The 144179-nt window shown below is 37.9% G+C and overlaps 5 protein-coding genes and 1 long non-coding RNA gene across 18 annotated transcripts; 3 read left to right on the top strand and 3 right to left on the bottom strand.

The window, feature by feature from the left end:
* Positions 1-952: 952 nt before the first annotated feature.
* On the bottom strand, positions 953-9635 carry nacc1b (nucleus accumbens associated 1, BEN and BTB (POZ) domain containing b). Of its 3 annotated transcripts, none has more exons than XM_077203741.1 (5): positions 9263-9635; positions 4526-5541; positions 3689-3974; positions 3115-3212; positions 953-2552 (listed from the first exon to the last, which is right to left on the bottom strand). In XM_077203741.1, exons 2-5 carry the CDS (start codon positions 5514-5516, stop codon positions 2248-2250), a joined length of 1680 nt encoding a protein of 559 aa, XP_077059856.1. In that variant the 5' UTR covers positions 5517-5541; positions 9263-9635; the 3' UTR covers positions 953-2247. The 3 variants fall into 3 exon arrangements, with proteins under 3 accessions (XP_077059856.1, XP_077059858.1, XP_077059857.1); XM_077203743.1 differs by having other exon boundaries at positions 953-2869; positions 9263-9346; XM_077203742.1 differs by lacking the exon at positions 9263-9635 and adding an exon at positions 8254-8831.
* Positions 9353-21922, top strand: trmt1 (tRNA methyltransferase 1). Of its 6 annotated transcripts, none has more exons than XM_077203740.1 (16): positions 9353-9527; positions 11181-11583; positions 11669-11888; positions 12498-12685; positions 14708-14823; positions 14914-15026; positions 15115-15263; positions 15850-15933; positions 16037-16106; positions 17290-17424; positions 17553-17638; positions 19895-20003; positions 20100-20176; positions 20345-20464; positions 20554-20668; positions 21495-21922. In XM_077203740.1, exons 2-16 carry the CDS (start codon positions 11204-11206, stop codon positions 21570-21572), a joined length of 2040 nt encoding a protein of 679 aa, XP_077059855.1. In that variant the 5' UTR covers positions 9353-9527; positions 11181-11203; the 3' UTR covers positions 21573-21922. The 6 variants fall into 6 exon arrangements, with proteins under 6 accessions (XP_077059855.1, XP_077059853.1, XP_077059852.1 ...); XM_077203738.1 differs by lacking the exon at positions 9353-9527 and adding an exon at positions 10638-10742; XM_077203737.1 differs by lacking the exon at positions 9353-9527 and adding an exon at positions 10646-10683.
* A 244-nt stretch (positions 21923-22166) lies between these two features.
* On the bottom strand, positions 22167-33158 carry man2b1 (mannosidase, alpha, class 2B, member 1). The gene is made up of 22 exons (XM_077203711.1): positions 33044-33158; positions 32584-32686; positions 32149-32322; positions 31298-31491; positions 31083-31215; positions 30125-30270; positions 29841-30040; positions 29630-29750; positions 29474-29552; positions 29282-29391; positions 28912-29019; positions 28017-28133; positions 27745-27927; positions 26693-26790; positions 26170-26412; positions 25956-26057; positions 25188-25275; positions 24808-24888; positions 24025-24246; positions 23782-23931; positions 22702-22798; positions 22167-22606 (listed from the first exon to the last, which is right to left on the bottom strand). Exons 1-22 carry the CDS (start codon positions 33134-33136, stop codon positions 22497-22499), a joined length of 2952 nt encoding a protein of 983 aa, XP_077059826.1. The 5' UTR covers positions 33137-33158; the 3' UTR covers positions 22167-22496.
* A 3304-nt stretch (positions 33159-36462) lies between these two features.
* Positions 36463-51754, top strand: LOC143711779 (uncharacterized). 4 transcript variants are annotated; one of them, XM_077203753.1, is made up of 18 exons: positions 36463-37300; positions 39218-39385; positions 39479-39579; positions 39662-39776; positions 39877-39948; positions 40204-40319; positions 42802-42958; positions 43984-44117; positions 44262-44358; positions 44452-44730; positions 44924-45055; positions 45533-45685; positions 46184-46401; positions 46551-46719; positions 46851-46982; positions 47528-48280; positions 48706-49984; positions 51051-51754. In XM_077203753.1, exons 1-18 carry the CDS (start codon positions 36863-36865, stop codon positions 51101-51103), a joined length of 4566 nt encoding a protein of 1521 aa, XP_077059868.1. In that variant the 5' UTR covers positions 36463-36862; the 3' UTR covers positions 51104-51754. The 4 variants fall into 4 exon arrangements, with proteins under 4 accessions (XP_077059868.1, XP_077059869.1, XP_077059871.1 ...); XM_077203754.1 differs by having other exon boundaries at positions 36627-37300; positions 43987-44117; XM_077203756.1 differs by having other exon boundaries at positions 36627-37300; positions 39489-39579; positions 43987-44117.
* Positions 51755-52943: 1189 nt separating this feature from the next.
* On the top strand, positions 52944-120971 carry sipa1l2 (signal-induced proliferation-associated 1 like 2). 3 transcript variants are annotated; one of them, XM_077203757.1, is made up of 21 exons: positions 52944-53123; positions 83048-84772; positions 84917-85044; positions 85914-86102; positions 90442-90616; positions 90907-91010; positions 92582-92739; positions 93601-94186; positions 95470-95744; positions 98775-98999; positions 100320-100457; positions 101092-101171; positions 101409-101515; positions 103283-103704; positions 104149-104373; positions 105991-106120; positions 107796-108015; positions 114197-114328; positions 118310-118430; positions 119803-119884; positions 120020-120971. In XM_077203757.1, exons 2-21 carry the CDS (start codon positions 83401-83403, stop codon positions 120164-120166), a joined length of 5016 nt encoding a protein of 1671 aa, XP_077059872.1. In that variant the 5' UTR covers positions 52944-53123; positions 83048-83400; the 3' UTR covers positions 120167-120971. The 3 variants fall into 3 exon arrangements, with proteins under 3 accessions (XP_077059872.1, XP_077059874.1, XP_077059873.1); XM_077203758.1 differs by lacking the exon at positions 52944-53123 and adding an exon at positions 73102-73303; XM_077203759.1 differs by lacking the exons at positions 105991-106120; positions 107796-108015; positions 114197-114328; ... (1 more) ...; positions 119803-119884; positions 120020-120971 and adding an exon at positions 104885-105064 and having other exon boundaries at positions 52968-53123.
* A 2513-nt stretch (positions 120972-123484) lies between these two features.
* Positions 123485-126095, bottom strand: LOC143712115 (uncharacterized). The gene is made up of 3 exons (XR_013194999.1): positions 125923-126095; positions 123670-123832; positions 123485-123542 (listed from the first exon to the last, which is right to left on the bottom strand). It is a non-coding gene; the product is annotated as an uncharacterized LOC143712115 (long non-coding RNA).
* Between the last annotated feature and the right edge of the window lie 18084 nt (positions 126096-144179).

Consider the following 144179-nt stretch of genomic DNA (forward strand, 5'->3'; position numbering starts at 1 on the left):
CATTCTGTGCCCTCTCTTCCTAGAATTTCTTTCTCTGTCACAGACTAGTTGTGTAAGACTCTCAGGCTCCAAATTCCACTCTTTAAGGCAGTGCTGAACAATCCAGCTCAGATTTCTGTGCAAATATCTCATTCGTATCCTATCGTACTGTGATAAAGACTTGGTGCAGTCTCTTAGGATCGTACCACGTGGCCGAGAGGTAAAATTCTTCTGTGCCCTGGCCCAGTGCTCAAAGAATAAAACAAAAAACGTGCCTTTGTCCTTTTCTTCCATGAAATGTCTTAGTAAATGGGTTTTAAAATGTAATTTAAAGAGATGGCTCACCCAAAATTATGATGATTATATTTTGAGCAATATCCAAGTCAATGGTCACTAAAACCATTTGGAGTGATATCAACATTCTTTAAAATATCTTCTTTTGTATTTCACAGAATAAAGGTGCGGTCAAAAATTTCAGCAAAACTTCACATGCTAAAAAAAAAAAATTAGTAATAGCGTAGAGAAGTATTAAACTCCCAATAGCACTTATTCCTATTGGAATGACATGATTCCACCCACAATATTTTGTTGAACAACGGTAAATGTGACCGCATCTTAAAGAAAATCATACAGGTTTAGAACGATATAATTGGGCGAGTAGATGACAGAATTGTCTTTTTTGAATGAACTATCTTTTTAAAAGTAAAGGTAAAAAATAAAATAAAAATAAATAACAGGGGTAAATGTACTAATATAGTTTTTTTTTTACTTAAATTTTTTTTTATCATAATTTTGGAATGGGATGATCTTGACCAATCAAATCATTACTTAAGCCATAATCAAACATTTAAACAATATAGCCAACCATTACAGGAAATAAGTGTGCTTAAAACACCTGAAGATGCAGGTCATACTTTGGGAATCTAATTTGAACACATACTGGTGCAACTACACTTTTAAATAACATGGTCACTTTCTTTCATCACCGAGCCTGGGGTTACAACAGCTCTTTATTGTGATTACAGACTTCAAGAACCCGCTTTAAGAAACCCGAAACACTTAAAAACTGACGTTTCAAATTCACATAATAAGACTACAAAAGAGCTTCCAATCTCAGAGTGGTCTTTACTGATTTGAAACCACCATAGCTGTGGCACTGATGCCCGTTCAGTGCCAATCTCTAATACTGCACTCGGCTCACTTCATCAGAGCGTTTAGTGCATCTGTCAGAGGCGCTGAGGCGTAGCATGTCAGAATGCGCCATGCGGCAGGATGCACCACACTTGTGGGAGAGGTGCATGAAGCAGTCAGCTGTAAGACAGTCTGCAGCCACCATGCACATCACACAGACGCCATGTACCATCTATACAAAACTACATACAAGACATAATGAGAAATGTAAAAGACCTTAATGATTTTTAAGCTTGTGGGAGTGTTTTGGGATTTTTTTTGACAGTAAAAACTTGTCGATTTGATTAAACCTACCAAAGTAACAATATTAAGCCTTGGTAATATACCAAAATAAAATGATTCAAATAGATTTTGGATTTTGCTAATGCAAAAACATGTGGACAACAATTCACCATTCATTGATTCAAAAGGTGAGAATCTTGCACAGACCCTCTCTATCGACAATGAAAACCACACAGTAGTTCCACACACAGCAAAACAGATTCATCTGCCTCTTACAAATTCATATCACAAATCATGACAAACTGCTTCTCTTGGGATAATTGGCAAGACAAATAGTGGAAAAGTTGGCAAAAAATTACAAATGTTGTTCAAATAAAAATATTTTTAAGAAAAAAAGGTGCCTAAGGGTGTTGGTGCAAGAGGAGGAAATGGGGTCCAAAAAAGCAGATATACAGCTACTAAATATTAACAGATGAATACAATCTTACGTCCAGCAAAATTAACTTTCTGGATTCTCCAAAAAGATACATTCAGAATCATGCCAGTGTTCTCAGACTGGATAGGAGCTTCCAGACACCATTTCCCCTTCAGATCACCCCAAATGTCCTCAAAGGTCCCTCCTCTTCAGGAATGTGTTTCTGCCGTATGGAGAGGAGGGCTCACAATGTACAATCAAAAAAAATTAAAAAATTAAATGGGGAAATAAAAATAACCAGATTTTGAAGTGGGATTCAACAACAGTCTTCATAAAGATACACTTCTCGACTCCATGATGACATCAACGCCCAAGGTGAGACTGAGATACGATGGAGAAGTGGAAGGGAAAGAATAACTGAACCATGGTATTGTTACTCACTAAAAGAGGCTGCTACCATCCCCGCTCACACCTTGGAGGGCATCTGTGGATGAATGGCCTGAATCAGAGGCTGTGCCACCTTCCAGGGATCCTGTTTCAAAAGCATGCTCCACCCCCAAGCCGTCAGACTCCATTTTGGCAGCGTCCGGAAGGAAGTTGGCATAAGCGTCGCTTTCTGCCATCAGAAGCTTCAGTTTCGGAATCCAGCTCTTGCGTACCACGCGCCGTGCGTTAGTGCACATGTCTGCAGCGATCGCGTTCATTTCGCTCTCTTTGAAACTAGGAGCAAAGTTCTGGCAGTAAACTGGAGATAAACAAAAAATAATTTTTTTTTTTACTATCGTTAGTTTTTCATGCACTTTTTACACAAAGATATTTAATGCTTCAAGTCACAAGTAGCAACAGATATTTCCTTCCATATTGTGACGAACATCCTATTATCAGAAAAAAATATATAGTAGGTCAGGACTTAACCATCGGTTATCCATTGATTGAATTTTGAGATTTGGGTGTTGCACTCAAAAATAAATTAGAGCTTTAAGTCATTTGTGGAGGGTTGGGGTTTATGTGAAACTACACGATTGGAGAAGTCCGGCATACATCACCAGTCTGTTGTTTTCACTGGAAGATCGAATTATGACATTTTGAGGCAAAAATATATGAATACACAGATTAATCATTCACAATAACATCTATAAAATGCATTTACAAAATAGATGGGGTGAATTTTCATTTCATGCCAACTTTAAAAATTCAACTGGACTGTTTTAATGTAGATAAAACTGCTGGGGTCATATTAGAAATAGCTAATTTAACCAATAACAAAATATTATACCACAACATATCAGCATCAATACAGCACTTACACTTAACAGCATGGAGAACCCGACTGTCGAGTGGCTTGCGGTTGGGGTCATTTGTGGAGGAGCGGATGCCTGTTCCACAGCTGTTTGCAAGAGTGCTTCTACGGGAAAAACAGAAAAGGACACTTTAAGTAACACACAGAATCTGACCTGTAGATTGCAAGGGCAAATGGGATCAACAAAGTACTGTTCACACAAACTCTTTGTGGACCATTTTCTTCTACAACCTGAAATTGTATTAAAAAAAAAGTCACTTTCTAAATCCCTAAAACAATTGGTTAAATTTTCATTAATAATACATGTTAATATATTATTTACTATTAAAGAGCTGGTTCACTCAAAACTGAAAATGTTGGCATCATTTACTCATCCTCATGTAATTCCAAACTCATATGACCATCAACTTTCATTGATACAAATAGGACATTATGCTAAACATCTCTTTTTTTTTGTGAAAGAAATTCATATGGGTGAGTAAATGACAGAATTTTTATGTTTGGGTGAACAACTCATTTAAACACTAATTTATTTATTCTAGTTTATTTACTGCAGAATACATTAAAATTCCAAAACTCACCGGTCAAAAAAGGCAGCAAGTAGCCGCCTGAGCAGCACTTTGTGGCGTGTGCCCGCACTAACGTGGCAGTTCATCAGCTGAGCACGTGAAATAAAAACACTGGTGCCGGTTACTAGCTCCAGTTTCTCAGCAGGGTCACCTTCTTCATAGAGTTTAGGATGACAGCGGTTTCCAATCTGTGCAATGAGCTCAGTGGGAAGAGAGGCCAGATCTTGCCTCACTCGAACTCCTCTTCCCCTTGATTCAACTGTGAGGTGGTCGGGTAGTGATTCCACTCGTTCATTGGCTGAACCAAGAAACCAAAGAGGAAAAGACGTAAAAAAGAAAAAGAAAACATTACAAGAGCTTACATTGACTACCAAACTGAAGACAAATAAATTAATGGCACTGGTCAAGATGTTGAATATATCTCTCCCCACTGATTTACATTCTCTGTCTTTGTTTAATAAAAAATATCATTAATGTACAAGTAAAATAATACACAAATAAAATGAACTTTTCTCCCCATTTTGTTTAGTTTTTTTCTTTTTTAGTAAACGTTTTCTTGCTTTTCATATGTTGCTTAGATTCTTTTTGGGGGAACCGTGAATGGAAAAAACAGGACAGTTTGCTTAACGGTTTATTGTTTATCTGTAATTTTGAGTTTTCTGAAAACAATAGAATATATAAAAATAAAAAAAACGGTCTACTTTACAATAATCCTATTGATGGAGTCCCTCAGAGCTCGATACTTGGCCCAATTAATTTCCCACAATTACACAGCAGTGTCAGTCAATGAATTTAACTGGTAAGTATTAGCAATCAGACAATGAAATTAAATTCGTCAGCTTTTCTTACCTGTTGCCCCTACATTTAGCATGCTGTACATAGTGTACATATTACAGATCTGTCTGTACTGTTCTTCCGTCGCTTCGTCTGTGATTTCCTCTTCTTCTTCATCATCGTGGTAAGAGTTTGGTGAGTCACTGGTGTACATGCTGGGGGTGCCTGGGCTGGTGCCGTCCGGCGTACTACTGCTGTTGTTGTTATTGTTGTTGCTGTTGCTGTTAGTGGTACCGCTTCCACCCAATAAAGCTGCACTTTGTGGTGGGGCCCCACCCATGCCCCGTGCTGCCTCCTGCGAATAACGGGCTGCTTTTCTCATACCTCCTCCTCCACCTGCCCCTGAACCTCCACCTCCTTCACGGCTACCTCCTTCCCAAAGACGCTTTGCAACTGGAGTGCAAACCACTGAATATGATGATGCTTCTTGTTGGGGCTGATGGGCCTGAGGTTGCTGCTCTGTCTTCACCCTTGACATCAACGGAAGAGGTGTGAGACAAGAAGCAGGTCGAGCCGTTGCCGTGGTGACCGCACCCCCTCCGATGTTGCTACTCCCAGTTTGAGTAACGGGGCTCTGGGGTTCTGATGGCGTTTCTTCAGTGTGAAGACCCTGTGAGTCACAACTTGGAGAGCTGACCTTTAGGAAGAATTCTGTGCCTTTTTCCATTATCTGCTGAATCTGCAGGAATCCTGCTGTGTACATTAAGAGAAACTGATCACCCAAGTTCATGCTAAGTCGACCAGTGTAACAGAAGGAAAGGATCTGCTGGAAGCTCTGAGGCTGAACCGCTGGTGGTAACTCCACTACAGAGCTCTTACTTCCGGAGTTGAACAAATCACGAAAGTAGGAGCTGCTGGCAGCCAGCACTGCCCGGTGGGCTTTAAATGTGTGACCCTTCACCACCACTGACAAATCACAGTACAGACCCTGAAGCCTCTGCTCGTTAAGGCACTCCAGGACATTGTTGCCAAAGTTGGGAATCGCCATCTGCAGCATCTGAGCCATATCGCAAAGCCCAGCACCACAGAGTCTGTGAAAACAGAAAATACTTGGTATTTCATTTTTTACCTCAATTATAAAATGATCATGTAATAATGATGACCAGTAAGTAGGCCTGTACAGAATCCTCATCAACAGCTTCCCAAAAGATATTTAGCCTGTCATTCAAATTTATACACATTCACGCCCCTTGCGTGTACATTTTTTCAAATATTTAGATTATTTAATGTTAACAGTTACTACTAATCATCGTAGTTTAATAAATTTTACCATATCAATTACACAGAATTCCAGACATTTTCTCACCAAATCAGTGAGGTAAATGTGAAAAAGTGTGCCGATTACATACGGTCTTACCAGTGGGATATGATGCCAGGTACAGTTATATTCATAAAATAGCCATAAATGGTTTTAAATTGTTTGTAAGAAAGTTTGAATATCACGCAATTTCATATTGTCTAATTTAAAATCTTGTTCTGTTTTTTAAAGACTCAACAGCGGCAAAAATGTTTAGGCAAGATGACATAATAGGTTATTAAAAAAAGTTATAGAAACATGTTCAAAGGTTGACTCAGTAAGATTTTCTAAATGTTTTTTGAAAGAAGTCTCTTTTGCTCATCAAGTCTGCATTTATTTGATTAAAATATACAGTAAAAACAATAACATTGTGAAATATTATTACAATTTAAAATAACAGTTTTCTATTTTAATATATTTTAAAATGTCACTTATTCCTGTGATGATGGCAAAGCCGAATTTTTGGCAGCATTTACTCCAGTGTCACATGATCTTTCAAAAATCATAATATGCTGATTTGGTGTTCAAGTATCATTTCTTATTATTATCAATGTTGAAAAAGGTTGTCCTGCTTAATATTTTTGTGTGAAATAAACACTTTTTTTTTCCAGGAAGAACTTAAAGTTCAAAAGAAAAAACTCTTGTAACATTAAAGAAGTTTTTACTGTCAATTTTGATCAACCTAAAGCATCCTTGCTAAATAAATAAACCTTACTGACCCCAAACGTTTGAATTATAGTGTAGATAACTTCTTGAAAAAAAAAAATCATAAAAGTTGTCTTGCACACGTGTAATTTAAACTATGTCCCTTAAATACCACCCAATACCTAATAAACCCAATACCACCCTTAACATACAACATAAAGCTTCAAAGATTTTTTGAATCTTGACACACAAAAAACATATACACATAAATATATATGTATATCTCATCTATTCTTATAAAACCATTGAGACACAATGCGACTCTCTGTTCTCACTCCAAGGTCAATGCATGTAGTCCCACAAACAACATCCCATGACTAAGTCTGTAACATAGCAACAGAAAATACATACATTCACCACAGGAAATCAGACACAGAACAGAAGCAATAAATGTTGATACACATTCTTAATATAACTGAAGATTAGAGCTCATGCCTAGGGCCATTCAGAGGTTTTCTGTGGGCCGTAAACAATTTATCCTACGGTCTAGGCCTATTCTTTTTAGGATCATACATATTTTAGAATCTCCTCTAAGCCAAAGGTCAGCATGAACTTAAACAAAATCCTTTTAGGAGCAGAAGATGAGTGCATGGTAAACAAGAAGAGGTTCAGTGAATATTCTTTAACATGATTAGAGCACATGCCTAATGCAATGACACTCTATCCATTCTGTATTATGAAATACAACATGCTTCAGAGGAAGAACTCGTTTTTATTTGAGGTTTCTATTTGATATGAAATCATATCTGTGTACTAAATGACCAACAACTCTTACAAATTAAGTTACTTTTATGTGCATACATTGTTTACTTATGTTCATTCAGTCTGCTCAACACTTTTAAAACTTGTATCTCAAGACTCTGTTAACAACTCTTAACAATCAAAACATTATATTGTTCATCAACACAGCATCTTCTTGAGTAGTAAAACACGACAACTGAAAAGTACCTTACAGTTTGATCAAAAATCCCCCAGTAAGGGTGTACTGAGTAATCTCACACCAACTTATAGCTTTGTGTCTCTGTGCAAAGGTTGATCAGATCGCATATAAAGCAGATCAAAGATTCGTCATGGAGGTCGTGCAAAAGTTACAAACCAAAATTTTGCTGCTAAAAGAAACTTCCATTTACACTCTTTAACTAATATATATATATATATATATATATATATATATATATATATATATATATATATATATATATATATATATATATATACGTGTGTGTGTGTGTGTGTGTATATATATATATATATATATATATATATATATACACACACACACATCTATTTCCATGTTACTGCAGTTATTCTTACTACTGTAAAACTCTGATAGTAGCCACCACTCCACCAAAATAAATAAATAACAGAAAGATTCTTATGCGGTTTACTGATATTATGCAAAATATTATGACGAGTCTATAACTATAGTATTTTGGAAACAGTAGTAGCCATAGTTCATTTTTTGGATTGTGTCATCCTAATTTAAAGGGTTAAAGCTAGTCCTTTAGCTACTAGCAATCACATTAAGAAATTCTCATAAACTTAGTCTAAGACTAAACTAACGTTAGTAGTTCAGATGGTCGATTAATGTCTGTCTGTAGTTCAGGAGAAATGCGGTTTATTCATCCAGACTATTTGTTCTGTTTCACTCGCACAACACTATTTCTCAAAGGAGTAATAATAACAACAGTTTTAATTATAAGCATAAATGTAATAAATTAGCGATAGTTTTTAATCTCACTGTGAGAGTCGGACGCCGGTGTTTCTGTGATGTGTGCGGCCGAGGAAGGGCTGCTTTTCCCGGTGAGAGTGTGTGCCCGCACCGCTGCCCAGTTGGACACGAGCTCCGGGTTGGCACGGGCCCAGGGGGGCTAAAAATACAAGAAACAATGCCCCAATTTCCTGGTTTCCTTACTTGATGCTGCGACCAAAGAGCTCAAATCTGCTCAGCCCTCAAAAATACTGTCACCAAAATAGTATGATAGATGAATTATTGAGAAGCCCACATCCGTTTCTCGCCCCCTCGGTGCCAGTGCAGTGCAATGCTATGCAATGTCGGGCTGAATTACAGTCCTGTGCACACCAGAATAGCAATGCCCAAGACGCTTTCATTCGACCAACAGCATCCACATGCATTCATTTTTATTATTAGCATTACTTGCAATTTGGCTTTCTTAAGAAGTAGGCTTGTCCTAATTGTATGCACGCATCTGAATCATTGGATTTCACACAAAATATTCTGTGGTTAAATTCTACTCCATTTTGGAGGAAAGGGAAGGGGGCTCGGCTTCATCTTTTCCCGACATCAACAGGTCATCCCGGGACAAATGCAGCAACTGGGGGGCGAGTCAAGACACTATTAACCACTTGAAGTCTGAAAGCGATGCACATAATGCCCTCAATCATCCACTATAAATCCTCAAATCGTCCAGAAACATGCGCTAACATTGCAAGCGATGTTGTGTGGGCTAAAAAAGTTGGGAAATATAAATGGATGTATTGATGCCCCATAAATCAAGCTCTCGGCAGCAAGTCATTGAAGTGGTTAAAGTTTTGCACGCCCATCCCCCATCCAAAGCAATCGCACACCTTCACAAAACAATACCCCTATCCAAAAATCCCCTCGACATTTTCTGTTACCCCGTGCCACAACAATAACTAATGCGACCCCTTGTTCAACCCACGTGATTGCCCCTTGACCCCACTCAAAGTGGCATGACCCTCTCTCGTGCATGCATTAAAATACTCACCCCCTTGATTGCAATCTGCTGAAAAGTGGTTCAGTGGTGGAGGAGTCAAGACTCTATCTCTCTACGTGCAGCCATTCATCGTGAATGCACAGGCAAGACACCCGAGCGCAGAATAATCGAGGGGTGCATCAATTTGTCACCCCGGTTAGAGCACAGAGTTACCGATCAATCATGCACAGACCAACAAAAATAACGCTATCATGCAACCGTGCCGCGCGCTCTCCGCTGGATCAGAAAGCGAGCCGTGTGGAGCGTCTAGACTCAGGTGAAGCCCTTGGGTCTGGGGTCTGGGTGCTACGCGCTCTGCATGCCAACGGAGCTCTGCATGGCGCACTGGAGAAGAGCTTGTACTAAACGCCTCCCAAATATGTCCATCACGTCGCTCTAATGGGGTCACATTATATGGCGTATAGACAATTAGTGTTTATAGAGCGTGACTGGATTAGATTATTAGTTCGAATGTGACATTTGCACAGAAGGAGCAACTGTAAGTGGCATATCAATATCAAGAATTTTTAATGCTGCACAGAGAAGGCATACTTTACGCAGGAAATGTATTTATGGAATTTACGTTTAATATAAAACTATGAATCTAGAAATTTGAACTATAAAATAGCTAAATACGTACTGTCATGACAACTGCAAATTTTAAAGGGTTTTACGTTTTAAAATGAATATTGTCCGATAATTTACTCACCCTCAAGCCATTCTAAGTAAATATGACTTTCTTCTTTCAGCGGAACACAGTTATATTAAAAATTATCCTGGCTAAAAACTTCTGGAGTGCAAATTTATTGTGTTCTACCACCCCCAATAAAAAAAAAACCTTTGACATTTTAATTTTTTTTATATATATATTAAACTTCACATCAATATACACCATATGCATAACAACACTATTGGTAATAACAATGGTAATTCATTGAAAAATAATGGAGCAGATAAAATACCCAGTACAATTAGAGAAATTAGTCTGTTTATCAAACAGTAGGCTACAGAACACTTTTTTTTTCTTAATTGTGAATTTACTGCTCATTTACTGGCATTCAGTTTTAAAGATTTTTTGCATGCAACATTGCCAAAGCATAGACAAGCACAGACTAAAAATGTGTCATTAATGTCAATAAAGAAACAATATAATATAAAATACAATATTATATTCTGACCCTGTTAGTTACTGGCATGCTCTAATTCTCTAATGTGTAGGCTATATATAAAAGGTAGTATATTATATTTAAAAATCATTATGAAAAAAACCTAAATGTGTTGAAACTAGTTCCTAAATGACACTGCTTCGTCCTCGGTGTCCTTATTTTACAGTGTAATGTAGCACTTTCTATAGGTTTCTGTGCGCGTGCGCAGTGCCTGGCGTCTCAGTCAGGCGTTTAGTACTACAAGGCTTCCGTAGTTCACATACAGTGGTGAGCTGCACGTGAATTCTCCCTGAAACACACGAGCTAACAGTTGACAAGTGAAAATGGTAGTGTACATTTAGCGATGTGTTTTATTTTTGTTCGTGTCTGATTTGCTATGACATTACTAAAGTATTTTTTGGAAGGATAATTAGTGGTTAGTAGGAAGGCAAGAGGATAAACTGTAGTGCTAACTTGGCTAGTTACATTATGAATGTGAGGATGCCCAGGTTTAGAAACATTTGTCTAGTCCATATATAATTTAATAGGTTGAAATTGTATGTGAGTTGTATATGTATATAAAATGGTTTTAAAATATTTGACTGAAAAAAGGGTAAACTTATGGAAATCCATCAGTCAAAAGGTGTGGGAAGTTGGGAGCTGTTGTGTGTGTGTATATATAATTATTTGTTTTATTATTTATTTATTTATTTAAATTAAGTTGACATAGCATGTGGGAGTTTGTAAGCACTTATTATTAACTAAAATCAATTTTGTGTTGACAGGTCACAAGGTTTTTCTTTGGTAGATGTTAGCAAGGACTACACTTCAGCTATCCTATAGGTGTCTTGGTTTGTCATTAGCATTTCCTAAGAAGAGAGGATCCTTCCTTCAGATCCTCCCAACAAGGCACAGTTTTGTCCTGAAAATTTTTAAAACAATGGACAGCAAGAAAGAACCTGAAGAATCCCAAGACACCATCAGTTCATGTGCAGACAGTACTACCACAGCAGTACCAAAGGAAGACACCAATCCCTCCAGCTCTACAGAGAGAAATCAGACCTCATCTACAGAACCTGGGCTTTTGCCTGGGGAGACAGTTGTCAGGGAAGGAAAGGCTGCCATTTTATTCCCAAGTGCTAATGAGGTGTTCTACAACCCTGTGCAGGAGTTCAACCGAGATTTAACGTGAGTATGCCATCCAGTGTGACATCTCTTGATGTTTTGTTTTCTAACCTCGCCTTTAAACTTACCATATACCTTCTTTAATCAGGTGTGCGGTGATCACAGAGTTTGCCAGGGATCAGCTGGCTCAAAGGGGCGTCCGGATCCTGGTCCCGGGGGAGAAAGACAGAGTCGTGGTCCAACTCTCAGAGGAGAAGAATGGAACGGTGGATCAGGAAGCATCAGAACTGCCTGAAAATGAGCAGCTAAAGGAAGAGGAGGCTGATGAGAAGGAATACATCACTACTTCTGTAGGGGAAAGATGTGAGGTCTGTGTGTGCTACAGTGAAATTTGGGTATTATTTAAATACTATTATAGTATTTATTAATATTTTGAGTTAGCTTTTGTCTTCTTTTTAATTTTACTTAAAGATTTTGTTATTTTCAAATGGGATTTTTACATTTTTATTAGGTTTTTGTTTTATTTCTATTTCTATTTCTTTTTAGTACAGTTTTAGTAATTGTATTACTTTAACTTAAACTCATTTAATTTCGGTTAGATGCCAAGGCAACATTTTTAATTTTATTGGGAAGGTTTTCATCTAATATTTGTATTTCGTTTTATTTCAGCTTTATTTTAATTGATGAAAGGATTTTTAATAATTTTAGTTTTAGTTAACAATAACAACACTTATTTAAATTAAATTATTTTGCTACAAGTAATGATTCAAATTCATGTAAAATGTGTTTTAGAATATAAAAAAAATGTAGAAGTAAGATTTTTTTACATGACTGGTGTTTGCACTCTGTCTTGTTTTTTTCAGTATTTTCCTTATGACTCGCTTGCTGTTGCTTTTTCCTCATTTGTGAATCACTTTGGCTTAAAGTGTCTGCCAATAAGTAAATGTACCGTGATTTATCTCTCTTTTTTGCTCTAGCAAGGTCTGTGTGTGCTGGAGGGTCTGGCAGCGTCAGGCCTGCGTTCAGTACGTTTTGCTCTGGAGGTTCCTGGGCTGAAGAGCATCACTGCTAATGATTACTCTGATAAAGCTGCAGCCCTGATCGCCCGCAATGCACAACACAACAACGTGTCTCACATCCTGCAAGCCAGCCAAAGAGATGCCAGGTCCTTTTTATATATTCAAGTATTTGCTTATACACTCACAAACTATTGACACTATTGTCTATTGACAGCTGAAGTTTGTTTTGGCTTAGTCTGTTAAGTGTAATTGTAGTGTTATTTAAATACTGTTGTAGTATTTATCAATATTTCGAATTAACTTATTTTTTTAGTTTCAGTTTTAGACGCATTTCTTTTGTACAAGTTTATATATATATATATATATATATATATATATATATATTTACATTTATTTATATTTCTCTTTAATTTTAGCACTTATTTAAAGTTTAAGTTTTATTTTAGTATTATTTAAATGCCATTAAAGTATTTATTAATATTTTGAATTAGCTTTTATTTTTATATATCATTTTTTTAAATGTTACTTTAAATTTTAGCAAGTACATTTTAGTAGTACATTTTATATGTTTTTTAACACTTTACAATAAGGTTTCATTTATTGACTTTAGTTAATGCAGTTATTAACATAAACTAAAAATGAACATAAACTAAAAATGAACAATATATTCTTCCAGCATTTACTAACTTTTGTTAATGTTAGGTCATGGTGCTTTAACTAAAGTTTATGGATCCAACTTTTTTTATTTTAAAGTTATTAGTATTTGTTGAAATTAACATTATCTAAGATTAATAAATGCTGTAGAAATTTTGTTCATTGTTAGTTCATGCACCCCTTAACTGTCACCCCCCCTTTTTTCGCATAGACATAAAAATCATTATCCAAACTTAAATGGTTGTAATTCAAGAATGCTTTGGAATATTGACTTATGGTTGGTCTTGTTTTTTTCCAGACATTTTCCAGATTATTGTAGAAGTGTAGAAAAGTGTAGAAGTGTATTGTAGAAATTATTAAAAATGAAACAGAAAAAAAGTTCTATAAGTTTAAGTTTATGAAATTATTTAATGTAAAATATAATTATTAATATTTTATATAAAATATATATATATTATAAAACATATTTTACTCTAAAACTGCAAGAAAATTAAAGCCAAAAATCTGAACAAGTTGTGTTCCAAATTTTAGGTTGATATCTCAAAAAATGAGTTTACAGTAAGATTTTATTCAGGCGCAGTACCCAACTTTTTCACTAGGTGAACACCAGACTCCATTACTGTTACCATAAATGTTTTGAGTGATCTGAACCATGTATTTCCATAATTTTCATACAATTTATGAAGTAGACATCCTATTCAGAAGTAGTATGGGTGGTTTGGCAGTATTTTATTTGAATTCAACCTCTAATAAATGCATAAAAAAAACCACATATGTGCGTTATAGCTCGCAGCCGCATCACAAATCGAGAATCCATAATATTTTTCTTTATATTTAAAACGTTTTCAGACCTTTTTTTCTCATAAAATGGAATTGGTGTTATCTTTTGAACTCTTGGCATGAAAACAAACTGAGGTTTCTACCAATCTTTCATAATTTTTCATGTTTATTGCTATTTCAGAATAAAGGCCTAAATACTCCTAATGAATATGAAATATTCTTGTTGCAAATTGATAAATTACTGCTCCTCTGTAATTTATTTTAGAAAACAGTCACCAAATATGAAAACTAGAGATTTTAAGCTTTCAAATGATATATAGTTTGTCAATATTACTTTAGGTTTTTACTAAGATATTATTGTTTTAAATATATAGTGGCAAACGTCCCACCTGTGGGACGGTGACACTTAAGGCAAATAAAACCTTATTGTAAAGTGTGACCATTTTTTAAAAATGTATTTCTATATAACTTGTAATACATTTTATTTTTATTTTGATATTTTAGCATTTCAACAAACTTTTTTTAAATTTAATATATAACATAATAATATTTAATGTAATATATATATATACACATATATATATATATATATATATATATATATACATATATATAAATGTTTTTTTAAATTGCAGCTTTATTTCACTAACCAGATTTTATTTTTCTATAGTTTTAGTTAACAATAACCCAGATTCTGTTTTGTCCTAAATCCTGGTATAACACCATCTTTCCAGTATGGTGATGTATGAGGCAAGAGGAAGGAAGGAACGCTATGATGTCATTGATCTTGACCCCTACGGTAGCCCATCAACGTTTCTGGACGCGGCTGTGCAGGCTGTGAGTGAGGGAGGTGAGTCAGTCGCTGTAGCTTTTCTCTCACATGCACATTTTGAATTTATCAAGCACATACACATGAGTAATCTCGCTCTCTTGTTGTCAGGGTTGCTTTGCGTCACGTGTACGGACATGGCTGTAATGGCTGGAAACAGCGGGGAGACCTGCTACAGCAAGTATGGCTCTATGTCCATCAAGTCCAAATACTGTCATGAGATGGTAAGAGGGGCTCACTGGCATTGTGATGAATGGATGGAATGATGGAATCATAGCTATGTCTTTCTCACGCTCTTTCTTTTTATTCTAGGCCCTGCGTATAATCCTGCACAGTTTAGATCAGAGAGCAGCCGTGCATCAGCGCTACATTGAACCTCTCTTGAGCGTGAGCGTGGATTTCTACATCCGTGTGTTCGTCAGAGTCAAAACCGGCCAGGCTGTAGTCAAAAACTCTGCAAGGTAACATACATGGTTTACTCTGACTATCTATATATAGAGAAAATAGCTGAGTAATAATAATCATACATGAAACTACCGTTCAAAAGTTTGGGGTCAATTTTAAACAAGTTAATACTTTTATTCAGCAAGGATGCATTAAATTGATCAAAAGTGACAGTACTAACGACATTTATAGGTTTGCAGAAGATTTCTATTTCAAATAAAGGCTGTTCTTTTGAACTTTCTATTCATCAGAGAATCCTGCAAACAAAATATATTTTATGGTTTCCACATAAATATGAAGCAGCACAACTGTTTTTAACATTGATAATAAATTGTTCTTGACTGGAGTAATTGCTGCTTAAAATTCAACTTTGCCATCACATGAATTACAATTTAAAATATATTCAAATAGAAAATGTGTAAATTGTAATAATATTTGATAATAGAAATGTTTTTTTTTTTACTGTATTTTTGATTGAATTAATGCAGCCCTAGGAAACATATTGTGACTTTCAAAAACATTCAAACATTGTGCGTGTGTGTGTGCGTGTGTGTGTCTGTGTGTGTGTCTGTGTGTGTGTGTGTGTGTGTGTGTGTTTTGCAGTAAGCAGGCGCTGCTGTATAACTGTGTCGGCTGTGGTGCGTTCCATCTGCAAAGGATGGGGAAAAGGATAAGCCAAGGCAAACAGTGAGTATTTCTACCTCCAGGATTGATCTTTTATCTCCCGTTTCACATTTTTGTCAATGCTCTTGTACTGGAAGTATCATTGTGTATATTTATGTTTTTACAGTATGAAGTATTCAGCAGCCACTGGACCCCCTGTAGGGCCTAACTGTGAACACTGTGGGCAGAGACACCAGGTCTGAACCATCAATATCTCCTCTTATGTTTATTACAAAAAATAAAATATCCCATTGATATGTTGTTAATTAGTGTGTACTTATACATCCTGCATCCCTACTTATAAACCATGTTGGTTATCTGCCGATATTAGAGACTTTTTAATATACCAGTATCAGTAGATATTGGATGTATATCAGCAAATATTAGATATTTAATCGTCCATTTAATTTCCTATGTAATTTCCTTTACTGTCTTTGTTTAATATGTCTTAAACACAAATATTTTAATAACGCTGTTATGTGTCATCTTTATAAAATTAAAATGAACTAATATTAATTTCCATTAATATGAATCAAAATTAACATACATTTTTCATACTGTACATCAGGGATTCCCCCCAAAAAATGTATCCGCTGTAACACTTTGACCTAAAACATTTACTTGAAGTACCACCTCAGATTTTAAGTTTCATGTTTCAATGAAGCGTTTAAGCAAATGCACTCTTTATGTAGGTGCAAGTTAGGGGGGAAATATAACTGCACACTCACTATTTTATTTGTACCAATGTTTTGGCAATCAGTCTTTATCAAGGTGATGAAGGCTTGTTGCTGAAACATTGTAAAAAATAAACTTATAATAAAATTTTATAAATTGTTATAATAAACAGTTATATTTTTCAATAATTTAATGACACATTTGCATGGTGAAGGTTCTCTGAGGTTGGTTGATTCTCACATGACAAGCAGGTAAACAAATAAAATATTTTGTCTTTTTAGTAAGTGTTTTATTTGGATTGTTTTTATTTCAAAAGTATTTATTTATTTATTTTTATTAGTTTTAATTTAGTAATTAGTTTTTATGATTTCATTAATTTGTTAATGAACCCCCTGCAGTTCCCTCACAAAGCCAGTTTGGGAAATACTGCTGTAAATTATAATGTTGTAGTGTTTAAAATGATTGGTTTTAGTTTTTATTCTCTCTTTTATATATTTAGACAAGATAGTATATAATTTTAATATCAGCCATTTATCAGTTATCTTTCATAACATAAAAAAAAATTATCAACTTGTCGTATTGGCCAGAATTGTGATATCGGTGCATCAATGTATAAAACCAACTGACATGCTATAGTATATTTCAACCATGAATTTGTAGTTCTTCCTTGTTTTGATTTCTTTGTTCCTCTCTCTGTGTTTGTAGTTGGGTGGCCCGATCTGGGCGGAGCCTCTTCATGACATTACATTTGTTCAGAAGATTCTGAGTGCTGTTTCAGGGAACCCCACTCGCTTCAGAACTTCCAAGCGGATCGAAGGGGTGCTTAGCATGGTGACTGAGGTCAGTCATTATTAAACTTAGTATTAATAATCATCAACATAATTATAACATCTTTAACGTCTCCAGGCAATAACAGATTTGGTTCACTGAATAGAGAATGAGTGCTGAGAGAAAGATGTGTGTTTCAGGAGCTGCAGGATGTTCCTCTGTACTATGCTTTAGATCATCTGAGCAGCACAGTTCACTGCAACACTCCGCCCATGCTGCAATTCAGGTAAACTCGATGCAACATTTTCAACCTGCGTATTATATACTACTGTTAAAATGTTTAAATATTGACTTCTATTCTGCAAATACGCATTTAATTGATCAAAAGTTACGGTAATAACTTTTATAATGTTACAAAAGATGTCTATTTCGAATAAATCCTGTTCTTTAAAGAATCCTGAAAAAAGTATCACAATTAGAATTATTTCTGTAGGATCATGTGACACTGAACCCTGTAGTAATGATGCTGAAAATTCATCCATCCCAGGAATAAATTGGACAACTGTTATTTTCAGTAATAATAATAATTCACAATATTACTGTTTTTACTCATTTATATATATATATATACTTTACTGCACTGTAACAGATATGTAGACAGGGCTTGACATTACCCGCCAAACGGGGGTGGATTTCAGCAGTGGTGTGTAACTCAGTCACTCCTACAAGCCACTTTGGTTCAGTTGTCATTTTCAATTGTAGTCTTTTGAAACGGCATCTGAATTAAAAAACTAAGTGCAATGTAGTTTTGTCAAAAATATAGATTTTTCCATACATATCAATAGTGAAATATCTGAAACGCTTCCAATACTCATTTTCCGTAGATACACGATACCAGCTGCACTTTCTCACTCTCTTATCTCTACGACAGCAATTTGACACAAACCCGCCTCCCCTCACTCGCTCGTTTCAATTTCCTGCCCGCAGATTTTGTTCTCACAGACCCCCAAAGTGTGGCACATAAAGTCAAGTCACCTTAATTTATATAGCGCTTTTTACAGTACAGATTGTTTCATAGCAGCTTTACAGAGATGACAGGAAAATAATGCAACAAAGTTTGTTTCCAGAAGAAAATATCTTCACAGTTCAGTGATGTTTCATTTTTGTTGTAAAAAAGTTATTAATTTAGTTAATTTATATATAGCTGCTCTGGAGAAAACCGTGATGTCATCTTCCAGCTCAGTTCAGTTCTCACATAATGGTGTCAATGCAGGCAGATCAATAATATTGTTGAATACTAAATTAAATGTTAAATTTAAATTCCCCAACTAAGCAAGCCAGAAGCCAATGCAACCCTCCACGCACACCTATTATTATTATATAATTGTTTTTATTTATATATATAATTATTTTATATTCCACCAAATAAGCTTATCTTTGTAAAATGGCACAGCTTTTTAAATATCTAAATGTACACTCTTAAAATCAATCAATCAAGGATTATATTATAATCAAGCATTATTTAATGATAGAACTAGTACTAAAACTTGATAATCACGCATGCATATTTGTCATTTTAACTGAACTTAGAACAGGTGGTGGTGCTTAAGATAATGTTGGTCATTCAGTGTTTCTGTAAAAAAATAGATAATAGTAATTCATAATAGTCATCATCAAAGATTCATAATCAGGATAATAATACTACTACTAATTCGATTTTGCATGGTATGTAAGACTCTCGCTCCCTCTCACTTTGCGTGAGTGAGAGAAACGCGATGGCGAGGGTGCGCCTTCACACTAGAGTTTACGTCAAGAGTACGTCAAATACAGGTACAGTTTGAATTTGAAATACTAGTACAGATCACTTGATGGAGAGCGAAACTCTCAAGCTCTCAATCAGAATGTTCAGCGAGTGAAAATATATCTATGTTAAACTTATACTTGGCATCTAACACACACACTGGTGAGTAAAATCTAAGAATTTATTAACCAATGGCTAATGATAGACATTATTTAGTCGCCCAGAGTGAAATTTACTTACATGTGCGAGTGATTTACTCGCATTGTAGAGGGTTGCAATGGGAACAGTAGAAACAGTAGGGTTGGAAAGGTGAAAAAAGGCGATAAAGCCGACTCTCAGTACTAAATTGAGTTCTTTTTCACTGGTTATTTGCTCTTAAACGGTCAAATACACACAAAATAATGTCACAATGCTGCTCTTGTTGAGTATTCACGTAAACACAGTCAGTTATGTTTTAAGTGAACGTAAGCAGTTGAGAAGGAAACCCCATGTGTAACTGTGTAATGGATCCGTGCGTCAGGTCTTAAAGTGACAGCAGCCTAATATACCTGCTGCCATGAGGCAATATTAAAAATATCTGACAGTTTTCCCCCATGGTATTGATGTCAAAATTGTGGCCAGTGAAAATGCTGAGTGGCTTGTAACTTTGGAGAACCAATAGCCATAGTGGCTGGTGAGCAAAAAAGTGTCAAGCCATGTATGTAGATAGCAGCGTGTCCTCACTTTCTATCTATTGTGTAGGTCAGCTCTCCTGTACGCTGGGTACAGAGTATCTTTTTCTCATGCCTGTAAGAATGCTGTGAAGACCGACGCTCCCGCTGGGGTGTTATGGGATATCATGCGCTGCTGGGTGAGTGATCCCCATTCACAAATAAGATCCTCCCCAAAAGTTCTTAAGACAATACCTTGTTTTCTAATGTAGTTTCTCTGTTTGCTTATCCCTCAGGAAAAGACAAACCCTGTGAAGAGAGAGCGGTTATCAGAAACCAGTCCTGCCCACCGCATTCTCTCCACAGAGCCAACGTAAGGATTAAACGCCTTACATTTATTCATCTAGTGGCTATTTTATATTAAAATCCCTGTCATATCGGTTGCTGTGCCTTTTAGTTTAGTTTAATTGCAGTTTAATTTAGTTTTAGCTTAATAAAAATACAACTTTATTACCCTTAATCTTCGTATTCACTCATTTAGTCTTCAGGCCTGCTTTGAAATCAGAGAGGACGCAAACCCTCAGTCACGGAAACGTCACCTCACCCGTTTCCAGGAGAACCCACAGGCCAACTGGGGACCCAAAGCACGTGCCAGGGCTGGGTTGGTCATACTACTACTGTTCTTTAGTCAAATATGGCAAAATCTGTGTCATCATAAAAGTTTCATCTCTTTTTCCCTCTTGTATTTAGTGGAGGAATCTCATCTGAGCTGGAGGACAAAAGAAAACACTTTCAGGGTAAAAGAAAGAAACCGATCACAGACTCTTCTCAACTCAAGAGCCTCCCATGTAAAAAGTTTCGAAAGGTACATTCACTTGAATTCAGTATTATATGATAGGGATTTCAGAGACATTCAAACGTGTTGCTTTATTAGCTATCGTTACCAAATTGGTCAGTGCTTTAGATTTTCACTTTAGAAGTGAATTATTTTCTTTATAATTTTCAAAGGTAAAGAGGACCTATTATGTTTTTTTACATTTTCAACTTTCTTTAGTGCATAACCTTGCTGTTTGAGCATGAAAAAGATCTGCAAAGTTACAAAGTCCGTTCCAAAGGGAGTTATTCAGTAAGCACTGTTTCTGAACTCCCTGAAACATCTCGATTGCAGTTTTAAATTTTCTTCTTGGAACGTACATGTCACAATATTCCTCATTTAAATAATTCCCACCCAAAGCATAAGCAAAAAAAGCAGGCGAGGCCTGGTTGAGTTCCGTTAGTTTTGTGTTTTAAGCGCTACTTTAAGCATTTATGGTAAAGGATGTGACATTTCCGAAACGCGCCTAAAGCAGTTGACCAGTCACAAAAAACACTAATCCACAGCTGACCAATCAGAGCACATTGTGGTTTTCTGAAGGAGGAGCTGCAACAATGTAAAAAAGTTAATTTTTTTTAAACATTCTAGTAGACCCCAAAAACAAAATCAAGACATTGTAATGTAAAAGGGCCTATTTAAGTCAAAGAATTATCCAACTCTTATTCCAGGATGTGTGATAAATGATTTAACGTATACGTTTTGTTTTTTTAAGATTTAGTTGTCAGTTAAAAAATAAACCACTTGTATAACCAAGAATTCATACATATTAAATCACAGCAGCTCTCTTTACCTAAAAATACTATTCTTTCTTTTTTAGGGAACATGTACACATGGAGACAAATGCTGCTATTCACATGAGCTTGAGCAAGAAACCAACGAGGACAAGATGGACTAATTGGTTTTCTCACTACGGGATGTACATCACACAGCTGTGACAACTAGTTAAAGACTGAGACTTTATGACTTATACATTTATTTTCTTTTAGCTGTCTGAATGTCTGCACTTCTGTTCACAAGGTCTGTACCGATTTGGACCTAAAGCTTGTTTTATGTTAATTGGATTTGTGCAAGGCAAGTTTAATTTACCTGGTAGCCCACAAATAAGGGAATAAGTGGGACACATTTTATTATTGGAAATATTTTATTTTCACCTGGCAAATAAATATTAAGTGAATGTGTGTTTTTGTAATGTATTCAGCATGAGCAGTACGCATCATGTATCAATTAAAAACATTTTTACTTTTATTTCTGGTCATTACATTTATGCCACAGTTCATTCATTAAAAATGTAATTTTTGTATTTAAGGCGCAGTAGAAAAATACAATCAAAATTATTGCACAAATGAATTTGTTGCTAACCAAAACAGCTAATGCAGAAGAAACTTGAATTTAAAACTTCAATACTTAAAGTTATTAATGATCATATACATCTTTATGAACATATGGCACAGTTCAGTTAGAAGAATATGCATTCTTTGAACATTAAAAAAAAATCACCATGAAATTTTGTTCCCTGGATTATGCAATTGAAGTTCACAGAAAAATCCTCAAACATGAGCAGTGTAGTTCAGCTCTGAATCAGTGGCAGGCAGGGTTTAGATACTCTAATACTCTTAAGGTGATGATACACAGGGCAACTTTTTAAGCAATGTTGCTGGGCAATGTTGACGTCAACAGGCAACCAGATGAGACACAGGGCCCACGACCAATCTAAATTATCCAGATAAAAATGTATTTCCCATTTTCAATGGGAAAGTGCCCAAGCAACATTGCTCAAAAAGTTGCCCTGTGTATCATCAACTTTACAGTGATGTCAGTTCTACAGCTGTCGTACCCGTAACAGGAATGTGCGGATCTCCATTGGGTTTAGTGTCACTTCCCATGGTGAGGGGTCTCTGACACTGAGAGGAAGGGGCTTTGATTTCTTTTCTGAAAGGTAAACACATCAAGCATTTATGTTTTTAACAATTGAGCATTCAGATATAATTAGAGTAAATAACAATTGTTCCCAAAGTAATTGTTACCTGTGTTCCACTGCAGGCGGTTCATGTCATCTTTCCATTGATTTGCCCCTAGACTCATCTCAGATGCTCCGAGCACCTCGAGAGTAGAAAACAGCTTCTGCACAGATGGAAAGAGAAAAATTATCAGTATTAAAATGATTAATTATCTGTTTTATTTTATTACTATAAGAATCTATAAGGCCCTCAAGATTGAACTGACTATACTTACAATAGGTATAGCAGTACTTCAAGTGCCTTACTGCTTCTTATAAAATGATTAATAAATACAAAAATATTAACATCACAAATTTTCATTAAATCTATTAATTCCATGGACCCTTTTCATCGACTGTGATGACACATACTGTTATGAACATCATAAATCTAGCAAAGATTTATGTTTATGATATTTATTTATTTTTAAAGGGGAAAAAAGTATACTTTTCCTTTATTTATGTAAATTTATAAGACGTGTTTAATTACCTTGGCATTAAATTATAGAAAACTTGTTAATGCTGCTTAGTGAGTGTTTCTGAAACCATGGCGAAGGCAGTGATGGCAAATATGACATCTTTCTCTCTTTTGACCAAATGGAAATGCAAAATTATATTTGTTGTAGTTTCTGTTCACCGCTATAGGATCCATTGGATGAGAACTTTTTTATTTTACAAATGCCAATTCTTAATAAGGAAAATCATGAAAGTGCTTCACATGTCCTCTGTGAAATATAATCAGTGTTTGACTACAGTGGGATTTACTGGAAGTGTGTAGGTGGGGGGAAAAATGTGTCTCCTTGTTATTCCCAGCGCTTGCATTATGTACAGTATTTTAAAGTACTTGCATTGCATTACTGAAGATAAAAGCTTTCAGTTCATCAAAGAGCCCAAGCTAAAAGATTAGTCAACAAGTTTAGTGCAGTGCTAAATGCATAAGAAAGATCATTTAAATAGTTAGAACATCTTGCATGGCACCAGAACTATTTGGGATGTTTGTTCCAAAACTTTATGTGCAGCCCTTGTTCCCTATGAAACACTATCAGTGTTTAACTATAGCAGGATTTACTGGAAGTGGGTAGCTGGGAATGAAAAATTTGATTATTACCTGTAAGTTGACCGTAACGGGCTGCGAGTGCGTTTTACTCTCTTTGGCCTGGTACTGATGTTCCAGCCTCATCAGAACTGAGTCTTTATCCCACTGAGACAGTGTCAGCAGGTGAACAGCAGGGGGCAGAGCAGCCTGAAGCCCAGAGAACTATGGGAGAGAGAATGATCAGTCATCTGCAAAGAGTTCAAGCTTATAATAAAGAACCAGTTCAGTTTATCCATCAACTGATCCTCTACAAACCTCCAGTTTAGTGTTGGCAGGAGGTGTGCCGTCCTGGAAGGAGAGCAGGGGTTGGAGCACCATACCCTGTGCGAGGGGTCTGTGGACATCTGCGGCCATGTCTGGGGGAGTGAGGGTCAGCAGCAGACGCCCTCGGGCAACTAAACCATGGAAAAACTCTCCTGGTTCAGAGAGAGGCTCTCCCACGCCCCTAAAATCATCATACAGCAATCTTCTGTGCAGCTGAGGGAGAGTTTGATTAGCTGTTAGTATTTAGAGACTACAGACACTTGTTTCTGCCACAGAATAAAAAATGTAAAGGATAATTGTGACGACTTATCTCACAATTCTGACTTTTTTCTCACTTTATAACTCGCAATTGCGAGTTTATATAACGCAATTCTGAGAAAAAAAGTAAGAATTGCGAGATGTAAACTTTTATATAGTACCATAAAGGAAGATTTTGGAGGCACTTTACATACAGAACAAGAAAATAAGAATAATTTATAATATTAATGCATATACATAGGAATATACATTTATAGTATAAATTGTATTTAATTAAAATAATTTATATAAATATAATTAAAAAGCATGTATAGAGAGAAATATTTAATGAAAAAAGTAATCCTGATTTGAAATTACACTAATTATTGTTTATTTATTTTTCATTTTTTAATTATTTTAGATTTTGTTCTCTGAAAATACACTGTACCTTCTGTAATAAAGCCAAAAAAACATTTTTTAATTGAAGTGAACTGAGAGAGAGATTGACAGAGAGAAGGAAAGATTATTTTATTTTACCATGATTTCCAGCGAGCCGTTAAAGATGCTGCTGGCCCCCTGAGAGCGATCGGTCACAACTGTTAGCTGACGCTTGTCATCCTAAATCCACACACACACACACACACACACACACACACACACACACACACACACACACACACACACACACACACACACATTACATTTCTTGACATGTTAGGGCAGCTCAAGGCTGTTTACGAGAATCTGAGTGACAACAGAAAGCAAAGATGAAGAGAGGGAAATATAAAAAGACAACAAATAAAAAAGAGTTTTTCAATGAGTTAAAAATAAATGGAGCCTAAATTATACGAACAAAACAATAAAAATATACACAGGATTCAAAAGAAGGCTGACATGATTGGCTGCAAAAAACTTGCCTTGATGTAAGCGCGTGAGTTGATTGGATAGTAGTTTCCGGCAACTGGCTCTGTCTGCTTCAAATCCCAAGTGGGCCGATAATCTTTCCTACAATGACAAAACAACTCCTAAGATTATTTTCAACAACGACACTGCCGTTCAAAGGTTTGGGGTCGGTAAATGTTTTTTTTTAAATGTTTTAAAAAGAAGTCGCTTGTGCTCAACAAGGATGCATTTATTTTAAAAACAGTAATATTATGATTTTATAATATTATGAAAATTAAGTTTTGCATTTTAAATATACATTTCAAAATGTCATTTATTCCAGTGATGGCAAAGCTGAATATTCAGCAGCCATTACTCTTCAGTGTCACATGATCCCACAGAAATAATCCTAATATGCTGATTTGCTGCTCAAGAAACATTTGTTATTATCATCAATGTTGAAAACAGTTGTGCTGCTTCATACTTTTGTAGAAACCATGATCATTTTTAAAGGGATTCTATGATGAATAGAAAAAAAGCATTTATTATAAATAGAAATATTTTTAAACATTATAAAAGGTCTTTACTGTCATTTTTGATCAATTTAATGCATCCTTGAAAATTTCATTTAACAAAATCTTATTGATCCTAAACATTCAAACAATAGCGTACATGACAAAACAACAGATAGCAATTAAAATAAACTTTCTACAGCAATTTAAGGAAAATGTGATATTCTACATTTCTCTTTTCTTTCTTCAGTTTTCCAATTCAATCCTTTCTTTAATCTTTAATCTCCTCACCGTCGCTCTAAAACCTCTCTGCCATTAGAATCAGTGTAGAAATATCCAGAGGACTCGATATCGGTGTCCAAACGAGTGATCACTTCTTTCCCTAAACCATCCCTGTGAAGAGAAAGAGAGCTGATATTCAGAGAAAATGCCTTAACTTTCATTTCGCAGCAAATCCTTGATCTAGAGAACTGTGCGTATGCGTGTGTACTGTATGTTGACTCACGCGACAGGCACGGGTCCCACGGTCCACTCCAGCTCCAGTTCCCTGCGGTCCTTGTACAAACGGACAACCTGAGACACCCACGGGCTGAACCACTGCGTCACCTCTTGAACTGCGCTGGACACCGTAACTATCTGTATTTCAGCAGTCTTGTTAATGATGAAGGGGTCTGATGAATTTGGTCTGAAGATGTAAGCCCCCGACGGCTGCCTGCTCTCCTTGTTATTCCCAGCGCTTGCATTATACCTGTAAGTGCCAAGAAGCACCAAAAGTTGGTGATTCGCTTTTTTTATACTATCAAACATGACAAGGAAAGGGAACATTCAATTGCAGATTCACAAGCCAAATGTACAGTACTGAATCATCACGTTTAATTGTATTTGTTTGTACTCCAAGGTAATTCAAAAAATAATATAGTATTAGAACCGTACATATCCAAAAATCATATAAACAAATCCAAAGGTAATAGTAAATTGTAGATAGAAACTGGAAGGGAGAGACTGATTCTGAATCCGCCTAAACTGACCAGTAGAAGTTCTGAGTGAGTCGAATTGTTTGCTGCGTTTCCAGGTTTGTCAGGCTGCTTAACAGACCTGTGGTGTCATCAAAGGTCACCTTTAAGAACTAAAACACATACAGAAGAATAGATTTATTATTTATGCTAATTGAAACATGAACTAGTAGATATAGGCAGTTTTAGTGTAATTTAACACTCAAGTTTTCCGCGATTCTGCCAGTGAAACACAACAAAAAAGCATCCTGCATGCGTGAAAGTTGTGTCAGAATTTAGTGCTCCAAAACAAAAAAAAGATTTCTGTATTAGTTTTTGCAGGGTAAATATGGAATCCTAATGATTAAAAAAATGTTTCACCACAAAATAAGTCATTTTGATTGCAATAAATAACAATAAATAAATGGGTGAAATCCTGGTGGGACTGACTAGTAGATTTTGAGTTGTTTGTTGCATCAGAAACAGTCATTACTATTTACACCCTCTCTTTCAACCTAAAAGTTCAATATATTTTGCTACTGTACCTTTAAGTCATGTAAATATCTTTTACTGTACTTTCGGTTCTATGAAAACATGCAAATGAAATTTGTTTTCATTAAGCTAACCTTTGCACGTGAAAACCACCAGTCAAGTTCACGTAAGGTTATTTATTATGGCGTACAAGTTGATAAATACAAAACGTGTTCTAGATAAAGATACAGTATTTAAATGCTAAAACGTTTTCATATACTATTGTTCAAAAGTTTGGGGTCAGAAAATATTTTTTGAAAGAAATTAATACAAATTAACTCAATTGATCAAAAGTGACATCAAAGAATACAAATAAATAAAAAAATCCACCAAAATATTAAGCAGAACAACTGTTTTCCACCTTGATATAATAATAAATGTTTCTTGAGCAGCAAATAATCATATTAGAATGATTTCTGAAGGATCATGCGACACTGAAGACTGGAGAAATGATGTTGAAAAACATTTAAAATTTATTCAAATAGGAAAGTTATTTTAAATTGATATAACAGTAAAGATTTTAAATGGATGGTTTCCACTTATGCTGCTGCCTTTACCTTGTTCTGAATGGAGCGAGGGGCTGTCGGTTTGGAACTGGATGCTGGAGGCTCATCCTGAACCATGGAAATGACGTACGTACTGTAGCCAAGAGGAGGAGCTTCAACCTGGAAAACCAGCTCACCTTTAAGCAAACCCCTGTTCCGTCTCACTTCCTGTGTGGACTTAGACAGTGGAACCACCTGAACGATAGCAAGAGAAGTGGAAATATTGATTTCATTTCACAAATGTAACACATAAGAACGTAATTCATGCAAACACCGTTTCCAACCTGACAGTCCACTGCTTTCCCATTTGCATCAGTAACACTGTACATTGAACCATTGACAGGCAAACGAACAGGCCAGCTTACAGTCCTACCCAGAGGATTGTACACATTCATAGAGAACTGAGAGAGATTAAGAAAAAGAATGGTCAGAATTCAATAGTGAATGCACTTTTTATTGTATGCATTTATTTACTGAAATCTGTGTATTAGAGCTGCACGATTCTAAATAAATTGAGAATCACGTTTTCTTTCTTTCAAACAGAGATCACGATGCTCGCACAAACCAACTAAACAAATGAACGTAATTTATTAGAGGTTCTGACAAAATGTTAATTGCTGCACTCTATTTAAGATGTTTAATTAATCTGAATTATTTAAAATGAATCAGCATTTTTGAATGAAGCTCTTGAATGAATGATTCAATGACAAATATCGGTAAAAAAATTTACAGGTCACTCATTGTGACCTAAATGGTCACAGGTCCACACCAGGTCACACACACCTAGTGGCGAAACAATGTAATCAATATAATCATTACTTGAAGTGCCAAGTTACTTTCAAATCAAAAGGTGATTATTTTGACATCAGTTTTAATATCCGACCTATAAACGTATCCCAGTACTTCTGTGATAATTAGAATATCTTTAAAACAGAAATAATGAAACTGTGTGGTTAAAAAAAGATTGTTTGTAAATATGTTTTATACATATACACGCCAACTGCTCTCTCTGGCTCAGCGGCAGCACAAACGCAGATTTTAATGTTCCAGTGTGATTTTGTCAAAGGCTTAATAGGCACAGACGAAATCGTTGTCATGTAGAAATGAGTTTCCATGGATGTTTGAATGGAGATCGCGATCTTTTAACGATTAATCGTGTAGCCCTACTGTGTATCGTACCTTATGGCTGCTTTCTGTGAGGGGACACACACTTATGTTGAGATTCTCACAGAACACACGCAGAGCTTCAGAACCACTAAGAACAGCCAGAGAATTAAAAACCAGCACCTACAACAAGAAAGGGAGAGTGGCAAAAACATTTGTTTTGCAATATCGTCGTTTTATTTGTATATTTGTATGCAAATATAATATATGTCATGCAGACGGGGCACTCTAAAATTGACAGGCTATGTAAAATAGACAGTGGGGAAACAGATGTAGAAATTGTATTTGTAACAGCACGCCTCTCCATAATAAGCCGTATTATATGTAGCAAGCACCACTAATAATGGATGATGCTTAGTTTGGTTTAAATATTTTATCTTTGTACCTCACAATGTTCCCAGCCTGTAGCCAGTCTCCTGGCGTAGTCGTTTGCCACATGCTGTTTCTCTGTCCCAGACACAGCATCATGATGTTGGGCCACACCCATCGCCCTCTCTGATCAAAAGGATAAGATTTCAAACAGACCAAGTGATTAAAGCCAACATAAGTGATTTATTTACAATAGATGTAGACTTACTCATAGTTTCACTGTCCCCTTCACCAAAAGGACCCGATGTGGACTTGGGCCCGCCGAGCACCTCCAACTGGTTGCATGTCTAGAAGGACAAAACCGGATCTTACGGATACATTTTTTTTTTATTATTATTTCAGAGAGGAAGGTTGTGGGTATCACCTGTAGTCGGCTGTTGCTCTGTCTCTCATATAACTTCAGTGCTGGGCGGCTGGTAAAATAACCAGTCCAGAAATCATGAGCATCATCAGCATAGGGGAAAAAATCATCGGTCTTCAGGGGCCTATGATAAACAGCCAAGACAGGAAAATGTCACAGGGAACATTTGAGAGATATCCTCTTCTAAATGTATTATCTGTATATGCACACTAACCAGGTGAGGTTTGCCAGGTTGAGTTCCTGCAGGTAGCAGGACGGTGTAGAATAAAGCACATTCACCATGCTCCCTTTAGCTTGCAGGGCATTTACATACTTGATCAGTTTATCCATGTTCTTGTACCAGAGATTGGCGTTCTCATACTGGAAGTCTGAACCCATGGTCATGATGATGTGGTTTGTCTTATAAAAGGCAGCCTGGTAAATAAATAAAAAACACAGAGACGTGAACTTTACATTTGATTGACTTGACTTAGCATTGCGGCAATGCTGTTTATTTACCTGCTCATAGGATGCATTGAGAAACTTCTGTACTATCTCATCCACATTGTAGTCCTCAAGGTCTGGGTCGTCTCTTATGGGAGCATCATCACAAGACTGGTCCCAGCAGAAGCCCTCAGGAGGGTTATAGCCATTGGGGAGGACGCCTTTAGAGATGAAACTTGTCTAGTCATTTAAGAGAACTAATATTCAAACTTCCTCAATACTTTGAAGTTATTTAGGATATATATTGTGGCGAGCAGGACTGTGGCATGATTGATAATGAGCGACACCTGCGTGACGCACTGGTCTCGTATCTCTCACGGAGGAGCGGAAGCATAAAAGGAGGAGCGACGACTGGGAAGATCGATGAGAGGAACAGGCCTGGACTTATGTTGTATTTTGTTTATTGTTTTATTATATGTGACAGCTGTAGTCCGTGAGGTGCTGCTGTCTTTACTTTCGTTTTGTATTTGTTTATTTTGTTATTAAAGTCTTTAAATATTCGCCGGTCCCCGCCTCCTTCTTCCCACAACGTCTAACTTTGCTACATACATATACATATACATATACATATACATATATATATATATATATATACACACGCAGGGCATGACATTAACTTTTTTGCTCTCCAGCCACTGTGGCTAGTGGTTTAAAAAGTTACTAAACACTCATAATTTTCACTGGCCACAATTTTGACATCAATACCATGGGGAAAAACTGCCATATAGATATTTTTAATATCCGTTTACCTTCACTAAAAACATAACTGACTGTGTTTAAGTGAATACGCACCAAGACCAGCATTTTTACATTATTTTGTGTATATTTGACTGTTTAAGCGCAATAAGCAGCAAAAAATAAAAATATAAATAAATATATATATAAAGATCTATAACATGCACGATGGGAGAATTTTAAAAAACTGAATTTGGATCATTAGACAGTATAAAACAGCATGTTTACAGATTAGTACCTGTGAAGAGATCAGCGAGCGGTGGTGTCAGGCTTTCACTGGCCCTCCAGAGCATTTCCATCTCTTTGTTCTTCATCCTGCGAGCCTTGTCCTGGTAGTCCAAACGACCAAAGAAGAAACCGTCATAGCCCATCTGTGAAAAAAAAAGGAAAGAGCCATCAGCACCACTATGCCACACCGGCCATTTATTGTCTCATATAATATGCTATGATTACCTGAGCAAAGATGGAGGCATGTTCTCTGGCGTGTCCGAACGGGTCGATGTGCCAGGCCACACGGGGACGCCCGCACTCACCGAAGGTGTCATTCAGGAAACGCAGCCCCAAAGTCATCTGATCTATGACAGCGCTATAGTGCGTGGTGGCCTCATCGCTCATGCACCAGCCGCCGTTTATGAACTCAAGACGACCTATGAAAAAAGAAAGAAATGTATATAATTCATGATATTTGTGAAAAATATTTTTTGCTTTGAATAAAAAAATTTTTTTGGAAAAGATTCAGGGTGTGAGGAAAGTATTTTAGTACTTTATACATCATTTTACATTTTAGCGTTTTTAAAAACAATGCTTTTGTAAAAATGTGTTCTATTAATCTTTTCTTTATTATTTTTTATAATTTTTATCATCTCAGGAATGCTTAAATATGGAAAATAATTATAAATATTCAGGAAGTAAGGACAGTACTTTCGTACTTTATACATCATTTTACATTTTAGCATCTTTATATGCAATGTTTTTGTAAAAATGTTTTTTTATTAATCTTTTCTTAATTATTTTAAAAAATTTATCATTTCAGACACCCTTAAATATGGAAAATAATTATAAAGATTCAGGGTGTAAGGAAATTGTAGTACTCTATTAACTTCAAATTTTTTGCATAATTTAAAAAAAAAAAATTTATATTTTTTTTAAGATATCATTTGTGCAAAAATTATGGAAAATAACTATAAAGATGTGGTGAATCAATTCAGATTTTTTGTGTCATTCATTTTTTTTTTTTAAATTTTTATAACTTTTTATCCTCAGGAATATCCAGTCACTGACCCCAAAACAAATACCCTCCTCACCCTCACTGACAAGCTGAGTTACAATTCGGCGTGTGTTCTGGCTCTGTTGCCTCCACCAGCGGTAAAAGAAGGCCGTCTCTACATAGATGAAACGCCGGGCTGGATCCTTCTGTAGCTGGTCTATCACAGAGTCCAGAATATACTGAACACCTGCATGCTGGATGTTGTTTCGGTCTGAAAAATTACAATGATTGGAATAAAAACACAGAGGTCTGTGGTTTATTTGCATGCCTGAATAAGCCTGACACCAACAAAATGTTATTGTGTATTATGGTTTGATGTTAAACATTACCACTCCAATGCATTGCCATATCATATGACAAGCAGCACACAAGTCATATTCAGAATATCGACAGTCACATGAAGAATGTGATCTACTACCATATCAATGCATGTTTGCGAACAACAAAACACTTGACATGAAGAGAACTTCACCTCCATAGTAGTACTGATCCACAGTCTTGAGCCAACCAACATCATCATGTGTGTGAGGAACCAGGTGGACGTTCAGCATGGAGGGCTTTGTGGCTAGACATGACTGTTGATGACCATCAACAGTGGAAAGATACACCAACAGTTCACATAAAATATTCACTTCCTCATTCTACAATCGTTTCCTTTATCCTTTACTGGGAAATAAAGCTCCAATATGCATAATTTCAAAAACTGGGTGAACTGATATTTTAAACTAGACCCCCCCCCCCCCCCCCCCCCCCCCCCCCAAAAAAAAACAAAAAATAAAAAATCGAATGTCCAAAACAATTACTACCAAGGTACTTTTTCTTCTTTGTATATTTCCCTCAGTGGCAACTTAAGTTTTTACATTTACTCGAATCTCTCTTAAGGATATACAAGGAAAAACTTCAGAAATTTCACCCAGTAAGCTGAAACTCACCTTATAACCGCAGATGGAGTTTCGACCCGTGGGTAGAGAAAACACAAGACAGAAAAACAGCTGTAGCAAAAAACTGATGTGCAGCGCAGCCATTTTGAAAATGAAACTACTATCATATGACAGCCGAATTTGTGTTGTTATGTCACGTGACTTCTGCTTCCATAGCTTACAAATAAACAAAATAAAAGTCATTAAATAGAAGTCTTTGGTCAGATAATCTACAAAAATACAGTACTACCGAGATTAAAGGAATTATAATATAATATAATATAATATAATATAATATAATATAATATAATATAATATAATATAATATAATATAATATAATATAATATAATATATTGTAATATATGAATTATTATGAAATAGAGTATACTATGACAATCCAACATAAAAAATAAAACTTGATTAATTAAAAAAAACATTATATTTTTTGTAAACTATTTTGAATTTTAATACATTTGACATTTTTAAAAGTATTTAAGTATCAGAAGTAAAAAGTAAATGTCAATGCATTGTTTTATTATTGTTGCATTGTTGTATGTAATACTTACAGTATCTTATGCCTCTGAAACTATGCCTGCCTACCTACCCTCATATCAATATCAAATTTATTTTTAGAACACAGTTCCAGTAGTGGGATTGAATGGGAGATTGAATAAGTGCACTCAATAATGTCCACGATGGTTTCGGACACCCAAATGGCTGTTCCCTCAAATAGTGCCCTATTTAAATCTTTTTTGGCTTTTAGTATGAATATGTTAGCCTTACTGTTATCTATAAGCTAGTGTGCACCGAAACAATGTTGAAAATGAATATCAGGGTGATGTCAGAATTCAACGTCAGATTGACATTAATCTCCAACGTTGGACAGATGTTGTATTGTGGTTGAAACTGAAAATCGTGTTGACTTCAGAAACCAACATAAGTCGGGTTCTGAAGTCAAACCGATGTCGGGTTATGAATTCAAACTGAATCTGGGTTCTGACGTCAACCCGACTTTCTTTTCCAACCAAAATGCAACCCCTGCAACCAAAATCATCCCCCGACTGACGTAACTACTTTCTCAAGGACCTTGACAGAAATGTAGTGGAGTGAAAAGTATGATATTTGTCTTTCAAATGAAGTGAAGTTAAAATAAAAAGTTTTCAGAAAAAATAATACTTGTAGTGGAAATTTTTATATTTGCTGATTAATAATAAACATTGCATTGAAATGCCATGTGGGTTTCTGATCTGCATTCTGTGCACAAGAATGGGGGGCCTGTTGTTCTGATATTGTGCTTACACAGGCTAAGGGTTAGGTAAGATATAAGGAGATGGTTGGGCAATCTGACCCCAGTGATGAAGAGATCCTGAGTGGAGCCATAAAGTTCCTTTTGATCATGTTGTCTAAACAACAGCTGACAAGAGATAGCCTGAAAAGAACAGTGTTAACTGCCAACCAAGTCTCACTATCTATCTTACCCCTTAGCTGTAGGATTGACCAAGCCCTAATTGTTTATACATCTGAAATACAGGAGAGAGACACCTCAGGAAACACTGAGTAGGGGACTTTTGCCCCTTGGGGAGCAGAGGTCATAAAGTAAAGGGAGGCCTTTTGAGCCAATGAGTAGCTAGAAACCTGTTTATCCAAAGAATTTGATAAGAAAGAAGCCCTGCTTCTTTGAAGACCTTGGAGGGAAGTATAAAAACTGCTCAGCATTTCCTGGTGTTGTCTCACTCACTTTACAGCGTAACTTCTGTGTGGTGACTGGGTCCTTCTTGCAAGAATGAATACTTTTATAAAAGACAGTTTGGTTTCAGAGTGTCTCTAACACATTGATGATGGTTTGTTAATTTTTGCCACAACATACTCAAGTAAAGTACATATACTCAAAAAGTTACTGTCCACCTCTTATTAAGGCAGGAAGCTTTTCCCGCTGTGGTTTACTGCCTCATCTGTCCGCGGCTGGGAGCATGATGTTGACCTCACTTTTATCTAATTAACTCTCCCTGAATCCTTATTTCCTTCCCCCTCCTTTCAAGAGTCACATACCCCTATCTATCTACTGCCTGACTCCCATTACAAATTCCTAACATTCCCCTGACCTGAAGAACTATGGTTATAATCTTACAAAATTCAGTCAATCAACAGCATGTAGAGAGGTTTTTAAAAACATTACAATCTATATCAGTTGGTTTGATTAATTCAAATTAGAAGCTGATTATGGAAGGGTTTATCATTCTATAAGTTGAAAAAAATGATTGACATTTCAAGCATTACATCATAAGTGCCTCTAGTTACACCATAAGAAGTCATTCATCACCATCTCAAATGTCAGACTATGCACATTTACCAATCAAAACATTCAATTTCATATCCCCACATGACTCCCAAGCTCTGTGGTTATCCCTCCATAATTGTTCAAGAAACTTTGACTTTATTGTTGGAAAGCCCAAGAAAATAGTACAAGGCAGTTCAGCATGAGTCCAAGAAAAAATATCTGCAGGGAGCCTCTGTGACTAAAGTCTTTGTTCACACTTTAGTCTCTTCATGAAAAGACAAGCTAAAGGATGAGCCACATCGAAAGGAATCTGAGATCATGTTGCTGCATATATTTTCACTCAGAGTCTCAAACTGTGGCTGTCGTATCTCTGTGAGGTATCTCTGTTCTTTGAACTACGATGGTAATTTCCTTTGGTAGTGCTTTATTTTATAGCCCTGTTCCATTTGTAGCTAGCAAAATACTATGTACTAATTATAGTAATTACAATAACTGGGTAATAAGGTACTAGTCTTAACCCATGACGTTACTAGTTATTATTAGAGTATTTTCTTAGAAAAGTACACTGTAAGTGCACATACTGTGAAATAAAGTGCAACACAAGTAAATAGTAATTCATAACATACGGACTGCTATATTATAAACTTTAAAGGCTGTTAAAGTAAACTTCATACAAAAAAATCACACAAAATAAAGTGACAGGACTATCAGCGTTTTGAGATAAGACTAATCCTCACAGGCAAGTGCTGTACAGTAGCTTGTTCCAATACACCGCACCAAACACCTGGTTTGAATCAGAGGAGGGCCACAGCCAGAATGTGCAATGTTTTCCCCCGTTGCTGCTCTGTAAACATTTAGATAATAGTGTGAGACTACCACCGTCTAAACCACTTACAGCCTCCTGCATCTGCACACCTATTTATCTGTTTATTCAGTTGCAGGAAGTATCCAAGCATATCTTTAGATGAACAAAATGGTGCATATTTTGAATATGTGATTTGTATGCATTAAATCTGCATTAAATCTGACAAAAGGACTGTGTGAAAAAAAAGGAAAGTGAAAGGGAACAGCTGAGGAAAAATAAATGACATCATTGTCGAGAAGCAAGGCCTCAGAGAGGGCTCGACTGTGTGTTTCTGACTCTTATCTTCCCACAACTTCTTATTTTGGGATTAATCTTTTACAGCTTTGGTTTACAGCCCTCTCTCCCTCCAAATGGGGCCGTGACTGAGTGTGATGATGACCTCACCCTGTTTCTACTAAACTCTCCCTACTCTTCTCCTCCCTCAACCCCCCCTCTCGCTTTCTCATAGTCTGTGCAGAAGTGAGGCTTTGCAAGAGTCACGTTCAACACAGTTCCTCCAGTCTGCATCTCAAAAGTCTCTCTAGAGTGTCTCAGAACAATTCAGACTGGACCATTTTAGCTTAACAGACTGTTAACTGACTTGGTTGACTTCAGGCTTGTAATTTTATCAGAAGTTGCAGAAGAAGGATTCTTTTAAATAATGACAATGATGTTTTATTGTTTTATGGTCATTTGCTCCTCATTCTGATGATTAAAGCAAGAAGAGCAATGAAGAGGATCCAACCTTTTACTATCGGGACTAAGTTATCTGTCCCCTCCGAGACAAAATGTTTGGATTATGTGGGAATCCACCTTCCTGTACCGGGTCTGGACTGCTGTGAACTGAGAAACGACTCAAACGATGACAATTATTCCTTCCATCAGGAGAGAGTGTCCACATCTACACCAGTGGAGGGACTTTCAGACAATATTAAAGAGGAAGATGACAGGGATTCTGTGTCCCCATCAACTTCTTCCAGATCTATCAAGAAGATTGCTATGTGTGCAAACGCTGAAAGCCAGATCAACTGCCATGTCGCTGACTTTAACGAGACAAACTATGAGACGAACAAGCCAAGTACTTCTACTGAAAAGCTGTTTCTAGTTGAGGAAAGACTGATTGACAAGTCTGGTGCACAGCTAGAGGTGAGCAAGAATGCATTGTTTTCATGTGTTGGACATGATGTTTCTTAGCTGGAAATTATTTACCCATATAGTCTACATACAGTATTTAAAAATTTGTGTATGTATATATATATATATATATAAATTTAAAATACTGTATGTAGACTATGTGTAAATATACATTTAAATATACATACAGTATGTAATATATATATATATATATATATATATATATATAATTTTTAGAGTGTGTATATATATATATATATATATATAGGCAATATAAATATATATTTTTTACATTTTTATTCAATATTTTAATTTAGAATAATACATATTATAATATATATAATAATAAGTATAATAATACATATTACATCTATCTATCTGTCTATCTATCTATCTATCATACATTTTTGTCATTTGATACAATATTTTAATTTATAATAATACATATTATAATAGGTCCAATACATCCCACTGAATGCTATTTTACAAACAAGAAAAAAAAAGACAAAAAACGTCTGCAGGATCATAAGATCATAAAAACCTCAACAGCATTTGCATTCTTTTCGAATGAATTTAGTTTTTTAACTGGCATCACAACATATTTTTCACAGGCGTCACAGCTCTGTATTTGTTTTTTTACGAGCTGTTTGTTAAATTGTTACAGTTACCGCCTGCCCATGCACTCACTCCACAGTTTCCCACTGCAAAACTAGAAATGCAGCTTCTCATAGCATGCACAAATGAGTACAACAAGAACACATTGTCTTATTGTGAAAGGAAGAAAAAAAAACTGTGTGGATTATTACAGTTTTGCACACTGTGCTCATTGAGATGAGGTCATAGCCAGGCCCCTCATTACACAAGCACACAGCCGAAATGAACTGGTAATTTCCACAAAAAAATGGGAAGTAGTTATAAACTGGAACACAGAGGGAAGGAATCGAGATTAAACTGACGATAAAACATGGCACAACTACACTAATGATGGCGAGTAATATTTAAACTATTGGTCGCGATGCACTTTGTGGGTAAATAAATGGCAAATGATGTTACAGTATTCCACAAGTTAAACTCGATTCCTGTTTATATGTAAGAGGTAAAGCCATAATATAAATCTTAGAGGGCAAATGTGGTTTGCCCACTGTTACAGAATTTTAACACCATGTGCTGAGGATGCAGTCATCGCAGTGGTGCAGAAGACAAGTTAAGAATTGCAAGATTTGCAACGTTAAGCACCACCGCTAATGGATGAGATCATTATTTGGAAGTACCACACCTTGCTGCAGGCTCATGTATTGTTGGTGGGCCAACAGACTCTGATCCTGCTATTAATGTGATTTAAATCTAAAATACATCATAAAAATCCCCCGGGTGTTCTAAACACAGGTGCATAAATATGAGGTGTTTGCTGAGGAGATATTTGATACCGCTGAAGAAAATGTATTGGCATATCATCTAGTTAGCAATCTTTTCGAATCAATTTGGCCTTCAATCTGTACTTTATGTACCCAAACAAACAACAGGATTTTATTGCCTAACAGCTGAGAAACTGCAGAAGAACCAAAACTTGGTGTGCAAGACAAATTAGTTGGAGCAACATAGAATGATGCAAGATATTTTGGGAGATTTACGAAATGAGAAATAGTCTGTTGGTCAAGAGCATACACTGAAAAATAATTGGTCTATAAACAGCTTTCACTCAGAAATTGCTAGTTCACAATAAATTAAAAGGGAATATATATATTACACTGCAAATGAAACCCATAACTGGTTGGACAATATTACTATAAAAAAACTACTTATTACTTAAATCACTTCAAAAATAACTAATAAAAATATTGAAAATCATAATTAGGAAAATAAATATGTTTCTTTAAAAAAAAGAATGCATGCTATATATCTTTAGACTGTGACTATATCTCATTGCAGACCGATTCATGGACTAAAGGAAGGAAGATAAGGAACCTTCATTACGATAACAGCATGCCAGCTTTCCCATGTGATCAACCAGAGGACGCGGCTCACAGTCAAAGGAGAGACCTCAAGGACATTGAGAACTCTCTCATCCAACTGACAACAAGTCTGGACTTGATGCAGGTTAAATTCATTGTAAAGATGTTTCTGTTTTGTTTATTAATGTGTCTTGTTGAACAATTACCTCATGATTGCTTAATGCATCTCCTGTGCCAGGAGGAACCAGAAAGACCTCTTCAGAACACGTCAGATGGTGTAGATTTAGGATTGGAAATGTTTAGAACAAGACAAAGCTCAGGAGACCACGTTGACAAATCGTAAGATTTCCTGGCACTATGGAGAGTAGAGAATTATTGCACTTTTGTTAGTGATACAAACTAACAGTTAGTTTCTCTGCAGGTGGCTGAAGTTGAGGTCACTCCTTAGGGACTATCATCAAGATCTCATGTTGGCACTAGATGTTTCTTCGTTTTACCAACAGGCTGACAGCATCATCGGCAGCATTAATTGGAAGGTTGAGAAAACAAGCGTTGATTAGTTTTGGTATTTAGAAAAGACCTCAAACTGTCTTTATAAATAATACAAGGACTGATCTGGAATTAATTTTGTTGCAGAGGAACCTTGTAATGGTGGGCGAGATCCAAAAAAGCGACAAAGAGAAGAGAGAAATTGCCTGTCAGATCAACGTAAGTCTATCCATGATCTCATTAGAGGAAATAATGTCTTCTTGTGTAAACCTGAATTCTGAGAACATGAAAACATATGAACCTGACACAGTCACTTTGCTTTTTTTATGTATGATTTCTCACTATACCAAATACTAGTCCGTTATATTAGTCTCACGCACAAGTTTTTTCTCTAGACTGTAGCATATGAACTCCAAATGAATGATGTCATTTCCTTCCACAACCCCACCCCTCTCTGGACAACTCTCTTTCCAGATGCTGAATGAGTCTGCGTCTCGCCTGTCAACTCTTCACCCAACCCTGGCCAAAAGAGTTACATGCAAACAGGCCGAGGTGAAGGAGAACTGGGCACTTCTCCAGGAGTTTCTCCGGTAAACAAAAGTCTCCTTACTGCCATTGTCCTCCTGTGAACAAAAAACAATAGTAAATAAAGTTGAGAGCAGTGAGATCATATTTAAGGCTTGGAATAGTACATGACATTGTGCTAAAATGGAATCCATAATTGTCAGCAACCAGGAGTTGAGCTGACATGTGGTTTAGTGATGTAATGTTATGGTCTTTTATTTCGATATTGACCTATTGCAGACTCTTAGATCATGAATCGTAGATGTTGTTTTGATGCAATTGCTATGTATTTAGTTTCAAACTTAATTACATGTTGGTCCTGAGATTAAGCCTTTGGCAGTTTATGCAATCTTTTTAATGTGTGATTCTGTTATAAGTATTCAGCAGGACACATATCACTAAGAACTTACAAAAATATTATTTTGCTTACTGAATGATTTTTAGATCATTTTTCTAGACTACGCATGTCTGGTTTAAAACGTTGCCAATACCATTAAAGGAAGCTGTAATTAGTGGCTGAGCTAAAGTCACCCTTTACAAAATATCACATTGGATCATGGCTGTTATCACAGAACAGTCAACAGCTTTAGACACAGAATTCCATGGAAACTCAGTCACATTGGAGTGTGACCTCTGTGACCTCAATAGTATGTCTTCTGAAAGTGTTAGAGAGGAGATACAGAGGAACTGAATGACAGGATCTGAAAGAAAAGGTGGTTGTAGATGAACAAAGGCTATAATAGCGTAAGATTTAGTCTCTGTAGTACTGGTGCAGATGTGAGGAATATCTCATATGTATGGTATGAAGATATGATGAGAGACAGGTACTCTATTAAAACGCATCTGGACGAATGTGCCCGTGCACTGAGGAAGGAACTGATAAAAAATAACTGTCTGAATATATGTCATAAATCTCACTATTAAGGCAACTAATTCAGATAAACACAGAAAGTTTAAAACAACTAAGCAGAATAAAATAAACTATACATATAAAATCAAAATTAGAGTTTTTTTTTTGTTTTACGTCTGTAAGGCTTTTGAAAATTCACTTTTAGCAGATACACATTTATAAAATTTTATTACACAATTTTATTACATTTATCTTAAAAGTCTTTCTATTCTAGGAAATGGAACAAAAATATTGATTGATTATTCCAAATTTACACCAACTGAAAACACACGTACACAAAAGACACATATATGGCCTTATAAACTAGTCATTTGTAATTATAAAATACAAAATTCAGACTGACATGTCCTTAACACAATCTGCTTGCTGTCACATTGTTCTCTATAGGGCACAGCTGATTGGTTCCTGCTGTAACAGCAGTCAATGAGCTTGCTGCTCAACTTTCAAATACCTGGTCAGCGTAGCAGTACGCAGCACTCTTTCAGAAACCCGTCACCTTCCCCAGCTCCGGCTGTCTAGATCTGCTAAGGGTAATTCATGTATGGTATACTGTACAGCAGCAGCATGCCTTATTTGCTCACAGCAGTGTGTCGTCTATAGGCCAAGTCCTGTACTTGCTCTGCAGCAGCAGCAGCGTAGCAGATCTATTCCGCCAAGACCAAACATATTAGCACTGTCGTTCATTACCATGTCAAACTCTCTGAGAGTTGTCATGACAGAAATATATATAACTTTGGAAAAATTAGGAAATAACGGAGGAATGGACCTTTGTCAGGTTAGACGCCATATTGAATTGATGAAAATGAAAATGAGGTATGGATAGACATACAGTCTTTACAATGGCATGTACTGTATAAAGGTCCTAGCTGACGTAATTTTCACAACTCACAACTTTTAAAACTGTTATGGAGTTTTTTGCTACTGAAAGTTTTCTTTCGGAAAGATGTTTCGTCAGCAACAAAGGTACAATCCGTTGACGTTGACCACACGGAATTCTATCCCTCACAGCCTCATTGTCATTCCTGTCCAAAAAAAGAAATATGCCGCTATATGTTTTGGTAATGAGAGTAAACCCACAGCAGCCAATACCTACATAAATAGTGCCATGTTGATTGCTCTAATTACTGTAGGTGGCGCTATACACCAATTGTTAGTTATTCGGCATTAAATGAATTAGCTATTTTTTTTAAATGCAGCATGTTGGCTTTGTTGACGGAGATGGTTACATTCCTTTTTGGCTCTTTCAACAAGTCCTCTATCACTAGCTCTGCAAACACACCTTTCCTGAAACTATGAGCTAACCAGACAAGAAGGAGGTGACATCATTGCTTGCATATCCTGCCAACGGTAATATCTACCCAAACCAAAACAATTGCTGCAAAATTTCGTCCAGGATTACATAAGCAGCAGAGATATGGTGTTAGTGATCTGTGTATATTTTTATATTTTCAATCTGCAAGTTGTTAGGATTAAAGATTTACAGTCTACTGACTTGTATGGTCAAAAATGATGATGAAATATCATATGTTTGAAATGTTTGAAGAGTAATGATGCCTCGGTGGTGCCATTAGAGGTAATGTTTTGTTCCACTTCTACAGGAGCCAGAAGACGGATGTGTCTTCAAAACGTCCATCAACTTTACCCGTTGATCCTCCAACCACATGCCCTGACTCACAGAGCTTTGCTAGAAATGAGGGTCACAGCATAATGGGAAAAGACGTCAAAGAGGAGCAAAACCGTCTCAGAGGATTTGAGGTTAGTTGCACTGCCTCCAAAAACATATGTTAGCGTGTGATTATAAATGACCAGTCATGACCACAGAGAAAAGTAGATTGGTCTGAAATTTCTGTTCGGTGAGACAATCATTTACAATGAGGCTTTAAACTTGTCTCATTTGACACACAACCTTCTATCTAGACAATGATATTACTTTAGTTTTAAGTTGCAAAGTTAGAAAAAAGTGAAGAGTTCAAATCATCCTTGAGAATGATGGGAATGAGAATGTAAATGACCTTCAGCAAAACCACAACTGAATCCTCAAGTCCAATCATATTGGCTCTCCTATGGGTACTTATGTGATTTCTGTAGAGGCCTGTTTCTGCCTCAGATTAAATAAAAATAATAATAAAAGTAAGGTGAGATGAAGTTTAAGATAATAAAGTCACATTTTATATATAAAGTTAAACTGTCATATATAAAGTCACAATTACCTTATGTAAATATAAAAACATAACGTTACATATTTTTTTAAGTTGAATTAGGCTTCTCCATATATCACATAACAAATAAATACCATGCAAACTTACCACCATAATAACAGGGCATTGTGAGTAGTTGCAGGGCGTTGCTATGCTGTTGCTAAGATGTTTTAAGTTTTTTAAAGCATGTTGCTATGCGGTTACTGAGATATTTTAAGTGGTTCAAAGCATGTTGCTATGCGTTTGCTGAAGTGTTCTAAGCATGTTGCTATGAGGTTGCTAAAGTGTTTTAAATGATTTTAAGCATGTTGCTATGTGGTTGCTAGAGTGTTTTAAGGACAAAAAACGTACAAATGTCTTGAAAAACAACATCTAAACAATGTCTTGATGTGTAGTATAAGTGGACTAATTGACGTCTGGTCATTGAATTATTAGAAAATAATCTACACCCAAGGTGTAACAGCCATGATGTGCATTACCATCTCATGTGTGCATTATTTTCTAATGATTCAACGGCCTGATTGAATCTGTTATTCAATCAATTATTATTAAACATATTGTATGCCTCAACATGTAATTCAGCAGTGCTCTCAAGGGCTGTGGGCCCATAGGATGTGGAGTCCAGTTGAGGAATGTTCTGTAGGGAGTCGAGGCTCACTGTCGGAGAGCAGCTGTTCCAAGCTGGACAATATCTCGGAAAAACAGGACAGGAAGAGGTGCAATTAGTTTTTTATTTCACAATGAATATGTGGATTGACTGATGAAGTAAATGATCCGTAATTGTGTGATGTCATTTCATACAATGGATTTCAAGATGCAGTTGTTGAGTAAAGTTTGATAAACAGTTAATGCTTTCCCAGCTGTATCGCCCAGATGGCTCAAACAACCACTGTTTCTGCTCAAGATTGTTTCATACCCAATAAGCTGGTGAAAGAGTCAAAGACATCCACTGGAATGGTAATACGATTTCAAGATTTTTTCATAACAATGCACTAAACTGATAAATTATCTCACTTATCTCTTTTCATCTCCTTTTGAAAATGAATAAAGAATGAAGAGCATGACTGCTCAAAGCAAAGACAAGACCACAAAATAGAGGAGCTCCTAAGCCAGGTGGAGGTCCTTTGGGATGCTCTGCTGATGAAATATGGAGAGAACAATCAGACTGAACCAGTGGAAAAAAAACAAACTGGAGATAAAGCCGCACAGATGGTATCAGAATTCACACTTTCAGACCATCTCCCGGAAAATGTAGAAGGCGGCAGTTCAGGAATGCTTGAAAAGTTCCTTGAACTTCTGGATCCCACCGGATATCACAAAAAGAGCCAAGTAAACCAAACATCATATACAATATAAAACCTCTAGTTTTAAGTGTTATTGTTTTTTTCAAAAACATGAGCATAAAAAGAAAAATGGAGCACACTCTGTTTCAGACTCATAACATGATGTTTCTGTGTATGAATTTTAGAAAATGTAATGAATACAGGTCAGGACCACTTACACAATCGTGTATCTGCTTTAGGATGTTCCTGGACCACTGCATAGGCAAGAAATAGCTGAGGATGCAGAAATGTCACTGGATCTACTGAATCATCAAACTGATCAAGAAAGATCCCAGCAACAGGACCAGACCACTGGTGAACTACAAAGCTCGGTAAAATTTGAGCTTGTTTCACAAAGCGATGTCCAACATCAACCTGATATTAAAAATATACATATAAATAAATGGCATGCACAATATTTCACCAATTTGTATCACACTGCTAATAATTTTTTCCAAAACATCTTTTGCAGCTATCTCAAAAAGGTTTTGGGAAATTTAAGGCACATGTCAAATTTATAAATTATTGATTATGTTCAAATTATTATACAGTAACTATATTTTATAGTAACTATTAGTAGTTACTTTGGGAATATTTTGTTAAAATACTAATATATAATGATAATAATAATACGAAAAGTAAAGTTAATTCAGTGAAAATGCCTAGCATCATTAGTTTAAAGATGCCAATTGGTTGATATTTTATGAATTGCCATTAAAAGGCAAAGTGTTCAGACATTTTTTGTGGCTACTGCATGTTTTTTCATAGTCAATCACATATCAGTTAAGAGCAGATTTATCTTTCCTCAGCTATCTAATCTAACACTGCGGATAAACCAGCACCTCTGCCGCTGTGCTGAGCTCAGTATGGACCTTCTGGACATAGAAGCAGATATGGCTGTGCTTTGTGACTCTGACATCAGTGGTCTGGAAGGGCTACAGGAGCAGCAGGATGACCTGGAGGTCAGATAATAAAAAAATACATTTACTATTGTATTCTAGAACTTATCACTATTTGAATGACCCCAGAGCAGTAATTAAAGGGATAGTCCACCCAAAAATGAAATTTCTGTCATTACTTGTTACAAACCTGTGTGAGTTTCTTTGTTCTGCAGAACCAAAAAGAAGATATTTTGAAGAATGTTGGTAACCAGATAGTGAACGGTAGCCATTATTTCCATAGTATTTTTTCCTACTATGGAAGTCAATGGCTATCGTCAACTTTCTGATTACCAACATTCATCAAAATATCTTCTTCCTGCAGTAGTTAAAGATACGCCCTGCTTTTTAAGTATTAAAAGGTTGCTAAGATTAAACAGTAGCCTATTAAATTAATTATAGGTTACATATAAGGAATTTTTCCCACTGCACCCTGAAATGGACTGAATGAGCTTTAAGTCATAAATGTCACACTTTTAATCAGGTTGTCATTCTAATTAATAAAATTTTTGTCTCACAAAGGCTCATTATAATATCATTGAGTCAGAGGTGAGAGAGATGGAGAGACTAGCCAGACAGATACATGTTCCTTCCCCAGAGGAGAGAGACCCTCTCAGGGAAGAAGTTCAGGTGATCCTGCAGGCTTGGGAGGAAGTAGGCCGCAACATGACCGAGAACAGAGGCCGCCTGGAGAAGTTTCACCAGATTCAGGACTACTTTGAAAACTATCTTGCCATGATGTAAGATAGAACGTCTGACTAATTTTGATAATTATACATTGTGAATATTTCATGTTTAATGTCAACAACTTACGCAGGAAATACTGTCCCATATGTGGTTTTGTTATATTATATTAGTTTAGCACGGTCTCTCTTCTTGTGTCCTTTAGTACGTGGACAGAGAACACCAGATCCTGTATCCTTGCTGGCAGCTCTGCTTGCAGAGAGAGTGAAATTGCAGAGATTGATCACTGCATTGAAACAAAGCTGGATGAGTTTAGCAAACTGGCTGCAGCTGGTCAAATTCTTATGCAAGATGAGAGTCACTTTAAAGACATTGTGAGTGTGTGATTGATTTACTCACTATTACCACATGGTCATCTAAAAGCGATGTCAACTGTCTTGCGGCATCCATCTGCAGAATGTTCGTTATGATGATGTTTTCTTGATTAACATCTTCCTGTCTCTAGATCAAGGAGAGAACAGATGAGTTGCAAAGCATGCTGGGCTGGATCCAGGTGAACTGGCACGCTCAAAGAGAGCAGGTTAAAAGAAACAAGGATGGGAGATCAGAGTCAACAAATGATCCTGCTCAACAACAGGTTTCTAAATTTTTTCCTGACATCTTTTACAAATTATGTCATTTAAAACATGTAAGGGATATGTGATCATTATGGCAAAATTAACCCCATCAGGATCTTGTATCACCCTGAAGGGGTCTATTTTGCAATAATGGCATCTGACTGCACATTATCCAGCTTAATACACAAATGTTTATTAAATAAACAAAAAAAAGCTTGAATTACCTTATTATTTGAGAGGAAAAAGTGATACCAGAGATTTAAAACACAAATACGTTGAAATCCTTTACTTAGGACAACATTCTCTTAAATAGTTTAGTTATTATTTTAAAAAATCACAGCAAAATTCTGCGTACATATCAGAATCATGCATGTTAGATAACGTCAAAATTTTAAATAATGCAGTGTGCGTTAATCCCTCATTCATAAAATATTTATCTTATTTTAAATAAATACATATTTATTTTATTTTTTAAATAAAAAAATAAATACACTATAATTTAATTGATTAATAATACAATTAAAATACTATTATTTTTGTACTTATTTTTTTCCCCCTTGTTTAGGCTATGCCTTTCAAAAATCCTTCTGATAGTATGTGCAGTACAAATGGAGAGGTCAAAGGAGGTGCCAGTGAAACACAGTCATCTCAAAACAACTTTGAGGAACAGAGTGTGAGACATGATGTATCCAGTGTTGTCAGTCAGGAGTCCTGCCTTTCAAAGACATCTCTAGGCTCTAGCATCTGTCTCATTTTGACCTTTGATGAACAGTCTTCAGGCATCAACCAAGTGACAAAGCAATGGTCACCCATCAATAATGACATACAAGAAGAGTCAACAAGCAGCTTTCAGGCGGACAGACATCAATCACAAGACAAAAACTCAATGCAAATGCAACAGTCACAAGAAATGCTTTTGGTGAAATGGCCGAATGAATCACTCATGAGTAAAGAGACCCAACAAAATTCATCTTTTTGGAATCTTGGACAATTGCAAAACAAAAACCACGGAGAACCCGTCCAGTCACTAAGCAAACAGGAAGTATCCAGCCTTTTGTCTCCATGTAACACTGAATCATCTTTTTGCAACCACCCAACAGAGAATCTGCAGTCCATCAACAACCAATCTAATCTGCGATTATCACCAGACGATGATCAGGTGCAAAAACTATCAGTCATGCATCAAGCACAAAACCCTCAGTCACCAACCTACAAACAAGACTTGATGCGAAATGCAACATACAATAATCTAGAAACAAACCAAAACCAAAGCGACGACCACCTGCGGCATGAAGTGACAGCTGAAGTCACTCACAGAGTAAGTAAGACTTCAAAAACTGCGTTAACTTCAGCCACATTCCAAAATGAGCTCAAAGCTCGCACACAAACCAGACATGCATGTGCTTATTATTCTCCCGGCTCTGTACATCCTGTCCCATGTGGTAAAACAATGACCTCATGATTAAGTTTCCATGGCATGGCTTTGAAAAGCCTCCTGGTGGTGTGTATTGTAATAATGCGCTGTGAAGCCGCCATATAGGATTTATTAACTTGGCATGCAATCATTTTAGTCATGCATCAGCTATTGCCATCACAGCTGTGTGTGTATGCATACAAGAGCCATATAATTTTCAGTTCACAGAACGCTTGTGGGCCATTACAACTGACCGTGGGTTTGTTTTTCTGAGATTGTAAGTTGCATCTCAGCTTATCTAAAGTTTTGCATCCATCTTTCTATGGCAGGTGTTCACGTATTTACACGTCTCGGATAGTTACAGATCTGCAGGACGAGTCTTGGAGGTCCTATCCCCACCACATGCAGAAGGGCAGGACATGACAAACTCTGAGTTGGGTTCCTCCTCAGTTCAATCGGCCTCCTCCTTCTCGCAAAATGTCACAGCTGAAGGAGGAATGGTTTACAATCACAACAGATTCAAGGCTAGTTCTTTGTTCAAGATTAAAGAGCCGATCAGAAGTAAGGAGGATGAGCAGAGAAGAAACTCTACACCTGGCACTGTAAGATTGGAAAGGTCTGGCAAATCTTTAAGCATTTTCAGGCGGAGGTGTAACACTTGGCCAGAAGGAGAACGGAAAGCGAAAGAAAGTCATTCAAACTCTAATCTTCAGGTTTTCATTAAAAAAAACATGTTACCGGTGGATTCTGTCATTGATAACAAATCCAACCCTTTTCCAGAAGACAATTTGCCCAATGCCGTCAAGACTTCAAGTGGAGCAGTTAAAAACATCTGCTCTTATTTGTCTCTAGGATCCACTCTTAGCTTCAGTCTTCCCAAGAGCTTTCACAACAGTGTCTCGGACAAGGAAAATAAAGAGGAGATTGAACCTGTACAGATTAATGATGACTCAAACAACCAAACATTACCATCAACTCGAAATTCACAATTAGAACTAGAGGTGGAACCAATGATTCATATTCGACAAACTGAAATAAACCCGGCAGATATGGAAGATTCTGAGGTCAAGACCCAGCAATTGAACCAAGTTTATGAAAACACAGAACCTGCCTTGAGGGTTTTCACATTAGTTGAATATGAAGGACCTGATAATGATTCCTCAAGCTGTCACAAAGCCTCTCCTCCAGTGGTCAATGGTTCCCCAACAGTCAGTCAATGCAGGCCTCTATGTCCTTCTTCATCATGTGGTCACAATTGCTTTAGTGTTCATACCAAAATAAAAGACCTGAATGGCCACTTATTCAACACGTCCAAACATGTGAAGATAAACGCCTCAGAAAACTTGTTCCCTAATGGCCAGGGCTCCCGTAAGAGAGGCCGTATCATAAACTGTGGTGTGAGAGACTGTGCAGTGTGTTTCAGTGATACAGTGAAAGAGACCAGAGTAGACTGTGCAGAGAAAGCAGACATCAGCACGGAGGAGCTTCTTCAGCCAGGGCACTGGCTGTTTCAGCAGGAGGAAGAGGAACTGGAAGATATCTGGAGAGGAAGAGTGGGTAATCTCACTTCAAACTGTGCTGTGGAAAAAAATACAGATGAAGAAACAGGTAGGAGATGATTCTTACAATAAAGGTTAATGACTGATATTGAGTTTGTCATATTTTTTTGTTTTCTTGTTAATTTCAAACTGCAAATTGCACGTATATAATGATTATATACACTTTAGTTCAAACGTTTTTACAGAAATGAATACTTTTATTTAGCAACGGCATAATAAATTGAACAAAAATAACATTTACAGTGTTACAAAATATGAAATGTATATATATATAAATGTTTTCACTAAAATATAAGCAGCACAACTGTTTTCAACATCGATAATAATATAATAGATGTTTCTTGAGCACCAATGACTTGAGTAATGGCTGCTGAAAATACAGGTTTGCGTCCAATCATCCAATTAATTGGTCATCACTGAAAATGATTTGATAGAATATTAGACAATAGCCGTTCTTTGGAGACACTGACATGTCGTCATATGGTTCACTCCTGCCATATTCATATTAGTGGCCAGACTATGTGACCTGCCAAAGTGTGATGTGATTAGCAAATAGCTCCATCTGTTGGGCATGTGCACAGTTCAGATGATTCTTCAATACTCCATTGAGCAACATTTTATGTTTTACTTTTAATTGAGCGGTTGTTATGAATGACAACACATCTAATATAATGTGAATGTTGCATTGAAGACGTACAGTCTATGCATAAAGAGCTACAGTAATTGTATACATTTTATTGGTGGGACACCTGCAATTCTGGACGAAGAGAATGAAAAAGATAGTGTCTGTAATTGAATTAGATATTTTATGCTCCAGTTATTAATCATGAAATGATATGGCCTTTATTACACTGACAAATACTCCAGGCTGCAATAACGACAATATCTCATGGGGATGACAGGGAAATTGATCGCCATGTTTGACAGCTGTTTTGGTCCCTAAACACAGCTTTCAAAATTAGGCCAGTATTTCCCTGTAGACTTAAAATTTGCTTAAAATTGAGAACATGAATGAGTATAGGATATGACACATGCAGATTTATAATGCAAGCCAAATGAACAATTACATTTCCTCTTTTAATGGCAGGTTAATTGCTTTTGTTTTTCATTTGCAGGACTATCAATCAAAACCAGCAGGGGACAGGTAGCACACCCACTCCATGGATGAGATGGTTATTTTGCCCATGTAACCCCGTCACATCATTGGCAAGATGGGTTATTTCAAGGATGGGATCGTTTTGAACATCTCATTATTTATCTGCTCTGCATTTACTTGCTGTACATGTATTATTGTATTTCAGTTGTATTCTTCTCTATATCAACATGGTAAATATAATGCAAAACTGTCATTCTGAAGGTTGATCCAAGACCCACTGTATAGACTACAGTGCAGACACACAATAGAAGTTTGAAATTACCATTGCCTAACTCCAGGTGGAGTCCTTGTCCTGCTTATAGCATTAGGTAAGCACAGCGGAAGGTTTAACCCATGTACAATAAAAAGGCATTGTACATACCCATTTCGAGCTAACAATAGAATCATCAGACCTAGAGATATCATCCTGCTGATTCACGGAGGAAATAATAACAAGACTGTCATGAGAAGAAACTTGGATATATGGCACTCCTTCATAACCAGACTCTATTGTAATAAGCTGTACATCTCAGAAAACAGTTTGTAAATCACTATCATGGAGCATATATGCCATTGAAGGGATTATTAATGTGTTTGTGTGGCCATAAAGTGCTGTTTTGTTATTCTCACTCTTACATCGTTCACTATTTTGCACAAAATAAAACTGAAACCACATGAGTGTCAGTGTGACTTGTATGTGGATTGCTTCAAGCCAATGTAAAGAAAACATGTAAGATATTTAGGTCACTGTAAAAGCAATTTACAGTCCTGGAAACACAACCCTTGTCAACCTACATGTATAAGATGACACATATCACAGGGTAGCTCCCGTCAGATTTAAAAATAACTTGACATTTTACTAGAGCGTGTAAGATTATTAATACCAATAATATGAGGCTTACATTATCAAAATTCAATTTGTGACAAATTAACCCACTTTTGCAGGAATTTCCCTACAAAAGCTGTTAATTTTTGATTCAGTTAAATTTTGAAAAATGTAGGAGTATTTTTTTAAGTATGCTGCCAATTAAATTTAAGGAAACTCATTGAGACTGGTTTTTGTGTATTGTGAAATTGAGTTACTACACAATCTGTTGATGTCATAATGCAAAAAGAAAATGTAACAATTACATTGTACGAAACACCAGGCTTTATACTAATTTTTAAACAACTTTTTTTTTTTTTTTTTTACTTTACACTGGCTATTTACTTTCACTTAGATGTCAAGTAAACACTGTAGTATTTAATAATGAATTGCACAAAATTCATTCTGTCCATATCCACTGTTCACATCCATTCTACTGTTGCAAAATGTTGCTTCAAGGCAAAAAATAAAACACATTCAAGCAAATCCTCATTAAAATTATTTATAACACTAAATGTGATTTTGAAGGGTGGAAAATTGCTCAAGGGGAAAACGTCTCCCCCATAACAGAAAAGTTTTTAAAATGACCACCAGGATGTAGTGTAACCAAGTCTAAGCATTTTGCTTGTTCATTCAACGTCATCCCCCCACTATTAATTGCCATCTAGAATGCACAATGTGCTTGTAAATATAGACTATGAGTTAGAGGCATTTTCATGGATTAAATGATTGTTTGCTTAGAAATTCTTATTAAAATGTAATTTAAAAAGTTGACGTTTATAGAACTCTATTTATCATCCCTAAAAAAATATTATTTAATAGGCTTATTTACATGGTTGATATAATTTACTCAACATGAGACTACATAAATGAGTCTCACAACATCGTTCCAAACAGCCCCTTTAAAGTCAAAGGGCGAGATTGACAGGCCAGATAGCAAATTATAATCCTCTATCAAAGGAGGAGGAGTTCTGTGTACACTACGGCGAATCAGCGCTAAGAGGAGGCGGGCTTTGTGCCGGCGGGGCTGTCAGTCAGCCGCTCGCTGTGTCCTGAGATCTGTTGAGTTTTTGCGCTTCTATTGTGGAAGGCGCGTCTCTTTGGGAAATAACGCGTGTATTGACACAAGGAATCGTTCGTTGTATGATTTTCCACCTACAATGGGATTGTCGTCTCGTCTTTGGCGAGGTAAGATGATTAACAATTTGATCTGTCTCTTGTATTTGAACTTGTTCCGAAAGAAACTTTTTAGGTGAACTCCACGGAGAGTGTTTTGTCCATCCATCCGGCTCCACAGCGCGCGTGTGTTTTTGGTTTTAACAATAAATGCTTTTAGGAAAGCAGCGGGAAATAGTTAGTTTGCTTTGTTTTAAATAAGGTCAATTCATTTGGGTTTAGGCTATAGTCGATGTGTCGTTGCTGATGCCAGCGGGCAGTTTCGAAGCATCATACAGCGTTTGGGATGGCTTATAGGTGGAATAATAACAAAACAGCCTACAATACCTTGACAACACCTTTGATTGCACTCCAGCTGTTGTATATCAGCGATTTGCATAAAACAAGTTTAAATTTCGCTTTGTCGCTGTCTTTTCACTTTAAAACTTAGGCTAGGCTATCGTTAGTTCACCCAAAATTAAAATTGTCATCATTTACTCAATTAATTTCCTTTCAAACCCTTTTGACATTCTTCCGTGAAACATAAAAGCAATCCACACGAGTCGTTATATATATGTATATATATATATATATATATATATATATATATATATATATATATATATATATATATATATATATTCCAAGTCTTGTGACGCCATGTGATAGCTTTGTGTGAGGAACAGGGAACAGGCCGAAATTTAAGTCGCTCCACTCTCCATCACTTCAATTAAACGCTGCAGCGGAATTGTTCAGAATCGGTTTTGTCTGATTAGTGAACAAATCATTCCGCGCGTCCGAATATGCTTACTTCCCTAATATAAAGTAAGCAGAAAGCTGCAGGCCTATGCCAAATCAGTAGGATGGCAGAATACTTAGTTTCATGAAACAGTAAGCGAACTGTCTTTGGTTCAAAGTGTGAAACCAGCCATCACTTTGTTATCCCATAAGACGAGCCTTTAGATAAAAAAAAGTAAAAAATAAATAAAACATCCAACATGAGGAATGTTATTATGGGATTGGATTTATAGCCTATTGAGCTCTTGCTCACAATTCAGATTACTTAAAATTCCTGCAATCTGCAACAAAAAAAACACAACAAAAAACAGATTTAAACGAATCGGTCATTCACAAATTGGGATGGCTTCACCCACAAACTCGCCAAGAAGTGCTAGGCCAGATGTCCCAAATCTTCAGTGAATAATGACTTTTAGAATAATGATTTCGTTTTTTCTTGCACAAAGGTATGATAGGGCTTCTAACGGCTTGGGAAATAGCGTACAACTAATGCAGACTATTTTTATGTTAATTTTATGGTGATCTGGTGCTCTTTATAAAGGCTGTCAATGATTGTCATTATGGAAAATACATTCTTCAAAATATCTCTTTTTGCTGCCCATAGAAGAAAGTAAGTCAAGTTTGGAATGAGATGAGGCTTGATCTTTTTTTGTGAGAACTACTGTTTCAAAGCCTCACAGTCTCAAAGATCTTTTATAATTTTAGCAAAATGTCCACAACTGATCATATACATTTTCATTTTGAAACAAATGAGTTTTGTGTTTGTCAATAGGAAATCAGTCTGTACCATTTTGATTATCTTCAATCTAATAGCATTAATGCTCATTCTGTCACTGGTCTTCATCCTATAAGAGAGATCATCCGAAACTACACATTATTCAATGGTGTTGAAAGCCCTGCAACGGTCTGAAATGGATTAGTCTCGCTTAATTTGTAACGCTTTATGGAGAAATAGTTTTTTTTGTTGTTCCTTCAGCAGTAACCTTGGCAGCCAGCTGTTGCTCCGAACATCTTGGCAGTCTACCCAGTAAATCTGCGGTTTTATTCTCTCTCCTGGGTTTGGAGTTTTTGATGCCCAAATTGGAGGGGTTTGTGTGCTTTGCAGGCTGAAACCTTTTGTAGCTCCGCTGTCTTTGTTTTAGGTGCATCCATTATTCAAATTCAGGCAAATACTTTGTTCTCATCTGTTAGAAACTGAGTGGCATGTAAATGAAATGTCTTCATCAAATGGAGACTACAGATATCCGCCCAAATGTCTTGTTGCATGTCAAATGAGGTGCAGATGGCTGTGAATGCTCATCTCATGAGCTGCCATATATTTTATTGTTAAATTAATTATCAAAACTCCAATGTAATTATGTTCAGCCTAGCTAATTTTAGTCAGAAACACTTCTCTTGAGAGCAGGGCTTGGAGCCAACCAAGAAACACATCTGTGTCCTGTTGGTTTCAGCTATAAGAATGTTATGCTGTTTCTGTGAAATGTTCATATTTTCACTTAAATGGTGATATACTGCTGAATGAATAGTCATGCTGCTTTGTGTGGTTATTTGAAACCCCCTCAGGGTGGATTAGAAGTCAAACACCCCGAATGTCTGACAGCAGGGAACCCGTCAAAAACACTTTCTGCGTGCTCAGGGAGTTCAAATCAATGGTCTTTGTGTCGCTACCTCTGACAGAAAACAGGCCTGAGGGCGATTTGTTTGTGTTAGCGGATTCATTTCCCCTCTTTCTGTGTCATGGCGGGCACCTGTCAGCACTGAGGGACTCTTCATGTGAACCCTGTGGGACTTTTCGGCTTTCTCGACATAGAGCGGTCAGGCTAATTAAGTGTGCAGTCTTTTCTTCAACTCTGACCAACCTCAAGATCTTAGAGAAGGATCAGCAGATGATTTTCAAATGGTTTTGTGCAATTCGATTTAGGGAAATTATAGCTATTAGATGCAGCTGAGTTTGAGCTAGCCCTTGATTGACTGTTGATTGAGTTATCTAATTCTTGTGAGACCCCTTTGACCCTAGCAAGCAAATCAGAAGACTCCTCCCCTTTTTCATTGTTCATAGGCGACCGTCCAGTGTGGGTGGTTGTGTATGTTTGTGTGTCTGGCTCCCCGGGAAGACTCCTCAGTATTAGTTGTTTCCTCCGTGCATTTCTTGTTCCCTAGGAATAGTAAACAATCAGAGCATATTTGAGCGCCCAGATCCTGCACGGTGGGGCAGATTATGTGGATTGTTTGCATAATTCACAGATAATGGAAAGGAAATAAGTACGGATGTGTTTCAAGTTTACCAAATCAAGGTCAGGAGTTGAGAACACCTCAGGGAACAAGATCCAAATGGCTTAATTCGAAGACTAAACAGCCCCTGCCCTAAGTGTGACCTGTTTCTGAAAGAGTTTGTCTTTTGCCTCTCTCAGAAAGGAAGTATTTTATTATCTCGAGACTTAGATCGGATGCTCTACTTCCTAATCTGTTTGCCTGTCTGTAAACTCCCAAAATAGTGACTCTCATCTATGCAAGACCCTGTTTGTTCATTGATTGTTTTTGTAAGATTATATTCTCCGAAGGAAAAAAATGATTGGGTACATCAGCTGAAGACCATGAAAAGCATTTGAAATGTCGGCTGGCAGTGAAATCTGTTCTCTTAAAGTGGCATTTCAGAAGATGATTACAAAGGATACATTGTTAATTTGCTGGTAGTAATGTACTGAGTGATTCTTTAAAAATATTTTTTTTACCAATGGATAGCATCGGGAGAATGCATGGACAGAGACAGGGATTAGCTATGGCCATCTGTTGCCAAGGGATCAATAGCCAGACCTTTCTCAGCTTCTCTGCATGGGTACAGGAAAGGATCACTGCACCACTCCATCAATGGTACTTCAGTTTGGCCGAAAGTGACCTCGGATACTCCATTTTTAATGTGCACCTTTGTGAGCAAGAGAGTGATGTCTTAAATGGGACCACCAACTCCCACCTTCCATCCACCATCCCTGACACTCTTCATGTACCCTACATAGCCCGCAATCCTCTTGTTAAGATGAACTATATAATTGGTTTAATATAGCCGGCTGTATACAGCAGCGGTTTCCAACTGCTAATGTCAATTTTAAAACTTTCCAAATGTGCTTTCTATCAAGTCTAACATATCAGGAGGACATTTAGGGTGACATTTGTTAGTGTTTTCCTGATTTAAAAAAAAAATTGTTGATAAAGCTTTGTCAATTCTTTCTGACGTATATAGTTTTACTTTCCTTGTCCCAATGGAAGCTTTTGTTGCAAGAAAAGGTTTCCTTTTAGTCGGCCATTGAGTTCACAGCTATTTTCTTCCTACTCCCATTCTCTTTCATGGCTCTTTTTGAAGGTGGAGACACAATGGAGTGTCTTCCTATGACGCTTCCGCAACCTGGAGGTTTGGGGATTCGGTTTTCAGTTCGATATAGAGTAAACCATTTCATCCTTATTGTACTAGAAAACCCTAAAGAGCTGATGCCAACTCAGACTTCCCTTCTCACTTCTGCTTGAGTGACTTTCCTGACATTCCTGGCAGAATCACCTTGCCTTAGCACCCTGTAATTCTGAATCCAAGACATTGTGTGATTAATATACTATTAATCACACAATGTGTCAATTGTTTCGCTTCTGTTGTATCATATCAGGGTTAGCTATGAAGCATGGATGTGTTATCTCAGAACTTAAAGGTCAGGCTATAGGTGTTGTATTGCAGTCATGTGACTTTAGATGAACTGTTTAAAATCACTGACATAGATACAGAGGGAACAGCCTGCGATACGAGTGCTGGCAATTTGAAGGAAGGCCAAGGCTTGTACTGGAAACCTTAATGGTTCTGTAATTATATTACCAAATTACTTCTGCTTCACTTTACATCTATATATTGCTCTTCATTGTTCTATCTGCCTAATCTAACAGTCTCTCCATCTTAAAGGGATAGATTGAGTAAAAAAAAAAATACGCAAACTCGTGTCATTATAAACCTCTGTCTGTCTTTCTTCACATGTTGATTTGGACCGTATAAACTTTCATTGTTTAGACCAAAACATTCTTCAAAATACCTTCTTTTGTGTTATATAAAAGAAAGAAAATCATGCAGGCTTGTTATGACATGAGGCGGGTGAGTAAATAATTTATATTTATGCCAGCCAAGTGTTCCTTTATATTTTATCGGCTGCTTTATATTTAACAGCTTTATATCATATTTAATAACTTGCAGTCCCAGCCACATAATAACCCATCCATCCTGGAACGTTCCCTCTTTTCTGCCTAATGCAAAGGCCCATGGGAAAGAGAGCAAGGCTGCTGGCAAACCCTATCAGATGCACAGAGCCATCTGCCTCTACACCTGACACTGTAACACTCACTTCCATTTTATCCAGTTGGGTCTCAACCCCACCAAATGCCTTTTCCTGATTTACAATAGTTTAATTTCAAACCCTTTCACACAGTTCCGTACGTTTCCACCATCCTTTGGGATCTTCCATCTTTCTTTCCACCTTCTTCATGAACTTAAACTCGGATGACAAGCTGCTCAATATTTAAAATGGCAAATGCTACGAAAAACTAGAGCACTGGAGCGCTAGTATCTACATTGGGTTCTAAGTTGTTTGTTTCTGTGCGGGGCTTTGTTTCGAGTTGGAGATGAGGTATGAAATATCAGCACATTCAGCAGATAGATTTCCACATCTCTCCTTTTGCTGAACCAAATCTCATTCAAGCATCTAGGCTCATTGTGAGAGGGGGGAGATTTTAGAAGGCTGGCTGATGCACACAGGGCTGTCTCCTTTTGGCTTCTCTCTCTCTCTGTCTTTGAACCAGATCTCTGTTCTCAGCGGGACTAATATGACTCTCCCGCGCTTGATAAGTGAACTCTTTGGAGGTTTCTACCACAAAGAGGGACTTCAAATTGGGACAGGCGAGTGTACGTGTAGTGTTCAAAGACATCAATTTCCCCATCTCTCTGTCTGTTGGGTGGGTGGAAAGACCAAACCTTGAGCATTTCATTAACACAAGCAGATTGAGCAAAACAATTTCACAATTAGATATTTTTAATTTTATAAAGTTGGGGGAATTGCCACACAAGCCTTCAGGGTGAAAATTTGAGGAATGTCACCTCTTAACAAGCCTGTAATTGGTTCTCTGCTTTCTTCGCTTCCACCTGGAGAAACATGGTATGACTAATCAGATGACTGACGGGGAGCTGAAAAAATTAATTATGTGCACAATAAGGCCTTGCATAAGGTTAACAGCTCCTGCCAAGTGTTGAGAGAACAGTGGCTGTGTTGTACCTGTGTCGGTTGTCATGGAGGTGTGTCCCTAAGCGAAGAAAGCGATAAAGACTGCTCAGTATCTGTGAAGTCTTTGTTTTGCAATGTTTACCCTTCAACAGCCGTGAATCACCACGTCACTAGCTTGTCTTGACTGCTCCATGCAGTTGTGTTCATTTGGATTCCGCTCAATGTTAAAGTTGTCTTTTTGACAGACAGTAGTTCATTTGTGAGGCAAAGGATGGCATAACCGTCTTCTTTATTTTGTTTCATTGTTTTTGCTACTTCGCTTCTTAAAGCATATTTGCGCAATGATTAAATGCATTGTATGCTAGACAGCGCCACCTCTGCAATGCAAGTCGAGTGGAAAGCTTGTTATTTTTGCCCTACATTTGCTCCTTGCCAGGGCTGGATGTGTAATTCCCATGTCAGTGGGGTTGTTTGTTAGTCAAGCGTGTACAAGGACGATTAAATGCATGTGATCCTCAGGACTCCTCATGTTAGAGTCCATTTTGCTTTAATTGCACTCAAATACAGATATTTTAGGTCTTTGTCTGTGGCTGCATTTTTGTGGCTGATATCCTTTAGTTCACTGTTACGGTTTCAGACAGTCCTACGCTATGGCTACAGTCTGCCCCTGCTATGTCTCGCATCTGACTACTAAATATATACCATAGAGATTTTGTAGGACATTGCTAGATGTAATTTACATATGTTGGTCATAATCAGCCCGGCTATTTGTAGCAAAAACAGCTGTTGTTTGTTGCGGAGGTGGTGGTGCTGCCATTCTGCATGCACAGCAAACCTTCATGGCCCTTTAATAAATCATAACCATTTAGTCTAAGAAGGTAACTCAATTCAGTCCAGTCTATTCACATTTGTCCATGTTTTTTCAGACTTAAAGTAGGCAAAAACAGCTTTCTGTTTTTGAAAGTCTGTTTTTACTATGTGTAAATACCTTTATATGGCAGTTTAATGTAGGACACATTTTTGCAGGATTTGTTGACTTAAACGGGCCTGAAAACCAATGGCATGAGTTTAGGGTGAGACTACTTGTAGAAAGCTGTTTTTGCAGTTTTGTTTGGTGCCACTTGTGGTTCATAATTTACATAGGCCCATTTCACCTTTAAAGTAACAATTGAAGCAATCCCTCATTTAATGAAGGTAAGATTGGTCCAATATGACATTTGACCTCCTATTGGCTGCTTCAGGAGGGACAGATGGGCAGGGTTATTCTTAAGGTCAAGGTGCCCCGGCTCCCAGGGTTTCCTATTGTTCTGTCTTATTGATCTCATCCCATCAACGGACAGTTCCACATTGGTTTGGAATGTGGACTGTTACATATGCTTTAGTCAACAAGCTGAATGTCAGCAAGGTCACCTTTAAGCCCTTCTTGTTTGTTTGGGTGGCACGAAGGTTTAACCTTTAAAGGTCTCAGAAGAGACCTCTTAGTATTATATTTAAAGCAATTGTATCAATATATTAGTTATGTAACTATATTAGTATTCTGACAGTTTGATTGAATGAGCTATGTTTTAGTCATCTTTTTAAAACATCCAACAACAAACAGCTTAAGATAGTGGACTTACCTTGTTAAAGATTGTCAAACTGGTCTCTTAGTCTGACCAAGCAGATCTTAAGTTCATCTATAGCTGGCATTCCTCTTGATGAGTGCCCAAAACCATTCTAAATCCAGAAAGTTAGGACCTGCAACCCATAGGCTATTTTGTTATTATTAATAATAAATTTTAATTGTTATTTTTTTGTCTGAATTATTATTATTATTATTATTATTATTATTATTATTATTATTATTATTATTAATATTAGTAGTAGTAGTATTTTAATATGTATTATAAAATAGTAAATTGTTTTAATTATATAGGGTCTTTTAAATAATGCTTTTATCAGGCTGGTCTTGACACTTTTTGTTAAAGCAATAAGCCATTTGAGACTGTAGTTTGTTGTGGATTACCAAGGTTAAGGGTGTTTAGGCACATCAGACCTCACATGCTTCTCGTGGCTTATTGCTTTTGTATGCCTCATTATGCACACACCATTGACCCATGTAGCATAAGGCAATGGCTGATCATTCATCCGATTGTGTGAAATAATCTGTAGCACCATTTAGATATGAACATGGAGACACAAAAGGATTAACTTTGGCTTGATGGTTCACAATCTGATGACCTGTTCTTGCTGTTGGGTAAGACCCCAGAGCAATAGGCTAGACCCCAGACAATGTGTTGTTTCCATGAATTTTTTTGGTGGGGGTGAGATGGTTGACCTGTTGTCCTCTAGAGCCGAAGGCCAGATAAGAGGAGCGGATTAGTGTCTCTCCCAGCATTCCTTCTTCCCACTGTAGCGAAAATTATGTCTCAATAGGAAGCCTAAGGGAATTTCGACTGGTGACACTGTAGACTTTCTTTTCCACTAGTTCTCTCTCTTCTTCTTTTTTTAATCTCACCCAATCTTCTCCAAGCTCTACCACTGAAATAAGATGTTTGGCTTTATCATTTTCTGTAAGCCCCTATGACCTGGAAAATTAGAGACATTTGTGTAGGAAATTATGGGTGTGATTATGGTGGCAGGAAATGGCTGTCGGCAATTAAAAAAGATGAGACACGTGTTGCCTTGAGACGCAGGTGCAGCCTCCAGACTTTTCCATCAGCTCTCCTCACGTTAAATAAACATAACAGCTCCGTGTTTTTTTTTCGGAAAGGGTTGCGGGTGATCAAAGACCTCACCGGATCCATTTTTGGACACCTAAATGGTGTCATAATGCACTAGATTAGTAGTTTCAGTTTGTGGATCGTTCTGGCTGAGTGGTGTAAACGGCGACAGATGTTCAATAAAGTGTTGATTTGCCATGCTTTGTCTGCCTAAAAACAAGAAATGCAATTTGTATAATCTGTAAAAAAAAATCCACATATATTTCCGAGAGATTTACTGTTGTTGTTTTCTCATTTTAGGATGTAATAATTGCAGATCTGGTCATGTTGTCCTGGATTTGCGGGATTAAGTTCGTGGAATTTGAGGCCTTTTCTCTGTTACTGACAACGTATTCTATTCATCGAAAATCTTGTATGGTACATGACTCTGATCTTAAAACATGAGGTCATGGCCAACTCGAATGAAGCTGGCTGTATTTCTAGGAAATATTTCAGTAGACGTAATTTTTAATGCTTTTTAATCAACTTCCCTTCCGGATGTCACTTCGCACATTGCAGGACCAATCTCACATTGGCATGAAAGGGCAGCTGTTGCCTTCGACCTTTTGCGTGTTCGACATTCTTCACAGTCTTCATTGACTTCTATTAGTTAAATTGACTGTTTCAATAACGTAATTATCACTATAAAATCTTTCGTCACGGCCTTGATGAGATTTTTATGAGCCAGACGTGGCGCATGTGTACAGATGAGTGTGTATTTGCCTGTGTGTGTCCTATCTTTGGGATTGATTAGCTGGTAAGTGACCTGCTCGGTTCAAGGTTAATTGGTTTATTGTAGCAGATCATGTTGTGAGATGGAGATTGAGAGGAGAAGAGTTCGATATAGCTATAATGTGCAGCTTTCAGGCTCTAATGAGCTGCTGAGCTTGCAGCCAATCAGGGGCTGCGGTTCAGCCAGTTCGGCCTGTTTTATGTAGTTAATTAGCTTTTTTAGGGATGTTTAAGACAATCATGAATTGTTTCTTGTACTCGGAAGGAGGATGAGGTTATTGTTAGATTAAGAACACGGTTAGACGTTTCGCTTCAGGGCGCTGCTGTGTTGTGAGTTTTGGTGTGAATGTGTGTTTACTTGAGTTTAATGCCTTTTCCTGACTCAGCTTGAAGAGTGCTGCTTCAGCTCACTGGAGCCTATAGATGTGCATGCACACAGTCTTAGCATTCTTCCCAGTCTGACTTCATACATCCCAATCTAGTACCAGACATACTTTATCAGTGATTCCCAGCCAGAGTAATTTAACTCTGCTTTAAGCTTGTTAGAAAATTAGACTTTGTTTTATAATTTACCTTGTTTTTAATAATATATATCAGTTTTATTTTATTATTTAAAAATATATATTTTAATGCTGTACCGTTCAGTTAAAGGTTGGGTAGGCAATTTTTAGAGAGGCTAGCAATAGCGAGCTAGCTTTGAATGCATAAGATTTCACCCTCCCTTCAAAGCGTCTCCAAAGCCACCCCTTCACCAAAACGCATAAACGCAACAGAGCAGTTCAGGAGGAACTGTAAAATGTGGGTAGTCTAACTCTGAATAGCATGAACCGGAGGTATGTAAATACATACGTTGACAGGCAAGTAGGACATCGTATCACTGGACTGAATGCAATGATTGGACGAACATTTTATGGTCCTCCACCTTTCACACACAATATATATGTATACATAAATACATTTAGACCACTTAACTTAGTGATTGCTATCAGGATGTTAAGAGACTTTTAAACAGCATAACAAAAATAAATTCTGGAACAAATCACCCTGCCTTTAAGTATTGAAGTTGCTTCTTACTTCCGGAGCATTTGTCTTCCCTTGTGGTTCATAACTAAATAAAACCGCCTGTGTCACTATGTGGCTTACTGCAATGGCATGCAAATGTGAGGGGTTTTTCTAAAATAAATAGTGAAATATTCATCGCTCACTTCCTGCATGATTTACTCTTAGGAATTCCTGTGGACTCCAGTGCAAGTGATGATTTCAGACAAGACCTTGTCTTCAATTATGATAAATCTTAAATTATGATGAGAATCAAATATAGGTTTTAGATATAGGTTACATGAGGGGATATCAGATCATATTTAAAATTAGGTTCAAAATGTGCATACAGCTGCTATTTAATTGCCTCTCACCATGTCTGTTGCATTTTTAAGATGATGTGGCAAGTTAAAAGTTGTTCAGCTTTTAAAAATGTGTCTCAGGACCCCTGTGATTTTTCCTGTTACATTTAATCAGTTGTGCTTCATCTAACAGTTTTTAAATGCAAGAATGCTGACTGAAACCATGTACAGTGCCTGTATATAATTACCTTCCTGACTCTAACCAATTAGAACACAATGTATTCGCCAATATGCCACTATAACCAAAACTTGTATTGAGAATGAAATGTTTTCATATTGAAAATAATTGCAGTCACTGCGTTATTCAAGTAGTTCACACTTTATCCAAGCTGCATGTGATGCTTTCAGGCAACCTCTTAAATTGCATAACAATAATGCCCAAATCCAGTATTAAAAGAAGAAAGGAATTTACACTACCATTCAAACGTTTTCTTATGAATTTCGTGATGCTCATCAACGCTGAATTTATAGATCAGATGAAAATGGATGCAGAAAAGTCTGATCTTGTAAGTTTTTGTTTAAATGCAAAAACATCTGATCTGATATTAGTGTACAAACTGGCTGGCAAAATAAAGGAAGGCACTCAGTAAGATTCAATTCCTGCCTCTCCTCCTCTTCTTCTCCTCCGTTCTGCCTTTTGTCTGTACCGAGGCTCATGAGATCGTTAGCGAATCCCAGTCTCAGGGGATTTCAGCAGTCAGAGGTCAGCGGTCTTCAGAGACGTCACTCACTGGGCCTGGAGGTTTTGTTCCCATATGGAAGGAAAGACCTTATTCAGGCTGTCTTTATTCCCTGAATGCCAAGGAGCACCAGGAGTGAGGAATGGATGGATGGAGAGAAGGAGAGATAAAATGGGACAAGCAAACACAGCTGGGCAGCCAAGATGGGACGGTTTTATTTCAGAGAGTCAGTGTGCTTTGTAATGTGAAGAACAGAGCCTAGGGAATACTTCACAACACCCAGCGGACCGTTCCTCTGCCGGTCTCTCTTTTTCATCCTCTCTTCATCTCTTCTGTTTTCATCTCGCTCTCATTTTTGTCTTTTAAAGGGATAGTCCACCCAAAATGTCATTTACTCACTCTCAGGTCGATAACCTTTATGACTTTCTTTTTTTCTGTGGAACATAGAAGATATTTTGAAAAATGTCTGTGTTGTTTTTGTCAATGAAAGACAATTAGGTCCAATGTTGTTTGGACCCCATTGCATGTACATTTAAATTAATTTGTTTAGCTGATGCAATTCTTCCTCAAAAGTTTAAATTTTTTTTTTGGTCATCAAGCTCCAAAATGATAAATTCAATATAAAAGTGGTCTATGATTAGTGCACTGTATAGCATTGTGTGTAGAGGGGAAGATTTTTAATGAATAACAAAAAAAAAATTCGCTTTATTTATCGTATTACTTCAAAAATTGTATGGTGTTTTTTTTGTAATTTTTGAGCTTGACAGCTCCAGTACTCATTCCCTTTCTTTCATTTATTTTTGAAAATTCACCTTGTATTTAAAGGAAGAAAGAGTAAAACCAGTTTAGAACAATGAGAGTGAATAAATATTGACCGAATATTTGGGTGAACATACCTTATTAAATTTCTCTTATGTGTCATTTATACTAAAAATCCAGTTATTTTTGCATTTCCATTTAACAGTGGACGAATTACACTTAAAGGGTAAGTTCGGGGTTTTACAAGTAAAGCCCTGTTTTAAGATCGTTTCTGATGAAATCGAACGGTTAAGATTAAAATTTGGACACATGCTGCTGGTTGGGGGTGTTCACTGATATGCTCAGGCAAAAATCGCTGCAAAAGATGCTTTCCAACAGGTGTTTTACCTTTCGTTGTAAAACTGTGGACCTATTTTTCCAACGCCTCACAACCGGACATTCTTCCAAAAACTACGATAAAACCTGTTGGAAAGCATCTTTTGCAGCGATTTTTGCGTGAGCATATCAGTGAACACCCCAGACCACCCGGTGAGCTTCAGATCTTTGTAAACTAAAGTTTAATGCGTTTGTATGAATGATTGTTCCAATGCATCTAAGAAACCATGGTATAGGTGGGGGGGTGCTAACACAAAAACTTTAAATTCTCGGGACAGCAGCATGTGTCCAAATTTTAATCTTAACCGTTCGATTTAATCAGAAAAGATCTTAAAACAGGGCTTTACTTGTAAAACGCCGAACTTACCCTTTAAGTTGCTTACCTAAGTAAGAATAGCAGTACCCCTTTATTCAGTCTTTCTATTTTTCTCAAAGACGTTATTTCTTCGCCAGCAGCGCAGCGGAATAAAGAGGGAATGTGTTTGAGTCTGACTGACGTATGATTGCGAATGAGAAACAGCTGTTTCCATCCCCCTCCGTGTCTCTCGGAGTGCTCGTCCCACAGCAGGAGTGAGCCAAGTGGAAGGCAGCACCCAACAGCTGCACACAGGCTCAGCAAGGAGTCAAGACAGGGTTTTTTATGTCTTTGTTTGGGAGGAACAACAGGAAGGAAACCAAGTGTCAGAAGGTTTCTGGCCTAGCTGGGCAGTGTAAACAGGGCAAAGCGATAGAGCCGTAAACGACGGATGGGCCGACGTCAGTACAAACGACATAAGTGTTTCAAGATCTGTTGATGTGACCCAGAGGGCTGGGGCAAAGGGGAGGGCTGCCATTAAGAATTCGCACCTCTACCTCAGAAGCAGCTGTTGCCTATCTCTCTCCTCCTCAATTAGGGGGAAGGGAGGAATGCTGTAGGAATATTCCAGGTTTATTGCGACCTGACGACTGCATGCCACATTTGTGGCGTGCTGACGATTAACTCATACAATAATTGTGTGCTTACTGTAAATGCGTGTCTTGTGTGTTTATAAACAGAGAGGGATGTGTTGAAATTATTGCCTGAGGTAGTCGACAGCATGCTAATAGGATATAAAAAACCCGGAATATTCCTTTAAAGGTGAGCCGTCATATTTTTTTGATGATAAAACACTTTCTAATGCCAGTTTAATGGACGGAGACATCAATAAGTAAGCCATTTGTCGGTTGACCTCCTGAAACGTTCTCAAAATGTTAGCTGCATCCCTAATGATCTATTATACAGTGCGTTGTGCACTCTGCTATGTAGTTTATGAATTTTTGAAGAGTTGTGTCATCTCAAATGTAATACCGTTTAATGTTGTTTTTTTTTTACTACACTGAAGCAGTCGCCGTGTTCCATTTGGAGTGTTAGCTTTAGCATGTTTAGCCCTGTGTAATTTTAGTATTATTTATATAATATAGTATTTATTACTATTTTGTATATATTTTATATTTTAATTTTAAGTTTGTAGTTTTGTTGTGTGCTTTTCTCATTTTTATTAGTTTTTGTTTTTCCTCAATATTTTCTAGTCTCTTTTTATTTTAGTTTTAGTAATTGTAGTGCTTAACTTATTTATATACAAATTGCCGTATTGCTCCGAATATAAGTGTGTTCTTTTCTTGGAAATGCATCTGAAAAAATGGGGTTGTCTTATGTAAAAGTCTACACCCTGAATATGTCAATAATACACCCACAAAGAGTGTGCCCCCCAGGACTGAAGCGACCGCCCCTGTTAAGAGTGCCAGGTGACCTCATGATAGTGAATGACCGTCCAGAACAGGACTGTTCAAAAGTCGGGCAAGCAAACCAGCAACTGAGGAGGGGTTATGATGCAATCTTTAAGCTCATGATGATAAACGCAGCCGAGTCATCAAACAATTCTCATTAAGCAGCCAAGAAATATGGTGTGTCATTGTGTAATGTTAGAAGATTGCGAGACCAAAAAAACTGTCTTAAAATGCAAACTGTCAAAGAAAAGCTTCCACGGTCCTAAAAATGTCCACTTGAAATTGAAAGGCAAGTGTGCCAGCACACAGCTGAAATAAGAAATGAGGGGTGTCCAATAATAACCAGAGCCATCATCCAGTGGAAGGCACTGGATATCGCCAAAGAGCTGAACATACCCACCAGTGAGCCCCCTCAATTCTTACTTCGGCTACGTATTGACACGTACTGTCTTTCAGCGCTATGTGGTCGGCCTAAGGAAAAACATTTATATCCCCTGGATCAAATAGGTAGTGTGGATCAAACACCTGTGTTTTTTGACAAGCCAACATCTGTCACTACAGATAAAGGTGAGAAATCAGTCATGGAATCTACTGGAAATGAGAACTAGACTACATGTTATTTTTATGGTATGCCATAGTTTATTTTTAAATGTGATTGTTGGTACATTTTTAGCAGACCGTAGCGTGTCCCAGTTGTCATTTTAGGTTTCAGAAGGATGCAGCAGAATTGTCCAACAGTCAAAGCGGTATTACTTCATGAAAGTGTGGACTCAGAGGAAGATCGCGAGGGCTTAGGGTTCCATTTGGAACAGGGCCTTAGTTTGCGTTTTTTTGATAACAATAACAACACTAGTTTAGCCCTTCCTCTTCCGCTATGTATTAAAATACGCAACTAGAGAGTCCAGTAATCTGTACTAAGTTTTTCATTTGACCAAGTACTTCATCTTGTTACTTTTAATACACTACATATACTACACTACATATACTTCAAAATGGCGCAGAATAGTATTGAAAATGGGCACTGGCTTGTTGTTTGTTTGAGTGTTTGACATTTTGGTCAACTCCTGGCTCAGCTAGTGGCATGAGTTTTGGGGTGGGTCTACATGTTTGTCCTAACTATGGAAGACAGGGCTGAAATGGCATGTAGAAACTTTTTTGTGGAAATGGTTATTATTTTTCAAATTGGTACTCCTAGCGTTGCAGAAATTTCACATGAAAGCTACAGCTGGTCTCCTTTGTTTATTCGTCTATGTGGAGCAAGGGAGATTTCTTACCCTACTAAGGCTTAAATGTGTTACCTGATACAGAATGGTACAATTCCAAACTAAATTTAAACAGTGCTTCCTAATAAACTTGACAGCAAAGATAAAGAAACAAAGGCCCATTAGAGCGAGGAGCAAGAGAGAGAGAGAAGGAATGAGAATAATTCACTGCCTCTCCCTCCTGCGCTCCATCACTGGGGCTTTATGAGGCCACAGGCAGCTATAAACTTTTCCTTTTTAATAAAAGCAGCTATTCGCACATTTCTCATTCTCATTATCTGTGTACAAGAGAGAAAAAGAGATTTGGCTTCCCACACCATTTTCCCACTCACATTTAAACACGTATGCGATGTATACGGTTCACACTTTATAAACAGACATAAACACGCAAGCACTTCAGCAGCGTTTCTCCTCAGGGTGAATGAGTTTTATCCTGTCTGCTGCAGATCCAGAAGGCCTTTGGGCTCCTATCAACACGGTTAATAACTCACAATAGTTCAAAACACGCACAAACACACCTCAGAGAGTTCTAGATAGTCTCAGTGTTTGTGTACATACTCTTATCAAGAGCAGGTCAGGTAAAAGATGCATCCATTGACTCATTGAGGATCAGAATTATGTGTAAACCAGAAAGTGTTGACAATTAAAGTCAACATGAAATGATGCATTTATTTGAAATGGACATCTTTCGAATGTCTTTGTCACTTTTGATCAATTAAATATGTCCTCACTGAATAAAAGTATGCATTTCTTAAAAAAAAAAAAAAGTCATACTGACCCAAACTTTTGAAGAGTAGTGTATGAGATTAAAGTTAACTTGCATGTTATAAAAGCCATGTGGATTGTTATTTTATGTTAGCTATTGTATTAATTAATATTAACATAGCACATTATTGTACAGTATTCCCTTTTTTTTCTCCTTACAAATCCTGTTTTGTCATATATAACAAATATGTTACACAGTCAAATAGACTTTGAATGCTATTTCATGTTGAATATAAGATCCATACACATACTGTAGCCATATGCTTTGTGGTTGTCCCACATCCTGGTATGCATCATTGGAAAGTGATAGCCCAGAAAATCAGACCCAGAGAAATTGATAGTAGGAAGTAGTCAATCAATATGTGGTGCTGTCTTTACATGCTCTCTCTCCCATCTCTAGCTATCTCTGTCTTTTATCTTTTCTCTTTGGTTTGAAATATGGAAAACCTGCTTTCTCTAACATAGTAACCCAGCTGAGTGGAAATGTGCTGTCAATCAAAGAGGCATGAGATCAGGGGTTGCTTGGTAACTGGCTAAAACAGACCCTCAAACCACCAACTAACAACAACAAACTGTGCAAGTGCACATTTGAGAAAACAGCTAATAACATGTTCGGGAAGCCATTGCGCTTGGCACCTCGCTGGCGTGCGTCCACAGTATCCCACAGCAGCTGAGTTTTAACACTAAACACACTACTACTTCCAAGCCTTGACTCGTACCGACTGACCTTCCCTTATGGGGATTGTTGTTTGTTTTTTCATTGGCAGATTTTTCTCACTTGTTTTTAAAAAGATAGTTCACCCAAAAATAAAAATTATGTCATTTATTCACCCTCATGTTGATCCAAACCTGTATGATTTTCCTTCTCCTGTTGAACACAAAAGATATTTTTAAGAATATGGGTAACCAAACAGGCCCCAGTGAATTTATAGTATTTTTTCCCATACTATGGAAGTCAATGGGGTCCGTCAACTGTTTGGTGACTGATATTCTTTAAAAATAATCAAGATATTCATACAGGTTTGAGGGTGAGTAAATTACTTCTTTTTTTATTTTTTTTGATGAACTATGCAGTTTTTTCCCCCACTTGACTGGGGAAACACTTGACTAAATAATGCCGTGTTAAAAATAAATTCTCTGAAAACAAGTCTTAATATAATTATTGGAAATAAATATAAGTATGTTTTAGATAATTTACCTGGGAACTTAAAATACTTGTTAAGAATAGAAATTCTTGCAGTGTTCATCCATTTGGATCCTTGACAAATTACAGTTAAGGGTTTCCGTACTATTGGAGTCTTGAAATGCCTCTCGTTCAATCAAATTAGAGCGCCGGGACTAAGAATAAGTTTTGAAGCGCACTCACATATCCAGTAGCTCCAGTTCACTTAGTCTAACTTGCTCTGGGCTTGTCTGTTGGAAACTTTGCATTGGAGCATGCACACAGGCGGTTGCAGTGATCCATGAGCACATTAGCCAGGCTGCAGGGAGAATGAAGATGGGTGAGTTAGGGAGACAGAGAGAAAGAGCCTTGACAGAACAGTGCATCCTTGAAAGAGAGAGAGAGAGAAAGAAAGACATGGACCCTAACAAGCAGTAAGGCCCTGGAGACCTACAGACCACCACAGTGCACAGAAGCAGCTTCAAATGTGCCATTGATTCAGTTGACAAAGCAGTGAGAGAAGGAGAGGGAGAAGGATGCTCAGACTGTGTGTCCTTTCCTTACATTTTGACTTGTATAAACAGATAGGGTTAGTCTGACAGAGCGATGTGTAAATATTCCCCTGGAAACTTGGCACAGCCAAGGCTAGGCATCGTGGGTATTTGTTGTAGTGGTTCGATCACTTTGCATTACTCTCCAGCTCTGTGTGCTTAGGGTTTCAGTCCAACTTGCCCCAGAGGTTCGTTCCCATCGTTGCTCTGTTTAGATGCATTTTTAATGACGCACACTGTACTGACAGGAAGTTTGAGTTGTTCAGTGTTTTTGTGTGTGTGTGTGTGTGTGTGTGTGTGTGTGTGTGTGTGTGTGTGTGTGTGTGTGTGTGTGTGTGTGTGTGTGTACAGAGCTGACACTGCAATTTGTGTGTATGGGCCCATCGATCAAACTTTGTATAGCATATTTCCTGTAAACAGAGGAAAACAGATGCAGCATAGAAAAATATTATTACTTAGAAATTTGGCTTATGGACAACAGATCACTAAGCTGTATCAGTCAAAAGACAAGATAATGTAATGCGTTTTATAATTATATATATTTAAATGGCTCTCTAAAATACTTGATTCTGATTGGATTCAGGTTTTTCTGTATAATTTTTTTACAGGGCTGTGCTAATTTCATGCCTCCTATCTTTTTTCTTGTTGTAAATAAATGTTATTAAAAATAAATTAATAAATATTCTTATTGAAAATATGTATTTATTTAGGTCAAGTGAAAGGTAAAAGTAAATCTTGAAAGGTGTAAAGTGTGTAATTTCTTCAGCATCAATTAGAATTTGAAAACTAAAGACTGTTTCCATAGAGTTTGCAGAAACACTCCTCCCATCTGCTATTGGTTGATAAAACGGATATCCCCTCCCCCAAAATTGCACCATTGGTTGAGCCAGTGTTGCTGTGCTGGGCAGTGATGCTTAAACAAACAGCAGTGTTATGATATCACCACTGAGACCCCGTGTTTACAATGTTTGCTGAATTCAACCTACTTAGTTTATGCATAGTTGTCTCTGAATGTTAGCATTAAAAATACACACATCAGCTTTAAATCAGAGTGTGTGAGGTGAGCATTTCTGTTGTGTTCTGTTAGTATCAGGTCTTGTCTCACTGCCGTTGCCCTCCATTCGCCCTCGCCGCCACAGGAAGTCTGAGTTTACAGCGCCACAGCATATGGCTTGTACATGGGATTATTCCACCTCTGTCCTCTGTCACTCTCACAACTTCTCTCTCCTTCAACCCTCTATAACCCCAAAAACTGAACTGAGGAGTAAAAAAAAGCATGTAGAAGCTCCTCAGATGTGGTCTCTCTATGCATCTTTCAGGGTCTTTGCATCAATGCAGGTGGACTGAATAGGTTTGGGGGGTGGGTTGAGTTCAAGAGAAGCGGGGGGGAAAGGGCTTTATCTGTCGGTCCGATAACTGGAGTTTCATAGTACCGCCTCTTTTTATAGAAATGCTAATTTGAGCCAGTGGCACCAGTCGTCAGGGGCTTTTGTTCGTGGGGCAAAGGGGTATGGGGAGATGTTGGGGGTTGAGGAAATGAGGTTTGGCTTTCTTTTAATTGTTCTCTCGCTCTCTATATATACAAGTACTTTTTTATCTTCTTGGTTTTCTTTTTATCTTCAGTGTTTTCTCCGCACATATTTGTCTTAATCAGTGACCAGCATCAGTCCTCCATATCAGCGAGGCTTGTGGCCTACACAGGGAATGTATTGATTGGTTGAGGTAAAGTAAATGTTGTTTGTGAGAAAAGACACACCGCCAGGTACATTTTGGGTGTGGTTTCCAGGTGTTGGCAGGGTTCTGAATATCAGTTTAAGCCAAGGCCTTGGGGACTTTTCTGCCGACATGGATGAATTTACAGCTGTTTTTCTGCGGTGAGGATGTGGCGGAGGGCAATCGGTTTAAACCCACTGATTGAGCTGATCGGTCCTGACACGACTGCCAATGTGTGCTTGACTCGTATCTGATGGCTGGGAAGAGAATGTGGGTTTATTTGGTGAGTTTCTCTTGTTTGTTTTTGACATTTGTAACATGCTGAATCGCTCTCAGCATGCTTTTCTGAGGTTAGATGAAGAGCTCTGTAATGCTGAGAATGTCTGCAGTATAATTACATTTAACTGTCAGTGGGATAGATGTCCTTCTGCAGTGAAAGAGATTTTACATTCTCTTTTTCTCTCGTTCTCTGCCTTTTTGTTGTGCATTTTAGTTTTACTGAAAGCATCAAGTGATGGTAAAGACGTGGTGGGGAGTTTTGGAGTTTATTGACACTTGCTTAGAAATGGCTCACAATGGTCGACGAATCATCCAACAACTAACTAGTCCATTGTTATCTAGTTTATGCATCAAATAATAATTTGTTCTAAGATAATTGATTCAAAAACGCATTAAAAAATACAGTTCGTAAAGTACTTACGTTTACTTTACTTACGTAAACTTCTTCACTGCTTATTAATAATGAGAAAAAAAAAAAATATTATTTTAAAGAGAAATCATGTGGCCTTTTATTCATCATGGACACCGGTTTAGTTTTTTTTTTTTTCAATCTATTTCAGTGGCAGTGCTTTTGTTAGCATGATGATAGCTTGTTGTGTTTTAGCTTGTTGCCAGTTTGGATGTTAAAAGCCTTTATAAAAGTGTCTTTAAATCCCTTTGTATGTTTTAGGGCAAAGTATGGTCTAGAGAAAAGGTTCTGGTGGGTTGTGACTCAGAAATTTCTCGCAGGTCTGTCCTTATAATATTGTGGGGGGAAACTGATGAACTCAAACAAAAAATGCTGCGGACTATAAAATTGTGCACACTTATGGTAGCTGAAATACATAGACTAATTAGAGTTTTAATGGAGAAGAAAAAGATTCACATAACTTTTGTTTATGTCTCAAATCAAAATTTTTCTGTATTTTGTCGCAATGTAAATATGCAAATGCCTGGGAAATGCAATTTAAAAAATGTTAAGATGTCATGTAAATTCTTTAGTCTGACTGCAAATGAATCTGTCATTTGGTAGGAGCTTGCCAAAGCTTATGATAGCTTGTTTTCGCCACTGAATAATAATAAAAAAAGTTTTTTAGACAGCTTTTTAAAACTTTTCATCTCAGAATTGCATGATATAAACTTTGCGTGATTGCGTGATTAACTCACAATTCTGAGAAAAGAAGTCAGAAATGCAAGATATAAACTCGAAATTATTGTTTTATTCCGTGGCGGAAACAAGCTTCCATAACGTTAGGTAGTTTTGTACACTGAAACAAATTTGGTGTAGAAACTATTTCCACTCAGAAATTGTACATTTTACAAAGTATTACCAAGAAATGGCAAGTAACACATTGAATTGAACACGAAATTTTGAAGCACAACGACTAAAATAGCATTTAATTGTAAAATGTTTTCCAATAAACTTTGTTTTATTTACAACTTAAGAATTCTTTTTTTTACGGCCTTTAATTACTATCAAATATTGTAATGAATAAAATGTTACATTTCACTTTAAGGACATTTTTTGTTTGTATTAGGCTACTTGATGTCCAATGGAAAATCTGGGTCTGTAAAACCTGTTGAGAAGCACAGTTCTATGGGATGCTGGTTAAAGGTCATATTTTTACTAAGTCTGAGGATTCCAGGTCTTTTTATTCAGCTGAGAGTGTGTGTTCTGGTTTAAGATATTTGGCGGGGATGGTGCAGCAGGGTGTCGGGGTGTGTGTGTGTGTGTGTGTGTGTGTTCGGCTGCTGTGAGGAGCTCAGAATGCCAGATGGTGCTTGTTAAACTCAAAAAGCTCTCCCACTCTCGACTGGAGCTCCGCGGTGTGGACCACATGCTGTCTGGAATGACCAGCCTCAATTCAGACAGGCGGAATTCTCCAACACCCAAAGCTACCTGCTGCTTCGGTTTTCTCACAGGCCCTTTCAGCCTCTCTTTCAAGTGCAGCATGTCGTCAGAAACTCCCGGTGAATGAAGGTTACCGCTCGAGCGCGAGAAGAAATTAGTTCAGCTCAGGGGCACAATGCAGTGCTGCTTCAACAAAGATGCCTGCTGCAGTCCAAACCCATAAAGGAACGACTTGAATGAGAGAAACAAGGAGGCAGTGTGTTTCCACCACGTAGACAGGTTTGTGAAAGACCCTCGGTCTGTTTGCTCCCACTGAACTTAAAGAAACAGAGACGGATATAGAGTCATGTCATCGATTGCTGCCGAAACTTGCCGTCGAGCTCCATACGTATGCGAGACAACCAGTCCCCACATGTTTATTTGTGTCTGGTCCTGTCCTGTGAATGTGTTTTTGTGTTTTTACCCATTAGTGTTGTCAGCAGGTGAACCACAGAAATCAAAAGTCCTGTCAAACTTTGTCAAACATGTTTGTCATTCGCCCTGCAGCTGTACGCAGAACCGAACAACTTTATTTTATTCAGATTTTAATTAAACGAGGCACTAGGCCGAATCGCCCTTTATGCTGTTTCTAAAACCTCATTCATGTGCGTGAAAAGGAGGATTTGTGTCCATACAAAAGGCTTACATAAACTCTTAACCTTTTTTTCAGCTGCTAGCTGATGAGCATTGTTCATATAAGCCCTTTTGGGCCCTGGCCAAGACTTATGGTGTTTAAAGGACTGAAGGGTTGGAGGTTAATTTACCTCATGGCCTTGTTTAAGATGCCCCCGTATAAGGTTCCATTACGCATAAGATTGGTGGTGTTTGTGGTTGATGTGTCATATGGAAGACATTTAATAGGTTAAAATTAGGATAACTTACCCTTAACACAGCTCATTAGCCAAAATAGTTGGGTTCCTTGTAAAACAGTGAATGTGTGTGCCAGAAGCATACTTACTACGCAAGTGTACAAATGTTTGGGCAAAACATTGCTAGTGGGCGGCCTATTGTATTTTCCAAAGCCCACTAGTGGTGCCAAACAGGTTGCAATTCCATTTGGTACCACTAGTGCAATACACACTTAATTTGATTATGTCTAGTCGACAACTACATAAAGTGGAAACTGCGTCTTTTCTTCCTATTGTGACTAATATCCGAATGAAACGGATTCTTGGATGAGTAAAAAATGCAGAGCGGGACTTGATTTTGTTCATGTTGATGTTTTTTTTATTAAAGATTGCAAGAAAAAAAATATGCACGGATGAATAATTTATAATTAACACTGCAATATTACATGAAAACATGCATGTTATTATTCAGGTCATCTTTAAATTTGCTGATAGTTTAATTAACTTTTACCGACGCAGCAAGATTTTCTTCAAACTGTTGCTGTAAGAAAACGCTTTATGCAAGCGGCCCTGTAGCATAGTTGAGAAAGTGTACTTGGTTGCGTTATGAATTGCTGACATATTTAGCTAGAAGCGTTTGTGTTTGCTTGCTTTTATAGAGTATGTTTATGAACTAGACTGAGTGAGAAAAATGAGATTTGGAGGAGGAGGTGGGCGTCCCTCATGTTTAACTCCAACTGGCTGCGAGGCGAAATATCTCAATGATAATGCCTGCCTGTCTCTTCCACTTCAGTCCCAGCTGAGAATGAGGGAATATCTGTCAAACAAAGGCGATTCCAGCTGTTATTGATAAGATCGACAGTGTCTACATGAAATAGTGTTCACAGATTGTCATTAACGGGACTTTATCTCTCATTGGGCCAGATGCCATAAACTCCATCACAGACAGTCATGTCTAGTCTAGCAGATGCTGACTGGCTGTCTGCGTTTGTGCATGTCTGACTCATTTTAACAGCTGATACACGTTATCCAGGTCAGTCAAAGCCAAAAGCTGAGTCTGAAGTCATAAAAGCGAGTGGAAAAAAAGTGTTTCCTCGCACTTTGACTTATTAAGGGCCTTTTCCCAAATTGGTGAAGAAGCAGTCAAGCTGTGAGCTTTTAGTATGAAATTATGGGTCTTCCTCCTTGGTAAAGTTCCGGCAGTGAAAATGACAAGATCTTGACATGTTCTGGCACACAAGCCTGCATTCCTGCATAACACTTGCCAACTAGAGGTCATTTTGCTTTGGAAAATACTTAGGAAGTAGTCATATCTGGGTTGTATCATACTGTAAATGAAGGAAATGTGGGTTATTGTGTTTAAGCCAGAACACTGACCTAGTTCTAAACCACAGCCCTTTCTCACGGACCGTTCCCTGTCTGTTTGCTCCCTGTTGGAGGGCCATGTTTGTTTGGTAAACACCTGGAAATTATATTAACCCAAATGGTAAAGGTCAGTTGCTGTATTCCTTTCAGAAAGCCCCCTCAGTGCACCCCCTGGGGTCTAACCTTTCAACTCGTGCCCAGACTGCCTATTAGGGTGTGAGACCTGCCTTTTGTTTGTTTATTGTTCTCTCATTGGATCTGTTCCTTTTCCTCTCTTTCCCAACATTCACATCCTCATAGTTTGCAGTAGAGTTAGCATTCAGTTTTTTATTAGCTATGTTTCCATCCAAAGATGCAAATATAACTTATGCGCAAAATGGGAGTATCGCATAAAACATTTGTGAATACCGTTCCCATCCAGTGGGCCGAAGAGAACAAAGTCATCACTTCCTGATAAACTGGCGCTAAATATCAATAAGAAAAGTGGAAGTTGCTTTACCGAACCACTTTGACGACAGACTTTGTTCAGGCATTTCAGAATGACCAAAACAGCATTTCTGATGCGTTGCAACAAGATCGGTCTGCTGGTTAGTCCAGTTATGCCATCTCATCGTGCAGTCACATGGCTTTTTTGATGCAAATTGAGGAATTTATTAGTAATTTTATTTGTTGTGTATTCATAACTTTATTTGTAGTTTATGCGCATGTTTTCTTATCGGATAAAAAAAATGTATCCGACTCAATTGAGCGCATACGTTTTTTATACACACTCATAGAATTTATGCGCATCTTGGCATTTCCATTCAGTGTTTTTTGTCTTAATGCAATATCTCAAAATGCGCATAAAATAGGTGAATGGAAACATAGCTATTGTAAAGGTGACATTGTGGTTTTGGTTAAATGACAAAAGACATATCAATCTCTGTAGTAAAGTGGCAAATAAATCAGCCAAGCACTAAATACTTGGGATGTTTACTTTCTTTTTATCTTTTTATTTTATTTGAAATAAAATAAATTAAATACTATGTATTTATTTATAATCAAAACAAATGTATTTTTATTTTTTTATTTTTTTATTTTTATTGATAGATATTACTAATGTAGTTATCTTTTTGTTTGTCAAGCCAGGTCCACTACAAAAGAATGAGCAAATCAAATTTTTAGCAATGTACTTCTACATTTGCTGGACAGAAATATATGCATGTTGTGTATGTAAATTTCATAGTATTTTATATTCATATTAATAATTATATTTTTTTATAATTACTTTTTTCTGTTAAAAAATAAACTTTGCAACTAGTTGTAATGTAAATCGGTCATGCATCTCATAAACGCTTTTATCAATCTATCTATGTTTGTCTTATGGATTTTAGATGCTAGTGAACTCTGTGCTGAAATGTCCATGAGAAACGGTCTTGTGTGTTTCCTGCATGCCGTCGCTTGGAATAAATCCAGAAGTGTTCATGGCATGTGAGGCATTAGGGCACACCGGCTCCTGGCTCTTGTTATAGTGCCTGTAGCACTGGAATGCATAGGCGCCAAAAGAGACTCCATCCTTACTCCTAACAAGGAAAGGGAAACGAGAACAGTAGACCTACCAGCAGCGTCTCAGGAATTAGAAATGTAGGTGAACTCAGGACTGAAGCGGAAAAAGCCTGGAATTCATTGACGGCATCTGACAGGGTGTGCCCATGTAGGGTGTTCACTGGGGCTGATGTCAAACCTTTCTGGTTCTACTAGGTGTCTGCTCACCCCAGTTACCCTGTCGAAACTGCAGGGCTCAATTTAATCAATCCTTCTGTCAAAGTCATCCTTTTGTTTTTTCAATAAATCCCAGGAGCAAACAAAAATGGACAGGACAGGAAGCCATAATCAATTAGGTGTAACCTTGTAGCATTGATTTGGACTGAGTTAACAGCATGGAGATAAATTATTCAGTAGAAAGGGGTTTTTCATTTTGTACTAATAAAAATGATTTAAAACGTTCTGTGCTCCGGTCCTGCTCCTTGGTCCTAGCTAGACCTTGGGTCTTTTTTCATAAATTATTCAGTATTTTTATCTACGGAATAACAAAGTGGGGACCAAAAGTAATTAAAAGTATGTCAATTTTAAATGTATTATTAAAATAGAAATAACAAAATTTGAGTGAAAAGTTGATTTTGTTTTTAAAATTAAAGTGAATGAGACTTTCTGATTATTTCATATATTTACCTCATTTAATTTAATGACAGCAGTACTCATGCAAGCTGCACGAACTCCTCAAGTTTGTGCAGAACTTAATGTTTCTGTTATCTTGCATGATTTGAGATCCATCTTTTTTTGACTTCTGGTCCGTTTCACAGATTTAGTGCAGAAACTAAAACATTTCTTCATTTGGAGGTTTAAATTAGATTTTGAATTCCATATTTTCGGCATGGACTTTTTGACCTTTCTCTATGTGGGTTGGACAGACGGGGACTGTCTGTGAGTGAGCTGACCTCCTTTCCAGCATTGTTTTGATCTGTTACGCAGCACATTTCAAAGACCATGTCTCAAAAAAGACTGCTGTGCTGTGCCCGTCAATCATCCAGTAAAGAGTGGCGTAGTTTAACTTTAAGTAACATCCGACTAACTAAATCTGTTTTCCGAGAAAACAATCAAAATGTTGTGGATTTATCAAACAAAAGTGTCCATGTAAGCTGCTTATTCTGATTGTGGGGGAAAACAACCTCTTCTTGATTCGTGCCTGTCAGGAAGTGGACATTTCCAAAAAGAGAAGAAAAATAAACAACCCTTTAGTTCAAATATTCTCTCATATCTTCTTCCCTATCAAACCCTGTGCAGACAGGGACTCCTTTTAACTTCTGTGGCTGTTGGAAATGATAGACAGGCCAATGTGGTCACAGTCCCCGCTACAGATCCAGCTGTCTAAATAGATTGGGTCAGTGTGTCTTTGCGGTGGGCGATGATAGTGATGATGAGCTCTGTTGTTTGTGCGGCACGGTGTATGTGAGCAAGCGTTTGAAAGCAGGGGACCGGCTCATAATGGTAATCAATGACTTGTACAGGGCCTGCAGCTGGACGGAAGGCGTTGGAGAGGACAGGATTGGCCATTTGCCTCACTCTGAAGCCCAGCGGGAGGTGGTGGGAGGGAGCCTTTCAGATGTACAATTTGTTGTCCTCTCAAGCCTTTGTTATTGTGCTTGATGTGCTCTATCTCTATCTTTTCTTGTTTTGGATAAGGCTGATTTATTGGGATCAAATGTGGTAATGCCTCTAAAGACAGTGTACACATTATTATAACACATTTCTCCAACACATTTCTCCATTTATTTTAACGTAAATGGTCCCAGAACAGATATTTGTTGTATCCCTGGGATCACAGTGATGATGTATGTCTTGGAGGACAAATAGACCTCCTTCTGACATATGAATTTTTTAAATCACTGAGCATTCACAGACAGAAATTAATAATTAATTTGAGTTACATTTGATGTTCTTTCAATGATTAAGATGTGAGTTTAGAGACATACTAGACTTACGCGTTACTGAATTTTTCACATTACAGCAGTGACAATGGCAATTTTTTTTCTGCATTACGGTAATGAGAACTGACGGTATGTCAGTTATGTCACTATGCAAAAATATCTTGTTCTCTGAAATGCTACTAAAAATAGTCTTTATGCATTTAAAAAAATTTGGCAAAATATAATTTCTTATTATTACTTTGTTTTTTTGGGTGGAAAAATAATTCTAGACAATTCTTGAAAGTTTTCGTGAGATTAATCCTATCATTTGCCAGGTTATCAAGGCTTTTTGTTGTTTTGTGTAAGAGAGCCTCCTTACATGTTGCTTTTTCCTCTTAATATTTAACAGCATTCTTTAATAATGAAACAGCTTGTCATTTCTGCACTTTTTTTTTTTTTCATTTTTATGAAGCCCAATGCTAAGTTAAGCCTGACCAGCCCTCTCTGTTCATGCCATGTTCAATTTAACCTGATGTTCAGTGCTGCTGGGAATGTTTCTGATCATGGAACTTTTGAATTTGAAATGTTTGATTACACCCACATTTTAAAAGCAATAATACCTCTGCATCTCCTCTGGGGATGAACATGTGTCGCTTTGTGCCTTGTCTAAATGACAATAGCGTATCTTTTGATGAAATGTTTAACAGATTTCCCCCTTTGCTAGACGTCAACTGAATAGGAAAGTAATTTCAGAGGAGGAGCAGGCTATTATGTTCTGATTAAAGATTTCTAAAACAATTGTTTTATTTGGAATAACATCCACTCATGACTTGTGCACAATAGGACACATGTATAAAGTATATAAAGTCAATTTTGTTTTCATGTTGACATTAAATCACAGCCCTGAATCTAATGAATTTCCAGACTCTAGACGGATGCCGTTTGAAAAAGAAAAACGTCAATGTGGTACACAGCTAGGGTCGACGCTGACACAAAGATGTGTTTATTTCAAAGGGAGGGTTAAAAGTATTGGGGTCAGTTTGTATGTAAGAGACAGACAGGACTTTGCTTCCAAAACACATTATTAATAAACGGTAGTTTAATCAGCTTGCCTTTCGAAGGATTATTTTTAGGTTGGCGAATTTCACAGAATGTCCGTGGCCGTGTCTGTCAGTAATGTAATTTTATACTCTTTTCCGCTCTCACCAGTACTTTATTTTTGGATGATATGATATTGGAAAGCTCTTTCACTGAAAGGCAGTCTCAGTTAGTTCACTGCACTAAGACAGTTATTCTCAACGGGGTTTTTTTTCTTTTTGCGGCAAGACCCAGATTTTACATTGGATATCAAGTGATGACCCAACATAAAACTAAACTCAAACGGAAATGTTCTTAAAATAAAATATTAAAATGTATTGAAATTAACATGAATTTCTTAAGTCAAGTCCAATTGACCGTTTTAAGTGACTGGTTATTTTAATTTCTGGATAGAGTTGTACGACCTTTAATGTCAACAACAAGAGATGTAGTGTTTTCTCCTCTTTCAAAAGTTCTTATTTATTTTTCAGTCCTAGAAAAGTATGATTTATGACGAATTACATTTTATTAATTACATTAATTAGCATAGTTTCTTTTCCATTTGAGAACCACTGAACTCAATGGAAGATCTTTATCGTAGAGGATAACATATTGATAAATATTTGTAATAATTTGTCACTTTCATTGTAAATACACCAGCTTCTTGTTTTGTTTTTGTGAAAAAGGATCCGTCAGGTACTTTCAAATGCAAAATAGGTAAATGAAACAAAAATGCGTTCTTTTTTTCAAAGTTTTGTTAACACCTCTTGAAATAAAAACATTGAATATCATTATAACTTAATGCCGTAGAGAAAGTGGTTTGAATCTGTTCTGCAATTTATCACAGGTAGTAGCGTGCATAGATCAGTAATGCTTTTTTATTTAGATGTTTATCTTTAATTAGTCTCTAAGGTCAAAAAGTGGTTTATTTGTTATATAGATGAATGGCATGCATTCAGGTGAAAAAGAATTGTGCTTTCTGAATACACATTCAACCCCTTATTAAATTGATTGGCCTTTTTGCTGATGCTTTGTTCTTTTGAGGATTTTGAGTGCTTTGCATTCTTTCAAGGTCACATTGGTATCTCTACCTCCCAAATGGATTCTCTAATGATCTCTCTCTCTCTCTCGTTCCTTTCCAGAGCATCAGAGAGATCCCACCTGGCTTTGTTAAGCTTACATGCCTGTGAAATGACCGTATCTTCTGCTTGCCCTCCCGTGGAGTGAGCAGTTGTCTTTGACAGTGAAACTGAGATAAAGAGACTCATTCTCCTCCTATGGATTACAGACCCATAGGTCTGAACACCCTGACGTGGGTCAGTCATCATTCACAGACTTCTCCCAGTGCTGTCAAGCTCCTTCGCTATTGCATAAAATGCTGGAGTTGGAATTTCTGTTCTGGACAATTTAACGTCAGGTATGAATATCCCTAACTTTAGGACCAGAGATACAGCAGACGAGGCCGTAGAAGCTTGAGAAGCGCCTCACCTCAGAGATGCAGACTGATGATCTTTTTGCCAAAAAGCTTCAAGCCTTGAATGGGAATATGGGAACTCCTGGCCCAAATACACAAGGAACACCAGCAGTGCCCAAGATGGGCATACGCGCAAGAGTGTCAGATTGGCCACAGAAGAAGGATGGCCATGGTCCACCCCCCAGGTATGAGAGCCTAATGACGTCCTTCCAGAATGGACAACCCACTCAATCGGCAGAAGATGGGGTCAAACAAAGCCCGGGTTCTCCTCCCAATCCCAGCTTTCTGGAGACAAAATATGGTCTTGGTAACCTTCTGAGCCACTCTCCTGGTAAAGTTCAACACGCTCTCCAGAAGAGGAGCAACAGTGACGTCACCATCAGTGATATAGGGGCGGAGGACATGGATCAGACAACAATCAACCCCAATACAGGTGCCACTTTGCACAGAGAATATGGAAGCACGTCCTCCATCAATCGCCAGGGTTTGCCCAATGAAGGGTTTTTTGGCAATCTGAAGGGTTTCCAGCCGGAACACTCAGAGCAACCGAGCGCACCTCCTCCACATGGCTATCCGGAGTTTCGCCGGTTTCCGGAGACCGCCGTTTCTCCAAGTCTCCAGACTGCTGCGCAGATTGCACGGGGGGACATTCTCTGCATTCCGAACTACTCGGACTATGTGGATAGTTCACTCTTCTACAGTCGGGAAAGGGAGAAGTCCTTCCTACAGCGGCAGAAATCTGAAAAGGGCGAGACATCCATATTCCGCAGACTGAAGACCATGAAAAGCGAGCAGCGGCAACTTGGCGAACATGACGATTGCAGCAGACATGGTCGTCCATTGAGTTTCCAGAGATGCTTCGCCCACTATGATGTCCAGAGCGTGCTTTTTAATATTAGCGAGGCTGTTACTAATCGTGCAAACTTAGCACGTCGGAAGAATATTACCACAGGGGCTTCTGCAGCGTCCCAACACCAAATTGGTGGGGGAATGGACGGTCCTGACCCCTTACCTATTTGTGAGTCCCCTTTGGAAAGCTGTGAGGAACTTGGGCAAAAAGCTTGCACCGATCCTGACGAAGGGGATGGAAAGAGCAATGGTTTGGTCCTGACCTGTCCCTACTTCCGTAACGAGATTGGTGGTGAAGGGGAAAGGAAACTGAGTGCCACCAAACCAAACAGTGGATCCCACAACAATGTGGGTGACAATTGTACTATTGAGTCTACTTTAAGCTCACATTGCACCAATGCGGGGGTTTCTGTCTTGGAAATGTCCCGTGAGAATTATGCCTCTCGTGAAAATTATGCTGTTCCACGGGATTGCATCAAACGCTACATCATTGAGCACATTGACATGGGTGCTTACTACTATCACAAATTCTTCTTCAATAAAGGTATGTTTTTACAAACTAGACCTTAAATTCATGGGTCTACACAATAGTGTTCTATAGTGATTGATGATATCGCTTAGTAACCAAAATAACTGTGTATCTCTCACTGTATAATGTCGACCCCATCTTATTCTCTTTTCTTGAAAGAGCACCAGAACTACTTTGGTGTTGATGAGAACTTGGGTCCGGTGGCAGTTAGCATTCGGAGAGAAAAGCTGGAGGAGGGGAAGGAGGGCCCACAGTATAATTATAGGGTCATCTTCAGGACCAGCGAGGTAGGACAGCACCTATTAAACACTGTTTTACCACATCATTTAACAGACCTCTGTAGATCCATTGGTCTTTGAGCCAGTCAAGTTCAGGGGTTTAAATTAAGGGAAGGGCATGTCCAAACTTTATTTTTTTTTTTATTTTTTTATTAATTCAAATAGTTTTACATAAGTGCAAAAAAATCTCAAATAAGCTGAGAACGTTTACTGCATGTTTTTAACAGACAATGAGGAGACTTCTCATTAATTTATAATTGATTTCCACCCTCCCATTAAGTACATTTCCCAATGCTTTTACATCATCTCCTCTGAATACAAATTCGAGCTACCTCAATAATAGCATTGATTGTTTTGGAAATCAGCTCAAGATGGATGATGTCTGTGGTGTACTATTGATTTTTCCATGTATGGTGATATAAATTACCTCACTGTATTACATGAGTCTCACCACTGATGCTATAACAGTCCCAACCAGCAAGGCTTTCAAATGGCAGGAGATCTTTCATATGCGGCCTGCCAGGGGTTTTCCTAAGGGTGACTGGATAGTTTGCTGAATTGGCGGTTGAGCATACAATGGCCCTCTTGCTAAAAGCCAAAGCGTTACTTCAGCATTCGCCACAGTTAGTTGAACTCAATTATTCATCGAAAAGGTTGGCAGGGCATGTCGCTGGATTCAGCACCATAGACGAGGCACTCTTAAAGAGTGCTTTGCCATTTGAGAGACTAGAACGGTTTATCCATCTGTTCAGTAATAGGATTCGAGCATGCCATGTATTTTTTTTAATGTATACATTTGCTCAGTTCTGCCAACAATATGAACTATTTCCTCCTTTTCTATGAATATAAACTTTTCTCTTTACTCTGTCCATCTTCAGCTCACCACTTTAAGAGGCTCAATCATGGAGGATGCCGTCCCCTCCACGGTAAAGCATGGGACGTCCCGTGGTCTCCCTCTTAAAGAGGTGCTGGAGTACGTAGTTCCCGAGGTCAACATTCAGTGCCTCAGACTGGCCACCAGCTCACCTAAAGTGCCAGAACAACTGCTGAAGTTAGATCAGCAGGGGGTAAGTACAGTACTAAAATGTCTATAGATAGTTTACAACGCTTTTTACAAGTTTAAATCACGTAATTGCAGTAATTATGTCATTGCGTGAACGCACCTTCAGTCAAACATGATCTAAAACAGCCACATTAAGTAAAAAAACAGATGAAAAGAAACACCAACAACAGAAATTAAAAATTAGAGTTCTGGGAGGGTCAGACACAGTATTTTATCTAACCAACTTTTGTGTCAGCGTTATTTAAATGTTTATTTTGTATTTAACCACATAGCTTGTAATTAGTTAAGATATGCTGTGATTTGAAAATTGAACATGGATTTTTAGTCTTATTTTACATGTATACACAGACGTTTCATGGAACGTTAGGTCATGAATATTTGCCTCAAAAGTCATGGAAATTTATTGGTAGAAATGTGTATGAACCCTGCTGTATTGTCTAGTCAGCATACAAGACCAGAACTATTATTAACTATTATTTTATGATGTGCTCATATTGAAAGAGAGACTGCATATAATATATCTTTCTTAATTTATTTGTTTTTTTATGTTTGTTATGCCATTTAAAATAAAAACAGAAAAAAATTATTAGTCGAAAGTTTATTAATTAATCTAATTTAATCTTGTAAAAATATGACCATTTAAAATAAAAACAGAAAAAAATTAAATAATTTTTTAGTCGAAAGTTTATTAATTAATCTAATTTAATCTTGTAAAAGAAATGTAGCAGGACCTAAGGTATACTGTTTCCCTTATGCAGATATGACAATTTTAATTAAAAATGTTGATGTTAAATATAATACTTTCATATCCAAATATATGCTTCTTTTGTAAGTGCAACAATAAGCATTTCCCACAATACAGACAGGCTGTAAAATAATCATACCACAGTTTGGACAGTAAGAGACAGTTTGGCTAACACAAAGTGACAGGAGGGAAGAAACCTTCATTCTCTGTGATGATTCATTGCAAACAATGTACACTGTTGTGAACCGTACATGTCCGCAAGGCCTGTAATTACAAAGACATAATCAAGTGGGGGTTTAAGAAACCATCAGTTATATCCTTCATACGTCCCATTCGCTTAGTTTTAATGCATACTGATAAAACCAGAAACAGATGTTTTAAACCTCTGCTGATGATGTGACATCCTTAAAAGCTGTTGTTCATTTGATAACTTAAGCAAGATTGAGCTTGTAAAGTAGTTCCTTTGGGCAAGGCGCCTATCAGGTGCTGCCGATGGCCTTACAACATTTCCGTTTGAGGGTTCAAATTGCAGGTGTGTCAGGATAAGACAGTGTTTTACAAAAGGAACCTTTTATAAAAACAAAGATCCAATTACTTATTGACAGACCCGGACTTCTTAGACTGAGAGTCGAACAGAGAGATGAGCAGTTTTGTCAGTAAATTGACTGAATGGAATCTGAGAAGCAGTTAAAGTCTTGATCGATTTTGCAGCCACACGACGGCCAGAGTGGAAAACCTAAACAGTAACCCTTTAGATTCAGAACAATGAATGCATTGAGTGCAGTTAGTTGTCAAATTAATGATGGTAATTATTTCAAATGGTATTTAGTCATCTCAAATCAATCAAGTTTAACGAATACTTTTTGAGGACCTCATTGTAAAATGATGATTCAACTATTGTCCGCCCTTCCAGCATTCAGACAGGAGATAAGTAGTTTTCAAGGCAAATTATTCAGCAAAACCACAGAAAACATCACCATGGCAACCACCTAGCCACACATAACGGGCCACTTGACCCATCTGAGACGCTACCAACTGTGACCAGCAACACTTAGGTTGAAAATGAAAGAAAATCATTGCTTGTCTTATGCTTTCTTGAGTCCCCGTCTTTGTCTTTTTCTTTTTTTTTTTCATCGCGCCTCCATACTCTCTCCCTATTCTACCCCCTCTCTGATAATGGCTTTTTTGCAGGGTTTTGCTATTCCCCTCTAGACTAGACTGTTGGTGGCATTTTTGTGGCACAAAAGCCAAAGCAATTGTAAGAATAGCACTAAAATTGCTTTTACCATTTAAAAAAAATTGGTACAGGGTAGGAATTATGGGTGATTTCAGACAATTATCGTAGACCTCTTAAAAATTCCTATGTCATTGTAAACCAGCTTTCTTCAGATTGTCCCCCGCATTTCCTATTATTTCTATCATATTTTTACATTATCTTTTAATAATTTTCCAAATAAATGCTTGTTTGAAGCCCAACATCTGGTTCCATAGCCTCTTCCTTTAGTTTCTGGCTGGTATGTGTCTCTCATACATTATGCAAAAGTGGCATCTGAGGCCAGTCTGCATGTCATTATGTGTCAGGCTTTTGCATAGATTGATAGCACTTAACATGACTATATCACCACTTGTGGTAGACAATGTATATCACCAGAACACACACACACACATATATATATATATAAACATACACTTTTTTTTTTACTGTGCTCTCCTGTGAGGTCGCTATTTTTATTTTATTTTTAGAAGTGCTTCTAAATTGATTCTGTTATGTAATAAATCCTGCCATGTAATATGTAAGAGACAGTGTTGTTATTTTTAACTGAAATATATTTTTCGTTAATTGAAATGAAGCAGGAATAAAAAATATATATACATATTAAATGTGTATTAAATAATAAAAACGTAAACGAATATGAGAAATCTTGGCAACTAATTGAAATAAAATAAGTGGAAGTTGAAGTGCTAACATTATTCAAATTAAAACTGAAATAAAAATAAATTAAAGCTAAACAGAAATATATATATTTATTTATTTATTTTTATTTATTTATTTATTTATTTAAAACGAGGAAAGCACATAACAAAATGACTACAACCTAAACTAAAATTATAAAGAAAACATAAAATTAAAGCTTATTCAAAATATTAATAAATAATGTTATGGTATATTATGGCTCTTTTATTATCAGAGCTCAAACATCAATTGGGGCTCAGGTCAGGAAGCAGACAGACTGGCTAAACCGACTGTCTGCTAGCGGTCTCACGTCACGTCACGACACATAAATCCCATCACATAGAGACTTTTTCACCTAGATAGCATCATATAGAGACTGTGTCTGTTCCCCGAATTAGGACATACAAAAAAACTCCTAAACCCATTTAAGGGTAAAAATTGAATTGATGTTCAACAAATAAAAAGCAGATAATATGGATGAACAAATGATAAAACTCGGGTTGCTGAATATTCGATGTTAATGATATGGTTGCAGATTATGACCTAGTTGTGCTATGTTTGACAGAAACCTGGCTAAAACCAGACGATTACATTTACATTACTTTATATTTGTCCACCCCACAAGATTACTGTTATAAACATGAGCCTTGTCTGAAAGGCAAAGGGGGAGGTGTTGCTGTAATTTATAGTAAAATCTTCATTATATCTGAGAAGTCTATTTTTAAATATAATTTTTTTGAAGTGTTGGTGCTTGATGTAACCCTATCTTGTGTAAATGATAAATCTCGTTTGAGATTTGTGCTGGCTACTGTATACAGGCCACCAGGGTACCATACAGACTTTATCAAAGAATTTGCTGATTTTCTATCAGAGTTAGTACTGGCTGCAGATAAAGTCCTAATTGTTGGTGATTTTAATATACATGTAGATAATGAAAAAGATGCATTGGGATTGGCATTTAAAGACATTCTGAACTCTATTGGAGTTAGACAACATGTGTCAGGACCTACTCATTGTCGTAATCACACTCTAGATCTATTATCGATTATCACATTGAATCAATGTTGATGCCGTTGAAATTCTACAGCAGTGCGATGACATCTCAGATCATTATCTAGTCTTGTGTATACTTCATTTAGCCAAGGCTGCAAAGTCAACTCCATGTTACAAATATGTTAGACCTATCACTTCTGCCTAAATAAAATAACACTGGTAAAGGGTTAATATAAAGCCAGGGTGGTCATTATTGGCAGAATAAACGCAGAAAGGATGTTCAAGATCCTGACGCCAAGCAGAGTTTTTTTCTACTTATAATAAAATAATTTAAACTCAAACTGTTTAATATGTAAATAAAGAGACCAAAGAATGATGCAATACATGAAAGGACTACAGTGTAGAAGATCAGTGTCCCGGAACGAGTAAAATGTACTGTACAGTGTAATGTTCATTTATTTAAATAAAAAATGACACCAGAATGCAGTGATTGGCCAGTATTTCAGAGAGCCATGTAATAGATTTAATTACGGTTGAGGGAAGGATGTAATAGCTGGCTCAAATTTGAAGGGACATGTACAGAAAAAACTTATATAAAATATCATTACGATGATTGAAACTGATTGTGTTTTTATTCTTTGAAATTTGTAGCTGAGTTACCAGCACAAAGTGGGCATCCTGCACTGCCAGGCCGGGCAGAGCACAGAGGAGGAGATGTACAATAACGAGAGTGGTAGTCCCGCACTGGATGAGTTCCTGGATCTACTGGGTCAGAGAGTCCGACTGAAGGGGTTCAGCAAGTACAGGGCACAGCTGGACAATAAAAGTGAGTGCTCTTCTCACGATGATATCTTCAAAATGTTTGAATGTTTGATCCGCGTTCACTACTGTGAATCTTTGGCAAGCTGCTTGGCAGCTTCGGGTTCATTTCTGAAATGGGTTTTGTTTCACTTGTTTGACAGTTTCTCATAATCCCTTAATCTGTGCAGATGAGCCATTTGCAAATTATTATTGAACTGCAAGAGTCTAATTTAGTATTTCATCATGAGTGTATGTGTCTTTTTAATTTACTGCTTTTATACTCATATGTATGATATAATCACATGTTCTTTGCAGCGGACTCCACTGGCACTCACTCTCTCTACACCACCTATAAAGACTTTGAGCTGATGTTTCATGTCTCTACGATGCTGCCCTACACGCCCAACAACAGGCAACAAGTGAGTCGGACTTTCAGCTATCACATGACCTCAAAAATATTAAACAACACTATTGTTTTCAACATTGATAATAAGAAATGTTTCCTGAGCAGCAAATCAGCATATTAGAATGATTTCTCAAGGATCATGTGACACTGAAGACTGGAGTAATGATGCTAAATATTCAGCTTTACCATCACATGAATAAACTACTTTTTACTTTTAAATGGTAGTAAATTATCACACCATTTTCATATAAAATGTAGATATTTGGTCCCATTATTATTTTATTATTACAAACAAAAAAGCAGATAGTCCAAGATAGAGCAGCCTTCCTGCTGATTTATGCACACTTGAATAAGCACCTGGTCAAATGAGATTCAGGTCTGATCACTTACTTAGTCCTGTCTACACAAAACTCTTTCAACCCTCGTCAGCTTTCTCTTCAAGTGCCTGGTCTTGATCTGTGATCTGTGCATCTACAGACCTCACAGAGCCCAGACCAATTGTCCTGCATCCTACTAATTGTAAACACTTCAGCGGGCAGGCCACGTTGTCATGGCAACCGTCTGAATGTCCCATCTTAAAAAAATAAAAAATGAAAAAAAGCTCCCTTTTCAGTTGCACAGTGAAGAGCAAGACATATCAAGGATGATTATTAAAAATTTCATTTTTTGATGCATCTAAGATGTGAAAGGCTGTACTTATATATTTGGTGGAACAAATTTTAAAAGATTTATTTCATTCATCCGCAGTACTTTTTAATGGGCGGAACAATCCTAATAGAGTCGTAGATTAATTTACCACCATAACAGCTTTCCGTCAATGACTTCCTGAAATCCCCATGGCTAGACTGAGCTCAGTCTGATAATGAAATTGTGATTTGTGCTTTTAAAAGAAAGCTGTTTTTACAGAATGATTAGAAGGAGAAGTAAAGGAGCCCTTGAAAGTGTTTTTATTTGGCTGATTTGTGGGATTTGTGGTTTTCTGTCCATAGGATCATGGTCCATTGGGGATAATCTTAGACTATAAGCTGGTGAAGATCTCCACAGCTTTGAGTTTTAGTTCAGTACACCTCTGATCCTCTCTCTCTCTCTCTCTCTCTCTCTCTCTCTCTCTCTCTCTCTCTCTCTCTCTCTCTTCTCACGCTCACTCTCTCTCTCTCTTTACTCTTTACATCTCTTTCTTTCTCTCTCTCTCGCTCTCTCGCTCTCTCACTGCTGACAAAGAGATTAGTCCAAGGGATCTACAGTAGACTACAGCTATACCTTTATATTTACACGTTACCTAAGCTTTCTTACAAACAGTTATCTGTCCAGTATGCAGTACATGTTACAATTAGTAACAGTACATTAGTACAATGTCCCACAGCTTGATGTGTTTTCTTTCGGTTTATTTATTTCATTTTATTTCATTTTTGTTTAGTTTCATTTCGTTTTTTATTTTATGCACATATTTCCACTGTTGGAAAATGTGTTTTTGAAGTTTATTATTGCTTTCGGTTTCTGATTAGATGTCTGTAACTGTTACTGGTTTCTTTTTAAAATGTGCACTGTGTTGACTTTCTTCCTATTATCTGTTCCCCTATTCAGCTACTGAGGAAGAGGCACATTGGAAATGACATCGTTACCATAATTTTCCAGGAACCAGGAGCATTTCCATTCACACCCCAAAACATACGCTCTCACTTTCAACATGTCTTCATCATCGTCAAAGTCCACAATCCTTGTACAGAGCATGTGTGTTACAGGTAAGATGTAAAATGTCAATTAATTATCATTTTCAGCCCAGCCTGTTCAATACATGCTTCTGTTTTCCAGTAAGGATGGTGGTTTGGCTCATGTCATTGACATGTGTCTTTGCTGAACTAAATACTGTTTTTAAAGTCATGCCTAACCCATCCTGAATAAATCCAATTTTGTAAATTAGAGATTTCATTTTAGTGGGACTGGGTGGAGGCAGATGAAGATGCTTTCCAAACAGCTTGGTGACAGTCAGATTTGACCTCTCAGAACGATAGGGAGGATTAAAGGATAAGATCGAAGGGAATTCAATTTCCAGTCTTATTTACTCAGTGTGTACCTCTTAAGCTTGTTCAGCGTAACATTGCAGAGAGCTGAAGGAGGCTGGAACCTGTCTCAAAGCAAAATTGCCTGTCTCATCTTCTGAGCAGATCTGTGAGAGACTTCTGCGGCATGATTTCAGAATTGATGTCAATGTTGAAGTCAAACGGAAAAACCTCTCTATGCATTTTTTTCTCACAGGAACCATGTGCTTCCCGCCTTTGTGCATATGACATATTAATGTTGAATGTGGAAATAATATCTCCTATCCTAGCTTAATATTATATATAAAAGTATATAAACATTATATATATATATATATATATATATATATATATATATATATATATATATATATATATATATATATATATATATATAAAAATTAATCTATATTATATTATATTATATTATGTTGTTCAAAAGTTTGAGGTCACATGGTTCTTATATGTTTTCAAAGAAGTCTCTTGTGATCATTTTTTAGGATTCTTTGATGCTAAGAACAGCATTTATTTGAAGTGACTAAACTCTTTTCATCATATTTCTAGTGTTGCGGTTGCCAGATCCAAAGATGTGCCTCCGTTTGGACCTGCCATACCCAAGGGTGTGATGTTCCCAAAGTCTGCCGTTTTCCGGGACTTCCTGCTAGCCAAGGTGATCAACAGTGAAAACGCAGCCCACAAGTCTGAGAAGTTCCGCGTCATGGCGACGCGTACACGCCAAGAATACCTTAAAGACCTAGTGTTAAACTTCACTGGTGCAACGCCTGTGGACGCATCAGCTGCAAAATTCAGCTTCATCACCCTAGGCGCCAAAAGGAAGGAACGCAGCCGCCCAAGGAACAATGCTCATCTGTACAGTACGGGAGCCATCACGTGGTCGGTGGTTGCCCGGGACAGCTGCCAGTCCACCGATATCGGTTGTTTGCTGTCCATCTCCCGCGAGTTTGTGGTGCTCATTGAGGAAGCAACCCGGGAAGTGGTTTTCAACTGTTACTGCAAGGACGTGATTGGTTGGTGCTCGTCCTCCACGGTTGGCAGGGTGAAGCTCTTTTACGAGCGTGGCGACTGTGTGGTGTTTTCCGTGCAGGACGGATGCCCAGAGGAAGTTCGAGAGGTCGTACAGCGATTAGAGGTATGAGTAACCAATCCAAGAGGAAAGATCAAGTTTAATCTAAGCTCAAGCTCAGACCAAGCTTGCCTTTTACTGTGAATAAGCGAGCAGTGTTGGTCTACAGAATCAAGTTTCTCTCACAATCAGGGGCCAAGGGTCAATGGATTAGCATTATAAAGGTAGAAAAACCATGCTAGAGCAGATTACAGTACCTTAGTTTACCTTAAGCTTACCAGAACCATTCACTTTATTCTTTGGGATAAGTACATACATCAACACACACCTTAGTCAAACAATATTAGTTCCACATCTTGCTTGATTGCCACCCATTCATGCTCGGTTGGGCCAGACCTGCAGGCTACAGTGCAATGGAGGCTTAAATGGTTATACATGCTATTTATGGTGATCGACCCTGTCAGCATGTGTGGTCCATTCTCTTTGTGAGATTTGACAGCTTGTAAAATACTGTGCTTTAACTTTTCACAAGCTCTTAAAATTGTTTTTTTGCATTGGGTGGTTTGCTGTCATCATCATAGCATTTGTGCAGCAGACCATCAACACTAAATTAAAATTCAGTCATCAGTTACTCACCCTCGTGTCATTGCAAACCTGTATGGCTGACTTTTCTTATGTGGAACACAAAAGAAGTATTTTAAAAAACTATTGTAGTTTATTTGTTTTTGTCCACAAATTATAAGTCAGTGACTTTTTGTACCCCGTTGGCATGTATTTATTGAGACCAAAGTCATAGTTAATAGTGAGAATTGAACCCTAATCTAAAGTGTGACTATCCTTTCTAACTTAAAGGAAAGCTTATACAGTATTTTTCTAAGCACCTCAATCTCATCAAAGTGCTTTTGTTGTTTTTGTGGGTGCTTATAAAGATGCCTTTGGGCTCTTAGTAGCTTTGCCGAGTCTGAGTAAGATCAGCTTAAAACAGTTTGCTTAAAACTGTGTGTTTTGGGACAAAGTGCATACAAAAGGTTTAAGCTGCAATATCACACATACGTTTGTTTTAGGTGTCAGGTTCTCAGTTCGGGTTGTAGGAATGTGTTATTCATGAGACAATCAGTATGTTGTGCTCTCCCATGTTGGTTTGACATCGGTTAATTTCATCCTTCAGAGACCTGGCTTCAGTCATCATCTATATCTCTGCATACCTGCCAACCCATCTGCATGCTTACCTGTGCAGGACCTTCTGCCCATCATCACAGCACAGATTTTATCTTTAAAAGTCGCTGAGGTGACAAAAAGCCTAGTTTCAGATGGTTAAAGTCATTACGTCTGCTCTGTCTTCTCCGCAGATGGTCACCAGGGGTTGTGAGACTCTAGAGATGACCCTGCGCAGAAATGCCCTGGGACAGCTGGGCTTCCATGTCAACTTTGAGGGTGTGGTAGCCGACGTGGAGCCGTTCGGGTTCGCCTGGCAGGCAGGACTTCGCCCTGGATGCCGTTTGGTGGAGATCTGCAAGGTCGCTGTTGGGACTCTAACTCACGAGCAGATGATTGACTATCTGCGGACCTCCACACCTGTTACGGTGGTGGTCATACAGCCACATGAGGATGGCACCCCCAGAAGGTACAGTTTGTCCTCCATCTTCCATTGGTAGCTTTTTGTTACCTCCTTGCTTATTAAAATGTAAAAATTGTTCTTTAAATTATGTTCAAAATGCTGAAAATGTGTTTATTACTCAAAGATGCAGTATGTGTTATTAACCTGGTATTTTCTTTGTCGTGGCCACATTTACAAAAACTACCCTCAAAACTGAACCTTTAATTCGGACAGATGTGCCACACCAGTTTCACATGGGTAAATAGAGGTCATCTCCTAAAGAGAAGATTAATCCTCTTGAGATAATCTGTGAATGATATGATTATGGTCTGCTTCTTTTTTTTTTTTTAGCCTTTACATGAAAGAAACCAACTGTCCTGAAATAGAAAACGACCCAGAACCCTGTTGAACTTTGTTGAACACGTGCCTCATGTTCTGTTTGCTCATTTCAGAAGAGCTGAGGGCTTACCAAGAACATCTGAAGCCAGAGATTAAAGTGACCCTCTAGACTGTCAATAACTGGATTGACTTTTATCGCCCCCTGCAAGGCATGAAAGCCACAGATATCAAGAGCTCTGTGCAGTTTTTAAACACAAATTTATAGAAGATTGCTTGCATTTCTGGTTGACTTTAACTGCTCTAAATAGCTGTATCTTGGGTAATTAGTTTCCAGAGAACTATAGTTAACAGAAGCATGCCAGGACAAGTCAGGGTTGTATTTGGTTACAGATCAGAGAGATTAGCAATAATATTGAGATTGGATGACATTGGATTTTCAATTGGATGTAAAATTACTTTACTTCTGCAGTCTGTAGAGATGTCTCGAACTTTATAGTAAATGAACGTGTATATTTTTTTATTTGCAAGCCTTTGTTTGTAAGACATTTCTCAATTCCAGGAATTTGTGTGTGAGAGTTTTAAGAGTGCATTGTTCTTCATAGAAGTACTTTTTGAAGTATGTTCGTTGTAGAGGCTGTGAGAATCTGTCTTGAGAGCCCTGACCTGTTCCAGCTCTTCGTTCAAGAAGATCACCAGAGATTCTTGTTTCGGAAGTATTTCAGTCTGTGTGGTTGGTACAGAGTGGATTAGATCGGAAACGCATCATTAACCATCAATGAATCCCGCTGGTGTGGGGTGGACTTGTTAATTTTCTGTTTGTTCTTTTGGTTTCTCCCTCTCTAATAACACCCGCCACAGATAATCACAGCAAAATACAGTACATCATTTATCTGATACCATTAGTCATCTGATTTGCGGATGTGTCTTTTCTCTTGCCAAACAGCCCTGCAGTGATTTATCTTTTAATATTTTCTGCCAATTTCCCTCAATATCATCCCTTGATGCTGAATTTTGCATTTCACATGCAATGACGGACTAGAAAAATACTTTATATTAATAAATTGGAATGAATTCATAGATATAGCCTGGCTCTAAACACAGCTAACCATTATTTACAGTGGTGGGGTCCAACAACCTGAAACCATAGTGAAAATGCCCCTATTTTGCATTTTTCTCATTTAATTCGCTTTTTTTTATTACAATACAAATTATATTTTAAAATAACAATTTGTGTGATAATTTGAATTGGAAAAAATTAACATGAATTTCAGAATGTGTTGAAACATCTGTTGAAAGGAGTCACATCTCACATGTCACTTCAAATTATTCCAAATTTCCTATTTTGAATCCCAGATTTTTTTTACTGTGGTCTCAAACCTTTGGACCCGTGTGTGTGTGTGTGTGCGTGCGTGCGTGCGTGCGCGCGCGTGTGTGTGTGTGGTCAGCTCAGAGTTGTGGAGTTTCTCCCGCTTTTGGGGGGCTCTGACCTGTAACTCAACTGCCAGGAGCAGTCTGCCCCCACAATGCTAATTTCAACCTCTCTGCAATTTCAAGGCTTCGAACTCTAGGGCAGGGGAGAATGTGATCTATCCAAAAAACAGGTTAATGCATAGTATGGATGTGATTAATCCCTGCTGGCTTTTCTATAATTTAATAGGTTGTCGGTTACATGTCGTGCTGTTGATATAATGCAAGTTGTTTCTAAGTGGAGATAATCACTGGGTTCACTGATGTAGGTGCCCCATGAACATGAAACACACATTATGCTCGCTATCACAAAGCATGTATGTCCTATATATCTAAGAAATCAGGTAATGATACAAATAATGCTAGCTTGATGCTGTGCTGTATCGTCCTGTTGAAAGGTCCTTTTTTAATTGCTAACCTATACTGGAAAGTAATTCAACCTGAAAACATAAATCAGTTTACTATTGTTCACCATGTTCAAAATGAGTCACTAAATAACATATGTGTTATAACATATCCGAGTCATCAAAAATGAAATATGCGGCTATTCTGAGTGATGTGCGCTGATTTGAACTAATAAGCTCCTCTAATCAAATGGATACCGTGGTAAATTGACGTACTATTTTACTCAATGATTATCATATGGATGGTTTAAGGTATTTACATGCTGTATAAAGTTCAATCGTTTGGGGTACTTTTTCTTTTTTTAAGAAATGAATACTATTTTCAGCAAGGACATTAAACTGATCACATGACAATAAAGACATTTAGAATGTTACCAAAGATTTATATTTCAAATAAATACTGTTCTTTTGAACTTTCTATTCAAGAATCCTGGTTTCCACAAAAATATTAAGTGGCACGACTGTTTTCAACAACGATCATAAGAAATGTTTACTGAGCAGTAGATCAGCATATTAGAATGATTTCTGAAGGATCATGTGACAATGAAGACTGGAGTAATGATGCTGAAAATTCAGCTTTGCCATCACAGGAATAAATAATATTTTATAATATGTTAAAACGGAAAATAGTTATTTTAAATTTGTAAAAGTATTTCTCAATATTGCTGTCTTTACTGTATTTAATAAATGCAGCAATGATGAGCATAAGAGACATCTTTCAAAAATATTGAAAAAAATTACCAACCCCCTTAGTGAATTTATGAATATACAATGGTATAACTACGATACTATGTCCAAAAAATAATCATTGTAGCGTGTAAAACCCATGATAACTTGTGTTTTTCAGAGGTGCCTCTGAGCTGTATCGTGTCCCCGTCATGGAGTACAAGACTCTTGGTGCCGGCCCTGGTTGGCACAGGATGAATCACGTTCCCCAAGGGCTGCCGCTGTCTCGAGTTTCTCCCACTCAGGGTCCTGATCAACCCTCCCCGGGCCAACAGATGTTCCAGTACGCGCAAGCTGCCATCTCACGCAGCACTTCTTTCGATAAGAAGTATCAGGATGGATCCAGGTAGGAGATATGTGTTTATGTCATTCCAAACACATAAGCTGCTCTTTCATTCAAATATTTACCTGTAATTTCACTAGTGTATATTATCACGATCCAAATCTCATGAAAATGTGAGGAAAAAAAATAGGGAAGAAATGGAGGTGCAGAGTGGATTGGTTTGTGTAATTGATCTCAGCAAATACACCATGTGGGTCATTCAGAATTCAGCTGTTTTTTGTGAATGTACACGTGCATTGTTCAATGCATTGATTTCTTCAGCATTTTGAAACAAGATGTCAACACAGTCTCTAGGCCTTTTCTGTTCTAGGCTGTGTCTCCTGTCATGGTTGATATTTAGAATAGATACCACCCATTTTTTATATAATGCTGATTGATCTGAAAATTAGTTTTACATGGACCGCTAAAGCAAAAACATGCCTGAAGTCAGAAACGAGGACAAACAACTTTTTGGGTCATAATACACACTGAAAATTGATTAATTCCTCTTATATTATATCTCTAAATAGTGCACTGCCTTTGCCAACTTCTCTTATTCTCAATACTGTAATGATGTCTGAATCCAGTTTTTTTTACATATTTTTAATTTTTACATATTAAAAATCATTACTATTAATATATAGTATAGCGTTGGTCGCCACTGAGAATGTGCCAATAAAGGTAAACAGCTACACCTCGTTTTCATCGGGCTCAGCAACAGGAACTTTAAGGAACAATGATTCATAACTGTGATGTCTGATCATTCAGACATATCTCTACTGACATATCCACTGGGAAACCCCGAAAGGGAGCATATAGAGGCTATTAAGGATGATGCATGCTACCCTGTGGATTAAAGAAAGCAAAAAAGTATGCAAAAAAGTCTGATGTGGCTTTGGCATTTCTCAGGAGACGCCTTTCAGGGTGAGCTAATTGGGAACTTGATTTTCCAGTGCTGTAGACTTGAGATCCCTTCATAATGTGTGTCTTCTTGTACAATTGAGTGACTGTGTGTTGCATGCTTGTGTCTTCACCTTGTCTGAAATGCACACACCTTTGTGGCCTCTTCACCCACGCTGTCATCCTGTCCTCAGCTGGGATCTGTGTTGCACATGGCATGTCATTTCTTCCTGGAGTATGTTTCTCTTATTTCCCCTCTGGAATGCACAGACGTTCCCCGCCCTGGAGACACGGGGTCCTGCTATGAATAGAATCTGCCCCACCACTTTTTTTTGACAGTGTCCTCCGGTCCAGAATATGAATGAGTCTTGTTGCAGTGCTCTCATTGCTTGTGCTACCAGAGTTTTGATTAATGAGCTTCTGCCCTGTGTTTTCTCATTGCAGGGTGTTGCAGGACTTTGAGATGGTTCAGAGTCCGTCTGGAAATCCCGGCCAGCACTACTGCAGTTCTCCCAGTAACCAATCAACCTCCAGTGACCCCGGTCCCTGCGGCACATGGGCCCAGAAAGCCGGTTATGATGGGTAATTCTGTTCGCCTCAGCCTTGTAACTCGGAAATAAAAGAGCCTAGCAGGTTTAGAGGTTATCACAAAAGTCTAATCATGTGAGATTTGGTGCAAATCTTTGGTGCAAACAGAATTAGAGTAGGATGTCTAGTATGAGCTATTATTTCATGACCAGCTTTGTCAATATCAGCTGTTCTTTCACAGACAGACACACAACACCAGAGGGTCTTGAAACCTCCCTGCCCCACCAATGCTAGGATAGTTAACAATGACCTCTACATCACCTTGCTATACCACTCAACCACTCACTTTAAACAAACGTTTCATGTCATACATTTTTCATTTTATTTTGTCCCTTGAGGTCTGCATAAAGTGTTAATAAGGGGGGTTTTTTGTCCCAAATTTTGGACAGATTCACAAGTGCTGCAAAAATATAATCAGGGACTTAGCAAAGACAAATCACAGGCACTTTTCTGAACATTAAAGTTACATGTTTTTTATAATATGGCCCACCCATATTTACCCTCCATAAGAAATTTATTAATCAGGCTGATACAACATGATTGGGTAGTAAAAAACTAAATATCATAAATGTCTGTGAATAATGCCCGTGGACCTTTACAATACAGTAATATTCTGCTTATCCCATAGATCACAATCACCTGCACTTCATGATCAGCCAGAAGAAAAAGGAGATAGAGAGCACAAACTGGAGAGGACGCGATCTGCCGGTATGGAAGCATTGTTTTTCTCATGCACTAATGCAGATTAAACTTCATTAGTTGCAAGTGACTTTTATAATTTATTTACCTACTTTAATTGACTGATTTACTTGTTTTATGAACTTAACAATCTCTATTATATAACCTGAGACATTTTCTGTTAGTCATTTGGTCAAGATTTGATCAACTAATCTGTTTTAAATGCACAGCGCTCCAATGTCATGTAACTACATCCATTATTTCCAGGATCACCTTGTGTACCAGAGGCCAAGTGGCACATCCCATCCACCAAGATCCTGAACCGAGGTATACAGAGACAGGGGGCCAAAGACTCACCTGGTAAATTTCCACGTGTAAGTAATCTATCATTTGAACTATAAAACAAATTTTTTTTAATAGCACTAATAGTGACTTGTTTCCTTCTGCTAGTTAACGTTTGTAGCATTCCAGCCAGCGGTTTCCTTGTTTACTTATGAACTTCTGGTTATTGGAGTGTAAACATCTTTATGATATAGTTAATGTCTTGTACTGTACAGCAACAGGACCATATGCTACGCGAATGCAGTGCAGTGTCGGTGCAAGTGTTTATGTGTTTTTATGTGGCTGATGGGTGCAGTGACCTCATTAGTCAGGAACGTGTAGTTGGCAGCATTGCAAATGCACCACATTTCTCCGTGTAGGTGGGTAGTAGTGAAGGGGAGGTCATTGGTTTGGAGGAAAGGGGGGTTGAGATCTATGGCAGATGGCTCATAGTGTCACATCCAGACATGCAATCCCTGTGGGAATTGACGTAAGAAACAGGACGCCAGCGCAGTTACAGGACACCACACTGTACATTCTGACTTGCGTTGTGCGCTGGGTAGCTCCAACGTCAGGAGTTTGTGCATCAGGTTAAGTACAAATACATCGGATTTATCAAGTACGAAAAGGTCACCTTACCCTTGCTTTTTGCAGCCGATGTTGATGCTAACGGCAAGAAGTAATTCATGGGTCATGTTTATCTCATATTACTTATGCAAAGCCCTGCATTTCTCCATTACTTGATTCACAGAACTGACAGCTTTTTGCAATAGTGTATTGACCACATTGGCTTTAGCCAGAAGGGACATTTGGAAATGGTGCACTATTGTAGATCTTCCAAAGCTAACCATGCATTAAAGTTTAAAAATCATCCGCTTTCCATTCATTTGAAAGGGCTTAAATTTAGAGGATGCAATTTAACCGAATAATCAATTATTCATTTTCCATCAGATTGGTTACAGTAGGTAGTAATGGCGTATAGCTGTTTCTTCTGTCCGTTGCTGTTATTGCTCTACTAAATTCACTTCAGCTCTCAGGGGGTCTTCCTTCATCCATTTTTGTTGGATTGTATTGTGACCATGAAGTAAACAAATGTTGCATTTTGATGAAATGGTTTGCCTGCCTTATATTCAGTGCCTAAGTACAAATTATAGATTTTTAATAAGGAACAAAGGAATAAGACAAATGTTTTATTATTATACAGTAAAATATTATATGATATTTGTATATACACATATAATTGGTTGCATCATAAATGTGTGTGTGTGTGTGTGTGTGTGTGTGTGTGTGTATATATGATTATGTATGTGTGTATGAATGTATATGTATATATATATATGTCTATATATGTATATGTGTGTATATATATTTTGTGTGTGTGTGTGTGTGTGTGTCAGTGTATATGTATATATGTATATTATTTAATTATTTAAGAGATGTTTCTTGAGCACCAATTTAGCATATGAGAATGAAAATAGTTATTTTAAATTGTAGTCATATTTCATAATACAATTTTAGGATAGGATTTACTTTTAAACAATTTTCAGTCAGAAATGTCTAGTAAATTTCACAAAGAATTACAAATAAATTACAAATAATATTGAACATGACATTTTTAAGTAGAAAGACTGAAATAGTATTTTCTTGTAAAACACTGCAATAATCTTTGGTTTTTTTTACAACTTTGACAAAACAGTTTTTACAGTGTATTTCTGTTCTTACTCTGATTTTGATTATATAAATGCAGCCTTTATAAGAATGAGATACTTCTTTCAAAAACATTCAAAAGTCATAATAATTGGTCAACTTTAATCTTCCAGACCCGTGAGAAGAGCTGCCACAGTCATTGCTCCAGCCACTCCAGTAACAACACCCTCTCCAGCAATACTTCCAGCGGCAGCGATGAGAAACATTTCGGTTCTGGAGACCCGATGGATCCAGAGTCCCTGGGTCTCACCTACATAAAGGGGGCGTCCACCGACAGCGGCATAGATACAGCACCCTGCATGCCCGCTCCGCCCCCTTCCCTGCCCCTGACTGGGGGGGGACCCTCACGGATGGTCTTGAGAGATGGCAGGGTTGAGACGGGACTCCCGTGGCCTCTGGAATACCACGAGGACGTCGAGACCGATGAAGAAAGGGCAAAGATGTTCTTGTCTCAAGGATACGTTCCCGTTACACCTACCGGTCACACAACAGATGGCAGCACAGGAGATCTAAGTGAGATCTCCTCTCTTTCCAGGTGAGATGGTTTGTCTTTTGGTTTTAAGATTTTTTTAGGATTTTATTTTGTTTGTTACGTTTATGTTTTTATGTTTATGTTGTTAATTTTATAGCTTTGGTTTTCAATTGTGAAACTTGACTGTAACATAAGAGTCGTGGTTATCAGTTAAATATTATTTCTTATTCTTGCTGATACAACTAAGAAAGATTTGAAGTAAAAATACTAAATGATACTAAAATAACACTGGCTATGCAGGAGGCTCCGATTGGAAAGTATTTTGGTAGCATATTTTTTGCTGTTTCAGTAGTAATTTTTGCTTTCTCCCATGTTCTTGCCTTGATAACAATCCTTTTAAAACCTGATAATTAATGGTTCTGGCTAAGGTAGGAATCCCTATTTCATTATAAATCAGTTATTCAGACAGCCTTTGGTTTCATTTTTGTCTCCATTTTTTCCCCTCAGTGGTTCTCGTCATTCTGGAAGCCCCTCTGACCGCTGTTTGAAGAACTCCAGCTCCATTGACCCCTCAAAAATCTACATCATCTCTCCTATGGACGCGACTTCAATGGGAGGGCGGGAAAAGCACTCGCTTAGCTGCCAGTCACAAGGCGAGAAGTATTTGGCTGGTTGGAAGAAAGGAGAAAATGACCACTTACTAGAGGAGCAAGGGCAAGATAGAGACTTTAGGTAACTAGCGCCTGATGTTTTATGGATTTTGTGTAACGTTGAAGCTAGAGAAGAGTTCATAGTGAGATTAAATCCCTTCAATCATGTTGCTTTTTTGTTTAACAAATGTTTTAAGTCAGTGTCTGACCAGTACCTCTGCATATCAGTGACATTCGGAAAACCTTTTAGGTCAGTAACACATCTCCGGCTAGCAGCATCTCAGAGATGATTGATGTCAACAGAAATATTATGTAACCTCCATCATACAGAATCCAGACAGAATCTATTTGACACCTGCCACTTCACATTATAAGACTGAAGACCTGGTAAATGTTCTCTGATTATTAAAGCAGAGGCTGGATTTGATTGACAAGCTCAATGGGGGATGCTGACATTTTCTTGATGCAGACTATATTTGATGGAAATTTATATTTCTGTTGTATCAGGTTTAATAGCAAAAAAGACACTGTATCAACACTGTATCGATTAAAACCTCTGTGTAATCATTTTTTCTTCTTTGTTGCTGCCTCAGTCGGTCAGAGGCTTTGTTGTCTTTACTTCTAAAGACACTTTTGAGGAAATCAAGGTAGTTGGATCATTACCTGGCCCTGAATCATTCACTGTGTTCTTCCTTCCCTCTTGTCTTGAGCAATGGCACTTCCTACACCCTTAAAGGGACAGTTCACGTAAAAAATAAAAATTGTCAGCATTTACTCACCCTCATGTCATGTCATTCCAAACCCATATGACCTTTTTCTTCGGTAAAACACAAAAGGAGACGTTTTTAATAATGTGCTGGTTGTTCTTTTTATCTTGCAATTACAATGAATGGGACTGGAGCTTTCAAGCTTAAAAAAATTATGTGAAGGCTCCATAAAAGTAGAATTTTGAGTCATGTGATGAACAATCTTCCTCTTTAGTGAGCGGCAACCACATAATTAGGCAGTGAGTTGTTCAGTCCACCTGTTCGGTGAACTACTAGTGATTAATTAAAAAGATCTGAATTTATTCATGAATAAATATTCATAGCTACTCTAACATCACTGATATCAAAATATTCAGTGAATATTGACTTAAATTTAAGTCTGTTTGTCACATAAAGCTATTGAATGGCATCAGAAGACTTGTCCAAAAATCAAAAAATGATTCTTTCATTGTGCTTTTTTGTCATTTTGGAGCTTTACATCTCTAGTCATTCACTCTTGTTTTATTAAAAAGGGCCCGACCAAGATGTTTTAAAAAAAAATCATCATATGGGTTTGAAACAACGTGAGTGTAAGTAAACCATGAAAAATTAAATGTTTGGGTAAACTATTCCTTTCAGATCACAAGAGTCAATGATCTGTTTTGATTTGTTCCGATGAGTCATGTCATGACTGTGTGAAGGCTGTTCCTTACTCAATCACCCAGTACTCCTGTGTTTTGTCACTACCGTAGCCTTGTAGTCCTTGAATATTTTGTCTGTAGCACCTTTACAAGAAGAAACCCAAATGAACAGCACCACATACAGAGACACTTCACATTTCACTTTAGATTGATACTACAGCAAAACTGGCTGCTAATGTCTGTTTTATTGTCTAATTTTATTGTCTAATCGCCCTTCCTCTACCTTTGTCTTGATGTCTCTCTCTCTCTCAGGGGGCTCTATTTGAGAGACCCATCCCTGTTGGTTAATAGTGCAGGTGAGAAGCTTCAGACGCTCACTAAGGAGGCCTTTCTCAGGATGCTTCTACCCGACAGTCCCCCGGGGCAGGCAGGTCGCGGCAAGGTGAGTGTAGAGCTGAGCCCTGGAGGATGAGTAATGCAGTGAGCAAGTGCTGCTGTAGTTAGGACATGTTAAAACAACACTGATAAACTAAGAAATTGTTTTTAATATGTTTTGTGCTAAACACTTTATTTACTGGTGCGTGTTACACTGACAAGCAAATCAACTATCCAGTCATCAGACTGTGTAACGCTTGACTAATGGAAGCGTCTAGAGGAAATGAGGTCACAACAATCAGTCATTCTCCTCTCCTGCTTTGCTCACAGCAGTGTGGATTATAAAGCAGCACATGCCCACACTTTCTACATGCGTGTTCGTCTCACTGTAAGCTTTACTTTGATTCATTTGCATAGCGCTTTTTACAATACATAATGTTCCAAAGCGGCTTTACAAAGAATAATGACTCACAAACCCCCGGTGAGAGAGGCAAAGGCACAATGCATACAGTAAAGTGTTCATTTGAAATGTACAGTAATTCAGCCACATAGTATATCAAAATAAATAAGTAACATTTTACAATAAAGTTCAGTTCTTTAACATATGTTAATGCATTAGGTATCATGAACTAACAACGAACAACCATTTTATACATAATGTATTTTGTTAATTCATAATACATTACCCTTAATTTATACAGCTTGAATTTATTAATATATTTATAAATTGCAAAAAGCTTGAGAAATGCTGTACAAGTCATGATACCTAATGCATTAACTCATGTTAACTAAAGTTATTTTATTGTAAAGTGTTACCAAATAATACTATTGACTAAAATAATGTTATTGGTTTTTAGGAATGATAATAATCATCCTCATTAGTATTAGTATTATTATTAGTAGTAGTTGAGTAATTATTGTTGTTTTTATTTGTTAACTGGAAAATATATTATTATCATAATTTAAGTGGACTGGAAAATGTTTTGTTATTGCTGTTTTAATGGTAGTTATACAATTTATAATAATGTTTTTCCACTGTACTTAGATGATGATAATAATAATAATTATTGTTATTTTATATTATTGTTGTTGTTAAAGTCACTGGAGATGATGATGATTATTAATATATTTGTTTTATTATTATTATTACTTATAAAATAGGAATTCATTTTCAACTAGTCTCACTCATCACAGACATTAATGTGGGATTTTTTTTGTCAGACTGCGCATTATTCACCATGCTTTTTTTCTAATTCCTGAAGACTATAATGAGCTTCCTATCTCTGTTAGTCCTCTGTCACGTTCATGTCTCTAATTGTCAGCTTGCGCCCCTCCTCCCGCCAGTAGACCCCCCCGTGAGGACCGTGTCCATCTCGCCTGCATTATTGATGAGAGCGCTATGACTCTAATAGATCTGACTCACAGACCCGCAGTCACTCACTCTGGCTGCTGATTGGTCCCCAGCTGAGTCTCATGTTCCCTTAGCTCACCCTCCTCCTGCTCTCCACCCCCCACCCTCTCTCCCACAATTCAATTAAGTGATATGTGCTTTATTGCCGTGGCTGTTTTATTAACAATATTGCAGAGCCTTTCACATAATCACATTCTGATGAATAATATCTTTGCTTGGCTCTCTCTCTCTCTCTCTGCTTTCTCTTTGTCTTCCTGTTACCCGTCGTCTTCTATTTACATCCCATCCATCACTTTCCTTCTCCTCAATCTCTGTTTTTGTGATGTTTCAGATACCGCTTGTCGGTCAGTCTCCACGCCGCTCCCTGTACCGGACTCTCTCCGACGAGAGCTTGTGTAGCAGCCACCGGAGGGCGCTGTCCTTAGCTAGCTCACGTAGCTCCATGCTGGACCAGGCCGTGCCCAACGACATCCTGTTCAGCAGCGCCTTGCCTTACCACAGCACCCTACCGCCTCGCATGGGTCTAAACCACGCCGCCGCTCAGCTCAAAAGTGAGTTTTCGCCACATTTACCAATGTTGTTCCCATATCAGCGATACTAACATTGTTGTAAGAATCCCACGGTTACATTTATGTACCGCAATATGCTGTCCACTTCATCCTAGAATGCATCACAGTACCAGCTGTACATAAAATGTAAACGTTTGGATTGCCAGCACTAAGACATGGTTGATGATAATGGAATAAATTAGCTTTTTTTGGCTCATAGCGGATTTTTCCATCTCCTCTGTAAGCTCACCACATTCCTTCCTGTTACAGTAATTTTATCCTCTGCAGACTTTAATTGTTGTACTTAGTAATGAAGCAAGTAATGATACTATAAATCTGCTGCTAATGCATGAGAGACTTGGTGCTAATCATACTATTATACGTCTTCTGAAATATTCTAGCGGGATGAAAAGTGTGCTGTGATAGGAAAATCATTATAATGGCACAATTTTTGCGTAACTATTCTGGACTGGTCACTGAAAGCGAGATGTGTTCAAACAGCTGGAGCATGATGCATTTGAACAGAACGCACGTTCTTGTGAAGTTAAGCTTCTATGTACACAATTGCACAGACCCCCCGAGGGGACATTGTGGTGGGGAAAAAAAAAAGAGATATTATATGTCAATGCGTTCTTTTAAACTTTGCGTTCGCTCGCAAAATGTTTGCGTCCCCGCAAGAAACTTTGTGTTCGGTCACAAAACCTTAGTACGGTGGTCGAGAGAGCTCAACGCGCTGCAACTGAAGAAAACACATGCAAATAGAAAAAGTCTTCATCAGTTTCACAACACATATGTGCTCCAAACACTCACAACACAACCAAATACAGAAACATGCTGCAAAAGTTCACAACACAACCAAATACAGAGACGCAAAACTCTCGGCCACCGTACCTTAGGGACCGTTCCGTATTTATGGAAATAGGGGAGGGTCATGTCTTTTTATTCTTTGTTGAGGGGAGGGTCATTCAACTTTTTTTAGTCTAGGGGGAGGGTCACCCAACTTTTGTATTCATGAAAACAGCAAAATTTCAAAGTTGCTTGTTTGGTGAAATTTTTTTCTATGTAGCTTTATGTAGCTCTCTCGGTCTCGGTCCCCCATCGCTATCAGATCGGTCTGACCCAACAAAAATCCAGTTTGGCGCTGTCTGACAGTGCGCGCTCAGAAAAAGTGCATCATGTTCAGAACGTCAATGAAATGATTACCCGGCATGGCTTTAAAGCACGAGCAAATAATGAACTTTTGTGATTGCGAATAGTGCAGTGTCCTGTGTGTGTAACTCTACCGCGGCATTAACATGTGATATGAATGTACGTTGAGTGTACTGGGACTGAGGCGCCAGAACTGCAGCTGATAGAATGTGCGCTGTACAATACTACTAGGGGTGTCCCCGACTAAGGATTTTCATAGTCGAATCAGAATCGTCAAGTCTTCCCTATAGTCGACTAATAGTCGAATCGTGTGTGTGGGGTTGGGGAGGGGGCGGGGCTTTAACATTTTAAAGCCTGGATGTACAGAACATCACACAAAGATATAGAAAAAAATTTAGAAAAACATTTCGGATCAATACAACTAAGAAATAACATAAATAACTGCAGAAAGGCCACACTGCAGACAGGATTTGCATTTCACATGCAAATCAAATTAAATCGGCTAAATTGCCTACAGGGCGCAATATCTATGCACCGAAAAATAATCAACAATTAATTTACAGGATTAAATTAGAACAGAATATACCTTTCTAAAAAAATAAAAAAAACGAAACAAGTCTGAATCAAGTCACAAGATGCAGAACAAATGTGTGCAAAGTGCCTAAATTGCAGGGGAACATATATTCAAAACACAAGCCACAGATGGTTAAATTAGATTACCCTGAGTGGTCAATAAATAAAATAAAAAATAAAGATATTATTAAAATATCGAAAGTATAGCCAGAATGGTCAACTTTGTCTTTTTAACTGCATAAACAACAATAAAGGCTGCCCTCGAGTGACAGTTTATCTAAACATGTTCACAGCATCCAAAAATCAAATTAGAACCGGCTGAAATGTTTTGAAATCACTTGTACCCTACCTGATCGAGAGAGAAAACAAATCTAGTCTTTCACTCTGTCTGTGTCTCTGTGTCCGTTTGAGTCTTTTCAAATTGTGTGCGCGGATAAAATACATTCTGAAACGCTTAACATGAAAAACGTTTAACGGCTTAATGTCCTAAGACAGTTATATTAAAAGATCAAATTCTATGCACACCTTATTAATAAAGCATACTGTATAGCCTACAGAAAAGCAGATGAGCCCAGTAGCCTATATGAACGCAACGCGTTTAATTAAACGCTAATTTTCCTCCCATTGAAAACCGTTATTATAAAGAAAACCAACTTGTTAACGTTGGCCTGCAGAAGTGCGATCATGGTTTTCCTGATGCTAAATCCAGTTTGGGAAAATATCCTTTCTGATGGTGTGCATCCACTCTTTAGATTTTCTTATCCCAGACATTTTTAAAGATTTAAATCCCTGCCGCCAAAACGCTCCTCTATCGGTCACGTATCGAAAGTGAAACTTAAATCTGTCACGGGGTGTTTGGATGTATTCATGCACGTTAAACATATTTATTTAAAGCTTCTTCCTTTGCACATTTGTATTTACAGCATTATCATAATAGGCTCCTATATTAACGTACTGACAGAAAACCAGTAGTTCTATGTGAAATCAGACATTGAGCACACTTATAACATCTGCGAAGATTCGACTGTGAGATTGGTAGTCGAATCTGGCTCCTCCTATCGATGCATCGAATCTTCGACTGTTCGGGGTCACCCCTAAATACTACCATATTTTAGTTTCCATTCTTATTGTGTTTCCACAACAATGTTAGTGAGTAAATCTACTGAAATTGCCACCATAACAGTGGAGTGTGATGTGTTAGATGTAGGCTACCACATTTTTAAATTACTATTAGAATTATTTTAAGTTAACATAATAAAATACGCAGAGCTACACCAAAAAAAAAATAGTTGAGGATAAATTCTTTAATATTGGGCAATTCCAGCAATATGGACGTGACATTTGCAGTCAAAACTTGAAATATAAATGATCAGAAAATGCATTTAATACTGAATCTGTTTATATATCCATACCCCCTTAATGAAGGATTCAAGACATTAGAAAAATATCAGTCTACACATGCGTTTTATATTTAATATGAGCGAAATACACATGTGACGTGACACAACAAATCTTTAACTTTTAGGTGGCAAAATATTTTTTAATAATTCTACGAATTAGGCTACACTGCGCAAAACAAAAGTAGGCTAATAACCAGATGAAGAAGGGTCGACCTCCACAGAAAAAAATATTTTTTATTTTATTTTTCGTGTTCGCATTTATGAGGAGAAAAACAATGGACATGACCGGACATGACCGCTCTGAAAGCGACTTCAGAAAGCACAAAGCCTTTCTTTAAAGTAAATTTCGTTTTTTATTAATTGTATGTTAATTTTAATTAATGTTTCATCAACCAATTGCCTAGATTTAATGTATAAGAAGTAAATATAGTAGAAAATAGATCATCATGACACGGAGTCGCCGGCGCGTGAACTGGACTCTCGTCTCATAAATGAACCGAAACTCAGCGTATAGTGTACTTGCCTCACAGACTTGAGAAATATATAGAAAGCTTGATGTCTACTTTTAAACAGAACATTTAAAATAGAAAAACAGACTGCTCTCTGCTTATGTAATCCGTATGAAATCTGCATTTCTCTCTGGCGCGTTACTGAAGATCGCGAGTCAGCATCGTCAACTTCATCTGGAAGCCGACACACTGACATAGAAAAAACGTATTTATTAATAAACAATTAAAATCTCTCATTGCTATATTTGACACATTCATAATCATTACTTTTGCCGGTTCTTTGTGGCAGCTTTAAGATACTTTATTGGGAGCGCCACTACATGCACCACTGCATCAGCCCCGAAAACATGATTATTATTTTTTTAAATCTAAAATAAAAAATTATGCTACGAACCGAATTGTAGGTTTGGTCTATCGTTACAGCCTTGGCAAGATGAGAAAGCAGGAGTTTAGTTGTTTGTCATTGTTGTAAAAAAACAATGGCTATCTGAACATCTTTGCCAAGCGCAAAGATGTCATGCCTTTTTCCAGGTGAGGGTCATGCCTTTTTTTCACAATCATTTTGGAAGGTCATAGAAAAATGTATTACTGGCGAAGGGAGGGTCAAATCTTTTTTGACTACAGATCTCAAAACTCCTCCGGTGGCCCCTTAAATAAATAACGAACAGTCCCTTAGCGTTCTCTCGCAAAACAAAAGTTTGTAAAGTTGAACGTAAAGTTTCTCTGGAGAACGCAAACATTTTGCAAGCGAACGCAAAGTTTCTTGGGGGAACGCAAAACCTTTGCGAGAGAACGCAAAAGCATTGCCAAATAATTTTTCCTCCCATCTCATTTTTTTCTTCTTCACCACGTCCCTTTAGGGACTGCATGTAATTTCTATGTGTCCATTTTTGCGAAAATTAATGTTTCCATCCCATGTGCTTAAAATTAGAAATTGTCATTTATATGGTAAATTTTTTCGTTTTCAAAACTGAAATTAATTTTAAAATTAATGATGCGCATTTTGTAAATTGTATTTTTGAAAAAAAATATTTATGTAAGATAATTCTAAAATAGAGGAATTATTTGCTGCTAATCAAATTATATTTGATATATAGCCTACTATATTTGATTAGCAGCAAATAATTCCTCTATTTTGGAAGCAGCAAATAAGTCATACATTTTTGGAAATATTGTATTTTTTGTACAAATATAAAAATAAAGCTTTTAATGTGCATTTTGTTAAAAAACATTTATGCTGTATTCCCGAAATAATGAAACTATTATCCTCTAATTAAATTTAGATACATAAAATAAAATAAAAGATTTATGTGTATTTTGGAAACTTTTGCAAGTTTTTTTTTTTGTTAAAAATATTAAAGTAATATTCCCAAATCAACAGAACTGTTCTAACTTCACCTGTTTATTAAAAAAAAAAAAAACTACAAAATTAGCAAGATACACCATAACAGCCAAAGACGCCCATTTAATGCATGTTTATGAAGACCTACAAGTAAAATGGCAAAAAAATAACACAAATAGAATGTAACGTCCTGTGTGAACGGCCCTAATGCCTCTTGGCGCGTTTCGCATACAGACACTTGATCTGTTCTCCAGCTGTCTGAAACGTACAGTTCCTCTCTCATTATAGCAGAACTCTAAGCCAGCCAACTTCATTCATTATTCAAATCACTTTCACCTCTCCGCTCTCAGGCGAGGCCTGTCTGTCTGCCTGCATGAGCAGACTTCGTTGGAATTAGTGAGTTTGCTCTCTAGGTCACCTAGAGCTAATTTTACTTCGCTTCTGTGAGTTGCCACGTTTGATTCTTTCTCCATAAGTACATCAAATTGTGGGTAAAGATTGCCCTTTGGCCCTTGACTGTTGAGCAGCGGCAACTGCTTTTCTATCAAGTTGAAATCTCTGCCAGTGGATGAATGTTTAATGTAGTTTACGCCGCGGTCAGGGCTTTTCAGTTGTGTCCTCAGTGACCATCTCAGTTTCCTTTCAATCGAACTGATCATTATATCCATGATGTTCAAGTGTAATTGTAGACTCTCTTGAGTTAATTTATTTAAAGGCACATTTAGGTCAGAGCATGTCCTGTTCGAATAGTGCTTTAAAATCATCATGGAATTAAAATGGTACCTTTTTTTACTTAATGATTGTTCCTGCACTTAATGATGCGGTGATGCACATTATTCCAACTTAAAATGTCTTCATAAATTTGAATCAAAATGTAATGATGTGCCATTCCTCGGAAATTACTTTTCAGTAGACGCCACGTAGGCGTTGTAGGTTGTTGCAAGTTAACCAATATCCAAATTAGTGTTTTTTTTATTATGAATCATAATGAACACCATTTATTATTATTATTAAGGTAACTAATTATTATTATTATTATTATGACAAATAGAACCAGAATTGTTGCAACTAGTCTTCATCTGTGCACATTTCTCTAAATTAAAATGTCTTCATAATTTTGAATCACTGTAGAGATGGCATTTAGTTTATGGGTCCCATCTAAACATGCACTCTAACTGTCCTCTAATGAACTGTGTGTGCTGTCTCCGCAGATGAGCTCTGGTTCTCTGACAGCTCACTGGCAGACAAGGCCAAGCTGGCGGACACTGGTATGATGCCCCTGCCGGACCCTTCTTCTGGTCTCGACTGGTCACATCTTGTGAACGCCGCACGGGCTTTTGAAGGTACAACTTCCGTCACACACACACTAAATATGCTGGTTTGTCACTGAGAAACACAATATTCACAGCTGTGTACGGTCTTGACCCATTTAACATGCTTTGTGATCTTAAACTCGCTGCTCACTGTTATGGAATGAACAGCAAGGGTTCTTGGTATTTTTTCCATGAGGACTGCACTGACCCTTTGACTCTGGATATTTTTGTACCAGACAAATGGAGTCAAATGTCTTTATGTTTGTCAAAGACTATGGGGCAGATTCATTCAACACCATGTGGTATTAACTAATACAGCATTACCAGGCACTAGCTTAAATAGCACTGTGCCGGAAAATATTTAAATTAAGTCATTGGCATTCTTTTGAGCTCAAACATGCCTTTTTTATGCAAATGAGGCTCATTATAAAATGTGCCTTATTCACAAAGGTCAGTATTGTTAGCTCAGTGCAATTAATGTTGCCCTATTTACTTTTTTTTTTTTTTCATAAAAAAAAAGATGTACACCACGATTATAGAATCTGGGGTCTATAAGATTATTTTAATGTTTTTGAAAGAAGTCACTTATGCTCATCCAAGACTGCATTTTTTTTATTAAAAGTATATAGTAAAAACAGTAATATTGTGAAATATTAATACAAATAAGTGTTTTAAAATGTAATTTTCCTCTGAATTTTCCGCATCATTACTCCAGTCTTCAGTGTCACATGATCTTTCAGAAATCATTGTGATATGCTGATTTGCTGCTCAAGAAACTTTTATTATTATCATCAATGTTCAAAACTACAGAGCCATGCACATGACATGCGGCAAAAAAATATGTGTATCGTGGCCACGAATTAACAATTCGTTCCCACGACTTACTGATATGTCAGCATGTTTTACTAATTCGTTCCCTCATTTTAAGTAAATCGTTCACACAATATAATAATTACTTCCCTCGTTTTACTAAATCGTGTGCGCAATATAATAATTTTGCTCCTTCGTTTTACTAAATCATGTACACCATATAATAATTTGTTCCCTCATTTAAATAATTTTTTTATTTAAATTGTGCGCACGATATAATAATTTGTTCCCAAATCAAAACGAGGGTACAAATTAGTACAACATGGCCACAATTTATTAAAACAAGTGAACCGATTGTTAATTCGTGGCCACAATATATATATATATATATATATATATATATATATATATATATATATATAGAATAAAAAAATATTCAGGATTATTTTATGATTAAAAAGTTCAAAAGAACAGCATTTATTTGAATGATGTTTTGTAACTTAATCATACTGGCTTCAAAATTTTGATTTGTAATGTATTTGTTTATATTTTCTGTCCCAGTAAAATAAGTCAATTTTGTGGGTGTGTATTTGTGCCTTTACCTGATTGACATAAGTGAATTGAGAGCTAAAACAATGCAGGCCGCATGTGCAAATTAAATGTTTTATACATCCATTAAATTTTTTGGAGCTCATTGTATTAACTGTAGGCGAATTGAAAAGAACAGAAAATGCCTTTTTGTCCTATTATTGGAATTGTGTTTTGACCAAGGTTTCCCCTCACCACAAAGCTCCAGCCGCTCTCACACACCATTAACAAAGTTAACTGAAGGTTGCAGAAAACAGCACCCGTCTCCAACGCTGCTCTTGACCATGAAGAAATCACCACGTCTCTATTTTCCTCCCATTCATTTCCTGTGACTGCCTGAAGGCGCATTGTTCCGCAAGGTGCTAATTAGGAGCGGAGACCGTATTTCGAGCATTGAGAAATTAAGCCGTTATCACAATGTGAGCCCAGCAAGACACCACTTAGGGAAATGACTCAAGCCATCGCTTGCTGTAATTACACATTTTGGGTTTTGGACGCTTTTACTCATGTGCAATTACAGCTGTTCCCTCACCTTCAACCGGTCGCTGTGGAGACCATGGCGAATGCTGGCAAGGGCAGCTCTTCTTGAACTGAGAATTTCCTTCGGATCTGCATGTGGAATGGGGGAATACATGGTGGATGGCTTTAATTGGCTGGAGGGGCGTCCGGCAAGCAAGTCGGTGAGCGGGTTCTCCCTGCTAGTGTTGTTTTTTTCTCGCAAGCCCTTCGAGACGTGCTCTTGGGACCTGACAGATATGAAAAATGGAATGAGTGTGCAGCTCCGTCCTGAAATGCTAACAAATATGAGACCATCGTTTCATGGCGAGAGAAATGATTAAGTTAGCTTTTGCCTCAGGGTTGGGGTGTTAACTAGAAGGGTGTGGGGAGGAGGTGAGCTTACATTGTTGATTTCCATGTGCTGCTTTGTGCGTGTTTTTGTTCAGAGTGTTGATAATTATCCATCCATTCAACTCCAGCTCCGACGACACCCCTTACTGTGAGACTGTTAATAAAATGAAATGAGAGAGGGGGGTGGAGGAAGCGCTGAAAGGTGTTAGAAGAGGTGAGAGCTCTTAAAGGAGCCACGTGAACGCTTTTAGCTCGCCGTTTGACGAAACAATGGCAGGGCAACATCTTGTGAGATTGCTCATGGTATATTGAATATATAAAGGGTCGTGACATAAATTCTTGCTAACAAAGAGCTTGTTGGTCTTTATAAAGAAACAAAAAAATGTCTCCACTTCTAAGACCACACACACGTTTCTACTGCTTTTCCATGTGCAAAACACACATTTATGTCAGTTTTATGGCATGAATTCAAATGAAAGCTCAGTAAACACATTTATTATCTTTTGGTCCATGTTGTGCTGCAAATGTAGAAGTGGGTATTTAAAAAATTATCCTGGATAGTTTTATTTTATGCAAGTGCCAAACACATTTATGTCCATGATATGAAGTAACATCATTACCTTTTGGTCCATCTTTTGCTATTAATGAGTAGAAATCGATATTTAAAAATGTATCTAGATAGTTTTGTTTTATGCAAGTACAAAACTCCCATTCTTGTCAGTGATATGGGGTAAATTGAAATAAAGCTAAATAAAACAATAGCCTTAGATGCTGACATGGTATTAAATACAACTATCTATATATCTATCCATCCATCTAAATAAAACTATACAAAAAATATATTTATTAACTTTTGGTCCATAATTTGCTATCAATGATTAGAAATTGGTATTTAAAAATACCAATATTTAAAAATAAGCTATTAAAGTTAATAAATATGTTTTCTATTGTTTTTATTTACCTTATTTAAACGTAAATAAAAACAATAGAAAACATATTTATTAACTTTTGGTCCATCTTTTGCTATCAATGATTAGAAATTGGTATCACTTTTTAAATATGGTAAATAAAAACATTAGAAAAATTATATTTATTAACATTTGGTATCAATGATTAGAAATTGGTATTTAAGAATGTTTCTAGATTTTGTTTTATGCCCAATGGAAAAAGCAGTACATTTGTCAGTTCCACCCCCTGTGTCCCTCTCAGCAGAGGTAAAGGCACTATATCGGTGCGTTCTTGGTCTTGAATGCTTAATGACATGCCCAACTGACAGTGTAATGCTAAACTCACCTGAAAGCGTGTGAACCCCCCTCCCGTCTCGCCATTAACCCTTCTGCCGCGTTAGCTCCGTTCCCCACTTAATTAACACCTTGCTCTGCTGAAGCTGGTTAACAGTTAGATTTAACACCTTGGAAAGGAGGATCGCATTTAATAAGCTTTTCTCTGGGTGTTTCTTGAAGCTCGTACCTGGAACATCAGCCTACAGTAAATCACCTCAGGTGAAGCAGTATGAAGTTCCATGTTTCACCTGTTTCCTGTGTGCCTCAGGGGATTTCCTGGTTGTCTTGTTTTTTTGGTCTTGTGCAGTGCTGATGAGTGATAAACAGTTGTTTTATAGTAGATTTACAGTGTGCAGCTGCTTATATTAAATGACAAGCAGGTACACAGCACACCGCACAGTCCCTTGCTATTACTGCCCTGTATAGATAATGGATGTTTCAGCCTGGATTTCTAACAGATTACATTTTTCCTCTCTTTTAGATCAGACTGGAACCTCTCTGAGCTCCCTGACTGAAGAAGAGCAGACCAAACAGGTTCTGGAGCTCTCTGAGGAGCTGAGCAGAAGAGTAGGATGTGTGGCTGCCTCAACCCTACCGGCAGGGTAAGTGCTGAAGTAGAACATCCATCCATCATCCGTCTGTTTTATGATCTATCCATCCATCCATCCATCATCTGTCTGTTTTGTGATTTATCTATCCATCCATCCATCATCTGTCTGCCTTTTTGTCTCCATCTGAAACTCTATCTATCTATCCTTCCATCCATCCATATATCATCTTTACATCTATCTATCTATCTATCTATCTATCTATCTATCTATCTATCTATCTATCTATCTATCCATCCATCTATCCGTCTGTCTCAGATCTATCTATCTATCTATCTGTCTGTCTGTCTGTCTGTCTGTCTGTCTGTCTCAGACTATCTATTGTTTGTCTATCTATCTATCTATCTATCTGTCTATCATTTATCTATCTGGCTCAGATCTATCTATCCATCCATCTATCTGTCTGTCTGTCTCAGATCTATCTATCTATCTATCTATCTATCTATCTATCTATCTATCTATCTATTGTTTGTCTATCTATCTATCTGTCTATCATTTATCTATCTGGCTCAGATCTATCTATCCATCCATCTATCCGTCTGTCTGTCTCAGATCGATCTATCTATCTATCTATCTATCTATCTATCTATCTATCTATCTATCTATCTATCTATTGTTTGTCTATCTATCTATCTGTCTATCATTTATCTATCTGGCTCAGATCTATCTATCCATCCATCTATCTGTCTGTCTGTCTCAGATCTATCTATCTATCTATCTATCTATCTATCTATCTATCTATCTATCTATCTATCTATTGTTTGTCTATCTATCTATCTGTCTATCATTTATCTATCTGGCTCAGATCTATCTATCCATCCATCTATCCGTCTGTCTGTCTCAGATCGATCTATCTATCTATCTATATATTCATCTATCATCTTTACATCTATCTGCATGTCTGTCTCAGACTATATCTATTGTTTGTCTATCATCTATCTGTCTGTCTGTCTGTCTATCTATCTATCTATCTATCATCTGTCTATCATTTGTCTGTCTGTCTATCTATCTGTCTGTTTGTCTATCTATCTATCTGTCTGTCTCAGACTCTGTCTATACGTCATATTTCTGTCCATCTATCTCTGTCCATCTATCTCAATGTCCATCTATCTATCCATCTGTCTATCTATGTCTGTATGTCTATCTATCCATCTATCTATCTGTCTGTCTCAGACTCTATCTGTCTGTCTCAGACTCTATCTGTCTATGTCATCTTTCTGTCCATCTATCTCTATGTCCATCTATCTATCCATTTGTCTGTCTATTGGTCTGTGTCTGTCTGCATCTATCCATCCGTTTGTCTGTACATCTGTATGTACATCTATTGATCTGTCTGATTGTTCCTGTCTGTCTCTCATCTGACCAGGGAAGGTTCTCCTGCTCTGCTAACTGGGAAGGTTAACCAGCTGGAGCTCATTCTCCGACAGCTGCAGTATGACCTGAGGAAGGTAAGAGACTCGAACATAATAACAGGCAAACACAATGCTTAAACAAATCCGCAACATAGCCGAACAAGCACTGTTAGCAGCATTCACCTCAAGGCAGTTATTTGTAATTACATGCTTTGTTATTATCCTTCAAAGGAGCAAGAAGACAAGGCTATGCTCCAGGAACAGGTGCAACACCTTCGTCAAGACAACCTTCGACTACATGAAGAGAGCCAGACAGCAGCTGCGCAACTGAGGAGATTTACTGAATTGTTTCTGAACACGATGGACAAGAAACCTTGAGCTGAAGTAGTCCATAACTTCCCCTTCTAGTGCTTCGCAAACTGCATAACCCAAGGAAAATTAGTCCAGTGTACTGAGAAAAAAAAAGAAAAAAAAATATGTTAGAGGAGAAATTTCAGCATTTGAATGTGAATGTGTGCAGAGCTAAAATGCTAACACACTAAAAACTACGTCAAGGTTGGTGGCAGGACATGAGAATGTGAATGAGAAAAGGGAGAGTAAGAAATTAAATATGTGATAAGGGCTGGAAGGGAAAAATTAAATAGTTTATGACCAGTCGAAGGGTACGAACACGTCGTGATCGTGAAAGTGAATGTAATGCAATAAGTTGTGATTTCTTTCTAAAAATCTTTAGTTCCTTGGGCATAACATCTTCAAAGCTACTGTCGTAACTCAAGTTCAATCCTGGCTTTGTGGCTGTCCACCCCCATCGTTTGTCAAAATGTAGACCAGCCAGATGCAACGTTCCTTAGTGTCCAAAGCTCCCCAAGACTTGGTGTGCTGTATACCTGTTTTGAAATGCGTTTTTGTAAGTAACCCATTGAAACAAATGTTGTAGCAATAATTTTGCTGATGTCGTAATCACAGAATTGTTCGATAAGATTAGCACTGAGTGTGATTTGGTTGTATTCAAAAACTTTTATGTAGAAAAAAAAGTATTTTGTGTGCCTGATGTTATTGATGGTAAAAGGATTGTTCCTCCCAGTTGTTTTCGTTGAACCATTTAACTCTCCGAGTCCGTACAAAATCCATGCCCACTGCTCTTGATCCTTAGGCTGTCAAACTGGCTTTGTTTTACCCCCCCCCCCCCCCCCAAAACACAGGCGTTAAACGGTTAAACCTGTGTGGATGGGCCAGTACATGCAGACTAGCACCTGTAAACCACTTAAAATAAAAGCCAAATTCTGCTTGTTGGTGTAAAGTACCTCAGAAAAGTGTCTTGTACCTTCGCCCTCTTATTTAAGCTTATTTAACCTAAGATTGTTATTTTAATGAGAGTATTTTCCTTTTCTGCACTAAAAAGAGTAATGGCTCCATGTGGCAGTACTTTGTATACTTGTGTACCATGTCAGCAGTACGGTGTATAGCTTGGCTGAGAGATAACTGTAAACATAAAATGGTTTATTTCTGGGAAGTTCAGATGTTTGGATGCTGCTAGAGGACAGGATGTTGTTTTTTATGGCCTTTTAAAGATGTTTTAATTTCTTTGTAAATTTCTTTCGTTGAGGTTGGGATGAAAAGCTTACCTTTGTAAAATAAAGTTTAGGATGTCAATAAAGTATGACTTGTGTCCTTTTAATATGGTGTTTGTGTTGAATTTCTTTAACACTGCAATATACGGCAGAAAAATGCAAATAATAAAATGCCAATTATATACAGTATGTATAGTTAGAATTGCACAATAAATGGGATCATCATATTTTGCTTTTTTGTTTGTTGTTGATGATAGTCCAATCAAATGGCAGTTCATGATAGTTATTTTAAAATTTATATGAATATTAATAAATTTCAGAAACACTATTAATTTTGGTACTGTGTTGGGCGATGTCCAATGTAAAATCTGCAAATGTTAATTATTAATTTATTAAAATGAACTTGTGAACTCTATACACATCTTTGCTTCCTTTAAAAACCCGTGAACCGAGATCAATAGTGGCTTGTGTTATTGATCAGACACTTTGGAAGCTGGGTGCATGACCAGCACCTCGAATGACAAAGTGTGACCATCTCTGGAGTTCTCTACAATGTCACTGGTAAGAAACACGGCCAAGAACCACCAACCTATCCGACGCAATTCAGGAGCCGAGACATTTTAAATCAATGGCTGTAGTGATGTTTTTGATAGATTGAGATGGATAAAAAGCTGAGAAGATGGAGGAACACACGCACATTGAGCTGAAATGTGCAATAGTCAATGACCCATTTCAGGAGTGTTATTCGTGAAAACTCTCAAAAAATCAATACATTTCTCCTTTCGCTGGTTGTGATTGAGGAGAACGGAAATGGCAGCACTGCCCTACATCTGTGAGGAACCAGTGGAAAAATGTCAACCTTCTTAGGTGACCTAGCTGTGATGGATGGCATGGACCAAGGTGCCTTTGCTCCTGTGGGAACTGACAAGGTGAAAGTGTTGTGTACAATTGATGGTCATTCCAAGATCCAGCTGCACTTTATTTTACGGTACGTGCACTTTCATTGTACTTATAGTGTACTTACTGAATCATTTAAGGTAACTTCATGGGTTAAGATTAGGTTTAGGTATAGGTTCAGTACCTAGTCATTACCCACCCAGTTGTAATTACTACAATTGGTATATAGTATGTACATGCAAAACAGGACTGTAAATTAAAGTGCTACGCCTACCCAAGGTCCTTTGAACAAGATTGGTCTCTGTATCTTTGCATGAGCATAGAACAATGACTAAGGGTTAAACTGGGATTTTGGAGGTGGGGAAACCCAAAAAAAATGAATGTGATTCTGATGAATTAAAGGTGCTGGAAGGCAAAACATAACCCCTGATGATAACAGGAAAAGAGACATGTAATGCACCAGAGGAAAATCTCTTGAAAACTGTTTTTTATTATTGCAGTTATTTTTAAGGTGTTTTTAAAGGTTTGGTAATCATAATTGACATAAAACACTGAAATGATGTGATACTAAGTCACAATTATGAGATACAATTATGACAAAGACCTAATTTTGAGAAAAAAAAAGTTCAAAATATGAAAAAATTAAGTTATGAAAAAAAGTTTAAATTATAATAATTTAATAATTTATTTTGTCACTCATTTGCTTTTATATGCAACTTGTCATAAATAAATAGGCTATCACCTTTTATCTCATATTTATGATTTTTTACAATGTGTCATGATTTTGAATTCTCATAAATTACTTAGTATGTCATAATTTCGACTGTCATAATTATGATTTACCAAAAATCATGATTTTTTTTTATTATGTGGCAGAAATACACTTCCATATTAAGGAGCCACCAAGAGTTGAACGGGTTTTTTTTTTAATATATATATATATATATATATATATATATATATATATATATATATATATATATATATATATTTCCTCTATGAAGAATTTGTTACCAAAAGAGGTGGAAATTTTTATTGGAATTTGATTGGAGATACAAGTCAGAATCTTTTCAGAGACTTTTGCATTGCATTATGTTTTCTCATGCATATGAATTCCTGTTTTAACCATGTGTGGTTGAGCACACATACATGCATGTTACATTATTAACATCATTAAAAAAGCACGGTTCAGGTTTTGCTGCAGGGTTCAAGTGAAGGTCAGTGAATGTCATCGGTTTAATTTATTAGTGATGTCAGGCAAGCCATGATGTTCTTGTTGTGAAGATCTAGGGGAAATTGGAGTTGCAATTATTTAAGCATGCCTGCAAATCATAGATGACTGCACAAATTGAAAAGATAAAAGCACAATAATCACACATTATTCTCAGACCACAAACATGTGGTTTTACTCACAATCAGTTTGTTTTACACTGAGTGTTTTGTAGTGTGGTGCTTTATAGTCCAGTACTTCTGTGGTATTCTTCACATAACAGTGCCACCAAGAAGGCTCAGCAAAAATGTTCAGGTCCAACCACAACTTTGAGGAAAACTGCTGAGTGAGTCAATCGCACTGCCTCTGGGAAAGAAATCAAACACTCCTGTGATTAGAAAGCTTGACTGCTTGGCATCAAGATAAATGACGGATGTGAATTCACAGATTGCAGTTATCCGCATGTGCCATATGAAAACTATGCTTTAGCTATAAATTTGATTCTAGTGCAAATAGCAAAGCCATACCTAGTGTTACATATCATAGAAAAACCACAACACTTGATTGAAGACTGAAAAAACACATTAAGCTGGAGAATCAGTCCAGCCTAATCATACTGAATTGAATCCTTTGTATGTTTGGTACTGTAACCGTAACTGAAGTGCCCTAAATGGGTGCATATGCCTTTTTAGCGCCCTTGATGCTTGTTATTACTTCTTTAGATTCAGTATGATGTACCTAGACTGTCAAATGTAATGGATGAAGATAGGCTACACAGCCACACTTTACCTGAATCTGGAGTGCCTCTGGGCTCTGCTTTAGGTCCGCCCTACATTTGTCCCTAACACGTAGAAATAATGAACTAGGGCATCAAAGGCTACTTGTAAGCCTTAATAAATTCTTTTGATCTATCTCCATTTGCAGTTCAATAGTGAATACATGATTTTTAAACTATTCGTAGATGGTTTTAGGGGGAGCCAGAGGCTGAAATTGTAAAATAGGAAATAAAGAGACACACAGTACATTTCCAAAGGTAGAAACCTTTTCTACTTAACAGTATTGGCAACTGCAGCTACAAACATTGCTAACATACATTAATAAAATTAAGCCATGCTATCTTCTTAGACAAACTTTGTGGTAAGATGCCATCCTAGTTTGTCAGAACCTGACAAATATCCAAAGTCACGTTCCAGCATCCAGCAGAAAGCCTTCTCATAAGAATAAAAGCTGTTAAAACAACAATAGGTATGGCTATATTCATTATTAGTGTCTATGATTTTGAAATTAAACAAAGCACAAATGGATTGAGGTGTCCACATAATTTGCTAGAGTAGCTACCATATGATTGTTTGGGGTAAATAGAAGCCAGAATGACAAAACGTTGCACTACGGAACTGCAACTTCTCTATCGCCATCTGTGGTTGAAACATAAAATTGCAAGTTACCTGCAAATTTGCTGTTTTTGTTCTGAGTCATCAGAACTAAGAAACTAAAACTTTAGACATCTGGCTCTGACTATAATGGCAAATATCTTTCTCTTTCTGGGGCACAGGAGTACGTAGGGAGAATTCAAATCTTGCCCAAGGCAGCTGAAGGTAACTTTGTTTGTCGTCTCCCGAGGGTGACCTGGTTGCCTTGCCAACAAAGCATGTAATTGGAAATGAAGCAGCCGCACTGCCAAGCCGTCTTTGCTGATCAACCATTGTGTGATGCCTCACACACACACACACACACACACACACACACACACACACACACACACACACACACACACACACACACACACACACACACACACACACACACATACACACACACACACACACACACACACACACACACACACACACACACACACACACACACACACACACACACACACACACACACACACACACACACAACACACACACACACACACACATTTCGTTCAAAGCACAGTGACTGATGTGCAAAAGCTGACTGTTTGTAACGTACCAATAACCTCTAACCCCCACCCCACCCCGCCTATTTGACATCATGAATGTTTAAAATCTTCCCAAAAGCACTTTATTTTGTATGTGGCTTAAGTGCACACCTATCTGTTAGAGTGGAGGATAAAACATGTCTGACAGGAAGTACAACACTGATTTCAATTATCAGAGTAAAAAAGTGTGTTAAGGGTTACTCTGTAAGAGAAGCTGACTTGGTGACTTTTTTCCCATGAGGCAGCGCATGAGAAGCACTGATGCTGAAGCCCACAAACTTCTAGAACTCAGAAATGGCACTAAATAACCAGACACATCAGTTCCAAGAAGTTTTCTTTAGTTTTTTCCCTTCATAGCTCAAGTTATAAATCATGAAAATCCATTCGCTACAAGAAAATCCTTTTTATAGTTTTGTTCTGCTTGGTTAATGCTTCTGAAACTCAAAAGTCCAAGTAATATACTGCAGTTTAGCGCAGCGTCACAACATACCTGCCTCATCCTTCAAGAGTTTGTTCTGTAGCATTGTTGACTCTGAACTTTATATGTCAGTTTGAATATATATGCGGCAAATCAGAGCACACAGTAGTAAAGGTCACGGATGAACAAGATGAATCTTCCTCTAAGCTGTCTTGCTTTCTGGCATCAGTATATCAATGCCATGTCTCCCCTGCTGAAAAATGCATACTGAAAATTAATATTTTTGAAACAGACAGTCTTATTGAATTAAAAGTCCTCAATTGCATATTCCTGTCTTCAATGCATGCCAAAAGGCACACAAAAAAGAGAACAAAATGAAAGGAAAGAAGAAGTATTTTCATCTTAGGAATTGTTCTGAATGAGTGAGTCTTTGCTTGGGGCAAGGTGATCTTCAGTATAGTGGGAAAGATTTTAATGAAAGATACATGAACGCTTTTAACCAGGGTTGCTCAAGGAAAACACCATGTCCTACCTGAGGATATTGGATTCAGTTCTGGGCGTGTGCATGTGAGGGCCTTCAGGGAATGTAACTGCATTTATGATTTGATTTTGCATAATACCACATTGGGAATGGACAGTGGTGGACCAAGTATAAATCCTGTAGCTACTTGAGTTGAAGAAACATTGATGAAATTATCTGATTTGCGTACGAATGCATGCAAATATCTATAGAACTATCGTTCATTGATTTATTTTTTATTCATTGTTATTTGCGATTCTACATTCTCTTGCTCAAAATACCTGTCATTATAATGAATTAATAATCAGTGCAATCGAGCACTGGTCAGATTACTCCCGGTTCAGTGATTTGTTAAAGAGACACGCTCCAAGCGGATCGTTGAATCAGCAATTGCATCAGTGCAATGAACCGGTTCACCGAAAAGAATCGGCTCAGAAGAATGATAAGTTCATCTGGGTGTTACTATCTGGACTCGGAGCGGGTCTAAATTTCTTCACTTGAAAATTACACTTGGATTTTGACTAGACATTTGGGGTGCTTGTCATTTCTTATTTCTGCATCCTCCTTTCCTTTACTCGCTTCATTTTATCGCGTCTCAGCTCCACTTTTCTTTGAATTCAAGGAAAGGATGTTAGGAAAGAAAATGAGGACGGAGGAATATTTGTATATTGAATATCCTTCATCGATCAACCTCGTAACTTCAAATCGTTATCAGCTGAAGTGATCTACCCTTATGTTGTTAAAGCTTGGTTAGCCCAGTGGTTCTCAAAGTGGGGTCCGCGGACCCCTGGGGGTCCGTGAACGATAGCCAGGGGGTCCGCGAAATAATTTATAACAGCCGACCGTTTTTCCATGACTATAAGTCATGTTTTCTTTATCATCTGAAAACTTGCTATTTATTCCAAAGTGACTTATCGGCCTTATGCATTTAATGTCAAATAATAAAAAAGTATGCTTTTAAAGGTTTCTATAGATAGATAATCTATCTATATTTCTTATGCCTGTGCGTCAAGTATTCGCTGTGTTTTGGTCGTTTTTTGGGCACGCGCGCCAGAAGGAGACAGAGACGGCAGAACCGGCATCCTGTTGTTTTTTTTATTTTTAAAAGGCATGACATTTTGTAGTCATTTTTAATGTACACACACATAAAAAATGGACATTTTGCCGTTTTGAATGGTGTACTCTTATCTGTATGACCATAAATAAGAGTATTCCTTTGTTTCCACTGCATAGGAAACGATCCAAGTGTTCGCGCCGGCGTCTCGCGTGCGCGCATAATAGGCTATGTCAATTCTAGCACTGCTAATTTTACATCAAAACCTATTCATTATCAAAATAAAATACTCACCGAACTTATAAAAAGTTCTGCTTAATTTAATTTGTCTGTTGTGCACTATGAAGGCAGTGACGGTCAATCATTATACCGTCGACTTGCTGTTGTTCCAATCTCATTTCTCCACATGTGAAGATGCTGATACGTGCAGGTCTGGACCTCTGTAATTTTTTTAATGTGTAGCCTATTATATAATGAAAGTTTTGAAATAATTGCCTAATATAAACTCTAATTTGGCGCTGCAAGGATATTAAACATCGCGATGATAAACTGACCTTCTCATCTGAGCGGTTTCAGCAGACTACCAGCGCTCGTCAATGTCAAAATGCGCATTTCCGCATGACGCTTCAGTTATTCGGTCATAAAGTGTGAGATAAGATGTAGGCTAAACAAGATCTAGACACGTGTGAAATTAATGTGGGAAAAAATAAATACTCTGAACCCCAAGTGAATTTACACAAACTGAGAAAGTCAAAAAGCATTACTTTGTTCCCCGCTCTCCCAGCTACAGGTCAAGAGAAGCATACTGTGTCCAGGATGAAATTAACATTATTTTTTTTTAGCTAATTACAGTGGATATAAGCTCAATTTAACAACACAAGCACCTATTAAACATAATTTGCCATTATTACTGTACTATAGGCCTACTATTTGGTATCTGGACCCCCTAGCAAGATCACTTTTGGCACCTCAGTACACTATTTAGAAAACCCTGCATACGACCCTGGGTGAAGACTATTTGTGTCAAAACATTTCATTAAGCGCTCCCACATTAACTTTGGGCTCAGTCACTGTTATAAATATGAGGGGGTCCTTGGAAATATTTTCCCCCTGTAAGGGGTCCCTGGCTCCAAAATGTTTGAGAACCCCTGGGTTAGCCTATTTAAAGGTATAGTTCACCCACTGAACTCCATAGTATATTTTCCCATAGGCTACTATGTAAGTCGTCAACTGTTGGTTACCCAAATTCTTTGAAATATCTTCTTTTGTGTTCAGCATATGAAAGAAATTCATACAGGTTTGGAAAAACTTGAGGGTGAGTAAATGTTAATAGAATTGTCATTGTTAGGTGAACTATCCTTTTAAGAAATTGTCAGCCTTTTTAGCTTGTTGTGACAACTAACTTATGCCACTTTCGCTCTATATCCTACACGTGTCAAAGAAGCCAGAGCAACTTACGGATATGACAAGACCTGTCAGGTCTAAAATAGAAGTAGGCAACTCATAATAGGCCATTACAATGATGATGTATTGAATTTAGTAAATTTTGAACAAAGCTACAAAGTAGGCCTTACCACATTGCTGTTATGATGTTAAAATATAACAGAAGCCAGAGTAGAACATTCCAATTGAATATTTACAGATCTCAGACTGCCTGTCTCGGGAATGCCATCCATTTAGGGAAACATTGCGTCGCTCCTGCTCGAGGTTGCCATGGCATTTACATTTAGTGGTATCTTCTCTCTTCATTCCCTGTCTCTTTATTGTAAAGGGCGACTTTCCATCCGCCCAGCGGGACACAGGATTTAATTGCTTCCTACTTGGATGCTCCAGTCCTGTATTCTGTTTTGTGTGGTTGTCACAGGCCGGTTTCGCCAGTGGTGAGAACATTTATCAAGAGCATTTATTTATATTGTTTACACAGGGCGGCCCACTGTGCACATTCTGAGGCACATTTGGACTCTCCAGCTGAGACCCATGAAAAATTTGCATTTGTGTTTTGTTAATGCCTCACACAGAGTTTTGTGAAAAGCTTTAGGCAGTTCCTCCCCCTTCAATAGGGAGCTCTCCCTTGGCCAGCTTTGTGATAAGGCAAACGGCAGACATTTGCATAAAGGGGAATTTACATAGGCAAACTGTACTGTCTGACTTGGGGAACCTTAACCAAACGGTGGCACAATATTACTCTTCTTCACGTGAATAGAGCGATGACATCACACGATAGTCTGTTTCCATTTCACAACAACAGGAAAAACAAGAGGAACGAGCCACAAAAGGAAAACCGTTGGCAGCGCAAGGGTGGCCACTGTAGCTGCGGGGAATCTAAGCTATTCCAGATAAGAGCAAATACAACAGCGTTAAGGTGGACAGAGACATATAGACAGATATGGATGTTCCCATTACTGATGTCATGTCGGCGTGTGGCGGCAGGCACTTGGATCCCACTGATTTACAGGTTCAGGCATAAACAGAAGCCACAGCTTTACACGAGAGCGATGAGACTGACAGCCGCAAACACAGACACAGCGTGGTGTTGCCAGAGGGTGAATAACAGTCGCTCATTGGGAGTCAGTAAGTATGGGAACAAAATTCAGCAGAGGAGCAGCACAGATAGAGATGTTGACAGGCTCGAAGACGTGTCTTATCAAAATGGCCCGTGAAGAACCATAATATGTTCCACAGGTTCGGAGAAACCCTATAGCATTCATTTAGCATTGCTTTCCACTATGCAGAACGTTTGATCCCCGCCATCAATATAGTAGAATCAAATTTTTTAAAGATGGACTTATTTTCATGTATCACAATTAACATTGCGTGAAATTGAAATAATTTCAGAACTTTGGTTTGAGAGGTTGTTGCCATTTTTGCCACATTTCTTTACCTTTAACATGAATATATATATATATATATATATATATATATATATATATATATATTATTTCCCCCCTCCTTTCTATAAAGAGAAAACGTTCAAACCCTTTTTTTAAGTTCTATTTGGTAATCAGTTTATACATTTTTTTTATTTGTTCTCAATTTCACTTTCCAATATTCTGTAAAATCCCTAAAAGAATATTCCTTTATGACATCGCCCTTCTGAAAGTCACATCATGCAGTATTTGGTGATAAAAACAACAGCAGAAACTTCAGCAATATTTTGATGTTTAGTTGATTTGTCACTCTTACTACATGTTCGATAAAAATGACATTTCAACCAAATTAATGATATATATCGAAAATATCAAAACTACCTTCAAGCTGTCACTTTCATGCAAGCTAACTCTCGATACATCACTGAGCAATGACTTTAGCTCTTTGTTTCCATCTTTTTATGATCCTTCTTGGTAATTATCTTATCATTGTGTAAATAATAAAGTTCCTTTTTGGAAATGTTTAGATAAATCATAAAATATTTATCTAAAAAAAGCTACTCCATAACATGAATGTCCCACTTCCAATATCTGTTCCAATATACTTTCCCCCACATTTTCCTTTCTGTAATGTTTAGTAAACAAATATGCAAGAAGGATGTGTAGAACTTTGCAGATGATAAAATTCTCTTTGAAATCTGAAATTTTTTTGCCGGCTCTGATTTCGTGAAGGCCTGCTCATCAGTCCATGGATTCGCAGCACATAAAAATCAGGTCACGAAGTACTGTACATCTTAAGGTGGCTCAATGTTTTTCCTTCTCTAAATGCAGTGACTCGCATATATAGGCATGCTGAATTCGGTGCAATGCTACACTACCCTAATGAAGAGAGTCAGGAGAGGCAGGTGGTGAATCTACATACTGACATTAATGTTTCATGCACAGGGCCTGGGGAAAGGGCAAAGATGTATTTCGAAAAGCTTTCCAGAACTATCATCTCAGCGTGTTGTTCCTCTGAGACTGTTTTCTTTTTTAGAAGTTGTTATTACTCATCTGCTGAGACAAACTCCTTTGAAATTCAGTTCATTTCCTTTGTGTTCAGTTCCAGTTTAATACACAAGCGTAGAATTCCATCTGCGTTATCGCCTGCATGCCATCCCATTACAGAAGAGGGACAGACATTTTTTTAGAGATAGATACAGGCGAACATGTGGTTACCCGAAGCGAAGAATGAACTGTTCAAAATGCAAATTGCCGTCCAGCAGGTTCCAGAGACACTAGCTGCCTTAAACAGCAGATTCAGGATAAAGAGAGAGAGGGGGGGGGGGGGGGGGGGGTAACAATTCGGCTAGTAAAGACATCTCAGAACAGGTTATTGATAGTGTCAGAGTGACCCCTTCTGGCATGGAGGCTATTAGTTGAACATGAAGTCCCCGGGGTAAACGTTCCACCTAGGGAGCTTAGCTCAGCATGAGGCCGGGCACACACAAACATGCATTATATGTGCTTTTACTGCTCTAATCCATTTCACTGTATGTTACAGCAGGATGGGAACCAAAGGCTGCTGATCATTAGCAGATGGTGCTAATTCAGCTCTCTCGGGCATGTGGGTCATACATGGAGGAGGCGGCTGGGTGTTCTTGCAACGCAGGCTGTTTTCCTGAAGGTATATTCATTATCCGAGACAGGTTTATTTTTTTATCCCACTATTTAAACGGGATACATGGGGCAACTGAAATGGGAGGGGGAAAAAATTTATTTTGATATCATCGATTGTTTAAATATTGCTTTAAATTTGTTAGATATATTCATATATTAAACAATGTTTTTATAAAATATATATATTTAAATTATTTCACACATTTTAATTATATAAAAAGTATATATATGATGTGGAAAATATATTTAGATACTATTCTAGATATATATTATATTACTTTATATTATATTATATACATCTTGAAAGTAACATACATTTCATGGCAAATTAATTAAGAATACGTTTTCCTTAATAAATAACTTTTCCTAGCTCTTCTACAAAATCATCTTCCACATCAAAGAGAGCTCCATGAAGTGGACCCCAGATTCTCATGTAACAGTAGAAGGGAAAGAGCCATCTCTGTGTATGTGCACACCTCTCTTCCATCCTTCTCTGTAAGTAGGTCAGGAGCGTTTCTCCAGTTCTCAGACAGCCTCTGACATACTTTTCTTGGGCATTTAGTTCATATCTTTTCTTAAGTGCTTCGGTGTGGTGATGGTCTCCGGAGATTTGTTCTCCTCCTGTTTCCTGCCGAGCCACAGACTGCTATAGGTTACCCTCGGTCTACTTGTTAAACACCCACATCTTTGTCCATTAAGGCATGTTTCATTGCCACAATGACACTATATCCTTTGACTTTTCTTTGCAGACAGCAATATCTATAGCAATATCAAGCCATAATTAAGTATTACTGAGAGCCATGTGATGAAAATCCTATATTTGATACACCTTTAAGTTTATTTTACATGGTCCTGCACTGTGACAACTGAATATGTAAAAAACAAATATGCATATGCAGTCTCAATTATTATGATTAACAATTAATTATAAAATAATTATCAAAATGCTTTTACATGCAGTATCACTCTGCAGGACATATCAACTTCCCAAGAGTATTTCATGTCCCATAAACACCATATGGCAAGAAAAAATGCTTTGAAGGTCCTTTGTGGCTTGTATTACATGCACCGTTTTATAAATCTATGAATCAGTTTGAAACACAATACACAGAAATCACAGTTTGCCGCCTCTAATATATAATGGAGTCAGGTCAGAGAAACATGTTTTATATTTCATACGGAAGATTGCGACTAGAGCGCATGATTATAAAATGTATAAAGAGACTGAACATCCTCAGAAATTATGATTATTTTATGTACTTATCTTTTTATATTCACATGTATAATAAACAAGCCTGCCAGCCAAATCATCTGGTCACACAGATGCCCCTACACCTGATCTATGGCTGTAATGACACAATCATGAGAGACACTGATGCCCTTGATGATATTCACAAAGCCTTCCATGTGTGTGGCTCACTTCTAGTTTTGAAAAGTGTTTTCTGAAGTGTTGGAAAACTACTCATCTTAAATTCCTTATCCCAGCGGGCCTCGAAACCATCTGTGATTTCAGTCTCTTCCTATCCCTCTTTCTTCACCTCCCTCTCTCCCACTCATTTACTCTGTCCGTATCTCTGTCCCTTTGAGAGCGCAAGACATCTGGAGTTGTGCTCCTGTCTTGTTGTTCTCTAATAGAACAGGCTGTTTAGGACTCTGTTCTCCTGCCTGAGTTTCATTCTCATGAATGCGATTAATAGATCTCGCTGAAGAGCCGTGTTCAAACAGCTATTTACACGGGTCCTTCTGTTTCAGCCTTCTTCATAATAACATCTGGGCATTTTACACAGTGTTTATAAATATTTCATATAGAGATGCACTGGTCGACGGAACACATAACGCCGATCTCTATTCTGGACTTGCACACTAACTGCATTTCATTTCCTTAAATGTAATTTGTGTGGATATAAAATAAAAAAAGTCTGTAAGCAGGAGGCTAACACAAGCCAGAAACAGGACATGCAGAAGAAGACGGACGCAAAGAGGAGAACAGAGATGCGCCAGCAGAGAAAATACTACAAAATAAATCGGCAGCCGGTTTTGGAATCTTTTTTACAAGCCAATTTGCTTGTAAAATCGGAATCGGACATATATAAAATAAATAAATAAAAAATAATATTATTTATTGAACAGGGTAATCCAAAGACGTAATCCAAAGCACAGGCAGGCAGTCCATACAAACAAACACAAAAAGGCAGGGATCACAGGCAAAAGAGTAATCCACGGAACAGGCAAGAAATCCAAAAGACAAAAACCAAGAGACATGAAACCAGGGAGAATGCCCAGAATTGCAGTGTAACACTAAGCAAGACTTTGCAGGGAATGAATGTGAAAACCAGGCTTATGTGGGGTGAGCTAAACAAGGTAAAGACATACAGGTGAAAGTGATCATTGCTGATTAGTCTGGACAAAGGATTATGGGAAATGTAGTTTGTGGATGTGTGGTGATAGTCCGGGTTGGAGTGCCCTCTGATGGTTATCCCGGACACTCTCACTGGTGATCGTTACAATAGGAAAAATGAGCATGCGCAATTAAACATCCAATATTGTTTGATATCAATACATTTTATAATCTCTCAATTTGCAACATCAGAAAAACCCTCAAATAAAGATACTTCACAGACAGATTTTTGTGGGGGATAAAAGCATTGAAAAAACTTTACTAAAAGTGGCTTTAAATATCAAAATATTGTTTGTTTTGTTGTTTGAGACATTTTGCTCAGTTCCATATGAATAAATTTGTGTATTATTTGTGAAAACATCTTCCATATCTTAAGTGCTACTCTTAATACACATTAATGCATTTGAATTTCACATGAATGGCCTTCAATATTTCACAATGATGGGCTTTTAACTTCTTAAATCCCTGAGTCTTGGCCATGTGCATAAACTGACAGGTGAAGCCGTTTTGGATTATATTTCATCTTAGTGTATCTCTGTATTGGCAAGTTTTTTTCCCCCAACATTAAGTGTCATCAGCCATCGTCTGTTAGTTTGAGCCGGGGGTAAAGGCCATCTGGTAATTTCCCTCTCGGTTCAAGGGTCATCTGCATTTGTTTCCTCTGAACATTTTGTGATCTTAATGAACTCATTCTTCTCGTTTTTCACTAGCTCAGCTTTCTTTGAGTTCAATAAATGTGTTGTGCTGAGAGTCGGTGAAATGCACTATGGTTATGATCTCTGTTTGAAAATCACATCTGCATGTGTATGTGTGTGTGTGCACACTTGAGCCGAGGCTGTTCCAGAAATTCATTTATCCCCATCACCGTGAGAGTGTGGATAAGGTGATGGTGGCTAGTTTGAAGAAGACTCCCTTGAAAATCTTTAAGCCTCTTTTCAAAGGATTACCCACGGTGGCATCGAACACTCAACAATGCATGTGGAGGAACTGAGGGACTAGCCGTAAGTTTAATTAGGAACATAGAGGGAGGTCGCTGGGCTATCTGCCGAAAAAAATGAACACATTTTAGTCCTGGTCCTCGCACAGGCACTCTGCTGTCAGGATGCAGGGACTTCAAAGCAAAGAGCTGTGCGGGTGGTTTCAGGAGAGCCGTTTACAGACAGAACATGCTGGAAGCTCGGACCGACCTTTTAGTGGGTCCTGTGCACCAAATATAAATCAATGTCACAGGGAACATAATTGGCAACATGCACACTAAAATATTTTTTTGGGGACATAACAAATATTTAAACACTGGAGTAAATACCCCGAATCAAGGGGATCAACCACTGGGGGATATTCATTTTTATTAAAAAATAAAATACATTTTATTTAAGGACATAGGACATAATTCAGGAATAATTAAGGAATAAGGACATAATTCAGGACACCCTATGTTAAATTCCCATAGAGCCAGGCAGATTTTTATTTCTATTCTATAGGCCAGTTGTTTCATGGATCCAGGATACTGTACATCCTGATAAAGTTCCCTTGGCCTTTGGAATTAAAAAAGCCCCACATCATCACACACCCTTCACCATACCTAGAGATTGGCATGGTTTTATTTCAGTTAGGCCAATAGCTGCTTTGATTTGCATTGAGAGATGATCTTATGGAAATCGCCCCATGCCGATCTAGGTACGGTGGAAGGAAGAAAATGTATTTATTTACGATACATTATTCATTCACAAAGAAAATTGGTGTCCTAACTGTCCTTAAAGGTGCAATGTGTAAATATTTTGAGTATCTATTAACAGAAATGCAATATGACATCCATAACTATGTGTTCAGTGGTGTATAAAGAACTTACTTAATAAACCGTAATGTTTTTATTACCTTAGAATGAGGCATTTATATCTACATAGGCGCGGGAATCCCCTTCTATGAAGGTCGACATATTGTGACGTCATGTTTGTACCGTAGCCGACAGCGAACAAACAGCGTTACAGAACGCGTTTCGTCACTACCTTGAAAGAGAAGCCGCAGAAAGCTAGAAGCTAGCCATAAACACCGTGAGTAGTGACTTTTCCCTTGTCAGTGGTGTAAAATATGTAGTTGGATTGTTTCATGTAACTTAATTCTTCTCCCTCGCTGTGTTATGGCTTTGCTATGTGGGGATAAATGTGCTGGTTACGTTCGTGAGACAGCTGATTAGTACTGTAATAGACTGACTGTGACCCAAGACTTTTATTTTGAAGGGATTGATTATGGGTATGTGCACACAACAAACTGTTTCCACCATTACACATACACACAAACTAAATGCCGGCAAAATACACAATTCTTTTTGTGGTTGTATGTTTGTAGCCATTTTGGGGTTTATTTCATTTCATTCAGTTACCAAGTTAACTTCATGCATTTCAAACAGCTATACATACCTTCTGGTACATCCTCACTTGCCAAACCAGTACACAAGGAAAGTAGCCATATTTAAACTAGTATGTGCTCATGGAAGATTACTCCATCTGATTCTGACCTCATGGGGGAGGGAGGTAACCCAGTATGTAAGTTTTCTTCTTATATGTATTGTCTTTATTGTTTTGAGACCTTTATATTGTACTAGATATAAATGATGTACAATTTAGAGTTGAAATGTCATGATAGTTTGTTTGTTTATGTCTTGTCACCTCTTTGTAATTTATAGGTTTCTCCCTAAAATGGCATTTTCCAAAAATAGGAGGAGCTTAGGCCTATAAAAATGGCAGCCAATTTAGGGGAGAAGGTTGGTGTGGAGAGGTTGAATCTCGTTTGTATTTGTGAGCCTGTACATTGGCATAGCCAACTTACATCCGTGTATTGTAAACAATTTTGATTTATTTTCTTTAGTATTATAATTTTGATAATCTTTTTTTTTTCTATTATTTCCCTATTCCTATTGGATATTGATATTTTTGCACCTTTTTGAATTAAAACCACTCTGGACTGTGTTTTTCTGCCCTTGTCACGTCATTTATACCTCTGGCCGTTGGTACATCATAACAAGTGGAGTCAGAAGTGGGATTCAGTACCGGTCGAGTGACAAGTGGGGATTTTTTTTTCTTTTTTCTGACATGCCTCCTAAAACGAGGAGTCAGCCTGAGGAATGCACAGTGCAGGAAGAGGATCTAGGTGCAGTAGGAGGAACCCAAGGAGAGAGTGGGCCACCTGTTGAGGTTTTGACTGCTGGAGGGGATGCTGCAAACACAACTCTTGCACAGATGTTCAAGACGTTCATGCAGTTCCAGCAAGATCGAGACGAGCGTCAGGAAAGGGAGATAGCACGGCGAGAGCAGCATTACAAAGTACTCAGTCATCAGGTCACCCAACTACAGATGGATATGGAGCGTAGCAGAGTTAAAACTCCAGCACCAGATGGTTCAGTGCTAAGGGTGTTAGACCAGGAGCCACGTTTGGCTAGGCTTGAGGACACTGATGACATTGAACATTTCTTGACCACTTTTGAAAGACTGGCGGCTGTTTACCAGTGGCCAAGGGGAGACTGGGCAGTTCGGCTCATACCATTACTTACAGGCAAGGCCAGGAGTGCTTTTGTGGCCCTGAACCCTTCCCAAACCCAGGACTATGACCAGCTTAAAGAAGCTATACTGAGGAAGTATGAGATCAGTGTGAGACATATCGGATGAGGTTCCGTGCTCTGAGCACCCCGACAGATGAGTCACCACGAGAACTCTACACACGGCTTAAGGACTTATTCTGCAAGTGGGTCCAATTCAGCCAAAATAGCAAAGATCATCTTATGGAGGTTATCGTGCTTGAACAATATCTGCGGGTGTTGTACCCAGATGTAAGGACTTGGGTCAGGGAACATAATCCAGCCACTGCTGCCGAAGCTGCTATCCTAGTAGAGACCTACATTGCTGCAAGGAGGGGCCCTGGAAACTTCTGTTATGCAGGCATACTACCATATTCTAAGGGTAAGTCTGAGGGGTCTGGGGTGAGTTCAACCTCTCAAAGCCATGTTAAGATTCTGAAGTCTACCCACCCTAAACCCACATCACCTGTTTCCACATCACAACTCACAGTTCAGCAACAAGTTGTGTGTTTTAATTGTGGAGAGCCAGGACATACTAGGCCAGACTGTCCATTGAAAAAGTCCAACACAACTAGTCTTTGTTATGTTCCAAGGCCAGTGCAGACATTATTACCCACACATGACACAGAGCCAGTTATCACAGTTTTGTTGAATGGCAAACCACTTTCAGCTTTGGTTGATACAGGATGTGCTCGTACTTTGATACAAGCCAGATATATACCCAGAGATAGCTGGAGTGAGGAAGAAACTGTGACTGTTTGTTGTGTGCATGGTGATAACAGTGAGTTGCCTACAGCTGAAGTCTATATTGAGGTGCACAACCAGCCATACCTGATGAAAGTTGGAGTAGCCCAGAATCTGCCCTATCCTGTTCTGTTAGGCACAGATTTTCCAGTTTGGGCCGAATTGGTGCAGGGAACAGCATGGTGTGGTGTAGTGACAAGGGCTCAGGCCAAGCAGAAAGTACAGTCTACCCCACCATCAGAAACGGTTAAAGTTCTGCAGATGATGCCTTTTTGCTCAGAGGAGGTGTTAGGAGAACCCAGACCTACTGAGGAAGCTAGAATGCAGCAGCGTAGAGAATGGGTAGAAAAGTTAATGGAGACCTCAGAAACGGCTAGAATACAGACAGAGGAACCTGAACTGTGTGAGACAGATATTGTCATTCATAACAATCTAGCACAGCTCCAACAAGAAGATCCCACCTTAGCTGATTGTTTTAAGCATGTTAGCGAGAAGGGAGGGGTTACCACTTTGTCAGATGAGACCTATGTGTTGGAAAACGGACTCCTGTACAGAGAGAGTAAGGAGGAGGGAACACAGCTGGTTGTGCCGAAGACACAGAGGAGGGAGGTGTTAGCAATAGGACACTCAATCCCCTGGGCAGGCCATTTGGGGTTTATGAAGACATTCATGCGGATCTCTAAGAGGTTTTATTGGCCAAGAATGTACAGTGATGTTAAAGAGTATTGCAAAACATGCCCTGAATGTCAACTCATTGTTGGTCGCACACCTGCTCATGTTCCGCTTATACCATTACCCGTTGTTGACACGCCCTTTAAGAGAATTGGAGTGGATATTGTTGGCCCTTTAGAGAGAAGCCAGACAGGGAATAGGTTCATTTTAGTCATTTGTGACTATGCAACGAGGTACCCTGAGGCGTTCCCACTTAGAGAAGTTACTGCTAAGCAAATATCCACAGCACTCATAAAATTCTTCTCACAAGTAGGCATACCTCGGGAAGTCCTCACAGACCAAGGTCCCAACTTTATGAGCCGCACATTACAACAAGTATATCAGCTGTTAGGGATTAAGAGAGTACGAACCACCCCTTACCACCCACAGACTGATGGTTTAGTTGAAAGGTTTAACCAAACCCTGAAGGCAATGCTCAAGAAATTTGTCTCTGAAACAGGCAAGGACTGGGATAAGTGGCTACCTTTCCTCCTGTTTGCCTACCGAGAGGTACCACAGGCCTCAACAGGATTTTCACCTTTTGAGCTCCTTTATGCCCACCCTGTTAGAGGACCCTTGGATGTGCTGAAAGAGAGCTGGGAAGACATAGACAGGCCCAGTAAGCAAAACATCCTCAACCACATCCTCAAGATGAGAGAACAACTGCAAAAGACCACTGCTTTTGCTCAAAAGAATCTGCTACAGTCCCAAGCCCAGCAGAAAGCATGGTATGACAAGGCAGCACGAACACGCAGCTTTCAACCTGGTGAGGAGGTCCTGTTACTGTTACCCACATCAGAGAATAAGCTGGTGGCAAAGTGGCAGGGCCCCTATGAAGTCAAGCGGAAAGTAGGTCCAGTGACTTATGAAATTGAAATTCCCTCAAGGAACCAACCACTTCAAATCTTCCACATCAACATGCTTAAGAAATGGCATCCGCGGGCACAGTCAGCAGAGCCTGTGCGGGGTGCGACAAACTCAGTGGTTGACAACGCCCTGTTTGTGAAAGCAGTGGAGGAGGAGGAGGAGGTCGAAGAGCAGTATATCCCTGGTGGGCAAGGCAATAGTGAACTGAGCCTAGAACATCTGAGCGAGGAGCAAGGACAGCAACTGTCAGAGTGCTTGCCTGATCAGCTCTTCATGGATACACCCGGTAGGACAGACCTAGTCTCTCACTCCATCGTCCTAAAAGATCCCAAACCCATTCGCCAGCCAGTCTACCGTGTACCAGAACGACTACTGTCAGTAATGAAGCAGGAGCTAAACACCATGCAGGAACTGGGAGTGATAGAGCCATCCACTAGCGAGTGGAGCAGTCCTATTGTTTTGGTTCCCAAAAAGGATGGCTCTCTTCGGTTTTGTCTGGACTTTCGCAAACTGAACAGCGTCAGTAAGTTCGATCCTTACCCCATGCCAAGGGTGGATGAGCTGGTGGAGCGACTGGGAAGAGCTAAATACCTCAGCACATTAGACCTCTGCAAGGGGTATTGGCAAGTTCCTCTGAAACCGGAATGCAAGGAGCTTACTGCTTTTAAGACTCCCTTTGGGCATTATCAGTTCCAGGTTCTTCCTTTTGGACTTCATGGGGCTCCAGCTACGTTCCAAAGAATGATGAACCATATTCTCTGTGGGACAGGGTCATTTGCTGCAGCTTACCTTGATGATATCATCATCTTCAGCCAGAGTTGGGAGGGACACCTGGGGCATCTTAAGGAGGTGTTAAATCGGATTAAGGCTGCTGGACTGACAATTCGCCCTGACAAATGTGCACTGGCCAAGATGGAAACTCAGTACTTGGGGTTTGTGCTGGGACACGGGGTGGTCAGGCCGCAAGTCGGGAAGGTTGAGGCCATTAAGAATGCAGAAAGACCGAACACAAAGAAACAAGTGAGGTCATTCTTGGGGCTAATAGGCTGGTACCGACGCTTCATACCGAACTTCTCAGCCCGGGCACTTGCCCCGACTGACTTGACTAAAAAGAGCCAGCCCAACAAGGTGGACTGGACAACGGACTGCGAAAGAGCCTTCCAGGACTTGAAGGACTCGTTATGCAAAGCACCAGTGCTCCAGAGTCCGGACTTTGAACAACTTTTTACGGTACAGACTGATGCTTCTGACCAGGGAATTGGTGCTGTACTATTACAAGATGCACAAGGACAACTTAAGCCTGTGGCCTATATCAGTCGGAAGCTCCTTGATCGGGAAACAAAGTACTCAACAGTCGAGAAGGAGTGTATTGCTGTTAAGTGGGCTTTGGACTCTCTGCGCTATTACTTACTTGGACGTAAGTTCCGGTTAGAGACTGATCATCGGGCTCTGGCCTGGTTAGGACAGATGAGAGACACAAATGCCCGAATCACAAGGTGGTTCCTGGCCATTCAGCCTTTTGATTTTGAAGTGCTTTACAGGACTGGGACTCAAAATTGCACAGCTGACTTCCTCTCAAGGACACCTCAAGAGGTGTCTGGAGAAGGAGGGGGAAATGTCACAGACTGACTGTGACCCAAGACTTATATTTTGAAGGGATTGATTATGGGTATGTGCACACAACAAACTGTTTCCACCATTACACATACACACAAACTAAATGCCGGCAAAATACACAATTCTTTTTGTGGTTGTATGTTTGTAGCCATTTTGGGGTTTATTTCATTTCATTCAGTTTCCAAGTTAACCATGCATTTCAAACAGCTATACATACCTTCTGGTACACCCTCACTTGCCAAACCAGTACACAAGGAAAGTAGCCATATTTAAACTAGTATGTGCTCATGGAAGATTACTCCATCTGATTCTGACCTCATGGGGGAGGGAGGTAACCCAGTATGTAAGTTTTCTTCTTATATGTATTGTCTTTATTGTTTTGAGACCTTTAAATTGTACTAGATATAAATGATGTACAATTTAGAGTTGAAATGTCATGATAGTTTGTTTGTTTATGTCTTGTCACCTCTTTGTAATTTATAGGTTTCTCCCTAATATGGCATTTTCCAAAAATAGGAGGAGCTTAGGCCTATAAAAATGGCAGCCATTTTAGGGGAGAAGGTTGGTGTGGAGAGGTTGAATCTCGTTTGTATTTGTGGGCCTGTACATTGGCATAGCCAACTTACATCCGTGTATTGTAAACAATTTTGATTTATTTTCTTTAGTATTATAAATTTTGATAATCTTTTTTTTTCTATTATTTCCCTATTCCTATTGGATATTGATATTTTTGCACCTTTTTGAATTAAAACCACTCTGGACTGTGTTTTTCTGCCCTTGTCACGTCATTTATACCTCTGGCCATTGGTACATCGTAACAAGTACTCTTGTCATTGACCGTAAAACAGTTACAGGAATCACCAACCCGTCGATCTTGGAAGCATTTTAAGTCGATCGAGTTTCCAAAATCAGAGAAAAAAACCCTATTTTGTGTAGTAAATGGTGTCTAGGGGATGCAGAGGCGCGCGCACTGTTACAATCACTCTATTTTTGCCGCACGCACCTTTGGGCTCATGCGGACGCGTCCAGAATAAACAAGGCTTAACGCTTTAACCAGCTCAGCCACAGTAACAGCTCATATTAGCCAGCTAAACTTTTACTACCCTGTTAGAAAAAATATATAGTTGCATAGTTTCATGTGGTTCTTCTCCCTCGCTGTATTATGGGTTTGCTATGTGGGGAGAAATGTGCTGGTTACGTTCGTGAGACAATCAACTAATTACTATTATTATATTATATATTAAGACCCTTGATCCTCACCTGACTATGGCTTTGTAAACTTTATCCATGATGTGGTTTATAATGGACTGTGGTACAGAAACTTGGTTTACTCTGGCTATTCTCTGCCATCTCAGACGACGATGTTTGTCTCGTTTTAGCCACCGTAGCTTCTTCGAAAGGGAGGGGTGAGCGGTGGGCTGAGCCCTTAGTGTAAACACGCAACCGAACCGCTAGATGTCGCTAAAAGTCATACACTGCACCTTTAAAGGTTGAATTTTTCCAACCTTTGGAGTGTGTTGGGTCCCACTGAAGTGATGGGTCCCAGCTTAGGACTCCATTAGTATGCCAGTAGTATGCCTGATCTAAATCTGTACCCTCTTGATAACTACATGGTTCTTTTAATAACAAAATTTGTACAACATATTGTGCTGATTATTACGATAAAAATAATGACATAATTATAATTTCATTACGAATTGCTGTGAATACATTAAGGCAGTATAAGCTCAGGTAAAGTGTAGAGGGCGTATTAGTATTTTGAGTATATTTAAGTGTGGTGATAATGAGTAACAGGCACGCGTCAGAAACAGTTGAAATAAGATCATCTGCGTCCCTACACATAAGTCAAAAAGTTTGACCAAAGGAGCCTAATGAGGATATATCGACATCGACTGGAGCAGATCGAATTGGACGACTACAGGAAAAGTCAGCTGATCTGAAGTCGGATGAGGCTCATTCGTGACAGTTTGTTGGATTATTTTGTGGATTATTGCGTGGGATTGATCGCCGTGGATTTCGAAGGACTACAAGCCCGCACGTCCAAAACGAAGAGAAGAGAGCACACGAACAACAGTCTTCATCGTTTGTGGAACTGAGGTATGAATGCACTTTCACTTGAACTTGAGTCAAACGACTATATATAAAACAGTGTGCACACATACAAACAAAGACAAATCCAATGCGCATTGGTGGTAAAAAAAAAAGAGGGGTTTGTGAAACGAAGTACTAAACTGTTTGTGAAATGCTTAATTGTTTTTGTTAATGTTTACACTTTAATCTGATGTTTATGATGTAAAATATGCAGTTAGTAAAGGTTTAAA

Source organism: Siphateles boraxobius, unplaced genomic scaffold, assembly GCF_051911475.1.
Source record: "Siphateles boraxobius isolate OS27281-9 unplaced genomic scaffold, OSU_SipBor_1 5, whole genome shotgun sequence".
NCBI lineage: Eukaryota > Metazoa > Chordata > Actinopteri > Cypriniformes > Leuciscidae > Siphateles > Siphateles boraxobius.

Coding starts and splice junctions, on each gene's coding strand:
- trmt1 (XM_077203740.1), top strand. CDS start 11,204: ATGTTAGCAAGGACTACACTTCAGCTATCCTATAGGTGTCTTGGTTTG. Junction 15,934..16,036: donor AGGATAAGCCAAGGCAAACA/GTGAGTATTTCT, acceptor ATGTTTTTACAG/TATGAAGTATTCAGCAGCCA. Junction 17,639..19,894: donor CCGCCCATGCTGCAATTCAG/GTAAACTCGATG, acceptor TCTATTGTGTAG/GTCAGCTCTCCTGTACGCTG.
- sipa1l2 (XM_077203757.1), top strand. CDS start 83,401: ATGCAGACTGATGATCTTTTTGCCAAAAAGCTTCAAGCCTTGAATGGG. Junction 86,103..90,441: donor TGAAGTTAGATCAGCAGGGG/GTAAGTACAGTA, acceptor TGAAATTTGTAG/CTGAGTTACCAGCACAAAGT. Junction 95,745..98,774: donor GAGGATGGCACCCCCAGAAG/GTACAGTTTGTC, acceptor TGTGTTTTTCAG/AGGTGCCTCTGAGCTGTATC.
- nacc1b (XM_077203741.1), bottom strand. CDS start 5,516: ATGGCTCAGATGCTGCAGATGGCGATTCCCAACTTTGGCAACAATGTC. Junction 3,213..3,688: donor CTTGCTGCCTTTTTTGACCG/GTGAGTTTTGGA, acceptor TTTTTCCCGTAG/AAGCACTCTTGCAAACAGCT. Junction 2,553..3,114: donor GGTTCTCCATGCTGTTAAGT/GTAAGTGCTGTA, acceptor GTTTATCTCCAG/TTTACTGCCAGAACTTTGCT.
- LOC143711779 (XM_077203753.1), top strand. CDS start 36,863: ATGATTAAAGCAAGAAGAGCAATGAAGAGGATCCAACCTTTTACTATC. Junction 46,402..46,550: donor GAAAACTATCTTGCCATGAT/GTAAGATAGAAC, acceptor TGTGTCCTTTAG/TACGTGGACAGAGAACACCA. Junction 46,983..47,527: donor ATGATCCTGCTCAACAACAG/GTTTCTAAATTT, acceptor CCCCTTGTTTAG/GCTATGCCTTTCAAAAATCC.
- man2b1 (XM_077203711.1), bottom strand. CDS start 33,136: ATGGCTGCGCTGCACATCAGTTTTTTGCTACAGCTGTTTTTCTGTCTT. Junction 29,751..29,840: donor AACCTGGCAAACCTCACCTG/GTTAGTGTGCAT, acceptor TGTTTATCATAG/GCCCCTGAAGACCGATGATT. Junction 24,247..24,807: donor ACGGCTCGCTGGAAATCATG/GTAAAATAAAAT, acceptor ACTCTCCCTCAG/CTGCACAGAAGATTGCTGTA.